This window comes from Polyodon spathula, chromosome 4 (assembly GCF_017654505.1).
Source record: "Polyodon spathula isolate WHYD16114869_AA chromosome 4, ASM1765450v1, whole genome shotgun sequence".
NCBI classification, from domain to species: Eukaryota; Metazoa; Chordata; class Actinopteri; order Acipenseriformes; family Polyodontidae; genus Polyodon; species Polyodon spathula.
Genome location: NC_054537.1, coordinates 9,166,961 through 9,298,080, shown reverse-complemented (window position 1 = coordinate 9,298,080; position 131,120 = coordinate 9,166,961). Strand labels below are relative to the sequence as shown.

The following is a 131,120-nucleotide window of genomic DNA, read 5'->3' as shown; positions in this document are numbered from 1 at the left end:
GAGTGAAATGGCCCAGTAAATGGAGCATCCCGACTAAGTGTTGGGCTGATTATATGCCAGTGTTGAATAACGAACGTGAGCGGCTTGAGTGTTTTTAGCCTGTCGGTATTATATAAAGGGTAAGCGAGAAAGAAAATACATCTGGCTAACGGAGAGAAAAACACCCAGGTTATTCTGGAATGCAAAATTGTAACCATGGTAATCACAATTTTCAGTGCTTTTAGAGTAACCTAAAAAAGAAAAATGTCAAACTCCCATACTGCAGATATATAATTCCAAAATGCTCTGCTATTTTTAGGCACAGCTTGTGGAAACAAAAACTTGGTTTGCTATTTTACAACATACCTGTACGGTAAATCAAAGGGCATGAATACAGACATATATAAAGTAACAGTATACAGACTGTAGCTGAGAAGTATATTGATGTATGTGCTAATATGAAATCTGTACAGCAAACAGTTGACCCAGCAGGTTACTGACCTACACAAGTGTTCTTTCCAACTGTCAGCACAGCATCCCTGTCCATCACTCATCCAGTTCTTCTCTATAGCTGTCAGTGGTATAACAATCCCTCACAGTGCTGGAGCAGGTGAGGAATCTCAGATCTTGATGCCATTTCCACTTTGCCAAAATGTAAACAACATTCCAAAAAACTAGAAAACTAGGCCCATATGTGGAGCACATCTGTGAAGGCAATTGAGGTGCTTGTGCAGTTATCATTGGAAATATCATTACCCATAAGGGATGAAGTAATGGAGGCAGTCATGAAGTAATAGAGGCAAAAATAATGATTTACATTCATCTGTGAAGATTCATTTCAGGAGTTTTTAAGACATTCTGTACTGCATCTGTGGGTAATATACTAATAGATATTTTTTTTCATTAGTTGGTCCAGTAGAGTTTCAAATATAACAATGTCACATTTAGTTTACTTTGGCATTGACATTGTATAGATGCGAAGGATTTAGTTCAGTATGGCACAGCATTGTACACAACAGTTGACAATCAACATGTAATGCTTATTGTCCTGAGGCACAATTTTTAGTCTTGATATTTTGAAACTCAACCTATGTAAAACTAATACCAAACAAACCTATTAATCAATGTATTGTTTATTAATATGTAACTAAATGTGTAATTATTGCACATTGATTAAATGGTTATTAAAAACAAAATCATGATACAGAAGGAGATGGAGAGCTGCTGGAACGCTGAAAAAGCTATATCCGTGTCGGGGGGAATGTTGTGAAAGATAAAAGTTTAATGAACTACACCTGTAAGGGTAGGATGTGCCTTGAAAAAGAACACTTAGAAGAAAGAAGAAAGTCCTTTGACTCTAATTACAAGTTCACATTCTGTGAAGTACAAACATCACAATAAAAATAAGATGTGTCAAATAGAAGGGCAATACATCATTGCGACAATTCAACATGGCAGGCAATAAAAAGGGACCAACAGACTGCTGTTAACCTAGAAGCAGGCATCATTGCCTTTTATCTGCAGAGTGCCTTGCCTCTGCCCAAAATAAGCACTGTGGTATACTACAAATGGCATCTCTAGTTCTACTGCAACATCCAATGAATAGCATGAGGGTCTCCCTTCACATGGTTCACAGGAAGATGGATCACACCGGATGAATTACATAAACAGCCATGACATGAATCAAGCTCTTATTGCCTGGTGTGACTCCTGTGGTGGTCAGAATATAAACTTTAAGATGGATACCACATTGATCAACATAATACAGAATACTTCAGTTCCAAAAGAAGTGGTTTACTGAGCCAGGGCACAGCTATCTTCCCAATGACAGTGAGTTTAGAGACATGGAATAAATAATGAAATATAATGCATTAGTATACAATCCTGATGCCCAGCTCAAGATTATAAATGAGTCTAGGTTGTAGAAAAGGAGCCTGGCATCTTCAAGAGTACCACAATGTTGGAAGACATGTGAATAGGAATAGGAATGTGAATGCTGATGATGGCATGGTACAGTAGTGGCATTTTGTGTCTCTCAAAGACAAAGCCTGCCACGCTGATTGTCCGTCCTCTACCTCAGCCAGCCTCCAAACCATGTGATAACCACAATATAGCACAGTGGTCCTTAGCATGCTGGTGCTTACATCATGATAATACAATGCCCTTACCAATGTGGTACCATTTGGTTGAAATACGGAAATCTTACCTCAAACATTATAATCATTGTAGTCTTGTGCTATCTTCCATATCGCCATTGAAAATCACTTAAGAAATGTTGGTTAAGTGTATGTTTTTAAATAAAGGGTGAGTTAAAGTTTTGTGAATAAAGTTGGCTGAAAGGTCTGCTTCCTAAAGAAATGTGTTTTCGTTTAGGGTTATCTTGTGTTGTCAGGCTTTAGTTAAGTTGTTTAGGTTATGTTAATGTAATATAAGGATAAAACAATACATTCTTGGAACCTCTGCATTCAGTTTCAGAAGAGATCTTTCTAGAAGTGGTATCTGCTTGTTGAAAATGTAAAGAATAAATATTGCAACACAGTAAGCAACTCGAGAGGCCTTGTTTATACTGCTGCTCTGCTGTAGTATTTGTTATTTTTTTGTATGCGTTCTATTACCTCCATCTTTTAAATTATGAAGCTCTACATCTTTGTTAATCATCTGCATGGTGATTCCAGCAAATGGATAAAAAAAAGTCTTTCTCCTCCTTGTTAAAAATGTATCAAGTTATTTTAGTGAATGTGGTATGTGTTAATACAAACCTGTCTGCTGTTCCTGCATGTCTGGCATGATAAAACAGTCAGCCAAAAACTCATTAGGAATTTATTTTATACAGAATCCATTAGAATGCAATTCCTAGCAGTATTGTAGGTAGTGTGAAAACATCAGCATTCCCTGTTCAACATAAAAGTACAACAGCTACAATACTTGTGCCAATGTATTTTCTTTTTACATTTAAATACAAGCTATTAACAGCTTGCTCCCATTTACTTAAATGTGCATAACCAGCTTCTTAAAGATAAATACAAGTTGTACACTACAGATTTTTGATCCACCAATCATAAATCTCCAATAGAGGGCATTATCTATTTTTTGCATTCTGTGCTGAATATTTAGTCTGTTCACTGGACTTATAGCTTTGCAAATAAATAAATAAAAGCCTTGTAGTTCTAAAAGAGCTATCTTTACAGTTGTAAAGATGGACTCCTGTGGCATTAACATCTCCCATTCCAAAAGTAAGGTGTTATGGAGATTGGATTTTATTACACAAATCATTAAGATTTTCATTAAGGAAAAAGTTTTCTGTTTAATGGCATAATTATGTCAAGGACACTAAACTAAGATGGCTAGAGTACCGAAACCATGACGGTTTCTTTGATGTAAATGCACTAACAGAGGATAATTAAAAGATTGCTCATTTTTCCATTTTCAATTAAATATACTCAAGATGATTATATATTTTGTAAAACGCATTCAAAACTTTAAAGACTTTTGAAATAGTTTAAGGGTTGATAATAATATTGTTTCAAATAATAACTTGAGATGAAACATCTTGTCTTACTATTTTTTGGTCCTGTTTGTCGTGCTAAAGATAAACATTCTCATTAATTCAGATTAGACTAATTGCATCACCATAGAGGAAAAAGAAAGATGTTGCTGCAGATTTTAACATTCCAACAAACAATCTGTTAGCCAATTGAAAAAACGGGGTATAATAATAGAGGTCTATGAACAGCGAACTGGATGCACATCTTCAGTGTGTCCGATTTGCTCAATACTCTGATGTTTGTTCTGTAATTGAAATATGATTTCAGTGTTACTGTAACTTCAATTTAAATCTACTGATTATACAAAATACTGATATTACACATTGTTTTGCTGGTACCTTGAAATTTCATATTAACAAAATTGTAAAATTGTAAATTGTAAATACCAGCACCACTCTCAGGACAATTAATAAATAATGACTTAGTTACAAAATGCAAGTGATGGTGATGATTTAATGGTGAATAGGAGACTGCCTAGCTACCTGAAAATGCAGGTCAATTTATAAATTAACAGCATGTAGGGCAAACATCTTGTACTGAAACTATTTCAATGTGTGCACACAAAAAAGCTTCAAAGCATGAACTCAATCAAAAGTCTTTACCATCTAAGGCTCATCAATGAAAAGGTTCATATTGGAATGTAATTCAGAAGCAAGGCTTTGTGTCAGATGCTGCTGTGGCTTCAATAGACTTTATAAACATCTGTGCTCTCAGCAAATACCATATCAGATAATAATTAATAATCAAGCCTCTTTCTAATAAAATTAAATGACAAACGTATTGATATTTCCTGCAATATTAAATGCAAATTCCCAGTAAGGTACTCAGGTACAACAGGAATAGAAGATGTCTCAGCTATATCATATGAGCAAGACTTTTACAAGGTCAAAATAAGGAGGAATTATAAGCCAATAATTATAATCAGCCAGTTTAAGTTATTGGTATTGTAATCATTTGACAGCAGGCTAAAAAACTGCAGGAAGTCAGATATTACTAACAGTCCTGAACCTCTGTGTTTTACCTACAGATATAGACAGTATATCCAGATTAGCCCTGCTGATGTACTTCTGTTTTCCATATGCGGGCAAGTGCATTACAGAAGGCCACTCTACTTTTTACATTACCATTGCAATCAAAGGGAGACCGGGCTTTGAACTCAAGCTGGGAACTTGACTGACTGAAGAAGCAGCTCCCAGCAGAGAGGGAATTCATTATCTCTCTGTCCAGTATAGCTAAGGTACCCGTTTTAAGAATACTTTTTTGAGTGTATTCTTGCATGAAAGGGATTGAATTAATTTAACAAAATGTATTCAGTTGACAAAATACCTATTAACCAGAGCAGTTAAACAACAAGACACCAAACCTTTAAGAAACTTAAACACAAAACAGTACCAGTGATAAAGCCTTCGGTCTGTAAGTGAAAGACAGCATTACTTTACATACATGGCGCAATGATGAGTCAAGGTGGGACATTCTAATACAAATCTGCAGCATGAGTTGTAAAATACGTCTAGTTTATGTAAATGAGTAGAAGTGAACCGGTAAATGCAATCATCATAATCAAGGACAGGGAGAAGAGTAGTAGTAATTTTAATCTGCTAGATTGAGAAAAGATCATAAGTAGGTCTTAACTTTGAATAGTTATAGACAGGCTTTGTGTTTGTAACTTTCAAGACCAGTGTATGATCCCAAAACCACTGTTTGCACATATCTTCAAATGCAGCATTAAACGTATGCATTTTTGAAAGAGTTGCCAAATATATTTTATATCTCTGCCTGTCCTCTTGGCACTATATCAAAAATGAAATGTCTATGATCATGGAAAAGTGTGTGCGTCTAGGATAAAGTGCACAATTTTGGGGCTTAGCTGTTCTGCTATAACGTTCCTTAATGCAGTATTACAGGAATACAAATCCTTCCTTTGAAACAGCATTCTTGTTGGCTATGTCCCAAAACATTTCATTAACATGCGAAGGTAATGCGGATAGGTCTCTTTTGTTATATATTCCTATCTTTCTGTCTCTATGCAGCATTGGTTCCTGCTGTGTGATGAGTGTTATTGCCAGAACAGCAATATCTGTGGTGGTCAAGCCATTGAACGACAATAAGAAGCTTGTGTTTGTTAACAGACTCACTGCAACAGCTGTTTCTGCAAAAGCTCTTCCATCTTGCACAACAGGAAATCTATGCTGGCAGGCATGTCATCAACCTAGAGAGAAACAACTGCATTCAAATCAAACTTTAGATTAAATTATGTTTCAAATAAAAATCTGATCACAAAAAAAAAAAGATTAAATTATGTTGGTTTCATTTATTATTAATGTTTTATGTAAAAGAAACAACTTATATTAATCACATACGATTCATTTTTTTGTGTAGACTGTCCTTCCCGACTAAATGAAAACACAGCACATATATTAAGTGTAGCAATTGAAATAGATGGCAATGGCACTTGAGTGGTATTGTATATTTTTTACTTTAACTCAACCCTGAAAAAGAAACTGAATGCTGGAACTCAAACTTGACCCAATTAAGCAATTGGAAAGGGAAGTTGCCCTCTTTGCCCAGACTGAATCAGATGGAAACCCTTTTTTTAGGATTACAAAAACACTTTAAATACTGTAGACTTGCAAAGTTAAACCATCAGGTTTGTTTTCCTAATAACAAGTGAAAACAAAGCCAGCCTCCATATTCTGCATATTGGTTTATAGGGGAAAGCTGGTAAAATGAATAGGTATGTGTTTCAAAATCCTATCCAGTCAGTACTGGTATGCCTCATTACGCAGAAATAAATCTGAATATCAATAGATGATAATTCAGTAGCAGTTGACATTAAACACTTGCCTCATTCATTTTTCAACATGAGCAGTCACTTATTGTTTAAGAAATTAAGTCAGAGTTGCTTACTTCAGACCTTTAATTTTCTTCTGATAGATTTTCAAGGCGGCTCCATTTTTCTGAAAGTGGAAACAAATTGTCCTTTGCAATTTCTCATGTTTCTCTGAAGCCACCACATTCATCAAACTGAAAGGAATGAATATTCTTCAAATTATTATGGAGAGCCAAACAAGTAACGGGTGACAAACTGTTTTACAGTTTGAGAAAAAATACATTGTTAGGAAAAAGGTTTTATATCATGGGTAAACAAGCTTCATTTTTATTAAAAATAACTACTACTTTAAAGCTAGTTAAAAAAGAAACATGCAGGGGCTCCTGAGTGGTGCATCCTGTAAAGGTGCTCCACATGGAGTGCAGGATGCACCTTATAGCCTGGAGGTCACTAGTTCAAGTCCAAGCTATTCCACTGTCAACCATGGACGGGAGTTCCCAGGGGGCAGTGCACAATTGGTCAAGCCAGGGTGTCCTCGGCTCACCATGCACCGTGCATAGACTGGCCTGTAAGCTGCCCAGAGCTATGTTGTCCTCCAATGCTGTAACTCTGGGTTGGCTGCATGGAGGACCAGCATAGGTTTGTCTTCACTGCTCCCAAGTCAGCACAGGGGTGGTAGTGGTGAGCTGAGTCTAAAATACAATTGCATATCCCAAATTGGGAAAAAAATCAGGGTAAAATAATTGGGAACTACTACATTTATAAAAAATAAATAAAAGACATGTAAAACTACTGTGCATCTTGTTGTGCCAGAGCATCTGGCATGAATTTGAATTTAAAGAGAAAGTAGCTTCAAATGTGATTTTTTTTTTTTTTCCCTTACATTTGCAGTCTTTTTGTGTGCTCTGGGTTCTTTTACTATAATTTTTCTCTAAATCCTCCAGAATTGTAGTGACCATTCTAGACTCGGAGTCAAGTCACAATTTTTTGTGACTCAACCCGACTCGAGTCATTGCCATCAAATGACTTGACTTGATTCAAGTCCCTGCAAGCAAAGACTCGACTCAGCTCAACTCCCTGCTCAAAAGACGAGCCCCGGAATCAAAATGTGTAGGCAGGAAGCAAAGACAGATTTCTGATCACTGATCACAGATAATCCTGAGGAAAATAATGATTTCTGAGTTTTGTTACAGACATGAAAACAACAACAACAACAACAACAACAACATGGAGAGTACACTGAAAGCACCTGTGGGGGTGGATTTGGTGCTCGCTGTTCTCTTTTTATTTAATGTAGGTATGGATGGTTGTATGTATTTTATCTATTTATTTATGGACACCATATCTTTTAAGGGAGTTTGTGCTTTGTAGCTATTTTTAAATTTCCCTTTAAATCCAATTCTGAATAAAATCTTGTTTACAGTTTAAGCTAATGCAAGCTAATAAAAACTACAAGCATTTGGAAGTTGACCTAAACTAATATTAGTAATACTAATAATAGTCCAAGGTCAGTGCTAATCAGGGTCTGTGAAACTAGAGGTTTATGTTTAAAGTCTTAGTTAAAGAATTTCACTAAGGCTTAATTGGTTTCTTTTCTTTCTTCCCTGTCACACATGAAACTTGAACTTAAAGTTATATGTATATTAAAGTATAAGATGTGACCAGAGAGAAAGTTTAAAAGATTCATTTGTTTTTGTACTTTTTTCAGTACAGTATTATCTTCTCTTTACCCGTTTGACTTGTTTCAAGTGACAATGTGACTTTCAACGCCGAGAGTTTACAGGATCTTGAAAGTCTCCCAATGGTTGGGATGAAGGTGATGTTTCAGTTTACATAGGGTATAAAGTCACACAATAAGCCCAGGTGGGTATATATTATGTATATTTAAAAAGCGCCAAGGAGTTTATGTTTTTTATTGTAATTATTTTTCAGACATAAAGGTTATGAATTCATTATAGTTTGGCTAGAGGCGGGCTGAACCTAGGGTTAACTGGGCTAATGTAAAGAGAAAGGGAAAATAGTAGTTAAGAATAACTTCCTTTCAGTCAAAAAAACAATTAAAATTAAAATATTAAACTCTTTGCTGCCTTGAATAAAAAATGAAAATATATGTTTCCTCACTTGAGGTTCAAACTTGTGCGCAAAGTTAGGACACTATCGTATAACGACACCAACAGACTTTTTTTGGTTCGTAAAGAAAATCAATATTCAGATCAGTTCAGTATTTTTACAGAAATTGTTTTCATTTAAATTGGGATGTTAACATTAAAGAAGGCCGAAGTCACAATGACCTAATGAATATTTAGGACAATATTCTCAAGGCTGTCCAAGATCGACAACAGCATAGCAGATGGAAACTCTTTGGAGGGAACGTTCATATGCATGCTATTTCAGTTTTTATTATTTCTGAGAAATGTTTTACACCAGTTTGTCAAAGCATTTAATATGTGTTTAATCCCAGATTGAGAGCCCATAAAAGCGGATGAATGTTTTGTATTTGATCCAAGCAAATTGCAACACAAATTACAGTTTGGATTATAATTAATTACATGTTTCCAAACTAGTCACTGTAGCACTGAAAACATGTATACAATATTAATGAGTCTATTTATGACTGTGGGTGTCTCAATTTAAAAGTAATTTAAATATTCATCTGGCAGCCTATTGCTTTCAGATATGTTTGGACCTGATTGAAAAATAAATACATAATACTGCAGATGAGGTTTATATGGAGTATTAAAACACTGTAATGAAAAGAGGCGTAAGACAGTGTAGGCTATCACAAGTGATGGTCAATATGGTACAGTAGTGTTACAAGTGCTCCCCATTTAATTCCATTGTTACAGCTTTTGTCAATCTACTGTGCACAAAATTAGAGGCCCCTTGTCCAGTACAAGCAGACATGTAATTTATGAGATTTTCCATCCATGCCAGTAATGTTAGCATTGGAGAGACTGGTCAAGAACTATAGACTTTAATCTGTGAACATCACAGGGATGTGAAAAGCTAGAATAAATACAACTCTGAGGCCTCTCACTCGCTGCATGGCAATGAACCACCTACACTGGGCAAGCTTCAATAAAGCACACAACCTTACGTTCAAAAAGGCATGAAAACAAAAAATGAGTTGAAGGATTTGTGTTATCACTTACAGAGTGTTTGCTTTCCATCAAGTTCTCCCAAATCAGGGAACAGGCTGTTTGGAAGAACATTTGTATAGCACCCAAATTATCCATATTATGATATTAAACTTTTTTGTGTGTGTGTGTTTTGTCTGTCCCTTTTTCTTATAACTAAGAATGGCAATACCTTGATAAAAGCTTTCCATGGTAAAACTGGCAGTTTTTCAGTTTACTATGATTTTCCCATGCTACTACACTGATCTTATGCTTTTCTACACTTTGCTATGCTTCTCCTGTATAATAGAGCCACCTTAAACTGACTGACATGCTAGACCATTACCATACTCCAGTAGAAAAGGATGGTCAGAGTGTAGAGCAGTAACTGAGGCAGAACATTATATAATCTGCAACTTGGCAATACTGTGACATCCTTAGCAATCATAACATTCTGTATCTTTCTTATTTCTGTTAATTTTATTATTAAACTGGTGAAATTCAAGAGATGTATTTCAGTCTACTGCATTGAGTAAAAGCCTAAAAGCAAAGCTTTTGAGTTCAGACTCAGCACATTTTATAGTACTGACTCATTGAACTTGAATCAGTCAGACGTCCATGCTTGTCTTCAGTTCTCTTAGTTGTAAAACCAGAGTAAGACCAAAGTTGATGGTGCGTCTCTATCCTGAAACAACACCCAATTAAATAAATAAGAGTAACGTTGAAGTCATAGGCGCCTAACCAGTGGGGCAGAAGGGGCACGTGCCCACCCACTTTGAATATGAGGGGGGGCAGTCTATATATTTTGCCTCTCCGTTTTTTGTTTGTTTATTATATACACATTATACTGTTTAGCAATGTTTTTGTCTTTAAAGGTTTAAAATAACATCTAAAATTTGAAAGGTGTTTAGAGGATGGGACAAATTTATAAACACTCACAATCAAATCTCCCTACACTAACATATTGGTTTTGCCCAAGACCTGTTTGCCGTCAGCTAACAATTAAAAATTATAAAAACATTGTTTATTAAGGAAATGGCGGGAACGGCGATCAAGAAAGATGAAGAATAGTTATTACTACCAAAAACTCTTTGAAAAAAGGTAAGGAAGAGAGAGTATCAGACCATTATTAAAAATGAAATAAGAAGTTAACAGGTTAATTTGTCGCGGGGTCATGAATGAGTTCAAGTTCAATTCTCAGCAACCTAAACAGGATAGAAAGATGGTCACTGACAGAGGGTGATGATGCCGACACAACCCCGGGGCAAAGGACTGCAACCAAAAACACATACAAGGGTTATGATTCGAGAGTCGCCTCTCGAGAGGATGACAGTCCCGGAAGACTGGGACACAAAAAGGAGATAGAGAGGGAGAGGTACCCAGCATCTGAGACTTCTGTAAAGGGGCGCTTGTTAGACCCCCCAATTGGTCGAAACTTCATGCTGCCTGGGACCTGAAATAAGAAAAAGGCATAGAGGTCAGTATGGGACTCGAGTACGGAGTAGCCACGTCCCAAAGTAAGGCAGAGTATAGAACAGAGCCTCAAGTGAGGTGGAGCTGCAAAAGGAGATTGTGGCCAGGGGTCTGCTCTGACTCACATGGTGAGAAACCCCCTGAAGGTAAGGAAGGAGGATGCCTAGCCCTGAGGTAGGGGAGGTGAGACTCACTTGCCCCCCAAAGGATGGACCCCCGGTTCCTTGCGAAATCTCCCACACCATGAGACAAACAAAAGAAAAACACATGCCAGCGCATAACATAAACAAAAGACCAGAAGGACAAACGGAACAAACAGAAGGATGGTTAGTAATTTAGTAGGATGTGACTATGCATATTCCTGCTGCTCAGTGGAGAGGAAAAAACCCTTTAGGCTGATTAGGGGAAAACCTCTGGTGGCCCCGGCAGACAGGAAGCCCCCACTCCGGGCACACTAGCAATTTTAAAATGAGCTGCAACTATATCAGAGGAGGATGAATGAGTGTAAGAATCCACCGCAGAAGAGGACCAGCTCCCCACATTCTTGATCAGGCTATAATTAATATTGGCCCTCGCGGAGAAGGTGACTGTACCTATACGGAATGATATGGGGGGGGGGGGGGGGGGGGGGGGTAGAGTCGAGTAGGGAGGCCTGCTCTGGAGGCAAGGGTGGAGTTGAGAAGGGACGCCTGCTTTGGAGACGACGGTGGAGAGGTAGGTTGAAAACCAGTGACGAGTAATGATAGGAGCGAGAGGAATCAATGAACAGAGAGTCTGGGGGGGAGTTTCCTGCTGGGAAGATACCTTGATGTTGAAAAGAAAGGAGGGATAGGGGACTTGATACTTGACGACTGAATGAACTGGCCATGCTGAAATTGATCCGTTTTGGAGGTATGCAGCCAAATGATGAAGTAAGCATCAAAGGCGGCCGAGAGGCAGATGATCTCCATAGCTAGGTCCTTGTAGGGGGAGAAACGGCCTTTCCAAAGAGTGGAAATGACCAAATGGAAAATGTCCTATGATATACAGGTGGGTAGGTGAGGCGGGGGAAAACTCTTAAGAATCCCTCAGAGGGTCAGGCGAACTGCTGGTATGGAGAGAATGGAGGGAGATGGAGAGAATCTGTAGCACGGACGATGGGAGCCAGGATCCGGTTTTGATTTAAGGGATATGATTATTCGATTCTGGGAACAGAATGTTGAAAACACTGAGCAGGCTGTAGAATAGGAAGCTCTTGAAGAAGGGGAGAGGGCTGCAGACATGTAATGCTGAGCAGATTGAAGTAGGTTGATGAGAGTAGGATTCAGTCAAATAGCAGCTGGAGAAGCTGGAGATTCTGGATGGGGGTTGTGGAAGCAGATGGGACCAGCTGACGGAACTTGGATACCGAAAATAGAGGCAGAAAGAGAGCTGGAACTGAGGGCTGAGGTAGCAGCTGGACTGAACGAACATGTGAATCAGCTGTTGGGGAAGCTCAGCGCCTTTGTGCCCCATATTCTAGAAATGAGGACAGAGAGATGAGTGCCACCATTCTATATGTTAGTTAATAAGGGATCGATCAGCAGTTTGCTACTATCGTGTCTGCTTGAAATGGAAAAGGTGAACTCACATTCAGAGATTTGGGTTTCGCAGCTCCAGTTATTCTTCTAATAGTGGAACTCCTTAACTCATAATCAAGACAGATTTCCAGTCTCGTACCACGTGTCTCACCATGTAATAATGCTGTAACATTTGAGAGGATGAGCGGACATATGAATAGATTGCTGAAGGTGAGGCGAGGGAAAACTCTTAAGAATCCCACAGAGGGTCAAGCGAACTGCTGGTATGAAGAGAATGGAGGGAGATGGAGAGACATGTTTTGTGCCCCATGTTTTGATTAGATGGGGATTAGCGTTAGCCTTGATTGTGGGAATGCTGCCACAATCTGTGTATAGGAGGAAAGCTGGAGCATTGGAGGCTGTGGAGAAGTGCAGTTGCAGATTTAAACAGTAAACTAAAGTAACTTTTGCATGCTGCAGTAGAGAGCAGATCTGAAGAGGGAGTGGAGATCTGCTGTAGTGAGGAGCGATTAACAGTAGAGGGCAGGATCTGTTGAACAGAGCAGAGATCTGAGGAAGAAAACGATGGAGTGCTGTCAGTAGTGTGCAGAGGCCCAGCTGTAGAGAGCAGAGATCTGTAATAGTGAACAGAGGACTATCATCGGTAGAGTGCGGTGGTCTGCTGCAGAGAGTAGGGATCTGCTGGTTGTGGTGGATATTTGTCTTTGAGTGTTATGGCAGATTTACATGGCGCCAGAGATGGGGCTGCTTTGGGGCAGAGATGAAGAATGCAGAGATCTGAGACCGCTGCAGAATCCGAGAGGATGAAGAATGTGTTGCTCTGAGGTGTCTGCAAAACCTATTGATTGGTCGGGAGCAGTTTGAGAGTATTGTCTATTGGGGGTAGGAGAACAGTGACTGGAACATTGATAATCGTAGGACCTGGTTCCTTGACTGACTGGCTGATCGTGTTGATGAAATGATGACTTTGAAAGTTGAATAAGGTGCCTTCATGAAGCTGGTCGGATTGGAGGAGCAGAGCCAGATGAGGAAACACAAATCTGGGAACAGGAAGAAGTCACAGGAATGGACTCCAGGTGCAGGGAAGCTGGATGTTACTGTGATGGTAGATTCTGAACATTTCAAAAAGCAGCTGAGCACTTTGATTGATGACCAGGTCTTTGAAGAGGGGAAGAGTTGAAATTGAAGAATGTCAGTTGATATATGTAGGCAAAAGTTTGAGGCAGGTGGGGAACTGAGAATCCCTCAGATTGACAAGGAACTGCAGGAATGGATAGAAAAGCTGGAGTGTGCGAGCTTCACAGTGATAGCAAACCAGTTTAAAGACTGTATAGAACTTGTGGTGCTATACTGCCATCTAGAGGTTACAATTGGAATTAAAACCATTGGCTTGAGAAAGCAGGGTAGAATATATTTGGTTATTGTGATTAAAATCCTTGTCTATGCAGAACAAAATTGCGTATTCTTTTAGATTTGAATATATTCGATACATGTTTTAGGACAGTTAGTCATGTATAGGAATACATTAACGCAGTATTTAGATATCACAATTCGGCGAGTTGAACGAGCCCTCACAGGTTGTGAAAGTGCAGCAACAAGAAGCCAGAAGATTGCAATACTGAGGCACAGAGCTGGCAGTGCCTGATTAAGCTGTCTGGTCACCATGGCAACTTACCAATCCCCACAGTCACTCTGAGGGCGTTGCCATGGTAACCATTGTCTGAGAGGCGCCAGTGGAAAAGTTGCAGTACAGCAGTGTCGCTGGAGTATGTTGTGACCAGTTGAAAGCACGAGCCGGCAAAGGCTGAAATGGAGTATGAAATGGGCTGGATAGGTCTTTTTTTAAAACGTTGAAAGTAGCTAATGGAAATCTAGGGCAGGATCTTCTGAAGGAACGATAAATTGTGCTGGCTCTGGGAGCGGGGGAGGGGTGCTTGATTGCAAGCGAGGGGTAAAGAAAGATTCAGCTGACAGAGCTTTGTGGTGGATTTAAATAGAGGAGTTATGGCAAGACAATCACTGACGATGGGAATGTCAATGTCTTGTTGAAGGAGCTTTGAAAGTTTTAGCAGAGGGCCAATCTTTCTTATAAAGACTCGGACAAGTTGAGTGATGAAACTGTGGTTTGGAGGATGCTGTTGCTGGGCTGGAGGCTGAATGGTTGGAGCTCCTGCAGCCGAATAGAGAAACTAAATGATGAGAAGAATCACCGGAGCAGGTAGGAAAATAATTGATAATATCTAGGGAGCGCTGCGCAGAGAAGTGACCTGCAGTAAAAGTCAACGAAGTTTAGATTAGCGGTGAAGCACGAAATGATGGTATCTGAGATTTTGCTACAAAAAACGAAAGGTGCAAGTGATCAGGGCTTAAATAGAAAATAGGTACTAACTGACAGAAAATTGGAAGCCCCCTGCTGCACGCCCCCTGAACTACACTGGGCTAACATTTAACCTGATTAATTTTTTTAATCGCTTGACAGACCTAATTTTAATGTTTATGAACATTTGTTGTATAATAAGTCAATTCAGAGACCTCATTCAACCTCAATGTAGGGGTGGGTATCACTTCAATCTGGAGCAGCAGGTGACACCAGCTTAAAGATTAAATGGATATTGTCCAGACATACTACATATACTGTAAGAGAATACAGTAATGTAGCGCTCTACAGGCTGTAAAAGACAACTTTTCAAAAAATGGTTTCATCTAATTTGTTCACAATTTCCATGTTATACACTGGCACACACTCAATTAAATGCAAATTGAGTTATGTCTTTGAAATGGAAGCACAGCCTTCACTCACTGAGTGGGAGAGACCTCTCACACTCTAGCTGCACTCATTGTGGGATGGAAGACACCTACTGAATCTTCAGCTCTGCTGAACTGTGTGGGGAATTACTACAGTGAGGGAAAATAATTACCGAACATCCCAAATCAGGGAGAAAATCGGGGGTAAAATAACTGGGCACACGATTAAAAAATAAATTGAAATAAACAAATAAATAAATAAAAGACTTAAGATTATTACAGCTAAATGTAGCCTTTCCAGAAAACAAAACATAACATGTTGGCATTCATGATTCATACCAAGCGTATTATATCAATCTGGCTGCAGTGACTGCTCACTCAGAACTCTCCCGACAACCTCATAAATCTCTCTGCTTAACGGTGCCAGTACCCTGCTGCCACCAATGAAATCTTTATACCATTAATTTTCTATTATAGTCATCATTGAGATGAGGTCCAGCCTTTATGAGAAAGGTCAAAGCTTGGGGAGAAAGAAATGTTTGCAACAGGATAAGGCTGTGAAGGCCAAGTCCAGGTTTCAATCTCCATGTAAGCATTGAAGAAATAAGCAGACATGATATACTGAATGATTAAGAAATGAAAGGCATGCTCTTTATGTACTCTGTTTTGCAGATCTCAAGGTTTTGACTAGTTTCAATAAAACTGACATTTAGAAAACAATTCAAGCAGAAACACTGCAGAATGGAAATACTAAATAACTGGCAGAAAATGCTGCACTCTCTAAACACATAGCAAACCCAGATTATTGTGTTCTCAATTTACAGCAGGTCTTCAATGGCTTTCATTTAGTAGATTAATCAGAAATCTGCAGAAACAGACGATTGTAAAATTACATAAGGATGTGCAGTTGTTTGTTAGAATTAGTGTCTGCTTGTTATTCCCAAAGTTGATAAATGAATGTTTATTCACTTACTTTTCCTGCCTGCTTGCACCTTCTCTGTTTACACATTGATAATGAGGAGGTAAATCTTAATGAAGATTAACCAACAAGGTGATCCCTATTCATTATGATGTGGGTGGTTTCGCTCTACAGACTACATTTTCCGCCCAAAGACTAATAATTAGTATTCTTAGCCCTTTGGGGCAATATTTCTTTACATTTTCAGGCTCCAAGCGGTAGACCTCCAATCTGGATTGTCCCTCATTCCTCCTGAACCCCCATTGAGAGTCTACCCGAGTTTTCTACTGATGGTGGCAGTTCTTTCCCAGCAAGCCTTGCGGCTAAGGTCACATTCATTTGTTTACAAAATCGAAAGGATGGACACTATTGCTTTCCTTATGATAATCCTAACAATTCTTTTTGTTAGTAAATGGTCAGTGTTGATAAGTCCATCCACCCATCCCACTTTAACCCTGTGACAGAGAGTTAATCCGAATCAACAATCTCCCTCTCGACATGCAAGGGCGCTGTATAACAGGGACTGTGCACCTCATACTGAATGGTTGGGCAGTTCATTCCAGGGGCAGTCGGAAGCCGGCCATTCAGGAAAGGGGTGGGGTCACGGTACCAGGAGTCATCACCCTAGTACGGTGAGCGAAGTGTCAGTCATGAATTGGAGGAGACGTGACTGAACAAGCTATCAGAGGGGGCGGGGCTTAGGGTACTTTAGGGGAATGTGACGCTGTAATCTTTCCTTTGTTGTGGTTAATGAGAAGACAAGGACTGTGGAAACATGAGTGGGATGTTTAGTTTATTGATGTCTGTATTTGTCTTTGTCATTCGGCCAATATGAAGCCGGGAACTGCAGCATGAAGCCAGCAGTAAACTCTGTCCACATTTGTAAATATACAGCGCCGCTGAGAGCAGCGCACCTGCATAAACAGCGCACACAGTCTTGAGACAGGTTTTTGTGTCTGTGTTGCGTGTTTGTGTTTGTCTTATTATTTCGGGACTGCAACCCCTTTTGTTATAAGCTGGCAATACCCATTGTTGGGTTGAGCAGGCCTTCTTATTTGACAGCCTCAAACAGAAGAACCGTACACCTGAGCACTGCAAACCACTCACTCACAAACCCACATTGAAAAATGTAATTAATATAGAAACGCAGTATCAGGAGCAGCAGGGTTTTCAACCTGAGTTGAGTGTTGCATGGAAACAAGATATTATACACAGCACATATAATACTGCGATCGACATGGTTAAGTTAATTTGCATAATAGTAGCTTACTTCATGACGTGCCTACTTAATATCTAAAAAGCCCATAATAAAGCGGACATGTACTGTATTATAATCACTTGTACTCACATCAAATGCATTCCAAATACATAGTTTCCATAATGCCTCCTGACATAAATATCATACTGTAAGATACAGAATTGTACCTTTCAGAGATGATGGCTTTACAGTCTGTGATTTCAGCTTTTCTACATCCGTTAGCACAAGTTGATCACTTATTATAGGAAATTCAACAAGATTGTGCCGCACTAGCTCTACTGAGCTCTAATCGTTTTGGCTGGTTGAATACGGCAGATTCACAGCCATTCTAAAAAGTGAACCATGATTTTACTAAAACATTTTCACTATGTCACTGCGGTGTTGTATTTTTAACATGATACCAGCAAAATACCCAGTTGTTTGTACAATAGTAAGATAACATCATGGTATGGTCATATTGTCCTTTTGACTAAAGCACCATAATAAACGTTATTTTACTGTCTATTAGAATTATGGTGCGATGGTCATGTTCACACTATGGTTCACCTTAGTACTAATGTGCCTTCTTAGATAAACTTCCATGAAGGATTCACCTTGCTGCCAGCATGTCTGCTGACAGCATGGCCAGTAGCAGCCTGGCTACTGGCAACATTGCCACCCATCAACCCCTTAAAGTCCTTGTTCTTGGCCCAGGACTTTGAATGAGACTTTTGGGATTTCAAGGGGGGAGGTGGCCATTGAAGCCATGTGTGCTTTGCACCGGGGGGGGGGGGGGGGGGGGGGGGGTATATGTGGCAAAGTGCCCGCCCCTGTGTGTATTTTATGTTGTGTGTTGATGTTGGTGTATAGTCATTGGTACACAGGATATAAATGGATCTGTGTAACACAAGTGTTTAAAATGTATATGTGTATTTAGGCACAAGGATTGCACAGTACTTCACGTGCAAGTAAAATGTAATAATACATGAGCACGGGGAATTGTTATTAATTATTAATTCATGTGCAGTTGTACCGCAACTTTCACCCACTCGGGGTTGTGTGTTCGGTGAGTGGAGAACAGAGATGGAGGTAATATTAATAATAGTATTAAGTAAAATATCAGCTCACCGTGTTTAGAGTTTGTTTTGTTCATCTCTTTCTTTTGGCGCTGTGTCCTGTGTGTTTTTGTTTGTTACCACCGTTTATTTTCTGTTCTGTTTATTTATTAAATGCTCGGCTCCACCGAACTCCACCTCTCTTGTTGTTTATTTCCTGTTTCTGGTCTGTCGTCACTCACTCCGGCCGTCTTTGTGACACACTTACATTACAGTACATTCTGGAGAACCAAAAATATTTTAAAATATAAACGACCAAAACATTTTACATGCGCAAAAGCAGACAAGTTAGAATAAAGGGATACGACTTACAAAGATATGGTATCTACAAAAGAGGCCAAGTTATAAACATACTATACTGTTTACATTATGTTCCAAAATCCCTGTGTAAAACCATCATACTTATGGTACAACTTGCTGGTACATTTTTCTATTGCATATACAGTATTTCATACAGCCCATGACTTTTAATGAATACTATAGTATATTGTTAATAAAGGCCATTAGCATTTAAAAATGGCTTCATTTTCACTGCCAGAGAGCACTGTGACCTTTTTTTGCTGCAGGACTCTTGTTCTCTTCTACCATTTTATATTCAACTGTTAAACTTCAGAAAGCATACAGTGCATATGTAATACCCTTCTGAGTGGTAGCTTTGTTTATCAAAAGAAAATAATTATAGTTTTATATACAGTACAAGAATATGCTGAACTTCACAAATCTTGTTTTCTAATAAAGCTTAGGACTTTCATTTTGATGGCATTTAAAACATTATTATCAACTAGTGAAGTTAACTGTGTGGTCTAGAGCAAGTAGAGAACACGAACATAGGAAAGCATGCATTTCAATCAGCGAGGACAAATGCAATAAGGATCAACTGACATTCCCTTTACGAAAATGATAGCCATACCGATTGCCTTTAGCACTGCTGTGAAGAATATAGATTTGTATGAAATGTGCCCTTAATATTTTGCTGCAGGTCTTTGCGTATATATGTTTCAAACAAGACACAGAAATTATGTACTTAAAAATTTGAAATTATCCAGACCACAGCAGGTCTCTAATATCTGTAAAACCAACTGCTGCTTTTTTTTCTTAAACCTTTATTAGTCACGCAGGTCTTTCCAAGGACACTGGGATTCTTCTGCCCCAGGAAACCAGCAACTGTGAAGCAGAACAGGAACACAGGCCGAATTGTTACAAAAGGTAATTCAGAACCAAAATGGGATTGGGGTTTGTAAACATGAAGTAAATTAGATATGTGAAAAAGTGTTGTGTAGAATAAGTATATACTGTATGAAGTAACGGTTTCTATGTGTGTGTGTCGTGTGTGTGTGTGTGTGTGTGGCTAGAGGTTACAACAAATGTGGCAGAAAAAATAGTTAATGACCATTATGTAATATGATCAAGAGAATCATAAAATAAAGCTGTTTACCAAATGTGTGCTCCATATATCAGACACAGAAAGAATATTGAATAAATAAATAAAAGGTGAAAGAGTTAATTTTTACTGGAATTATTTATTTATTTATTCTCAATGTTACTGGAACAATAGAAGCTTCAAATGTAAGCAAGGCTGAATTAAGAGTTGTTTCAAATGATGACCTGCATGCTGTCAGTTGATTTGCATAGCACTCTCAATGCAATGCAGTCACTGAGTACAGCATCTATATACCCTCTGTCTATTGTAATTGCACTGTCTGCACCTACTGAAATACAGCCTTTAGCTATTGCCTTGAATGTTGGCAATAAACCCTATTCCCAAAAAGAAGGGCTGTAAAATTCAGAGGCCTGTCATGTTCATAACAAAATTGCTTTAGGGGTGCAGCAAAATAATGGTCAAGAATACATTTTAAAATATAGATTTTTTGGCAAGAAAACCTGTTTAGAATTATCGCTGCACTACAACAACCACCACCTTATTTACTGTACAATACGATAGTAAATGGTAGCAGCAACAGAATCATAGAATACAGTAGTGGCTGCCATCATATACCTACAGGTCAAAGTGAATATACAATACAATCTAGAAGGCAAGCGGACTGGTTTTGTGTGTAGCACAGTAAGTCAGTGTACTGTACACTCAAGTCATACATTGGTGTATCTTGTGTGAGAGGTTATTGTGTTATCAGCATTTCGTTATAGTGCCCCTACAGCATGAACATGTTCTTGTAGTTAGATTGCATGGGATTTGTGATTATGTGTTGGAACCACTGCTGTCAGCTGTTGGTTTCCAGGATACTGATATAAATAGGGCTTCAGTCTTAATTGGTCTATTTCTGGTAAAAGAATAAAATAATAAATACAATTAATGAATCTTCTCTACAGTAAGTTTTACAAAAAAAAAAAAGTTTTACAAAAAGCTGAGCAATTAGTAATAGTGTAGTAATTGAAGGGCACAGATGAGCCTCATTAACTGGAAAAGAACTACTGGACAAAAAAATATGTTTTATTTCACTTCCCCAAAATGTTGTTTTCAATATAAATGTACTCTTTTTGGCTGGCCTATGTGTTTACACAAAGTTTGACAGATCAAACTTATCACCTGACATCATCATTTATGTAGCAAATGTTGAGTTCAAAGCCATAAAATATCCAACACAACTCAAATAGCAGAATGTAGAGTAAAATATAGACCAGTAAATAAATTGAGCTGGGTGCAACAGGGATTCATTATCACAACAGCACAGAGATAATATTGAGAACACAATCTGAGAATACTGATATCTGAAAGTCACTCAGAAGCTGAAATCTGCAAAATACTGGTAAACGTTTGTGCTTGTGATGCAAATGATGCTACAATAGCTTTTTTTTTAAAATATGTGTATATTTTATCCATTCATCTTCTTTCTTCAAAAAAACAATTCCAGAAGGGAAGGGGCAGAAGAGAGGTGCCAATGATCAAAGATTCACCAGCGGATTCTTCAGCTCAGGCAGCTCATGCAATCTCCTTCAGATCTAACTGGTTTTCTGAACATTAGTTTCAGGAAACTCCTTGGAAAAACAGAACATTTACCATAAAACCAATTTCATTAAAGGATTTCACAAGATTGCGATATTTCGTAAAATTTGTTTCACATAATGTATTGGACATACTGTAGTCACTGACGTAATCAAATCAGTGCCCTGCCAGGATAACACTGTAACACAATTTTTGTTCCTGGGTAGTAAGTGTTATTTCCTAATTGCTTATGCCTCAAAAGTATAGAAAACGGCTATTATTCCCCACAAACTTAGCTTTTGTGACCAGGACAGTGATATTTTGAAATATCACTATTTCCAATGAGAAAACGGTAGCTTTTGTGTCTTTTCGTTCACATAAAGTCAGAAAAAAACAACATACGAATCCAAATTAACATGCATTTATACTAAAGTAATACAAAAATGACTACAAAAGATTTAGAAGTGAGTCGTTTTTCGAGATTAACGATTATACTGTAATAATCATAAATCTCAAAACTACTCACTTCTAAATCTTTTTTTTTTTTTTTCATTTTTGTATAAATACATGTTAATTTGGATTCGTATGTTGTTTTTTTCTGACTTTATGTGAACGAAAAGACAGCCCAGAAACAAAAAAATAAATAAAATTGTTACACGGTGTAAGGTGTTGGATTGTTTTATTGCACTGGGCAAATCACCCTGTTCTGCATTAACCACCTAATGTATCTGTGGCTATCCCAGGACTCCCCCCCCCCCCCCCCAAGAAACCCCTTTGACATTCAGGTGCTGTAAAATGCTCTAAATAAATACAGTTGTCTTATCTAGGCTGGTCATAGGTTGATCAAATCAACCCTAATCCTTAACAAGTAACCGAAAAAAAAAATAATGTGTATATCATAATACCATTGTTCTGCAGAATAATCAGCCAAATACTACAGTATTACAGAAAATGGCAAATCTAAAATACAGTTTGCACAGACTGCAATGAATTACCATTGTGCATTGCTGAATACCATTCATTGTGTCGATAGTGGCTACATTTACAATCTTGTCATGCACTAAATTTGCTTTGGCTTGATAAACAGCACACTGTACCGTACACTTTGTCACAGCGCGTGCATATATTAAAAAAATTATTTATGGTGAATGACAGGGTGATGATTACATTTATATTAAATGTAGTTAATTACAAGGAACAGGCTTTCATTGAACTCCCAGTTTGCAGATATTGTTTTTAAGGTAATTATGTGCTGATCTATGTTTACCTGTATAACTCTTCACAATATGAGAATGCTGACAGTACAGTGTTGCCAAATAATTATTTGATGTTTTATGAACAGAAACCAACCAGTGTCTTGAGGTGTAAGTGCTCAGACATAAAGCGTTCTTAAAGGACAACAGGTAGTGCCATGGTAAGAAAGTCCCTTTATAAACCTGCTGTTGAGGGTTCAATTCCAGTCCTGCTGTTCTTTTTATTACCAGGTTAACAATGGCCTGTGTTTGAGGTATTTGAACCACGTACAGTACTATGGACTGGGCTATACCCTACAAAGTAGTTACATTATCACTGTACTAACACTGCAGTTTTATGGAATGGGCATAATGGATTTAGTGTTACACATTTGTTTATGTCATGTCATGCCACTAGATGGCGCTTGCAGCAGATTATGTGCACTAATACTGTTAGAAGATTGTTTTCAAGTACTTGAAAACCATGAAGTCTAAACCACAAAGGAAGCCTATCAATAGCAAAACAAAAAAGATGAATATCATCCTGTTAGAAACCACCTTTTTCTTTAATGAATGTTGCACATAAAACTACTAAACTGCAAAATATAATGTTCCTTGTTTTAAGTCTCAAAAAACATAACCATGTTTATCCTTCAAATATTATTTTCAAATGCATATATTATATATACACACACACACGAAGGCTATATTTGCATCTTGAGCCATTAAAAAAAAAAAGGCATAATATCACAGTAGTGACATCAAAGTGATAATTCCTCTAGAGGAAAATATACTTGAACTTTGACCCATTCGACTCCAAGACCATCAATTTAATTCAAACACAAAACGTCTCATTTTCAATCACTCGACAACACCAACAGAAATGTTCATTAATGATCAACAAAATGAGAATACGTAAATGACTCAAGATGCAAATATAGCCTTCATGTTTTAGAGATATAAATGTATGTATGTAAAGCTGCTACATACATATGTCACAGAAACATGAGAGGAACAGGAAATTAAAACAAGGTAAAGGCAATCATCCAAACAAAGCTGAAGAACTAACGGATAACGACATAGAACGTCTGTACAGCACTGAAACACTGCGCTTAAAAAACCCAAATGTACTGCTGAGCCTCGTCTTCTTTAATAATAGCATCACAAGGGTATCCACTGTATTATAAAAAAATAATAGATAGGCCTCTTCAGTGAGTTACAGGAAAACAATTCCATCTCGGGTTTCTGTGACAGTTTATAAATTACTCAACCTTGTATTTTGCCTTAAAAATAACTAACTTTCTGCATGTCCATACCTTCAAAAAAGATCATGTTTTATGTGGATCTTATTCAGGCAGACAGGATGTAGCGCAGGGGGAGAAACACCAGATAACAGTTTGAATTTAAAAGGTTGCGTTTGTCTTCTATATGTAATATGATACATTGTTTACAAGACAAGTAAGCCTTGATAAGATCACAAATATTAGTCTATGGAATATTACACTGATGGTGTTTTTTTCACTCCCATATTGTTCTGTTAAACAATACAGATGTTATATTTGAGGCAAAAGGGCTTAAGTATAGAATGTGAGTTCGGAACATCTAGCTATTTCTACTACACCATGGCCAGTGTTGCTGAGCCTCTGAATGTGATGTGCCATATGCAGTCCAACTGCACCCTCTGGTGTGTAAAAACACCAATCCCAATATTAAACAAAGGAGGACTTCCCAGTTTACTGATGACATTTACCCCATGGAGATTTTATAGCAAAATGAAGTGGGTATGTTAATCTAGTTCAGTCTTTAGGTAATCATACTTTATGGTTATCTGCAGGTTTTATCTATTATTACCCACAATTTCTACAGTGCAGTTTATCATTAAGTAGCCAATAATTGTTTTATCAAGTCAAATGTTGACACTATTTTAAAATGTTTTACACTGGATCTTGTATAGCATTTTACATAAAAATAAACTTTTTATTAGTGTTAGACAGTGATATATATATATATATATATATATATATATATATATATATATATATATATATATATATATATATATATATAATATATATATATCTATTATATATATATATATAGAGAGAGAGAGAGAGAGAGAGAGAGAGAGAGAGAGAGAGAGAGAGAGAGAGAGAGAGAGAGAGAGAGAGAGAGAGATGGCCAAATTACCGTTTATAAATATATATATATAAAAATTTGGCCATCAGAAAAAAAAAAATAATTCAGTGGATAATTGTTGCTTGTTTCAAGGTAATAATGGAACTCCTGAGGTAATAATTATTGCAGAGGAACAAGCCAAAGCAATGCCATTATCAGTTTATCACTATTATAGTTCTTTATTTAACTTGAGAGCTAAGTTATTTGTGTCAGAATAACTGTCTTTTATTCCATTTTCATTATAGAACAACTGGACACTACACTCTCATTGCTTTCTTTGAAGGTCAGAAGTTCTGTTATTACTTAATAATGGAATTCCAAATAAAGCCCGGCTGACCTCCAAAGAAAAGAATGGGAAAGCAGCATCCAGTTGTTATATAATTAAAACAAAAGAAAGTTCCTTTGGTTCTATTCAGTGCAAAACTGAGAATGCTAATTACAATAAAGGACACACACAGTGGATAGTCTTTTATTTGACATGAACTTATCCAACACTCAGATTTTAGCATTACACTGCACCACACCTAACCACCAAGCCAAGGCACAACAACCCCCACACTGCTGGTCTGTTACACTCATATGTGTCCAAAGCAACAAGGGACAGGGGAAAAAAGGACAACTGGTAAACTTGTTCAACACATACACATATATGAAACTTTCGTGAAATATATTGACTCCAGGGATCAATACTGTTTGAATTTTATAAATAATTTTGGACACATCTGCAACCACTTTGTTCAAAGAATTGTATTATTTAATTTGAGGAGAAACTGAAATGTCAAACAAATAGTTTAATTTTACGGAAAATTTTTAAATGCAAAAGTTACAGTACTGATTACTGTATACTAGGTGATAAGGACAGTGGCATCATAAGTACAATTTAACTGGGACTAGAATAGTTAAACAAAGGGGTCTATTTCATAAAGTAATCATATATATATATATATATATATATATATATATATATATATATATATATATATATACTATATTTTTTTTTTTTTTTTTTTTTTTTTTTTTTTTTACACACACACACACATCACACACGTTTAATCTACATACAATAATTTGTCTCACTTCACTTCTCTGAAAACTCCTGTATTGAAAATAAGCAAAATGTGAGCCTGCCAGAATCAGGCTGTTTTTTGGTTTTTTTAAGTTCAGTAATCAGTTACTGTATAAGTGCCTGTGAGTCCTGTAATCTATTCAATGTTAATGCAGCTGTCATGCAATCAACTATGCACCTTACATCAGGCTAGACATGTAACCCCATATACAACTTTCATCCTTCACTACTAGCTGACATCAAAGGTGCCCTCTGCAGTGAGATACAGTATCAGATCACAGATTGGTGTTCTTCAAATACTCACTCACCTGCCAACATTGAGGACCTGGGCCAACTAAATACTTGACTCTAACCATCTTGTAATAACAGACTTTCACCATGTCTATCACAGCTGCAATTCAATTCTGTCACCTTTTCATTTGAAAGCACCATCTTAAATTGGGGACAGGTTTTGTCCTGCAACATTAATCCCAAAGGGTTAATATTCACTGTGCAGAACAAGAATGTGCATAAGAACAACACATAATGAGAAATGAAATATTGGTATATGTTTATATTAGTAAACCCTTTGCATATCAAAAGCCTAACATTCTTAAATGTATTCCCTTTTGATAAAATAGGCACCCTTTCCTTTAGAATTAAGCAAATACACTTCTGCAAAAATAATAATCTAATCCTGCATGTGCCGTCAACAATTTTTGCATGACACATTACTAAACATTAGAACAATCAATGTTGCTATGTGAAGTCCCATCACGTTGGACTATATGTAAAGTAAAATTGTGAAATGCACACAAGGTTTTTAAATAAAATACATTAAATACTATTAACTCCACCAATAAAATATGGATAAATACAACCTCCACGGATGCTGTCTACAGGCTAAGCATACAGCTATGTGAAGGTTTTCAACGATGAGATGGTTACATGTGTTTTTGTCCATTGGTACAATTGTGTAGTAGATAAGACATGTTTTACCAACCACTATTGCTTAAATATCACCAGCATAAAGACAGACATACAAAATAGCCCACAGTATGACCTTGCATTAGCAACAGAAAAAAAAGTACTGTATTTATTTTTTAATGCCATTTACAGACTGCCTTATTCAGTTTACAAACGTTTTGTGCCCTAATATGAGAAATCACATACAGAAGTGCATTAGAGATACCATAGAGAACAACTTAATATACAATACTGTCACTACATATTGATTAGACTCCCCTTTATTAGGTTGTTTGTATGTAATTAAAAAAGGCTTAGCAGATAGAAACACTTTAGTTCAAAGTCTCAATGTAGTTTGCAGGAAGCATCCCAGATTTACCAGTTCTCTGCACAGTACCATACATCCAGCCTTGATCAATGGATTGCACGTTCATAATAATGTCTCCATCCCTGAAGGAAACTTCATCATGGTCCTGTGCTGCATAGTCATAGATTGCTCGGTACATCCTCTGTTAAAAAAAAAATAAATAAGTATTTTTTTTTTTCAATATATGAGCTGTTTTGCATAAGAGGACTAGCAGAGGACAAGCAGAGGTCTTTAGTGTTTAAAAAGGTCTGGATGTGTTGAAATAAATGAAATGAAAAAATTCTATTAGTACTAATAACAGGAATATGAGTAAAATTTAAGTATTAGTGTTAAGCACTGTACGAAAACAGTTTTTGGGGTCTGTTGCATGATCTTGTAAACACTGAGCTCTAAATGCTGTCACCCTTTAACTATATTCATCTTGCAAGTTTTTAGATCATTGAAACAGTGTTTAGTTCAAGGCTTAAAATAAGTTCTGGTAAGTTTATGTAGTGATACAGTTGGGTTTATTACTGACAAAACCATCCCACCTCTAGAAGTTCAGCCTGGATTCCAACCCAGGATTTTCGAACAAAACAAACACAATATAACCTGTTACACTTAACACAGGTTCATTTTGTAATGAAGCGTATACAGCGATGACCAGAAGTTTTGTATCACTCTATAGGATAGCCAACTTTTGCTTCATAAAGTTGAATGAAACCCGCTGACTAATGATAAAATACTGAATTGCATACCGCTCTGTAGTTTTCTATATTTCTATAAAATGTGACATTTCAAAATCTAACATTAAATACTGTACTACTGTCATGGCTTCCAGTACACTTTTGCAATACCATTTTTTAGTTTTTTTGATTACATGATATTAAATAAAATATCTAAATTGTGTTAACATATGACTGGTGTTAAGTGCATTCTATTACACTTTTTGACCGATTTAAAAGTCAATTAGATTCTAATTTTAGGAAATAGAATTCATGGACGCATAGCACACTTTTTTTTTTTTAATTACATTTTTTATTAAATTAAAATGTTTGTGTTAATACAAAATGACCAGGGATAATATGCCTGTAACATGGTTAAATTTCCTGTTGCTATGGTTAAATTGAAGCCAGCTGCCATGTATTTAAAGTCAGCAGCCAAATGGTAATAAAGAGGGAGTATTAAGAACTTGTATTCTGGTTCTCTATTTGTATGTTTTTTTCTTATTGTTGTTTTTGAACAAATGAACAAAAATCCATGACTTTCAAAAGTAATATATATATGCAAAACGGTTACAATATTATATATATATATATATATATATATATATATATATATATATATATATATATATATATATATATATATATATATATATATATATATATATATATATATATATATATATATATATATATATATATATATATATATATATATATATATATATATATATATATATATAATATATATATATATATATATATATACATATATATATATATACATATAATATATATAGGACAATCCTAAAATTTTAGGTGATGTCATAGCTATAGATCTGATCCATTAAAATAATGAAGTAAAGCTTCACTACTCACAATGGTTGCAGAATGTGGTGGTGACTGCACTGATTTCATGGAGGCAATGCTGGTCTGATGCATGTATCCAAATCCTGGAGATTGACCCCCTTGATGATAGGCTCCAGGAAGCACAGGGGCTAAATGACATTAAAAAAAAAAAAAAAAAAAAAAAAAAACCATAATTAAGCAACAGAAAAATAATGTAGTACAAATACCCTGCAAACACCATCTCCCACGAAGCACTATCTGTCACTGAATCACTGTTTTGAATTTAGAGATGCTGTCAATCCCACCAGGAAGAATTCACCTCAAGTTCCAGGACTGTGGAGTTGGTCAGGATATAAAGAATCTTTCACAGTGCCAAGGTAGTGGGGGTGGAAAAAAAAAGCAAATGGACAAAAAAAAAAAAAAAAAAGAAAAACTGTTTAAACTAATGCATTCTTGTCCAGAATCATTGTGTACAGAACATCACTTTCTTTTTTAGTCATAATCACATCCCGGTGACTTTTAAAACAAAGCACCCCTATTACTCAAAATATATCATTGTCTTCCTCCGTGTTCAGCTGGTACACCAGATTGTATATTAATGTGCCCCCCCCCCCCCCCCCCCTCCCCCCGCGTACTGCAGGGGTTGGGGGGGGTTAAATCGGACGACATGTTTGAAAGGATTTTTGAGGCCACAGGTTGCTTTGAACTTCTGAATTTTAAAGTCACCAGAATGTACTGACTGAAACAGAAAACGGTATACAAAACGATTCTGAGCAAGAATAATACATTATGTAAGATAACAGAGATTTTAGACCTGTGCTCCTAAAGCAAGATATTGTTAACTTTAGATAATATATTGGTGTCGATGGCTTCTGGTACGACATATTTCAATAAAGGCTGGAATGTTGGGAGAGATTTTCCGACCATATACGACTTTTTGTTGCTTACAAAACTGCTGTGAAAAAAAACACACACACACACACACACACACACACACACACACTTATATTACATCTAATAAAATAACATGGCATATATCGTGTATATCAGGGTTAGAGGAAGACTAAGATGGATATCATGCTTAACTACAGTTCAGTTCCACAGACTTGTTTGGAAATGTGAAGGTTACTCCATGCAGACAGCAGCACATCAGGTGACAGTCTAAACTCTTCTGCTTGCATGTAAGTTATTTCGCCTATTGCTGCGGTGAAATTACTGTAGGCGTGCACCAGTAGCCCCAGTTGTACCTCCATCCTCAGATGTTCTGGCTGTGTTCACACTGTAGCAGGAAAGGCTGGGATTTTTTTCTGACACCTCTGATCTCTCATTACCCATACTCATCCCAACAGTACTTAGAGTCTGAGAAAGCTGTCTACTATAACGGCTTGCCTTCTCTAAAGCAATAGGAAGGAAAGTGATAAAGGAAAGCATAACACAAGGAAAGGCAGACAATAGAAAAGTAAAAGAAAGCATGTTGTTTAGGAGAATCTATTATTAATATTTGACTTTACTGCAATCTGTGTGGTCTTTCAAATATAATAATTTGGTAAAACAAATATTTCTATACTTTCAGGAGCAATAACAATCTGCATTTTAAAAGACACCCGTTATGCTGAAAGATTAAGATTAATCTGCTGCTCGAACAAAATGTATCCAAGTAACACAATATTGTTTTTTTTTTTCCTCACCCCATTAACAAATTATACTTCTTCTAAAATATGCATTGCTGCTTTACTAAGACTTTAAAAATACAAACCAGCAGAACATGGCAGAAACAAAACCTCAACTCAACACCCAACAAAAAAGGAAAAAGAAGCAGCGAGAGGCAATACCATAAAGCTTATGAAGGCTTCTAGACTGGATATTATCTTCAAGCGGGTCAATGTCAAAGATGGAGCCAGGGTCACTACGCCACACTTTTAGGTCTTTCACAGAAAAAAAAAGGAATTTCACAGCAGAAAAAAAGAACACAAGCTGTAGTTGTGTCGTGCTCCAATAAAGCGATTCCACCCACAGTCTGCAATCCAAGTAGAGTGTGTGATGCTTGTAAATTCCACCTCCAGCACAGCACTTATAGTGCTATCATGCCAAAGGCAGCAGCATTTATTAAAGCATGTTGAAGTGTATCCCTTTGTCAAGGTGTGTTTTATTACCCTTACATTTGTTCTCCATAACTGCATTATTAAAAATTATACTTTTGGTTAATGGTGACATGGTCAATGACACTCCGGCAGTTTGCATTGTTGTTTCAATGGTAACAAGTTTTTTGGTATTTGTAGGAAAATTACAAATTACAGATTTACAGTACTGCCTTATTCCCACCTTACAGCAGATAAACCCATAGAAGATTCACACGTTTAATATTGTGGGACCAGTGCTAAAACAAGAAAGAAAAGTACACAGCATAAAAAAACACTTAGTGTTTTCTATTTATTGAAGAACCTACCAACAATGATACCAGGTCTTCTGTCCATTTCTACAACATGTGGGTGAACTCCTTTATAAGCCGCATCGCTGGAGACCTGGGTATTCCTCCTGACTCTCTCGAAATTGGGATCATCTGCTACCGGGGTAAAGCCTTTGCCCCTAGCCCTCTCGAAATCTTCATGGTATCTGACCTGAAACCAAAAATACTTCAGTGTTAGTGCTAACATTTTGTAGGCTGGAAAACACAAGAGTAATTCTTGCCTTGATGGCTTCACAAAATAAATTATTTGCACATTCCCACTCACTTTCATTACGGTGCTCATGCAAAAAACACGCAGGCAGACCACACAATCACAAAGTGTCAAGGGTGCAATCCTGTTAATAGGTTAGTGTAGGTGCAAAAAACTCCACACAAGAAAACGAGGTACATTTTATTTTATTGACATTGCATTTACAATCAAGTACATTTTAAAGACAGTTATTATATGCTTTTAGTCACACTGTGGAATGGAGCAGTGCTATTTCCATGTGGTTCCCCACCAACTATAGAGTGCAGTCACTGGCAGTGAGGTTGGATGCGATATCACTGGCCTGTGTTCCTTCATACTACCGTAGAGATGTTGTTCTGGGCCTCTCGGACACGTCACATTTCTGGGGTGTCGACAATCACACAAGGCTTGCCTTTCAGCTCCTTCAGGTCACTGTTGTACTTAACCTACATGATCACAAAGACAAGTAGAAAAAAAAAGGGTGCTTGACAGGGCTAAACTGTATGACAGCCTCAGATCTTCATAACACGGTTTTTAAAATAGTCAGTTCCAATTGGGTACATATTTGGAGATAACTTTTAATTTGCAAGTTATTTTTATTATTTTTTTAAATGATTGAAATTTTGCTTTGCGAATTTGAGTATTCAAGCTTTGAAGAAAGGTTTGCCATACACATTTTAATCATTATGTGAACATAATTAAAGTTTAAAAAAAAAATGTAAACAGCAATTTTGTAAGCTATATGATGCCTTATTCCAGCAGTACTAGTAAACAGAAACAGCATTAATTGAAGACTTCATAACATCTGTAGAAAGAGCAAACATGTAGTTATAATTAACCCCTAGGCTCTCTTCACATAGAATATGACAGCTTTCAATGATATTTATATTCTTCCAGCACAGATGAAGACTTGCCGAGCTGAGATTTGTTGGATTCCTCTTAACTCTCTCCATCTCAGGAGTCAGGCTCACAGTGGTTGCGGTTCCAGCCTGCTCTTCATACTTCACCTGTACAGACACAGTCAATGCGTAACATTAACACAGTGAATTACCAGAGTCAAGGCCAAATTCTTTCATTCTTCATTTGTGATTTGTGAAATATAGAACTTAAACATTTACACTGCCCCTACCAGAATGTCTAAACTCTGAAAGTGTTAAATGACAAAATAAAATACTAAAAAAGGAGAAAAAAGATCAACTTTAAAAAATGGAGAAAAAATGCCTGCCACAGCTGATATCAGCTGTAATGTGTGGTCGAATCTACAAGAAGCGGTTCACTGTAAATCAGCTATATTCTTTGGTTTGCCGTTACGTGACACTTCTCCAAATGTATAGATTACCTGGTGCATGAGTAACTGCTGAATTTACAGAACCCCATCTAATCCACCTTAAAATGCAGCCTTAGTGGGAACCAGATTTCAATAATGTTTTGCCAGCAACTAGGCCAAGCATGCCAAACTGTGTTCTGAAGATAAACACAAACCCAAACTCACTTGCTGTTATATTTGTTTACATAAATAAAAATGTCCTTGCATTCCTTGAATATTGTACTTGATACTTTCATTCTGTTAACAAAATAAAAAAGTCCAAAGAACTCACTCTGTTAGTTATTAGCATCAGTGACTTGTAAGGATATTTTTGTCAGTTATAATGTATGAATTATTACAAAGACTCTTCCTTGCAGTCATGGAGCCAGACTGTATTTTGGGGATTGTGTGAACCGGCACTCTGTGTCCTAGGGGAGTTGCAAGGGTAGTCTCACAGTCATTGTCTTGAGAAAGTGGCGATTGCTTATCCTGAAGTGACTGACCACACCCACCTTTGATTGCCCTTGAAGCAGTCTTATGTATCTCCGACCAGCACATTATATGCCAGACATGTCTCCTCTCTCATTGTCACTGTTGCCCTCCATACAATGGTGCCACCCCTATTTCAAAGAGTCTGTATATATATATATATATATATATATATATATATATATATATATATATATATATATATATATATATATATATATACGCCTGTATGTATCTGTATCTCCAGTAAAGTAACCTACCAACTGACATACAGGCTGTCTTACCTGGTTGATCCTGGAATATACAATAATGTTTCTTTAAGTTTGAAAACATTTTATGTCAGAACTTTTATTTTGAAGAAGAAAACGAACCTTACAGACTCCAGCAGACAAATGTTAGTCATTCGTAGGGGTGGACTCCCCTTGTTCACACAAAGGTTAAAAAAGGCCAATAAATTATGTTCATTATTGCTGTCTTATAGGGTTCCCAAATCGGTCCTGAGGACCCACTGAGCTCTCAATTACTTAACAAGACTCTTAATTGAATTGATAATTTGCTGAATTAGACCTTTTTAATTGTTTTCAGCTGTTAACAGTTGCATATTTCAAGTTAGCTACACCATTTTATAACTTAAACTCTACAACTGTTTAAGAGCTGAAAACAATTAAAAAGGTCAGTTCAATAAAAGGGTCTAGTTAATTAATTGAGAGGTCAGTTGGGATGAAAACCAGCAGACACAGGGGGTGGGGTCCCCAGGACCGGGGTTGGGAACCGACGCTCTATGCTGTCATTGAAAAGTAAATTAAGTATATACTGTTTTTGCATACAGAACATACAATTCCACTGCACACAGAACCCCAAAACAGAGTATCACGATACTGTATATGTCGCCATATGTGGGTAATTTTGAAATCACAGTCATATGCTGAAGACAATTCAGTGTTTGACTTGAATATAGACGAAAGACAGACAGACAAGATTCTTCACACACGTTACTGATGATCTTCTGACTCTCTTTAACTCGGGAGGGTCCGGGATTGCTGTTGCTTGTCCAATGCTTTCTTTATATTTTACCTGCACAACAATTAGAGAAAGATGCATACAGTTAATGTTTGGCCCTACCACAGTGACAATATGCACAATGCCCCATTCACAGGACAGGAGCAATGTCAGTGCAGAAGCAGATTGGTTTGTGCTTGTGTACGGGTTGTCTTGCTTGTGTACAGGTTGTCGTGCTTGTGTACTGGTTGTCTTGCTTGTGTACTGGTTGTCTTGCTTGTGTACTGGTTGTCTTGCTTGTGTACTGGTTGTCTTGCGCTTCTGTCCAGAGATCCCCCTCTGGTCACTGAGAGCTGCCCTTGAGAAAGTGATGCAGTTTTAGAGGTGGCAGAGGTGAGGACAGAGGAGCAAAACAGGCACAGGCAGTGAAAATGGACTGAACTAGCATTTAAATAGCCAGCTGTAGGTGAGGAGCCCTTGGTCTTGCACTCTGAACCACCCCCCACGGTCTCAATAAAAATATGACTGCAGGTACAAATATCTGAGACATATAAAAAGGTTTCTGCAAACATTCCCGGATTCTGATACTTACGGTAACTTCTAGCAAATGTTTTTTTTTTTCAAGTTTTAAAAACAATTGGATAAGCAGTTCTGTATATAAAACCCTGAAGTGTGACATTAAGCACGTACAGCACGTGCACCCCCTGGGAGAGATAATAATAAACGCCAAAAAGGGATTTAAGTGAAACTATAAACTGGCTCATGTACTCTCTTCTGAAGCTAAAAGCAAAGGAATATTTTCTCAGAGGATTAGTAGTTTTTAGTGAGTTTAATACCGTGAAAGTTATTTTATTTTACTTCAAAGGACCACAGTGGGCTTTTAAATCATTTAGAAAACATTTTATTTGTGAAAAAGAATCAATGTATACCCCTTTCATCTTGACAGCTCTGTTGTTGAATATAAACTATAGTTTACTCTTTCAGCAAGGTCAGATGGAAATATATAGGAAGCTAACTGCTAAAGACCAGAGTTAAAAAAAAAAAAAAAAAATTCAAATCAAAAGTTGTGTACAGTGACTGATGAAACAGCAGTATAAACTTAAGAGAATTTTGTGATTCATGAAAAAGCAGTAAAGCGTTTTGACTGATTGCTCACAAGACGTAAAAATCTGCCAAATCATAACAAGTACTTCAAATGCAGTTTTGTAACCTAATGAACAGGACTGCTGATCTAAAGGGGTCCTTTCAATTTCACAGCTCAGTGCATTGGGTATTTTTTGAACCAGACCATCAGACACAAAATGGGGAAATTAAAGGTTGTTTCAAGCGCATCACAAGGTCAGTGTATTCCTTGTGGATAAGCACAGAAAACACAGAATTATACAACATCTATTATGCAAGATGTTGAAGAATAGCTGCAGTAACATTTTGTTCTGTACCGAATTCGAATTAAGACAGTTTTAAATTGCTTCTATCTTAAGAACAAACAAAAGCAAAAAAAATAAAAATAATAAAATAACAGCCAACATTTCTCAAAATACTCTTTACTAAATGGGCTTCATCATTATAAAATCATTGCTGTAAAACTGTACAAAAAATACAGTAGAGAATAAGCACAGGGGAAGACTGGTATAGAAAAGTATGGCAAAAGTGGGGCAAAAATATAAAAAAAAAAAAAACAGGGAAGCTTGGAATGCATATGATAAGCAACTAGTAAAGAAAGTATCTCCTATTTTAATGATATGGTTTCAAATGCTCTAATAGTGCAGCTGTGTGTGACCACTTACCATACTAACATTCTGCTGATTTTTCTTTACTCTTTCCATCTCAGGAGTTTCTCTCACTGCTATTCCAGTTCCAACTCCCTCCTTGTAGAACACCTTTAAAAGTCAGGACAGTTACATTAGCTGTATCTACAAAAGCAAAAATAGCAATGCTTTCACGTAATACATGTCTGCTTGTTATCAATAAGCTTGCATTCAAGGGGATAGGGGACCTGTTATAAGTACGATATCAGATAAAGACCAATTTAAAGAGACCAAAGCTGTAAATATGGCATCACAAACACTAACAGTTTTCTGCAAAGACTGCCGATTATACTTCATTCATATAATAAAACAACACAAGTAACAGTCACATTTTCCACAGAGTGCTTGAATATACTACATGTAGCTCTTCTCTCCTAATCAATAAGCGACCATTTGTTTTTCTCATATAATTGCGACTTTTTTCTGTGTACAATCATGCAGAATTAAACAAGAACACCACCACCACCACCACAGTATAATACTATAATGATCTGATAGATGGCTGACAGTAGGAGCTCTGGCAGGATCTTCTATACCCCAAAACATGCAGAAATGACTGCTGTTTCAAGAGGACCCTCTCAAGTGCTCTCTTTACAGACAATTTTGGAGATTTCACTGCAGATTTTCATCCGAGTTCTGTTCATTGTAATATAAATGGTATGTTTATTAAAAGATTAACGTATAAATAATGACAGTTATTTGGTAATAATCTATCAACCACACTAATAGCAAACTTTGACATCCACAAATGATTTCCAGTATATTAGCTACAAAGGGTATATTTGCTCTAACAGATATGCGGCAGATTGCAAGGAAGACCCTCTGCTTTGTACCCAGAAAAAGTATAAACATGCTCAGTCTGAAACAGGAAGAAGCTCATTACTGAAAAAAAGAAAAAAAAAAAGAAATCCATTTTCAGATCTCTCATGCAGGGTAAGATGAAAGGATCACTTACACTGCTAATCCTTTTAGAGTTTTCTTTGGCAAGGATAATCTCTGGAGTGTCTGCTACTGAAGACACCGTGCCTTTCAGTAGTTTTGAATCAGCTGTGTACTGTAACTACAAACACATTTGTTTAAAAAGTAATGAACAGACCTGACATTTAATAACTACTACAAATGCAATACCACTTTAACACAAACCGTGGTGTTATTAAAAATCTTAATGAACACCTGCCATCAAATGAATTATTTAATTCCTGGGAAGCAAGATCTCATTCATGTTCTATAAAAGCATGTGGTTCTGAAAAAAGAAAAAAAAAAAAAAAATATATATATATATATATATATATATATCTATATATATATATATATATATATATATATATATATATATATAGCTCTGGAAAAAATTAAGAGACCACTGCAAAATTATCAGTTTCTCTGGTTTTACTATTTATAGGTATGTGTTTGGGTAAAATGAACATTTTTTTTATTCTATAAACTACTGACAACATTTCTCCCAAATTCCAAATAAAAATATTGTCATTTAGAGCATTTATTTGCAGAAAATGACAACTGGTCAAAATAACAAAAAAGATGCAGTGTTGTCACACCTCGAATAATGCAAAGAAAATAAGTTCATATTCACTGACAATGTTCCCCAACTCTGAGGATAGGTTTTTCCAGCAGGACAATGCTCCACGCCACACAGCCAGGTCAATCAAGGTGTGGATGGAGGACCACCAGATCAAGACCCTGTCATGGCCAGCCCAATCTCCAGACCTGAACCCCACTGAAAACCTCTGGAATGTGATCAAGAGGAAGATGGATGGTCACAAGACATCAAACAAAGTCGAGCTGCTTGAATTTTTGTGCCAGGAGTGGATGACACATGAAAGCTGTGATTGAAAATCAGGGTTATTCCACCAAATACTGATTTCTGAACTCTTCCCAAGTTAAAACATTAGTATTATGTTGTTTAAAAATGAATATGAACTTATTTTCTTTGCATTATTTGAGGTCTGACAACACTGCATCTTTGTTATTTTGACCAGTTGTCATTTTCTGCAAATAAATGCTCTAAATGACAATATTTTTATTTGGAATTTAGAAGAAATGTTGTCAGTACTTTATAGAATAAAAACAAAAATGTTCATTTTACCCAAACACATACCTATAAATAGTAAAACCAGAGAAACTGATCATTTTGCAGTGGTCTCTTAATTTTTTCCAGAGCTGTATATGCAAAGAACTCTGACAGTTGGTACAGTTGATCTACTCACAGAGCTGATGTTTTTCTGAGAGTTTTTTTACTCTTGTAATATCTAGAGTGTCTGCTACTGAAGCAAACAAACACTTCAACTTGTCTGCCTCATCTCTGTACTTTTTCTGGAGAGAAAGAATAGTTAAAAGTTAACAGCTCTGCATTAATTTTACTGGCTGAAAGCTCTCCAGTTGTCACCACATATTACCTGGCTGTATATGTCCTTCACGTGCGCAGCATGCAGCATCTCAGGTGTGTCTGTAACAGCACCATATGTATTTTGTCTCAGCTCTGACATCTGCTTATACGATACCTAGACATAAAAAGAACACATTGGCTTACTTACTGTACAATTATACACAATATCCTTACTGAAATAAGGAATTCATGCTAATCAATAAATTGAACAATGGTGATCTAAGTATTGGCACTGCTTAGAATTTTAATATACATCCTATTTTGTATTAAGGATTTTAAAAACAAGCATCTACTGTTTTTTTTTTTTTTTTTTTTTTTTTTTTTAATTTATTTTTTGTCTTTCTATTTAAGACCACATGTTGGTGACAGGCCAAATCCCAAGAAAACGGTTATTCTGCCAGTGACCAACAAGTGAGATGAAACTAAATCAGGGATCAGTCAGAAACGCTAGCATTTGATTTTGTAGACTATTTACAAAACTAGGAAACACGGAGTCTGTTGAACAATGAAAACAGTTTCCTCTGACCTGGCTGCTGATCTCGGTGGCTCTTGTTGCTCTCTCTATTTCAAGAATGCCTGTGCTGAGCTGCATTCCTTTGCCTTTTATTTCATTTTCAAGATCCTTCCTGTATTCCTTCTGTAACAGCAACATTCAAATCCTGTTAGTTTGTATCATGTTAACAACTTTTTCTGGTCTTGCCTGAAGTATACAATAAAGGTAATGTATGCTGTTTTAGTAGATAGATAAAAGGAAAATGGAAAATACATGTTAATTTGTAGCAAAAGCTGTAGTAGATAAATGGCATTATTATCAGACAGGTGTAAATGAGTGCTGTTATCTGTTCTTTGGATAGAATAAGATGCTCAGGAAACAAGCTTTAAACATGTGCTTTTAAATTCTAACTGTGCAAAATAGAGTTAAGCCATTAGTCTTTCTTAAGCCTTTGATGCACAAATTAATAGAATTATGTAAAATAAACATTACTGTACCTTTAAATACATACATTGTAGGTGATAAATGCCATGCTAGGTTTTCATCTAAATCAGTGGTTCCCAATGTTTTCCAAGTGAGGGTCTGTTCATTTTCGAAAATGATATGTGGAATTACACAGCAGTAGGTTACAAAAAGCTCTTGGTTTGCTTGATTTACTTTCAGGTAGTCTGTTACTGTTTCACTTCCTAGGTCATTTCACCACACTGTATTTTGGTCAAAAACTGGCTGCAAAGCATGTCAGTCAATAGGGGGAAGCAGGTGACTGGTAAACGACAGGAAAGAAGGCACTGATGGGGTCGGGGGCCATTTTGTTTACCAGATGTTTTAAAATGAAAATAGTTCAACATTCCTTTGAAAGCAGCACATTTGAGACTGATACAGCAAAACAAAGTGTATGACAGATCAGAATTATTTAGTTGCCAACAACACGCCAATTGTTTCAGAATGCAGTAGATCATGTTGCATTGTTTTGTGGATATCTCAGAGACCATGGACTAAAATTGGGAACCTCTGATCTGTACCTACAACGGAAGAGGGATTGAGCTTTGCTTATTCAAGCAGCATGCCAAGCTGTTAGGTCAGCGTCTGTAAATGATTGTAATACACCTCGCTGGCCATGTGTGATGCCTTCTTGGCTCTTTGGATATCAGGAATGTCAGCACTGAGTTCCATTCCTTTTCCCTTTATTTCCATTTCAAGGTCCTTCCTGTATTCCTTCTTTAAATAATGATTGGTTTGTTTTTATGAAGAGGTTCACACCATTCACACAGTAGGCAGTACTATGTGCTCACCTTTTTGCACTAACAATGTAAAGAGAGTACCTCGCTTAATATCCAAGCTGCATTCTTCACTCTGATTGAGTCTGGAGTGTCTTCCAACAGCGTTAGGCCTTTTCCTTTAATACCTTCTTCAAGGTCCTTCCTGTATTCTTTCTACAACAGCCACAGTAAGAAAAGAGAGGATTCATGGTTATTCATCCTTTATACTCTGCAGGATTGCACAGATTATCAAAGTAGCAAGAGTGTCAGAATTTTAAATTTGATTTTGCTCTTTGATTTACCTGTTTCTTATCAGTTCTTTCGCTATTCTTTCCTGAGCTTTTACATCACAAATGTAACATTTTCAAAGAGGAACCTTAAGACAAGAATTTACAGTCCAGTATAAAAATAAGTCATCAACAATAACTATAAATGAAGAATAATATCATTACAGCATGATACATTATACCAATTAAAAAAATATAAAATAAATCTGACTACTTTGATAATGTCATGCTTTCACTGGTATTAGCCACAAGAGGGAGACATCACACAACATAATTTAAATGTGATTCACACATATCCGTACGATTTCTTCCCCATAATGCACCCACAGTATTTCAGTTGTGTAATTAATGAACAACAATAAAAGACATCCAGTTATGTTTATAATTTGGATGTGTAGACCTATATATGCGTAGAATATAGCATAACACTAAATTAGACAGTTTAACTCCTCAACATATTTCAAAAGCATATAGGCTGATAATGCCAATAAATTCTTACTGTCTATTAAAAGCGCATCCGTTTTCCATGTGTTTACTCCACTGTTCAACAGACCGCTTTTCAATATTACGCCAAGCTTTGATCCATGTAGTAAATTACTGGACTGTCTGACACATAGACTGCAGCATCTTCTTTGATGTGGTCACATTAGAGAGAGGCAATTAAGATCCTTCCAAACTATTTCAAAGTTTAAGGGTGAAAATAAATGATCTACTTATTACGTTGATCTAAACCAGTGCACTACCTAGGGGCCAGTTACAAAATAACTTTGTATGATAACTTTTAAAGCTATTTTCTTTTTTTTCTTTTTGAACAAAGTTTGTTATGTCAGCAATAGTAAACCCGTTATTTAGGCTTCAACGCGTGTGCCTCAAAATAATACAGACCATATTCACAACCGCTAACGAGTTGTCACATTCTTCATTTTACAGCAAGACACAGGCTAAGTGAGATTTATGCAAGCAGGACTTCCAGCTTCATTTGTAATGCTTTTGTGACACTGGCTGCAAATACCAGTCGTTTTCTATTCAAGTTGATAGACATGTTGAACTGCTGTGAAACCTGGCAGCTGTAATGTGAAACTCAATTATGGTAGACTCCAGGTGCAATAAAAGACCCCCTACCACCACCCCAAACAGATTTTCCACATTTGCATCCATAACAGTAATTTTGCACTTCTGTTCTATCAGCCATTAAAAGGAACAGCAAAACCAGTTAAATTTTTCGCTGAGTTTTATAACTACTTAACGTGAAAGGCAAAACCACTTCTATTTTTTGTCTGGTGTTAAACTTTGATTTATTCAGAGTTATGTACTGTATGCATTAATCCTCCCAGTATAAAAGTAGCAGTTAATTAATGATGGTCAGAATCTGATTTTTTATTTAGTTATATACTGTGCATTGAAATCAATAGACTCCAGATATGCTACAATGTGCCACTCAAAACAGCAGACCAGTAAACTGATCTAATATACTGTTTATATATCTATGTCATTTTTTTCAACAGTAGACAGAAACTGTTTAATATGTTATTTTAGGGTTGTCCTTCAGCAAATTTACTTACCTTACAATTCTATCTAATTATGGAGTCTTATCCTTATTGGTGGATTCAGTAAGTATAGCTGTGTGCAGTAATTTATTGCTATCACTGCATAACACGGCAAAAACATCATTTATCTGTGTCACAGTTGTTTGTTTTGTACAGGCGCAAAAAATAAAATGGGTGCTGAGTTAATATTGATACACAGCAATGTCTGTTTCTCACCTCCCAGAATACAGAAAGTCAGCCCCTGTGTAGTTACATACTGATTTTACTCTGTGCAATAAAAAAAGTCCTCTAATATCCCAGATTTAATACAACCTATTCATAGTCTGAAATGCTGTATTATATAAAAGTAAGGTAAAACTGTTCTGGGCTGTTACTGGTTTCTTTCAAAGCAATACATGAACAGTTTCATAATGATCACATTTTATTTTAATGAATAAATTATGAATATAACACACTATACAGTATTAACTAATAGATGCTATATGTTTTAGGTGATAAGAATTGATGGAAGTCAAGTACAGTGCAGTAGCTCTAAATAAATCCCAATAGCCACCAGTGTGGGAACATACAGTATCACCTACTGTAAACATGTACACGTTGAGTAAATTGTCACCAAAATACACCCACACATTCACGTCTGATTGGCTCTTATTGTGATATAAACCTAATTTCTGTAATCCTGTCATTGCTTCAACTGAAATGAAATCAGATGGGCACATAAGAATGCAATAATGGCATGCAAAGTGGTTGTTATCTGCAGCTGTTGGCGAACCTCAGGGCCATTAAAAATGCAATTTTATCACATTTGAAAAGCTAGAAAACACTGATCCACTGAACTAGTAGTGTATTCTGGCAGCTGGGATTTAACTACTTGTTTGGAAAAGCTGCTGTGTGTGTATTAAAGAAGGCATTCACTGGCAATGTAAAAACAGCTTAACTGCTCGAACCATGTAACAGAGCTGTTTTATTTGAATGTAATTTGATGCTTCATGTACTTGTGTGTTTTCTTTCACATGCTGTGTGGATCATTAGACATTTGGCAACAATGCGAGACCAAAGCTTTCCAGATTTATTTTCCATTAGATAACACAAATATATTTTTGAGTAAGATGAACTACAGTCTACTTGTGTTTTTCAAATATTTATAAAAAATAAATTACATTTTTGAAGTTTTAAACAAATGCCTTATATCTTTTTTTAAAAGTACAAAAAAGCCAAGATAACTATGATAAGCGATAACTAAAAGATCGCTGGCATTTCAAGCAAACTTTTAGTAATACATATTGCACACAATAATCATAATTTGTGTTATTTGGTACTTTTTAAAAACTACTATGGGATAGCAGCACCATAGTTTATATATTACCCTAGAGACAACTGTGCATTACCATACCCTAGAGACAACTGTGCATTACCATACCCTAGAGACAACTGTGCATTACCATGTGATTGCTGCTGCCAGGTTCCAATCAAATCCAATCACATATGAATTTATATTGTATCTACTCAATAAGGCAGTGATCTTGTCAGTAGTGTCAGGATGCAACAGTGAAAAAGACCCCCGCTTCCTTTAAATTCCCCATGCATGAGATTATAATTAAAGTAAGGGATGCTTTGAGTACTGCACTGCATCACTGCTGATAAGATCGTAGGTAAACTGTGAAATAAATTCCTTCATAAACTCAAATATATACCTCATTATAGGCAGAATCCATTTTTAGGTATTCACTTTTACTACTGTTAATGGGGCCCACTGTTCCTCCATGCTGATCATCAACCTTCAAAGCTGTGTAAAATTTTAAGAATATCCCAGTCCCAGATATTAGAACCTGAGTTCAGAGTCTCATACAGGTAAGAAAATAACTCCAACCCTAGTTTATGCAGCTCCGAGTCAAACCCTTTGGAAGGTAAGTTTGCTGACAGTCACCCTAGTGAATAAGAATAAAAAAGCAGAAACCTCATTAAGAAGGCTGGTAGCGTGCCTGGCGTGTAAATAGCCTGGAGTCATCTCTAAATCCACAGCTGCTTTTCCTTTGATTCCTTCTTCATATTCTTTTCTGTATTCTTTCTGTGGGGTAACACAAATCAAACTCAGAATTCAAATAGGTTACTCAACATTTCCTGTTATCAGCACCTGCACCAAACACAATCCAGTTTTAAAAAATGACACTGGAGTAATTGCATTTTTAATTACTTAAAAATATTATATATATATATATATATATATATATATATATATATATATATATATATATATATATATATATATATATATTACAACAGTGCTTTTGCCTCAGGTTTCTTGGACAGCAAACTGCGCATTCACGCTAAACTGTTACGAGCACTAAACGCTGAAGTGTTATAAGTCTTTTTAAATTAACAACCCTAATGCTGAATTAACACATTTTAATGGTTTTAAGAGTTATAGCATATTGACACCAAACATTTATTTATGTAACCTAAGATCATTTGCATTTCTTTAATTCAGCTTGTTGAGTCTGAATGGGGGTCTAGTATTATTCAATCGTTTTTATAATAGTTTTCATAACAAACAACCCATGTTTACAAAAATATAATCTATGCAAACTTGAATACACAAGTTAAAATGCCAAGTTCAATAATAATAATAGATGCTTCATAACGCTGGCATTAGAAAAGTTATTTTAGAATCTGCCAAATCTACAGAAAGCAAAAGACGAAAAAAACAAGTTTTACAACAACGCAGACCTTCAGTCACTGATAATGGTATTGATTTTTTCCACATAACATTGTTGGCCCTGTAGGGAATCAGGATGGTTACTTGAAATCGATCCAGTTTCTACGTCTTCAAGCTATCCACTTATGATATTCATTGTCTATTAAATACTAGTCACATGTAAATATACAATAGCGATTAGACCGTTTATATTGCAATATTACCAACTTAAACCTAAAAACAAATTTAATTTCCTTTTCCAGCAGCAATAACATCCTCTTCAGTGGTCATTACCTGCGCTATAGTTGGCTTTGTCTTTCGTAAAGTACTCTTGTTATAACTACTGTAGATGTCCTGGTTTCTGCGTGGGACACCAAAGCTTACCTCTGAAGAGTAGGGCTACATGAAGGAGGCAGCCACCCCCTTCTTGCTTTGCAAATTCCAATAGGTTTAAATGGTAAGGAAAAAAAAATGCTGTTACCTCACTTTGAATCTTCTGCGCTCCCTTTGAAACTTGGTATGCCTGGGTGTCTACAAATTCCAGCATTGACTTTCCTTTGGATTTCTTATAATCTTCTTTATATTTCACCTGAGGAAAAATAACAAAAAAACGAGAATTGACTAATTCATTGTTCCTAAGGGGTATGACAGCTGAGCTTATTGCACTATTCACACATACCTGACTCTGAAGAATCACGTTTTCTTTGTGATGAAGCCGCTCAGCTGTGTCCAAAGCTAAGTGGTACCGCCCTTTGGATTTCTCATACTGTTTCTTGTATTCAAACTAAATAAAAAGACAGCAGAATATTTGATTTTCTATCAAAAAAAGTTCAAACCAAGACAATAATAGATGGTGGAGCCATATGGTATTTGTTTTACAAACTTTTTGCATGTTCAATGACTGGCCAAAAAATAAGAGAATGTAAGTCCATTTAGAAAATCCCCTAGTGTGCAGTGTATGCTAATGGGGTCAAGTGACATCTCATGAGCTCCACCAGACTTTTATAAGCCATTTAGTTTTATGCAACTATTCTGCCACAAATATAATGAAGCAAAATGGTATCAGTTGGTTCAACTCATACCAGTGGCACAAATCATTGAAACCTTCAACTCAGGACACCTGTATCCACTCATATGGGTATTTTTAAATTCTTGTCCACTCAAGTTAATTAACCCAGTATTTATGTAATAGTATATATATATATATATATATATATATATATATATATATATATATATATATATATATATAGATAGATATATATAGATAGATATAGATAGATAGATAGATAGATAGATAGATAGATAGATAGATAGATAGATAGATAGATAGATAGATAGATAGATAGATAGATAGATACACACACACACAAATATACATATGTATATTTTATTTAATATGTTTCTTATTCATTTCTATCCCCTCCCCCCTCACTTTAATGATATGGGGTAGTTTATCCACAGACTGATAGAAATAAAAGAAGTGCACATATTGTAAAAGCAGAAAGCCTACCATGCTCTGCAGTTTGCTGGCCTGTAATGCATGTCCAAGATAAAGTGAGTTTGGTAAGTCTGAGGTAGGATCATGTAGCTCTTGCAAATCAGTCTTGTATTGTACCTAAAAAGAAACAGATTCAGAAAAAGCTGATTAATTCATATATGAGTTGAAAAACACACAGACACAAACACACACACACATTTTATTATTATTAAGAAAACCATTAAAAACATCTAAAAATACTATACTTCACCACAACATGCAGTATTCTAACTGTAGGTGACAACAATACTTAGTATAGATACACTTACTTAATAGAAAATCCAAATTAAAAGGTTCCTGTATTGTCTACTAACGAAGCTAACTGAACAAGGAAAGAAATACCTCGCAGTACACGCTTTAGCCTATAGAGGTCAGCATGACCTACCAAATCAACATTTATTTCTAATAACACTATGTAACACAATTTTTGTTCCTGGGTAGTAAGTGTTATTTCCTAATTGCTTATGCCTCAAAAGTATAGAAAATCCCTATTATTCCCCACAAACTCTGCTTTTGTGACCAGGACAGTGATATTTCAAAATATCACTATTTCCAATGGGAAAATGGGCAAATGTGTGTCTTTTCGTTCACATTAAGTCAGAAAAAAACATATGAATCCAAATTAACATGTATTTTTTAAATTAACATTAATACTGTAAATACAGTATAATTGTAAATCTCGAAAAACTACTCAATTCTTTGTAGTCATCTTTGTATTATTTTAGTATAAATACATGTTAATTTGGATTCATATGTTTTTTTCTGACTAAATGTGAACGAAGACACACAATTGCCCATTTTCCCATTGGAAATAGTGCTTATTTTGTATACTATTTTTTAAATAATGTTCACAATTCAGTTTTGTTTTAATTGTGCCCTAAGCATCCATTCAATTTTCTTTCCGCATCAAATGTTGACCATCATAGTCAAAACAAACAAAAAAAAAAAAAGCCCTAAAACTTAAAACAGAACCTAACAGTCAAGGAAGTATGTGACTAGAAAAGGTTTAGTCTCAGCCAAATTTTACTTCTGCATAAACATATATACAGCCAGTAAAAAAACAATTCTCCTGAAATACAGCAGAACAGAAGGTCTTTGAACTCCACTGAGAAGGGGATCAACGAATAAAATTGCAAGTTACTTTCTTGGCATGAATCAACACCTACAGGTTGCAACATGAAACTGTACACGGTCACCATGGAAACTGCTGGTCCATACATACATAAAGATGCATTTCAAGTTACAAAATAATTTCCTAAATGCAAAGGAAAGGTTGTAAACTATAAACTAAAAACAGCAAATACGTGTTGATAAAATAACCAAATGCTGAACAGTTAAGATGTATGCATCAACTAAACTTACCTCACTTGCCCAGACTGAAGCAGCTTGAGCCTGTTTGAAAGAAGCGCTCTCCTGAGGGTTATACTGGTGCTTCTTTTCCTTCAAGTCTTTCTCAAATTTCTCTTTGTATTTCACCTGTTTTGTAAAACATTCACATTTTACCTTGTGAACAGACAGAAAACTACTCGCAATTCTTGTCTAGATCCACAGAACTGCAACCTATTTTTTACACAATCTTGAGTATATGGAAAAAAGTGAAACAAGCAGAAAAGAAACCATGTATTAAATGCAGATGCAAGCTGTTGGCAGGAGATATTTAGGGTTAAATGGTGCCAGGTCCTAATCTGACAGGATGAAACATGAGCACAGCATAACTTAAGTTCTGCATAGATTTCTTTATTTTAGTATTTTAAAGATACATGCGCACACACACATATTTGCACAGAAATGTTCATTATTGATCAACAAAATGAGAATACGTCAACAAAAAAAATTGTAAAGCTGGTGCATTTGTATCTCAGACACTGGAGAGGAACGGGAAATTAAAACAAGGTAAAGGCAATCATCCAAATAAAGCTAAAGAACTAACGGATAACGACATAGAACGTCTGTACAGCACTGAAACACTGCACTTAAAAAACCCAAATGTACTGCTGAGCCTCGTCTTCTTTAATAATAGCATCACAAGGGTACCCGTTGTATTATAAAAAAATAATAGATAGGCCTATATTATATATATGGATGCATAACACAATTCATAGACAATAATTTAATATAAAACCACATTCATTTAAATCTTTTTAAGGTGGCAAAGAAATCTGCCTCTAATCACTCTAAAGGTACTTAAACACCTACATATATTGTATTAAAAGCAAGCTGCAATTCCCACTGTAATGACATAAAAGCGGTTTAGGTGTAAATCATGTGAATTCTTGTTATTTTACAATAATGCCAAAGAAGTACAATTATGCAAGCTTGCAAAGACACAATAATTGGGCCCTTAAAATAAAATTAACTGTCTTCTGTGTATGACTTGTTGATTGTGATAATTACACTATGTAACACAATTTTTGTTCCTGGGTAGTAAGTGTTATTTCCTAATTGCTTATGCCTCAAAAGTATAGAAAATGGCTATTATTCCCCACAAACTTTGCTTTTGTGACCAGGACAGTGATATTTTGAAATTTACCTATTTTCCAGAACATTCCAGATAGATTCAGTGCTGACTAAACTTGGAGTAACTTCTAGAACTTTCCAGTAATATAAATAGTAGTATAAATACAGGGGCCTTAAGCCCACCAGTTCAGTTTAGTTCCAGATACCTAAGTGGATACATATCTGCATTTTTCTGAGATGGCATCAAGAGGCTGCAATGGTGGCATTCCTGATGGGTCTCCAAGGCGGTTTTACCAAGTTTCCCTGCTATCTTTGCCTTTGGGACAGCAGGGACACCAAGGCGCACTACCACAAGCGGGACTGGCCACAGCGGACTGAGTTCTCTGTGGGGAGGAACAACGTCAAATGGGAGCCACTGGTGGACCCCTGGAAGGTGCTGATGCCACCACTGCACATCAAATTGGGCCTTATGAAACAATTTGTCAGAGCTCTAGATAAGGAGTCGGCAGCCTTCAAGTACCTTCAAGACTTCTTCCCTAAGCTGTCTGAGGCAAAGGTCAAAGCCGGTGTCTTCGTCAGGCCACAGATAAAGAAGATCCTGGAGTGCAATGAATTCCCCAAGAAGCTCACTAGTAAGGAGAAAGCGGCTTGGAACAGCTTTGTCGCAGTGGTTGGGGGCTTCCTGGGCAATCACAAGGCCGAAAACTATGTGGAGCTGGCTGAGACTCTGGTGAAGAGCTACAGCACAATGGGCTGTAGGATGTCCCTCAAAGTCCACATCCTTGATGCTCATCTTGATAAATTCAAGGAGAACATGGCAGCGTACTCGGAGGAGCAAGGCGAGCGCTTCCACCAGGATATACTGGACTTTGAATGCCGCTACCAAGGACAGTATAACAAGAACATGATGGGAGACTACATTTGGGGGCTGATTCGTGAAAGTGATTTACAGTATAATCATAAATCCCGAAAAACTACTCACTTCTAAATCTTTTGTAGTCATTTTTGTATTACTTTAGTATAAATACATGTTAATTTGGATTCATATGTTGTTTTTTTTCTGAATTTATGTGAATGAAAAGACCGTTTTCCCATTGGAAATAGGTAAATTTCAAAATATCACTGTCCTGGTCACAAAAGCAAAGTTTGTGGGGAATAATAGTGATTTTCTATACTTTTGAGGCATAAGCAATTAGGAAATAACACTTACTACCCAGGAACAAAAATTGTGTTATATAGTGTTATCGCAGAAACAACACATTCATAATTTAAAACACAGCAAGTATCTAACTGGATTTGACAAAAAATTAGATATTAACTTCATACTACTGTATTCCTAAAAAAATAATATGACCATAATAAGGAAGCCATTTCTATTTTATAGAACAGAACTTGGCAAAAATGAAGGAGACCACAGACATGGTATGCAAACCCTAGCAATGGTAGAAGTTTGAATGTAAGGAATGTTGGCATTGGATTTTCTTGTCATACACCTGTGGTTCTCCACGCAAGGAATAACAACATGGACGTTTTTAAAATGCATGAAGCTCTTACCTGACTAGAGAGCTTGGAAACCTCTTTGGCGTGCTCAATATCTGATCTTCCCAAGACTGACTGCCTATTGTACACCCCTGATTTTGTTTGGCTTTTGTATGCAACCTACACCAAATGCAAAGAAATGATCAACTTCACAATTCAATTTTTCTATGTATTGGGTTGCAAAACTGTTTACAGATACTGTGTTGGCATCTGACGATACACCAGAAAGGAAGGTTAGGCCCAGCGGTATTTGTTTTCCTTTGATTACAAATGGCTGAATATTTAATTGTAATAAACTTTTACAGAGCATCCGTTTTTCCTAAAATGGCATTGGGAGATTTGGGGATGGAGGCCAAGAGACACAGCTATAAGGAAATGTACATTATTAAAAAAAAAATGAAGGTATCATATGATTACACTGTTTTCTAGTTCAGTACTATATACACTATGCAACACCAACAGAAAACATGGTCTGCTGAAATTGTATTTTTAGCTTAATATATTTTTGAGGTTTGCATTCTGTCACACATATACTTCCCTTCTGATGCATGCAATACCAGTATGATAGATGTTCAATTCATGTAAGAGAAAACTCTCAATTCCATTTTCAAGTTCTTCCATTTAAACAGGGCTGTTTGCTTCATGCTTTGTTCTCAAACTTAACAGAAGGGCAAGCAAATAATTCTACTGTGACATCAATAACAATGACAGGTCCCTACATTGCTGATGAGCCTTGCTGTCTGGGTTGCTTTCCGGATGTCTAGTCTGTCAGCCGTTCCTGAATATTTGTGGACATCCTCCACATCCTTCTTATATGACACCTTTAATAAAAAAAAAAAAACAGACAAAAAACTAATAAATAAATAAAACAGAAATGTGCGCTTTTGTGAACAAAAACAAAGCATCCCCTATGCCTCAGTAACTACATCAAAAGGTAATGAATTGACAGTCCTGGTCCTTGACATGCCAGTGTATTAACTTGTTTCTGCAGTGCGCACCATTTTAATAATTAATTTAACTTCAGTATCAGACTGGCACTGTTTACTGCTGTACTCTGATGTAAAAAAACAAACCAAAAAAACAGGGTGTGGTATCTTTAATTAGATACAGGCTAGGCTATGAAATGTCCCAGTTTGCCTTTGTGATGTCAATCAATACTGGCATTTTCCAAAATAGCAAACAGCTCAAGGGAAAACCACAGACCATTTTAGGATACAGTGAATAGGTGTACCGTGTGTGCAGAGAAACAATTTCTATTTGAAAGAAAGGCATCAGCAAATTGTAGTGAAAGCCAGGATCATATGCCTACAACTACAACAAATGGACAAAGTATTCCCTTACATCTTAGATATTTATCACAATACAAACATGCATAGTGTAGTGTAGTAAAGTATAAGAAACAGCAGGCTAAGTAAAGTTAAACATCATAGTTTATGATGAGAGCAGTAGAGGGTATTCCTCAATTGTTTAAAGGGCAGAGAAGCACAAGGCCTGGTGTTAAGGCAGCAGATAACATCTAAGTGTAGTTTTCTGAAAGACATTGTGTACTTGCATTACTTTGATGCTTATTGACCTCGATGGCATGTCTAACAGCCGGTGGTTCCTTCATGTTGTAATAATCTGATTTCCCCTTTTCAGCATCATACTTCTGTTTATAAAGTTTCTAGGAAACATAGCATTAGTGTAGCATTAATCATTCGTGGCACTGATTATTTAACATTAATACTGCAGGAATACATTAAATATCAATGTAACTGTGAATACTGCATAATGTATCAACTGTACTTTCATGTTAACCTGCAGACTAAGATTTGTGTTTATACATTTATTCATTTATTAATCAAGATGTGGCTGTAGATATCCAATTTACAAATGTGTCCTGGAGGATGCAGGCATTTTACAAACATGCTATAAATACAGCACAGCAACAGGAAGGTGCACTTTTTGTGTCGGTTTAAAAAAAATAAAATAAAGATCTACACAATAAAAACTTTAACATGTTGTAAGTTTGCTCTACAAAATCTCGACTGATTAACTGAAGCATACTACGTGAACCAAAATCTTTTTTTTTTTTTTTTTACTTTTTTGTAGTTGTTGCTGTGCCTTATATAAGTGTCAGGTATTCATATCAAATCCACTTTACCCAGTAAGCCTACCTCACTCTGATTCTGTGAAACTGTTTTCGCAAACACAGTGTCAATGGTTTGTGGCATCTGTGCATAAAGACAATTGGAAAATTGCTTTTGGCCATCTTCCTTATACTTTTTCTGAAAACATTAAGAACAAAATGTTATTTCTATTCGGTTATGTGTTAAATGTGTGAAGTTCTATCCAATGCTTTAAAATCCATTAACCTTTTATTAGCTAATTAGTAACATCATTACTAGGTCCCCTTTTATAGGAGAATCTTTCTGTTTTTTTTACTTTTATGTTAATATTTGATATGCCATGATGCACATATACTGCTGCATCCTGTTATCTGGTGTACAGTACAGTAGGTCACATGGTCTGTTTGCAGTGAGACCACTGGAGTGAGTCTGAACATCAATGACATGATTAGGTAGGTCTGTATATCTGCATATTTCAAATTGAAATGTGAAACAAAAAACAGTTTATTAATAGTTCATAAAAAATAAAAAACATCTGAATGTGTACCTCACTCTGAATCTGTGATAGTTCTTTAGCAAACTGTGTTTCAGTTGTTTCAGACATTTGTGCATAAAGGCAATTAGAAAACTCCCTTTTGCCTGCTTCTTTGTACTTCCTCTGCAAAAGAAAAGAAAACATTATTTCAAGGACTAGAGCATATAAAAAAAACACAAGTTTCAGAGGGTTTGCAACTCAATGTGAAAACTTTCAATGCACTCTTCATAAGCTGCAATAACACTGACTGAGTGGGTGGGCGAAGGTAAACAATGCTGAGTGCATGGAAGCTGGACGTCAATCACCTATTACAACCTGTCTTACTGGCACAATTCCCCAATACGTTTAATAGAGGAAGACTTGCAGGGCTGCAGTAGATCTTTCTAATTCGGTATAAGCATGTTAGTTATAAGCCTCTTATTGCAGAAGTGTGTGTTACCTCTACCCGCTAAATCAGACAATGCGAATGCAGCCAGTCGCTAGTAAATTATCTGAAATGTAAATTGACTCAGAGCCTCTGAAACATGTTACACAATTAACAGCTTTCATGACATTTCAATGAAGAACCTGTGTCAGCTCAGACAAATACAGTATATTTTTAAATCGCTTTGTGATGGTGGTCCACTATGAAAGGCGCTATATAAAATAAAGATTGATTGTTAGTCGTCAGGGGTCCGTCGCGTATCCGACTGCGGTGGGACCAGAGCAAGGGCGGATATGTAAAAAGTCGGATAAATGAATCCTGTTTTAAATACCATTATACAAAGCTGTAACAATCACTATATTCACACAATTATTGTTTTGAGATTAAGATTTTATTACGGAGTGTCCCTAAATCCCTTGTTTAGAAAGACATATGGTATTAATGCTTGTGATGCCATGTGGGTGCGTGCATTTGCTGCCGAGTGACAGGCAGGAGATCGAGACGGATTCCACAATTATTCAACCCGACTCACAGCTGCAACCCCCGCACTAAATCGGAAGAGATGAAGAGAAGCACTTGCGTCCTCTAGGGAGTGTAATCTAATGCAGAACGGTTAAATTCTATAAAAATACATGCTCACTGGATCCTGTAGGATCCTGATCAATAGAAAGTAAAATCAGTTTGTCATTGAGAGGTTGAAACAATGTGACACTGATACAGCTTACTTTCACTGAATAACACCAGCAATGGAATTGGAAAGAATCATAGAAAATAGTTGTCTACCAACTGCAAGACTACCTTTTATTTCTTTCTCAGATTGCATAGATGAATGCCGGGGCAATGAAATAATCCTGTTTTTTTTTGCATACCTGTTCAGAGCTACATTTCTATGGTGATGGTAGCTTTGTGAAATTACTGACACCCCCCTTTTTCTTGTACGATAGCCATAATCGATCATGTCCTACTGTAAAGAATTATAAAATACAGTTGTGTACCATATTATACAGTGGTTTGCAGAAGTATTCACCCCTCTCAAGCATGGTGGTGGCAGCATCATGTTATGGAGATGCTTCTCTTCAGCAGGGACTGGGAAGCTTGTCAGGATAGAGAGGAGAATGAATAATGCAAAGTACAGGCAAATCCTTGAGGAAAACCTGTTTGAGTCAGCCAAGAGAAACTGGGGAGGAAATTCACATTTCAGCAGGACAATGACCCGAAGCACAAAGCCAAAGCCGCACTGGAGTGGTTGAAGAAGAGAATTAATGTTCTTGAGTGGTCCAGTCAAAGTCCTGTCTTGAATCCAATCGAAAATTTATGGCGAGACTTGAAGACTGCAGTCCATTGACAATCCCCAACAAACTTATAAGAACTGGAGCAAGTTTCCCGTGAAGAATGGGCAAAAATTTCACCATCCTACTGTGCAAAGCTAGTACAGACCTATCCAAAAAGACTCATAGCAGTAATTGCTGCAAAAGGTGCTTCTACCAAGTACTGACTTAAGAGTCTGAATACTTACGCAACCAGGAAATTTTATTTTGTACATTTTCTTTGCAAGTTTTACTGACATTTAACCTCCTTCTCATATAACAGTGTTCAGTTTAACCACTACAGCTTTGAATAAAAAAAAGTTTTAAAAACTGTGCTTAAATTATTTGTCATTCAACAAAAAGTGACCTTATTGGTAGTGGGTGAATACTTCTGCAAACCACTGATTATACCCCAGTGCAATCCTCCTTGCAATTGCTGATGTGCTTTAAAACAAGTGCTTACATTTATCCACGGAACCTATAGGCCTACCTCACTCTGATTCTCAGAGGCTTCTTTTGCAAACTGTGTTTGTAAGGTTTGTGGCATCTGTGAGTACAGACAATTGGAAAAGTCCTGTTTACCACCTTCTTTATACTTTTTCTGAAAAACAAACAAAAAAATTAAAATAATTAAATAGTTAAGTTCAGTGACATGTTTAATACCATATGTGCCCTTTTGCTTCATTGTAAAATCAAAAATACTGTGTTTCAGCAATTGGCAGCAAAAGTTGCTAAATGTCTCTAATTTCTTTATGAAACTTAGGGTTTCACAGCAAAGTCTCTTCTCCAGAATTGCCCATGGAGTTGTCCCCTTTGACGATTTCTTGTGGAACATCCGTTACTTGATAATGGAATTTAAAAATAGTATTTTGAACTTGTACCTCGCTCTGCATCTCAGATAGCTGTTTAGCAAACTGTGTTTCACTGGTTTCAGACATCTGTGCATAAAGGCAATTGGAAAATTCTCTCTTGCCGTCTTCTTTGTACTTTTTCTTAAAAATGAAAAAGAAAAAGGTTTAGGTTATTTTAACATTTACATGTCCACATGTGATTGAATGCTTTGTTATTCCTGCACAGCCAATGAAAATACCTTGCAGAACGATCAATGCCAGTAGGGTTTTAGCACTGTTATCGCAGGTGTTTGCAATGTTTCATCCAACCTGTGTACATTTTAATATAAAAGGCACACTTCAGTGTACACATATTAAACTGTTGAATCCTACCTCACTCTGAATCTGAGACAACTCTTTGGCAAACTGTGTTTCACTGGTTTCGGACATCTGTGCATAAAGGCAATTGGAAAAGTCTTTTTTGCCAGCTTCTTTGTATTTGCTCTGCAAAAGAAAAGAAAAACAGGCTTAAGAATTGAAATGCTCTCTTGTACATCCACCAGGGAATACAGTTAGTTAGAGAAACTGTCCTACACACACATCTACGATAATGCCCTTCTCTTTTAGGAGGTCATATTAGTAATAAGTTCTGCTTGCTTTCACACATTCTCAGCGAACCAGACTGAACAGCTACATGGCATCAGAATCATTAGGTTTCATTAAGGATACAAGCAAAGCTCTGAACAGCATATCAGCTACCTCAGAGAGAGAGAGCAGCCCTTTAACACATGTTTCACATATTCAGTGTTGCAGTCACAAGACTCAAGGTTTTATTTTTTTATTTTTTTTAATGTCTTCGTTGGTTTCAAGGTCAGTGAACACGTATGCTATGACAATTATGGTTGTCTGGTAAACACAGAACATGATTAAATGAGAGCCAGAAAGTAAATATGTTAAATGTATGTTTTAAGTTTGTAATTACCACTTTCATTGTACTTGCATGCGCCATTTAGATGAGAGATTTATAAATGAGCTTTAAGGTTTCATATTGTCTTCTTATATAAATTATTAAGGAGCTGAGAGAAAATAGACATTTCGGGTAAAACATTATCGAAGCTTAAAAAAAAAAAAAAAGCAAGTGGAAAAACACGTTCTCTTTTTTCATTTCATTTTTTCATTCACAATTACCTGTACCTTCACAACAAAGCTTGCACAGGTCATTGCCAAGCTCCTGCTTCTACCTGCTTAGTTTAAATGACTGTATTAAAACATGTCTGTCTGAAGCTCAAACTATTGGTAATGTACACAAACTGGAACCGCATTATTTTGAACACAATTGAGCTTGATTGTGGGGCTTTGCAGCTTTAATACAAATATGTCATTAGCCTGCATATCTGGCACATCTGATTCAGCATTAATGTAAATTAATTAACAAGCAAGTGTTCTCTGCTCATATACTTCCTCCCATATATTCACAGTATCGAACGTTGATCTTATTTCTTAAAGAGTACAGTATATGCAAACCTAGATCTTAAATACCCAGCTGTTCTCTCTTGCTTTCTAAGCTCTTTAAGCCTGATATCTGCTATTAGCTGTTGTGTTGCTGCTACTATTTCATGTATGCATAATATTTAATGTATTATGCATTTTGTTTACAGTATAGCATGTATTATGCATTTCTCTGTATTTAAAGTATTATGGGTTTTCTTGTTGCTGCTGCATCTTGTAAAGCACTTTGTGATAGTGGTCCAGTAGGTGCGATATAAAATAAAGATTGATTGATTGATTGATTAATTGATTAAACCCTATTAATTTTAAGCGCACTGTTCCAATCATTAAAGACCACAACAAGCCAGACTTTTGAGCTAATACAGTACTGTGCAAAAGTTTTAGGCAGGTGTGAATAAATGCTGTAAAGTAAGAATGCTTTCAAAAATAGACATGTTAATAGATTACACTATGTAACACAACTTTGGTTCCTGAGTAGTAAGTGTTATTTCCTAACTGCTTATGCCTCAAAAGTATAGAAAATGGCTATTATTCCCCACAAACTTTGCTTTTGTGACCAGGACAGTGATATTTCAAAATATCACTATTTCCAATGGGAAAACGGGCAAATGTGTGTCTTTTCGTTCACATAGTCAGAAAAAAACAACATATGAATCCAAATTAACATGTATTTATACTAAAGTAATACAAAAATGACTACAAAAAATGTAGAAGCGAGTAGTTTTTCGAGATTTACGATTATACTGTATTTACAGTATATTGATGCTGTTTTGAAGGCAAAGGGTGGTCACACCAAATATTGATTTGATGTAGATTTTTCTTCTGTTCACTCACTTTGCATTTTGTTAATTGATAAATATAAACTATTAACATGTCTATTTTTGAAAGTATTCTTACTTCACAGCATTTTTTCACACCTGCCTAAAACTTTTGCACAGTACTGTATTTCTCTCATACTTCTTTAAATGATAACTTCAGAAGATTAGGTTACTAGTCACTACGTTAAATATTAACGTTTAAAAAACAACTAGTGTTTTATCTTTATTTTTACTTGCAATGTGTTTAATAACTGAAGTACATTTTGTGCAGCACGGGAAAACTATAAAAAATATTCACTGACAATAAAATTTCATTCTTTTACGAAAAACATCACAACATAATGTTGGCTCTCTTCCACATTACATAATCTATGTTAATATGTCAAGATGCTGCCTACAGCATGTATAAGACCACAGTTCATACCTGCTAAATACAGATGATCAAGAGCATATACCATGCTGTAAATAGAGGGAAAAAAACAACTATCCAGGCTACATATTAGTAAACAAAGGTATAGTTTCATAATGGCTTGCTAACTGGCGCTTGTCACAGTTAACATCTACTTTAAAAAAGGCTTTAACAATCAGATATACCCACACCTTACCTCAGAAATGAAAGCAAGATTTTTCACATGTTGAAACTGAGGAGTGTCAGGACCGAAACTGCACCTGCCCTTAGACTTTTCATATACTTCACCTACAATAAAGAAAGAGAGAATGTGTTCAACAAAATTCAAAATTCTGAATTGTTACATGATAGAAGCTTAAATCAAAACCTATTTTCCGGAATGGTTATTTTTTCAACGTTTCCTTGATATTGGAACTATTGTGAACTCAATTCAGTTCTCGTCAGACCTGATTCAAGCACAGAAGAAAAAGAAAAAAGTTGCTTTAATGTGGTGGGAAAGTTGTTTTTACAACATGGTCCAAACCAAGAAAACTTTCTCATGTACTGTATTTCCTGTTCACAATACATGACAGATGGCAACTCAAAGTACAAGAAATCACAAGGAAACAAAAAAAAAAAAAAAAAAATGACAAACAATATGATACAGAACAATTTTATGTGCAAGACATAAGCATGTCCAAGATGCAGTATAATTGAACACATCAGATAAATACATCAGCTCTCGTTGATACGCCAATATCTGACGGGGGGGAGGGGGGGAATAGGGTCTTCCTTTCAAGTCATTCCCACCTCTTGAACAAAAGTTGCCAAGCTACTGAACCCTGTAGGTGAGGCCAAGATTGGTCAGAGTTTGGGTGGTTGACCAGCAGGGGTTACTGAAGCATGTTGAGGTAAACTCTCCCAAAACAATTTCCTTCCCTACCCCACGGAACATCACAAGCCAATGCAGTGCCTGCAGAGAGCCTGCAAACAAGACAGGCAATTCAGCACAAAAGGGTTCGGCCATGCTTAAATAATTCACCCTGCACTCCCATGCTGTGTGCTTTGTACTGGGAAAGCTGTGTGGTGGTTATGTGAAGTGGACTATATCCAATGGGTCTAACTAAAAACCCCAAATTCATTTAACTTGTGACAGGATCAGACCAACCGTAAATGCAACCTAAAGATGACAAAGATAACCCTGGGCCCTAATACTACTGAAAGGTAAAAATAACTTTTGAAGTTGCCGTGTTCATTTTGGGTCTGTATCAAAACTGTCCTCTTTGAAGCCATGACCGATTTTACTGGATCATTTTGATGGGCAAGTGTTTGCTGTGCAAGTTTCTGTTTGCACTGCAGCTACTCTTAAACCAGCACAAAAAAATGCCAAGAAGCTGAAAAAAATGACACACAGTTCAAAGTAATTGACAAGAAATAGCTTTAAAACAAGAAGCTGTCATTTGTGGCACCTGTGTTGTGCCAATTAAGTCAGACATCCCAAAATCAGTATTTGCTGAACTGACAGTAAACAAGCACAGGTACGCTTGAAAAACAAGAATGTACATACAAAACCAAGTAGAAGCCATCTAGGTTGCAAGCCCCTAATCTTTCATTACCACTTAAAGCTTGTTTGTAGCAGCATTACTTGCATAATACGATAACTGTTTATTAATAAAGTACCTTACCAATGAGCAGTGACTCCTGCCCAATGCGCACTCTGTAATTGGAACGATAACCAGGATGGCACTGTATGTTCTTCTCCTGGTAATTTCCAAGGACAGTGTGGTCAAAAGTTTGAACCGATAGTCAAGTGGTAGATGACACATCAGGGTATATTTAAAACACTTGGATCACTTCTATGAACACTAGACTGCCTGCTAATTTGCCTCTGGAGGACTGGTGTTCCTCAAAGATGCAACAGCCATGCAGACAAACCAACAAAAATGTGCACACACCCCAATAAAAGGCATGCTAGGTGAATTGGTTCTAAATCACTGGCCATGCAATCTGGTGTCAACATTCTTTATACTTTCACTTTGTCCCTCCCTTGATACATGGAAATTGAGCCCTACCCAGAAGGGCTAACGATTTTTAAAACAATCAAATGTTTGTTCCTCTTAACATTTGTACCTCTAGCATTAAGTAGCTTATTAATAAACATATATTGCTTTGAGATTGCATTGCATGAAAAAAGTAGTTTCACTTATGACACTGAAGTCTCAAATGAGGCATTCAGGAGACAGGTACACAGGAGGTTACTGTGCTGTGGCCAGAATTTCTACAGCAGGCTAGCAGAGATTCCTCAGACTTTATCATGAGTCTCATTAAGACCACATCACAACAAAACTAATAACTTGGAATACCATTATAGGAAATAGAGTGAAAAACATCTGAGTGTAGTGTTCTAGAATGTAACACTGAACAGGATTATAAATATCTTGGGAGTAGCGAGCTCTCCAATTGGCTCAAAACGATTCCAAGCAGTGCTGTTGTTGGACAACAGCAGACTAGCTGGATCTGTTTAGCCTTATTAGTATGCTTTTGTTTACTATCACAACACATTTCTTCTGGAATGGTTTATTTTATAATCACACAAAGACACGTCAAGGTGTGCTTTGCTGTCATATGAATTTGAAGCAAAGTCAAGTCATTTTCACAACAAAGCAGATCTTGGTGCGTCTTACTGTGTAAATGTAACATATGTCCCCTGCCATGACTGCAAATGAAATATTATAGCAATCACTACCATGAAAAAGTAAATCACCATGACCTACAGTACAGTACATCCATGTGCCGAAGAGTGTCCAAACCAAGTTTCATGACAACTGAACAAGAGCTTCTCTGGATGTATGGCAACTGATACTGTAGGATTCTCCCATATATGTAGCCCTAGAATCTGATAATACCCAAAATTCTGCAAGTCCCTAGCAAGTGTCATCACAATTTAAAACGTTCTTTGGATACATAGGCAGACACTTCCAGTCACCTCCACTACATCCCTATATTAATAAAATAACAGAGTACTATTTTGGAGCCACAAAGACTGTGCTTATATAATCTCTGTTGAGAGTGCATTCTTATAGAAGCGTCTGGTCAGGAGGATGTGGGAGTGAGGTTGTGAGGGCCTTATAACAAGCCCTTCATACTGCTAGTTAGAATAGAAATTGACTTAATGTGACTTGAATATGTACTATAATAATGTATACATTTAACACTTTTTAAACAATTGATTTGCTTCACTTTTATTTTTTAATTCCCAAATCCAGTCACAATGTTATTTCTCTGAAAAAAAAAAAAAAAATAGAAGAAATGTACAGCATCTTAACAAGACACATTTTTCCCCCAATACTTAAGACAGTATTACCTAATTTAATGTATTTCACCCACATGCTCAGACCAATTTACACCATTCATTTACAGGGCAAATGGGAATTTTAATAGGATTTTCCTCACCACAGATTAAGGGCTGTAAACCAAAAGATTAATCAAAATGTCCGTCACTAAAACCATTACGGTTTTATTTAAGACAGGTCTTAAATTTGCATTTAACACCCGTAAAAAATGCAAATTAGGTCTGACATGTCTAGTCACAGCAAACAAGCACATACATTTACTTACATCACTTATCAACTCGCTACACTTCTTGGCGAACTCCAAGTTCCTGTCTTCAACAATGGGCTTATTGAATGCCTGAAGAAAAATGAATAGCCATTCAACATTATTTCAATGAAGGTCAGCAGAAAGACACCACCTCCCTCCAAAAATGAGCTCACCTCCTCCCCCCCCACTTCTTCCACACGCTCCTCTTCTCCCGGGTCCTGAGTTACACGCAGCCTCATAATTTCTAGACAAGAAAACAAAACCTTTTCTTTACAGAACAGAATAAACAGGGAGAGTTCTGTGGTAACTGCTCAGGAGCTCCATGGCAGTACTGGGACTGTGTGATTCTGTTCTCAGGGAATGCGGTGGTCAAGATTTCCTTATCTGCCTTCCTAATTTAGAAACTACTTGATGGACTTTATCTTAGCAATTTACCATGAGTGAAGAGAGAAGCATTGCAGACCTCCACACAACACCAGCCACCTCACTCAGAACACAGCATTTCAAATGTCATACAGCTTTGTTCAAATAATATTCCAAGACTATTTCTCCAAATTCATCTGTTAACTACATAGGTTCGTATATATTTTTGATAAATTCTACTTGTTAAATAAAATGTTAACTGGTGTTCAAGGTGCCTCAGGAAAAAAAAAAATCCTAAGCAAGCCACACAGCATCCATTTAATTATTTGTTTTCCTTATTAAGAATTGGTCAAGGGAAGTAATGTTAAAACTTTACAATGCATTAGTAAGACCTCATCTAGAATATTGTATCCAGTTCTGGTCACTACAAAAAGAACATTGCTGCTCTAGGAAGAGTGCAAAGAAGAGCGAACAAAAATAATTATTCTGGGTTTAAAAGGCATGTCATATGCAGAGAGGCTAAAAGAATTGAATCTATTCAGTCTCGAACAAAGAAAACTACGCAGCCATCTAATTTAAGCATTCAAAATTCTAAAAAGTACTGACAATGTCGACCCAAGGGACTTTTTCGACCTGAACACAGAAACAAGGACCACGGGTCACAAATGGAGATTAGATAAGGGACATTCAGAACAGAAAGTATGAGCCTCTTTTTTACACAGAGAATTGTATGAGCCTGGAACAAACTCCCCAGTAATCCTTCAAGAAGCTGCTTGATGAAATTCTGGGTTCAATAAGCTACTAACAACTAAACAAGGAAGATGGGCCGAATGGCCTCCTCTCGTTTGTAAACTTTCTTATGTTCTTAAATCAACTGCAGTGGATACATTGACTAATTAGGAACAGCACAGTAAAACACACACACAACGCATTAGTATTATGTGTCAGCAGGACACGGCACCAAACAGCACTTGCTAAATTAAGCTACCATCTGTCCATCTTTGTTCAGTTAACCGTGTAATGGACAGAATGCAGGGGGAGTTAGGTTATATGTTTCTATCACAACATTATACATCATTATCAAGGGAATTATTTAAAAAGCAAATTCCTTATTATAATACCTGTGAGGTAATAAAGCAATATTATTGTCAAACGCAATTAGGAACAAGGATAAAATGATACCCTTTCATGATACTGGGAATATCTGGGGGGGGGGGGGGGGGGGGGGGGGGGTCTTTATGTTTATAAAACTTTGCTGCTGGGTAATCTGAAATCAGAATTTTTAAAACAAATATTTAAAGGGTACATCAGCACTACATGAAAAATTAAGCAAACTCTCCCACCTTGCTGTTCCGAATGTATTTGGTCATTGTATAATAATCCTAAAATGCCACACTGCCAATATCCAAAATCGTTCTTCTGGAGCATCTCTTCTGAGCCAAAAAAAACTTGACTACTGCGAGTACTGTCAGATGTACTGGTGCGTGCACAAAGAAGTGCTGTGTAAGCTAGATTACCTCTGCGTGGAAACACACTAGTCTGTATGACAAACATGGCCTGACTAATTTCGTACCTGTTTTCGTTTTGTGTATTAGGCATCTTTCACACTGTACACGTTTCCTTCACACGTTGTATTTTTATGTATTACAGTATTATCATTAATGTTGCATTAAATAATAAAAAAACAAAATAATTAAAAAATACGTCTGTGCTGTGCAAGTGGTTGCAGGGAAAAGAAAACCAAGATGGAGTTGTCCTCATTTCCAGCTATTGAAGAGAACTACCCACAATTAAAGCAGCACTGTGTTACTTCAATATACGTCCCCAAAGTCTTAGATATAGCTCCAGCTGATTCAGAATGTTTGTAGATGAGAACACTGTCTTGGTTTGCTTTTCCCTGCAACCGCTTACACAGCAGACGTATTTTTATTTATTTATTTTCTTTATTATTGAATGCAACATTAATCATAATAATACATAAAAATACAACATGTGAAGGAAACGTGTACAGTGTGAAAGATGTCTAATACACAAAACAAAAGCAGGTACAAGTTCCTTCCTTATGGAAAATTAGTCACACCATGTTTGTCACACAGACTAGTGTGTTTCCGCAGAAGTATTATAGCTTATACAATGCTTCATTGGGCAAGCGCAGGCACATTTCAGAGCACATGTGAGGGTACATGCGGAAGTCATGTTTTTTGGCTCAGAAGAGATGCTCGAGAACAGTGATTCTGGACATAGCAGTGTGGCATTATGCAGATGTTTGGGTGCATATGGATTATTATACAATGACCAAATACATTTGAAACAGCAAGGTGGGATAGTTTGTTTTATCTTTGATGTAGTGCTGATGTACTCTTTAAGCCTTTTCATGTCAAAAACTCAAAACGGTTCTCTATTGTTAATATCTCCACCTTTATAATACTTGGCATTTTGTTTCGTTGTAGTCTTCTCTGCACCCTCGAAAGACAGAACAAAGAGGACTTGAATACATACTGCTGAAGGTGCTGTTCTACAGACTGCTTATTATGTGATCTGTTAAAGAATACAATTACATTACAATCTGCAGCACAAATAACAAGAATACTTGCTGTCCATCACAAGCTGTTTCACTTATGGAACCGAGTTATTTTCTTTGTTTTTTTTTTTTATAATGACTTTGTTTTTCAATTTTGTATGTATATATACCAGTTTACAGCTGTTTACCCAATATTTTCTTTTCCAATGTTTTATAATACTTTTTCATTTTTTGAAGTCATGCATTATATGTAAGACCCTGTGAAAATGACTGCTGTGTGTCTGCGTGTAATATTCGCCATGCATACAGTGCTGTGCAGTGATTATGTCATGTGACTATAAGCAATCTAAGTGGGAAATTAAAATACTACACACTGTAAACAAGACAATGGATGTCTCTAAAAACGCTAAAATGGTGGACTGTTTTACTTGCAAAGAAACAAAAAACAGTGACTTCCATATTCCAAAAGTCTACATATTAAATTATGACCTGACAGAGGTGTTTGTCTGCACAAATATCCCTTTTGAAAAATTGGACAACCAAAAGTTACAGAAATTCTTCTGACAGAGTGTAGCAAATGGTGGAGTGATGCCTTCATCAGCCCAGCTGAGACGTGAATACTTACCTAAAGTTGCAGAGTATCACAAGCAAGGATTGTGGAATTGGTAAAACAGTCTGATTTCTTGCCATTGGTCAGAAGATCAGTATGTGTTACACATTACATAGGGGGTAGAAAGGGGCTTAAACAGGCAGCCTCTCATAGAAGCCCAGGGGTCACAAGAGGGGTTAAACGGGCGCCCCTTATAAAAGACCCAGGACCACCTTGGCCGAAGCAAGGAGACCACCACCACCACCACAAGCCCGACCACCACCCCCATGTCCCGACCCGGTGACTATGGGTCAATGCCTGGCATTTGTGTCCGGCCCTCTGGTCGCTGGGCCTAGCTCACAGGTCACTGCATCACCAAGCACAGTTGGTCACCTGGTCTCCTGCTCTTCTCCCCGTGGTGGCCCAGATATACAGTGCCTTGCAAAAGTATTCAGACCCCTGACCAATTCTCTCATATTACCGAATCACAAATGGTACATTGAAATTTCGTTCTGTTTGATATTTTATTTAAACACTGAAACTCAGAATCAATTATTGTAAGGTGACACTGGTTTTATGTTGGGAAATATTTTTAAGAAAAATAAAAAACTGAAATATCTTGCTTGCATAAGTAATCAACCCCCACACACACATTAATATTTGGTAGAGCCACCTTTCGCTGCAATAACAGCTTTAAGTCTTTTGGGGTAAGTATGTACCAGCTTTGCACACAATTTTGGCTCATTCTTCCTGGCAGATTTGCTCCAGGTTGTTCAGGTTGGTTGGACGACGCTTGTGGACCGCAATTTTCAAATAGTGCCACAGATTCTCAATGGGATTGAGTTCAGGACTTTGACTGGGCCACTGTAGGACATTCACCTTTTTGTTCTTGAGCCACTTTTTGTTGCTTTGGCATTGTGCTTGGGATCATTGTCCTGCTGAAAGGTGAATTTCCTCCCAAGCTTCAGTTTTTTAGCTGACTGAAGCAGATTCTCTTGCAGTATTTTCCTGTATTTTGCTCCATCCATTCTTCCTTCAGTTGTAACAAGATGCCCAGTCCCTGCTGATGAGAAGCATCCTCACAGCATGATGCTGCCACCACCATACTTCACTGTAGGGATGGTGTGTCTTGAGGCATGGGCAGTGTTAGGTTTGAGCCACACATAGCGCTTTGAGTTTTGGCCAAAAAGCTCTATCTTGGTCTCATCCGACCACAAAACCTTTTCCCACATCGCAGCTGGGTCACTCTCATGTTTTCTGGCAAACTCCAGATGTGCTTTCAGATGGTACTTTTTGAGTAACAGCTTCTTTCTTGCCACCCTCCCATACAGGCCAGTGTTATGCAGAGCTCTTGATATGGTTGACTGGTGCACCATTACTCCACTCCCAGCCACTGAACTCTGCAGCTCCTTCAAAGTGATTGTTGGCCTCTCTGTGGCTTCTCTCACAAGTCTCCTTCTTGTTTGAGCGCTAAGTTTTGAGGGACAGCCTTTTCTTGGCAGTGCCTGGGTGGTGTGATGCAGCTTCCACTTCCTGATTATTGGTCCAACTGTGCTCACTGGGATATCCAAACACTTGGATATTATTTTGTACCCTTTCCCTAATCTATGCATTTGTGTTACTTTATCTCTAACTTCTGTAGAATGCTCTTTGGTCTTCATTTTCCTTCAGATTCACAGCCTTACCAATGATCCTTCAACAGTGGGGTTTTTATCCAGAAAATGTGACATTAATGGTTCACAGGTGGAGGCCAATGGTAAGGTAACTGTGTCCGCGTTAGGGCAATTTCTTTCATCGGTGCAAACTGGGAGCTTCCACAGCACAGGGGTTGAATACTTATGCAAGCGAGATATTTCAGTTTTTTATTTTTCTTAAACATATTTCCCAACATTAAACCAATGTCACCTTACAATAATTGATTCTGAGTTTCAGTGTTTAAAAATAAAATATCAAACAGAACAAAATTTCAATGTCCATTTGTAATTCGGTAATATGAGAGAATTGGTCAGGGGTCTGAATACTTTTGCAAGGCACTGTAGCTCCACTGTCACCGGGGCTCACACCTCTGCAGGCTCCTGCACCTGCCCAGTCGCCCAACTTGCGCTCCCTACGGACTGTCCTCGTCGTCTGGGTCCCCTGTGTAAATGTAAACAGTGTGTGAGGTGAAGGTAAGGTTGGCAGGGTTGGGGTTAAATCTGTCCCTGCCAACAAGCACTGGTGTGGCCATTCCCCAATTAGGCAGGCAAGTGCTAACTGGGGAGTGGTCACATGTATAAAAGGGGTGAAATTCTTTGTTTGGTGGAGGTTAGGTGAGTGTTTCTTCTGTGATTTTGAAATCTAAAATGAAGGCGAATGCCCAGCCTGTATTGTTTTGCGTCAACCTTTTTTTTGGCCCATGCCATATTTCTTTGTGTTTGTTTTTAATAAAAGTGAGCAAAAGCGTTTTAAAACTGGAACTTTCTGTCTCTGAGTCTCTCCTGTCATTACCCAGCCTTGCCAGTGACGATACCCTTTAACAGCCACATTTTAACATTGAATAACTAAGCCATTGATCGTGTATGAAGCAGAATCACCAGGTGTGACACAGAAAGAATGAATCTTGGTTATAAATCTCCCTCCTGACCTGTGAGGGTGCTGTGCAAAGGGAACAGTGTGCCCCGGACTGGATGGTTTGGCAATTCATTCCAGGGAAAGGTGGAAGTCAGCAACCTAGAAAGGGAGCGGAGCCACAGTACACTAAGTCATTGCCCCAGACGGGCAATCGTGGATTGAAGGAAAAGCGATTGCACTCGCTAATCAAGGGGCCGCGGCAAAGATGTGGCAAAGCGAACTGTTCCTTTGTTACAGTTATGAAAGAACCGCTGAAGGACCGTAAAATAACCGTAGACTATAACACAATCCGGGAGCTGTCGCTAAATGCCAGCATCAAACCTGGACAACACTACACTACTGTTCACCATTTTTTGTATTTCACCACTCTGACTTATACCACTCACTATGGACTTGTGATCGTGTTTGTGTTCTATGTGTGTTTGTACTACTATTATTTTTATTATTATTATTATTATTAGTACACAATGTTGCTTTGCGGTCACCAAACGATCTGGATTATAAAAATGAATGATTGTCTCTGCATCACCTCTACACCTGCACACTGCAAACCACTTTGCCACACCAGCATATCATGATTATTTATCATATCACATTCTATACAGCATCCCTGCCTTAGTGCTGGTATGACTGCTGAAAAATGTAGCTCTTGGCTCTCAACTCTCACAAGCTATTTTACCTTAAAATAAAATGCTGTGCTGCAATCTGACTCCTATTAGGTCTAAGAACTGGACACATAGCAAATTCTTGTTAATACAGTCATATTTTGTTTTTAAATGAGTCTGCAGTGACTCACCATCCAACAAAACTATATATATCTTTTCCTTACTAAAAAAATCTGCTGTGTTGTGTATTCACACGAATGATTCATCATGACTCCCTCAAACATCCTAGTTATTAGAAGGGTATTTAAGAGTAGGCAAGATTTAATGTGAAGACACTGAGACACTGGTAGACAAATGCATATACAACATTAAACATTACAAGATGTATCTTACTATAAGCACAAATATGGTCTATGTTAACATACATATTTCAATAAAAAAATAATACCTCTGCTAATGTCTTTTGATGTCTGCAACAAAGTTTTTTGCAAACCAGCCCCAAAAGACCATTTTTATTGCAAAAATGTTGTTGCCATGCTTTATTGGTAGTTTTAGGAGGAGTACAGTAGTTCAGAATGTGTCCAGCACAAGACATTGGGAGAATTTTACTATAGTCCAGTGGCTTTTCAAAATTAAGTTTACCTGTACTTATGTTAAAATAATTATTGTACAAAATGATACAATAAAACAGTTAAGATAATATTTTGATGAAGTGTGAATACATCTGAGAGTTTGTAACTCTATGGAACTGTTTGTCATTGGCACAGTTTTTTTGGAAAGGTAATGCACAAACAATAAAAATAGCTAACCAGAAATAAACAACTTGGTTAAAAGGGCTGTATTAAGCTGTATTTTATTTGTTTTAGAATTGTAACTGATGTTTTCTACTCAGACAATTTGGAGTAAACACCTTTGCAAATGTAGCCTAATTGACATGTAATTCTGTGTTCAGTCCCTTTTTAACGTGTTCTTGCACGTGAATGCAAATAAGGGGGGATCTTTTTTAATAATTTTGATGTATGGCCTGTTTAGCCTAGTGCACTGAGCCTGGTATGCAAACCTCCAAACTGGGGTTTACAAGCAGTTTTATAATTTTGTCATGAAAAAAATGCATGATTGCACTTACAAACACTGTCCAGCCAGTTAATGATTAGCTCTATATATCTGCATTTGGAACGGTTTGTGGGTGCTGTGGGGTGGGAGCAGGTGGGAGGCACATTGGGTGGGGGGTGGGGGGGCATATTACTCTTAGAGTGTCTAAAAAACTAAAATGCTGTCTGAAAAAAAAATGTTGGCATGCCTCATTGAATCACTACAGTACATCTGTGTATTGTAATCTGACTGTTCTCTACATAGCGGTGTCAGAAGAGAATACAAATCATTATAACTGAGAATGCATCTCTAAACAAAATCATATTGTCGCACATAATAAACCAATGCAGTTTCAAGCACTGAAAACTGTGAGGCACACATGCAACCACAATAATAACCCGAATATGTTTCATCATCTGTAAAATTCACTTCACTTAAACTGACACTACTGTACAAAATCTTCACTTGAAGAATTTGGTGTTAATTACTTTTCTGACAGTCTTGTCAAGTGTGGGATTTGCTTTAAAATAATAGGAGCTGTTCTAATAGTTGACCTCAGAATGAACTCACATTTTCAGCTGCAGTTTGATATTACTGTAAATGGACAGACTGATGTAATTTCATTCACTCACCTTGCACACCAGTCTGAAACCTCACTGCAATGCTCTTGATCTGCTTCAACATCTCCTCGATGTCACAATTCCACAGTGACAAACTAAGAGACATAATTAGAACACTGTTAATAGAATGCACAAAATGTGTGGTATAATAAATAAATAAATAATAAAAACTAAGCATGGAATCATATTGCTTACCTTGTTGTTTGAGAAATCACTGATCTCCTTAAATTGTTGCGTTGGGATTCGAAAATGTTCTCCCTTACCAAAACAGAAGTACCTTATTTTTTAGCTTTACAATAAACCGTAACTGTTTATAATGGAAAGTGATAAAATACCTACCGGAAACTTGAAATGTACTTTATTTCAGACCCGCATATTCAAATGTTATGGCAGCAAATAAAGAGGTTTATGTAAAATTGTGAAAATAGCAATAGAGCAAAATATATAGAGAGAGAACCACAAAATGAAAGCATGTCAAGCACAAAGGTCAATGAATCCATGCAACACTGTTAAAGGCACAGGATAGCTGTTTAAATAGGTACTGCATGAGCCTGCCTCAGGAAACCAATGAAACCAATGAAACCAATGAATACAATGGAATGTCATTTGTTTCAGGTTATTATGGGACCACTGTGGCAGTTTTGATCAGAGTTGTAGTCCTGATTTGAGAGAATGAGTGAATGCACTGTCAAAAGTGCGTACAATTACCTTTACAAAATATTTAAATGCGCCACTTAAAAATCCAGTGGCTGCCTTAAAGCCCTTGTTTTCAATGCGCACTGCTAAATTATTTTGACACTTTTTTTTTAACTATTTTAAATTTTAAACAATATGTCATAAACTAAACAAATAAAAGTGGGCTTTAAACCCAGAGAATTGCACAATATTTATATTTTTTACCACATACATTTTCAGGCAGTAGGATTTTAACCCCTATTGTTATAATACTCTCCAGATTGAATCACTGCCTGCAGAATTTAAACAATTAAATCTTTTTAATGAAAAAGTTCACTCTATTAAAATGAATTCATTTGTGGTTTACCGGTGAGTAAAAAAAAAAAATGACTTGTCTTAATCTCTTGGAATAATGGCGACAATGGGCATCCCTAGTTGTGATTATCTGTCAAACTATATAAAATATAAAACAATTGAGCAAGAATTGCTGTAAACCTGCAGCTGTAAAAAAGTCCAGAAAATAACATAAGAAAACTTGTGAATACTGAGCAACAATACAGGGGTATAGTTTAATTATGGATGTAAACCTGTAATAAAATGAGTGTTTTGTGTGTGTGTGAAATGAACAAAAAACCAATAATGTGCACCCTTAACTTACTTTCATGCTACTGCAGGGATGGAAATAAGACTCATGGTGCACAGCAGTTTCACCCGTTCCAGGTTTTAATGTGCTTAATTAGCCAGTTGTATAGGTTACAAGCTCAGGTATGTCTTATTAAACTCGGAGCAAAATCTGGGGTCTGTTTCATAAAGAATTGCGATTGCGAGTAGTAGCAAGTGTGCTTGCTACGTCGCAGAAGTTCCCGCTGCGAGCGTTTCATAAAGCTGCTAGCAAGTACTATCGCATGCGATCACCTTTTTTGCGATCTGCGACGAGTAAATCATGAACTCGATAATCGACTTTTAAAGCACCGAAGAAAATGGCAGCTACCAGAAAAACTAACTTTTCAAAGGAGGAAATAACAACAATTATTGACCTTGTAGGTCAGAATAAAAAATGTACTATTCGGCAAGTTTACAGGAACTCTATCGATGAAAAGAAAAAAGCGGCAGATGATCACAGATGAAGTTAACGCGTTTGGGGTTGGGATGAGAACAGCTGCCGATGTTCAAAGAAAATGGATAGACCTTTCAAGCAGAACAAAAGTGAAAGCAGCAAAAAGGAGAACAGAGATGAAAAAGACAGGTGGAGGTGGAATACCAAAAGAACTCAATGAGGAGGAAAAGATGGTACTAAACACAATGGGAGAAGCAGCTGCTTCCGGTATTGAGGGTGGAATGGACGTGAGCCAAATGAGAGAAGAAAGCGGAGCGGACCCTAGTATGTATGGCTCAGTTTTGGAGTAAGTAAACACGTCTTTGTTAGCTATTAGAATACACAGAAATATCTATTCATGGCATTCTAAGGGGCATTGTGACAGGGGTGCAACGGGTCAGAGCTGTGGTCGATCCTCCCGATCGCTGGTGGCATTGCGCAAAACGGGACGAGACCGGCGGAAAGGCAAAGGTCGAGCCGTCCGGGAATTCCAGAAAGATCACCCGCTCCGTCCGAACGCGGAAGTCCGCGGCCACCGCGCCACGTACCCCAGTCAGAGTTACTATGTACGCCGACTGGGTACAGCGGCGACCGGGGCCGAGACTAAGGGCGGGGTCGGGCAGTATTTAAAGGACGGTACGATCTGAGCTCGCTCGCTCAGTCCTGGGGGTAACAGCGAAAGGAGACGTGCTGTTGAATTTATTGACGTGTGTAAAAAAAGTGTGTTGTGTTCACAGAGACTGGAGACTGAGTTTCAGCTTATTTCCAGGAAGAACGACCGGGGCCTCAATATTAAACCCTACCTAGGACCGGGAGCCCCCTAGAGGCCAGCGCAGGAGCGCCAGCGAATTATTTATCTATATTAATAACTTCTATTTTACTGTGTGCGGGACTTTTGTTAGATTTACCTTTTTATTTTTGCCTCCTCCTTTATCATCGTTGGTACAGGTGGGGGAATTTATTTTGACTATTTTTATTTCTTTTCTTTTTATGTTATATTTTGATTGGAATATTGGTCGGTGTCCATCTACGGCCAGAAAAATAAAAACCCTGCTGCGGGGAAAACTATTCAAGCCTCCAGTGTATTTTTGCCGGTCCCATCATCACCACCATTTGACTCAGCCCACCAACCTCCCACAGGAATGCATTATTATTATTACTTGTTTGGTGTCGTTTGCTTTGTTTCACTCATTTAAGCATATCAAAAATACTAAAGTGGCATCTAAATTGAAAAAGGATGGACAGAATATTTACATAAATACGTGAATGTTTATTACAGTGAGACGTGGGATGTGTTATTATCTCTAGACAGCAACTGAGTTTACTTGGATATTGATGGAATGGAAAGCTTTCCTGCACACCTACCGGTGCTCATTCTCAGCAGGGGACAGGGTTGGTATTTGTGATCCATATACGGCTCCAAGTACTCTTGGCAGACCACATGAATGGAAGAAGTCAGCCACTAGGTTCTTTCTGTTAGTTTATTCAGGAAGGTGTATGTATTCACCAATGTGATTACACAAAGCTTTAGTGACTTTAAATACACACAAAGAAACAGTAGCCTTAGTTAAACCATGACAGTCGCCAATTACTTCTTGAAAACTACCTCTTGCATATAATCTTAGAGCAGTCAAGACTTGCAATGATATGGGTAGTGGCATATTTCTATGTGTTTGGTTTCTTAGTTCATTGTCCAATAAACCACATATATTCATTATTTCCGCTCTTGGCAATCGATACTTGGATTTTAATTCTACATCAGTATATGCATCAAGAGAATTTGCCCGGTTCCTAAATACCCTTTCCCTTCTTATTTCTCTGCAATATCGACAGCGAGCTAGTAGTATGAGGGCCACCTTGTCATCTACTAAAACTGTTTGCGATGAAAAGCAGTACTTACTGTTGTCCTCTAGCACCTGCAGGTTTCAGGGGAAAACCTGCTATGTCACAGTCCTGCGAAAGTTTTATGAAACTCATTTTGCAACCTGCAATGTGTCTGCTACTGCGATTCCTCACAAATCGCTTTTATGAAACGGTCCCAGAAACAGATCAAACTGCTATGCAATGGGAGTCTTACTTCCATTCCTGTACTGTACACATCATTCAGTCAAATCACTCAACCCTCACTCAAGCTATTCATTCTATTCAACATGGTCTAACACTGATAAACACAGTCGCCTCCGTGTCACTATTCCAGCATACACTACATGAACCACAAGCTGCTGCATACGTTACTGATTTGTTCTTGTGTCTTCCTCAGTCTTTGTAATTCAGGCGTGTCTGTCACAATGCTGAAGCCTCTGCCTTTGCTTTCTTCAAAGTCTTTTTTGTACTTCACCTTAAAAGAAAAGAAAATGCAGAAACTGTTCACATGAAGAGAGTCACATGACTTGTAGGGCTTGTTTTCAATGTGATCACTCCAGTCTTTCATGTTACCAAACTGAGAAGGAAACCTACTTTGGGTGTTTAAAAGAATTAGATTAATCAGCCATGTGAGTCTAGACTTGCAAAATTAACAGATTTTCTAAAAAAAAAAAAAAAAAAAAGAATAAAAAAAAGAAATAAAAGACTGCAGTAAACACTTGGCTTTTTTACAAAGCTTAAATCTGTTTAATGTGATGCACTGAATTACATGTGATATTCAGGAAATATTAATAGACTGGTTTTGATTTCTTTAAAACAGTCTTAATGTTTAATTAATACAAAACATGTAATACCATTTAATTCACCAAATCGGACAAGTTGCTTTGTGTTACCCTGGAATGTACAGTAATCACGGCTTAAGACTTAATGGATATGCACATGCTTAAGTGAAATCAAAGGCTAATTTAATACAGGTCAAATAAAAGACATTTAAAGCTTCCATCTGGATTTTGTACTGCACAGCTGTGTGCAAATTGACTGAAGTTAATGCAGTGGCCAGCTGGTTCCTAAAAGCTTATTTTAAAAAAGAACGCACAGTGAAAGAATGGGCCTGCAGCGTATTATCATAAATTACCAAGTTTGAAGCTTTAGATTATTACAATCCCCATTTTAAAATGAGTTATTCTATAGGGTGATGCAAAACTTTTGGTCATGGCTGTATATGTAGATAGACAATAGCTACATTTTGTTGGTAGAAAAAAAAATAGGTTTACTTTCCATTAGTCCTAATCTAAAAACAAAAAAAACATACACACATTGTGCTCTTTTGGGAACGATGTGGCATTGCTTTCATCAGAATTTTTGTACTTATATGTGCCTAGCCTGACTTGCAAAAAACAAATTCTCAGTAGTACACCACATACGAACACTTTTGACCCAATATGAATTACATGTGAGAATGTGATATAAAATAAATTATTTTTGCATAATTCAAGTTTTCATATAATGCTGGAATCATCCATAAATGACAGGTATAGATAAAAACTTCTCAAATAAATGCCCCACAACACCTCCTTGTCCTAATTCACCTCTGATATACAGTACAGAAAACTAAACAAAGCTTTGTTTTGAAAGTATCATTGCCAAACACATCAAAACAGCCCCGCCACTGAATTCCAAATGACAATGAATGAACAACTACAAAAGAAATTCTCAAAAACTGGTAATGCGACTCCATGGAAGGTAAACTGAAAGCCTTGTGAACAATGGCAGGTTAGGTGGGATCCTGTGATACTCTGTCTCAAGTGTATAGAGTCAGTTGTAGTGTTGCTACAGCAGGATGGGTACAGTGTAGAGTTATTTATTCACTATTTATTCTTATAAAACAAATGTTTTATGCATTTGTCTCATCCACATGAATGCTGTATCATAAGTAACAGCACTCTAATGGATGACCTCTCATGATGGCTTTTTTGATTGGTTTAAAAAATTCCCACTACGTTAACCCTTTGCAGTCCTATGCAGACATAATCAAAAAGACGTAAAGCACGGGTCTCTAGTCATTTTTCTCCGGAAAACGTCGAGAAAACTTTTCAATGGCTGAGAAAACTTTTCAAATAGCTTTTTTAGATAATACAGTAATAAAATAATGACTTGGATCATATTATTGAGAGGTTTGGTGATAAAACGAGTGATTAGGAGAGGATTTATCAGTCTGCACATCTACAAAGAGGTATGTGAAAAATACAGCGAACAAGGGATGGAGCTTGATTGGAGATGCAGTACTTAGTGTACTTCTGCGATTCATTGCCTTTTAAACCTGTTTAAAAGGCATATATCACACACACACACACACACACACAGTGCCTTGCAAAAGTATTCAGACCCCTGACCAATTCTCTCATATTAATGAATTACAAATGGACATTGAAATTTCGTTCTGTTTGATATTTTATTTTAAAACACTTAAACTCAAACTCAATTATTGTAAGGTGACATTGATTTTATGTTGGGAAATATTTTTAAGAAAAATAAAAAACTGAAATATCTCGCTTGCATAAGTATTCAACCCCTGTGCTGTGGAAGCTCCCAGTTTGCACCGATGAAAGAAATTGCCCTAATGAGGACACAGTTACCTTACCATTGGCCTCCACCTGTGAACCATTAAAGTTGCTGTCACATTTTCTGGATAAAAACCCCACTGTTGAAGGATCATTGGTAAGGCTGTGAATCTGAAGGAAAATGAAGACCAAAGAGCATTCTACAGAAGTTAGAGATAAAGTAACACAAATGCATAGATTAGGGAAAGGGTACAAAATAATATCCAAGTGTTTGGATATCCCAGTGAGCACAGTTGGACCAATAATCAGGAAGTGGAAGCTGCATCACACCACCCAGGCACTGCCAAGAAAAGGCGGTCCCTCAAAACTCAGCGCTCAAACAAGAAGGAGACTTGTGAGAGAAGCCACAGAGAGGTCAACAATCACTTTGAAGGAGCTATAAATTTCAGTGGCTGGGAGTGGAGTAATGGTGCACCAGTCAGCCATATCAAGAGCTCTGCATAACACTGGCCTGTATGGGAGGGTGGCAAGAAAGAAGCCGTTACTCAAAAAGTACCATCTGAAAGCACATCTGGAGTTTGCCAGAAAGCATGAGAGTGACCCAGCTGCGATGTGGGAAAAGGTTTTGTGGTCGGATGAGACCAAGATAGAGCTTTTTGGCCAAAACTCAAAGCGCTATGTGTGGCGCAAACCTAACACTGCCCATGCCTCAAGACACACCATCCCTACAGTGAAGTATGGTGGTGGCAGCATCATGCTGTGAGGATGCTTCTCATCAGCAGGGACTGGGCATCTTGTTACAATTGAAGGAAGAGTGGATGGAGCAAAATACTGCAAGAGAATCTGCTTCAGTCAGCTAAAAAACTGAAGCTTGCGAGGAAATTCACCTTTCAGCAGGACAATGATCCCAAGCACAATGCCAAAGCAACAAAAAGAAGAACAAAAGAACAAAAAGGTGAATGTCCTACAGTGGCCCAGTCAAAGTCCTGAACTCAATCCCATTGAGAATCTGTGGCACTATTTGAAAATTGCGGTCCACAAGCGTCGTCCAACCAACCTGAACAACCTGGAGCAAATCTGCCAAGAAGAATGGGCCAAAATCACTCCGACACTGTGTGCAAAGCTGGTACATACTTACCCCAAAAGACTTAAAGCTGTTATTGCAGCGAAAGGTGGCTCTACCGAATATTAATGTTGGGGCTTGAATACTTATGCAAGCAAGATATTACAGTTTTTTATTTTTCTTAAAAACATTTCCCAACATAAAACCAATGTCACCTTACAAAAATTGAGTTTGAGCTTAAGTGTTTTAAAATAAAATATCAAACAGAACAAAATTTCAGTGTACCATTTGTAATTCAGTAATATGAGAGAATTGGTCAGGGGTCTGAATATTTTTGCAAGGTACTGTACATATATGTAAAATTGACATGACACGTCTCAACAGCGCTGAATAAATGGACCGCAAAGGGTTAAAGTTGAAACATTTAAACGTCTTTAATCCTAAATGTATATTACATTTAGAGTAATTCATTATTTAATCAGTGTCTTGGGGTTAGGGATAAGGGAAAACAGAGGAAGCCTGTTTAAAAAAAAAAAAAAAAAAAAGTTTGTCATCTCACCCACTTTGTAACCCCAAGCTAAAGATGTTATCCTTACAGTAACAAGCAGGAGATAGTTCAGGTGACAATACATGTAGCTCCGTACTGTAAATGCAAAAGTGTCAGTATATTAAACAGTATATGTTGGTCTTCCAACAATGGCTGTTTGGTAGGGTTTGGTTACTCAGGTTATTAGTTCATACCTATATTATGATGTTTAACGTCTGGTGTCAGGAGAGCAATCAACATTCCATGCATGATGCATTTGTAGAATTTAGAAAAGACAAGCTTTGGAGTTTTTGTGCTCACAGTTTTTTTCCACCCACATATGCTAACACTGAATGTTAGTCACACAAGGTGGCCTGAGGCCAGGAGAGAACCTGGCTGCCATCGCCTAGCGAGAAGTCAAGTTATTCATGTAAAATTGCAGAACAGGCCCCTCAGTTAAGAAACTCAATTAGACTGTGAAATTTCATTTGAAGAGTATTGCCCATTGTGACAAAGTGCCCGCCCCTGTGTATATCATCTGTTATGTTGCGTGTGGTTCGTTAAATGTTGGTGTATAATTATTGGTACACGGGATATAAACGGGTCTGTGTAACACGAGTGTATAAAATGTATATTTGTATTTAGGTATGGGATTGTACATCACTTCACGTACATTTAAAGTAGTTAATATGTGAACACGAGGTTGAGCACAATTAATTCACGTGCTGGGATTCAAGTGAATAATTCATTAGTAATTGAATCCCAGCACAACAGTATATATAGATGCACGTTTTACTCACTCGCGGTTGGGTGTTCGGTGAGTGGAGAACGGGAGAGAGAGTAGGAGAGTTACAATTTCAATTGCTATTGCGTGCTGGTGGGACCAGCACGATACTTGTATTTATCTGCTCACCGTGTTTGTTAGTGTGTCTGTCCGTGCACTGTGTTTTGTTAAGTATAGTCCGTTTCTGTTTGTTTATTTATTTTGGCGTAAAATGCTGTGTCCTGTTTCTGTTTGTTTGTTAAACCCTTTTATTTTACAAGAAACCGGCGCAAGCAAGCACCATCATCATTTCAATTCATCCGTCCTGTCTGTGTATTTCATTCCTTTTCCTGGTTCTGACACAGCCCACTTCGGCCGTCTCTGTGACACCTATACAGGTGACTGTGACAGTGTAAACAGGATCACAGTGATGCTGAGACATGGAAAGGGTGAGAGCAAAGAACTGACAATGGCACTTCACAATAAAGCCTAGGACTGAAAATTCAGCTGATTGCAATTATCACTAAAATAGACCATTTGAATTGTAACTGTACTTGAGCTTTCATGTCTAATTTGACTAATCAAACACAGAGCAATTATTCGTTTTCATATTGATTCATTTGAAACTACATTTATTAAAATGACACATTTAGTCATAAAATTTCTTATAAACTTTTAAAAAACATAAAGATAAAGGGGCTCTGAAAATCGCTGTCCTTTAACTCAAAAATATCCCCTATTGTTGTTTTTCTAGCTGGTGCTGTTCAGGTTGTTTCAAAAAGGATAAATATGATCTCCCATTTTTTGGTCATTTATTTCATTTTATACTGTAACAGGCCAGTTGGAGTAGACCAGGTGAGGTGGGTCAAAGGTTGCTGTGCCAAGCTCAGCTCGGAGTTACCTTATTCTCTGAAAATACAGGGTCCTTATTTACCAAAATAGTGTGTTTCTAACATGTTTACAGAGATAGACACACAAGGGGAAATATGAAGAATTCATTTAGAAATGTATATTCCTTGCTTTGGTTGTTGGTATATATATAAATAATGATCAGGTGCTGCAATGTTTGGCCTTAGCATTGGAAGATAAGCGTACCCTGTCCAATAAGTTGCCACCAGTTCCATCAAAGCATTACACACAAAAGACAATATTCCTCCGTCCAGGAGAACAACCACCAAGAAAAAGTGCTAAAACCAAGCCTCGTCCAGGACAACTGGAAGCTGCTAGAGACTGGAAGATGCTGGCAGATGCTGGTCAATGGCTTATTTTTCCACCTGAGATTGCCACCATTAACCTTCGACCAGACATTGTCTTGTGGTCTGGATCAGCACGCCTTGTTCATCTGGTACAGTTAACAGTGCCATGGGAGGATGCTGTGGATGAGGCGTATGAGAGGAAGAAACTTCGGTATGCTCAACTAGCTGCTGAAGTGGAACAACGAGGATGGAAAGTACGAGTTTACCCAGTGGAGGTGGGTTGTCGAAGATTTGTGGCACACTCAACAGTTCAATTTCTCACAAATGTCGGGTTCAGTGGCCAAGAGTTGCATTGCACAGTGAAGAACTTATCTGAAGCAGCAGAAAGCAGCAGCAACCAGCTGTCATTGAGATGAAATGATTCTGGATGGGGATCTCAAGCACAATAGAAAGAAAGCAACGCTGATGTACAGGTAAGTAAGCTGGGCTGAGCTGAGTGGGGCATGAAGGGGGGTGATGCTGGGATGCCAGAATCACTGTTGAGCCCTCTTGAGGTGCCATGGGCTAGTCGACGAAACACCAAGGACAGAAGGTGCCCACTTGAAGACCTCAGAGATGTACCCTACTTAGCTCAATCTTGACGGTTGTCATGCTGATGCACTGGGGAGGCAAAATAAGCTGATCCCTGGAGCCAGCACTACACTTCAGCCATGAACACCAGGCAGAAGGATATCTACATCAACAGATGGAAAGAAACGCAAATGGGAAACGCAAATGGATGAAGATGCAGATAGATCACATTAGTTTACTGTAAAGCTACGTGCTGGTGCTTATCTTGGTGAGAGCAGAGTTCAAATCAGCATGAAGTTTTAACATCTACTCTCATGTAATGGAAATCACAATAATTTAAAAAGAAATGGAAACATCAGAACCCTCTATGTAAAACTGAGCAAAACGGCACAATATGAAAAAGTCCTGTATCCAAATATTAACAAAAAAATGCAGAGATGGATAGCATGTCTTGGTCATTTTTCTGTTTTTTTGTCCTTGTTGGTGCCATGTGGGTAATGGAAGCAACATTACACTGTACATGTGGATAAGAACACCTGCTAAGCAAGCAGTATTCCCTGAAATTGATCAAATAATACCTGAACGCACCTTTGAGAAAACATGAAACAAGAAAAATTTAATTAGTCAGAAAACTCTTCTGATTTGGAAGTGGTACATTTTGTCCAGATTAAGGTTGCTTGTGGTTACTGGCATTACTACATGACTGAGTGCAAGACACCCCACGGCAGGGCTCTGGAATCAGGGCGCACACTTGGAAGCCCTTGATGACTGGGGTGCTGACAGCTGTCTGTCTGTTTTCCTGATCAAATGGTCTTATGTTGTACTTGCACCACATTGCTCAGTAACCACGCTTGAAAGCACAAATACGGTGCGGTAGAGGAGGGTTGTTACTCACTTCATACGTTCAAGCAGTAAACTGGAAGAGCACATTTTCAATGTTGTAAGCTATTGATGTACAGTATGCAATACAAATTAGTTTAACAGTGTGTTGTTTCCTATGGCTTTTAAACTCAATTACTTTCTTAATCTTTTAATTGAGAACAAAACATGCAGTAAGCTAAAATTATGCAAACTGGTATAAAGACGTCTGTAAATATATATGAGGACTTCCACAATGGTACTAACTGCATTTAAATTCTTTGCTTTCCTGGGAAAAAGAAAACAAAACAAAAAACAAAGATATTGTACCTTAATAAAATACGTTTTACATTATAAGTGGATGTGTATAATGAGTTTGGTCTGAATTATTTATAATTTAACGATGTACCAGCGTTGCATAGAGTATACTGTATAGGTGACAATGGGAGAGTTTCCATGTGTGTTCTAATTTTTCTCGAGATATTGTGCTCGAGCCAAATGAAAACTGACCCTGTACATTTCGGGTTTCCATTAGCTCAGTTTATTTTACTCGAGAAGACCCTCTTTTCACCTGACATCATGCAAATGAAGGGGAAAGAGGAGGTTGATATGCAAATTAGCCATGCATAGCATTCTCGTGCTGTTTATGTGGACAGCTTGGGAAAATGTGGTTTTCATGCACAGAGAACAGGTACATGACAGAATCTCACATAGAAATCCACGGTTGTCAGATGAGATCTTGTTTGAGTGAAACTGCTTAAAGCACAGTGTTAAAGCTCATGTAATAAAGCTGTGATTTGTAAATGCCTCTTGTCTGGTTGTTTAATAATGTTTTACTGAAATTGTTTTTCAAATGTCCATTGGTGGGGTGGCATATCGTTAGTAGTGAATAATATTTACAACAAATTTATCACACGACTTATTAAAAAAAAAGAAAATAATTAACCCAGAGGTATATAATGAAACTATCCAACCCAGCTATTGCAGATCACCATGGCTGAAAACCTACGGAGACATAGGATTATAGAGATTTGTGCCAGAAAACCTTCCACGCATGCTTCCTAGGCTGTCTGGATTGGGAGCAGTGGACGTTTTCATGTGAAATGCGGGTTTCCGTGTGAAAATGAGCGTGGGTTTCCCATGTTTAACGTCATGCTCACGAGTAAATCAGATTTTCCCTATCCTTCTCTATGACCGTTATTTTCGTCCACAAACCTGATCCTGTTGAGTTGTTCTCCCACATGCGCATCGCCACTTCACGTGTAAATAACCACTCAAGGAAACTCCCCCAATGTAATTCCCTCATAATAACTATTACTGGGTGTAAAATGGTCTTAATATGTATATATTTATATTTCTGCATTTGAATAGGAATGACAGGATTATCTTACAGATACCAGTATGTGTGCGTGTCTCTGAAAGTGTGTGTTGAACTCAATCAGTTAGCAAATACCACACAGTCGGTGGGTCTTTTGATAAATCCATCTGAGGAAATCAGTTTTTGAGATTAGCTACAGTACCTGAAGTATAAAGTATCTGATTATAATCAGGCTGACAGGCCACAGACAACGTAACCACTAAACTGATATTTATATGAAAAAGCATTTAATGCCACATATTTCAAAGCATAGTTTCTTTCACATTAAGAGGAGAGACAGGCTGTCGAGACTGCAGGTTTTTCCACAGCCCATTCATTGTAACAGCTTTTCAGATAAGATGCATACTGTGCACTGGTGATAGTTATTTCCTATCACAGAAAACCCAATGCCATGAGTAATTACAAGTGTTAAACCTGGGCCAGTTTATACAAGAGATGCACAGGAGTAAACGACAGTGGAGGTTCAGGACAGTGCACATGGTCGAGTTCAATGGTGCATGATAGAGTAAGATGATAATATAAACATCCATCCCGTACACTAAATCTACAAGCACCAGCATGTCAAAAGAAAAAAATGTGAAGAACACCTAGCACACAGGAGGCAGTAAGAATGTTGTAGAAGTCACACCAGATCTAACCCCTTATTCTTTAAAACGAAGAATGACCAGTGATGCCAGTGATTAGTCAATTATTGACGAGCATTCATTGATCGATTAATCAACCAGGTGCCCTACTTGGGGCTTCATGGGTCGTTTCAGTCGTATTTGAGGTCTACAGTTTTTGCTCCTTGTTTTTTAATACATGTTGTATCATTGCATTACATGTATAGTATATACACATGCTTGTTTTTGGTGATATTTGAAGGTGTTTAATAATGCTCTCATTGCCTTCCATTAGGAGATTGCTGATTTCGCTCTAATCCTTTCAAAAAGAAGGATTTGAAGGGTTAAATACAACTTGTCCTTGTACAATAGAATTTTACAAAAACTGTTGCTATAGATACCAACCTAATAGGAGTACTGTATGTCACTCTTGAGAATGTGGGAGGAAAGTGAATTAAAATGTAAATGTGGATAATGGTAGAGTAATATTAGTTTGCACAGTAACAGACTGTATTTGTTGATTTTTTTGTTTTAGTTTTTTATAAAAGCAACGTCCACTGACGATTCCTGTTGTGTTTTTGGTTTGCGGTTTGACCACATGATGTTTTTAGCAGTCTGTCCAGATGGCCACACTGACCATCTCCACTGTAGGGTAGTGCATTTGAAAGGACAGTAATCCAATGTGTTAATAACAAATGTACACCAATTAACAAAAAACAATAAATACAAATCTATGTCAGGTCACAGGAATCTTGAGAGCAGGAAACACAATTTACTATACAGTGGATTTCCGAAACACAGCCCTAATCACTTGCATAAAGTGTAACTCATTTGTGTCCTACTGACCTCTTCAACTTTAAAGTAATCTAACAGTATTGAAGAACGCAATAACAAAGATGTACAGTTGTTTGGAGATTTTTTTAATTTTTTTTTTTTTTCTGGAACGTCACTAGATTTCTGCTGTGAAAGTTTCTTTTAACTTAATTATTGAACTTCTAACACAATAAAAATAGTCCTGAAAAAATCATTGAAAGCTTAGTATAGTGAACCTGCAGCACTCCATGGAAACAGTGCATTATTGATGAAGGGTTAAGGAAAAAACTCATTACTCACGGTCACATGGGTGTAGCTGCTGTCAGATGTGCTATTATAGACCACATTGTTAGCACCTGAACAGTCTTGCAATACAGACCTTTACACTACATTATTTTCAATTCCTAGTGTAATATGCAAGGCTGTTCATGCAGTCCACGTGTTTCAATGCTTTCATATTGTGTATAATATAAGATTATTGTCATCAATGGGAATAATTATGAAAACTAAAATAGTCTAATCTTGGTCTGAGGACTGTAACCCTTAAAAAAAAAAACTGTGAGCACGCAAAAAAAGTGGGTTTCCTGAATAATACAACTATTTAGGGTTAAAACGGTGCATTTCTTGTGGCACATAGTATGGTGTCACAGTTTAATTTTACAATACAGAGGTGACTTCTGTCTTCCACATTAAAGTAATCAACAGCATTGACTTGCCTTCTTTTCTTTTACTACCCCCAAAACTAATTAATGGCATTCACTTTGATGCATTTTATGACATGTTGCAGTTAAATGCAAGGCTAATAACTATACAAAGTTTGAATTATTTTGAACTGCTTCACTCCTGTGTTAGAAAAGATAGCCTTACCTGACTTTGCAATTCACTCTGCTGTTTCAGGCGCAAGTTCTCTGGTGTATCAGCCACTGTGGTGAAAGATTGCTTTGGATAGTGTCTAAAACACATAAACAAAAACACATACTATAGATAAATGCGTTTTTTGATAACATTTAAAAACAGGATAAAACAATTGTCTGCACGCAATTCATTAGCATTCATTTTTGGTATGCCCTGGAAGGAATACATCAAAACATAAGTGACCAAAAACTGAGCCTTTATGTCCCTCTGCATAAATTAGCGTGTCTTAGATCTTGCAGAAAAGGAACCTAAAACAGGCTTTTATCGGCAAAGAGTGGAACATTTCCAAGGTGCAGGATGAGACAATTGCTCTTCTATTCTCTTCTGTGGAGGTGGAAATAGAGGGGGAGGCTTTCATTGAGTTAGCTGACTTCACACATTTGACTGGAACCATATTTGCCAAAGAAGCAGCAGGGAACTAGACAGCCATTCTTTGTGGAGAAATTCACTTTAATACTCTCCACAGATGTACAAGACTTTCTATATATATCAAGGGGATGTATATATGAGATGCATCAGTATCCAGTTTAGCTAATAATTATCTGGCTAGTATTATCTATAATCTGTATTTATTTGTTCCAATGTAATGCACTTTCACTGTAAACTTCAGTAGCAGTTAATGTATGCAGTTCCGCCAATCAATACAGGTTTCATATCAGTTAGGCCACTGCTTACAACTCCTCCTCTAGGATGTGGTGTTTCCATGAGCAACTATGGGAACGTTCCTCCAATCCAGTAATACATAATGGTAGTCTCTGTGGGATACCACATATGCAGCCAAGGTGCCTCTTCCCAGACTGAAACAAAAGCACCATTAGCTCTCCCGTGAATTTCTTTAAATGCAACTTTTTGTAACCCAGTCCCTGTTCCGGTTGTATTTCAGCTACCAGCTTGGCAGTAAAGTTCAAATCCACACAATTTAGATTACAAATGATTGAATAGTACTTTCTATGATGACAAAGTCAATTCATTTTCAGTAAAATGTCCCAGGCAATTTGTATTAAAAGACACTTGAAAGCACAGTTTGAATAGCTAACTGCTTGACTTCTAATAACTAATGTATGTAAACCTGTCAAATCCAGCATCACTCTGGAACGGAAAATACTGTAGTGCCGGATTATACAGTGCTGTGGCTTAAAGATGTACTGTAAAACCTAATAATGTACCCTAAATAAAAGTTTAAATGACAAATTATCTGAACACTGCAGTAGAAGTAATGCCCATGTACAGTGCCTATTGAAAATCTACACCCCCTTTCAAATTTTTCACCTTGTGTTGCCTTATAGCCTGGAATTAAAATGCATTAAAACATTTTTTTTTTTCATTTATCTACACATCCAACCCCACAACTTCCAAGTGAAAAAAATATTCTAGAAATTTGTAGAAAATTAATTCGAAATAAAAACTCAGGTGTAACTAATCGCCTTCAAAATCACACACAAAGTTAAGTGGCCTCCATCTGTGTTAAATTGTAGTGATTCACATGATTTCAGCATAAATTCAGCAGTTCCTGTAGGTTCCCGATGCCGGTTAGTGCATTTCAAAGCAAAGACTCAACCATGAGCGCCAAGGCACTTTCAAAAGAACTCTGGGACAAAGTTGTTGAAAGGCACAGATCAGGGGATAGGTATAAAAAAATATCAAAGGCCTTGAATATCCCTTGGAGCACAGTCAAGACGACAATTAAGAAGTGGAAGGTGTAAGGCACCACCAAGACCCTGCCTAAATCAGGCCGTCTCTCCAAACTGGATGGTCGAGCAAGAAGGAGACATTGGCAGGGACTGGGACTTGTCAGGATAGAAGGGAAAATTAATGGGACAAAGTACAGAGAAGTCCTTGAGGAAAACTTGCTGCCCTCTGCAAGAAAGCTGAAACTGGGATGGAAGTTCACCTTTCAGTATGACAGCGACCCAAAGCACACAGCCAAATCTACACTGGAGTGGCTAAGGAACAAAAAGGCAAATGTCCTTGAGGGGCCCTGTCAGAGCCCCAACCTAAATCCAATTGAAAACTGCTGTCCATCAACGCTCCCCAAGGAACTTAACAGCTTGAACAGTTTTGTAAAGAAGAATGGTCAAATATGGCCAAATCTAGGTATGCAAAGTTGGTAGAGACCTATCCCAACAGACTCACAGCTGTAATTGCTCTAAAGGTGCTTTCACCAAGTATTAAGTCACGGCGGTGGAGACTTATCCAATTATGATCTTTCAGTTTTGTATTTTTAATATATACTTTTTTTTCTCAATAAAAACTTTTTTCCCCCTTAAGTGTGGAGTATGGTGTGCAGATAAGTGGAAAAAAATGATCATTTAAATGCATGAAACTCTGAGGCACTGACACAACAAAATGTGAAAAAAGTTCAAGGGGATGTAGACTTTCTATACACACTGTATACTCAGTACCTCTTGTGTTGTATTCATTTCAATTGCACTTTCTCTATTATGTAAACACGGATTTTACAATTCCATACATGCTGGACTGCTGTGTATTTACACAACATACTCGATAATAAAATTAGAATGGAAAAAAAATCTCTTGACTTGATGCTGAACTGCAGTCAGATTTAGTTTGATTTTAGCTAGACAAGATTTACAAATCATGCCAGATTCCAGAATAGACAGGTTACGGATTGTAGACATTTTATCGGAACCCAAAAATGATGCCAAATTATACAGAATGACGGTTTGTAGAAGGGCTGGATTGGATGGGTTTTACAGTATTCTGGACTGGACGGGTTTTACTATATTCTGGATTGGATGGGTTTTACTGTATTCTGAGTTGTATTAATCTATGCTGTAGAAGCAGGTGGTTAGGGAAGGGAGGTGTTTAATGTTCTTGTTGGTACAAGTAAACCTTTGTGACTTTCATATATCAAAAGACAAAACACCTAGCTACCAAACATCAGACGTATAGATTAACGAACAAATAATTGTAAAGAATTTAACCTTTAATACAAATGTAAATATGTGGAATAAGGAGGTGGTGTGCAAACAGAGCTTGCCGGTTCAGTTCTGGTCATGTTTAATGGCTTGGCTAGGTACCCATAGAGAAAAGTGCCTCGGCATTTGAGCTCTCCAGAGTTTGGCTGGGGTTGGTTCAACCACAACGACCCTAGTCAGGCAATGTGGTCTGGTGGTTAAAGAACAGGGTTTGTAACCAGGAGGTCCCCGGGTCAAATCCCGGCTCACTCACTGACTCACTGTGTGATCCTCACTTAACCTCTTTGTGCTTCGTCTTTCAGATGAGACGTTGCTGTACGTTACTCTGGAGCTGATGCATAGCTCACATGCCCTAGTCCTTATAAGTCAACTTGGATAAATGCGTCTCCTAAATAATAATAATTATAATAATAATAATAGAAGGGGCCTGGTCCAGAACAATTTAGTTAGTCTCTTGCGTTCTTTGTTTGGTAACATGGCAACATCCATTGTTTAGGTTCCCAAGGTAAGAATAGTGGAATGGATGTGTTCTGGTATTAATAACATAAGAACATTCTTCAGTTCTTCTTAGTTGGTACGTGGGTTGCAGTGTGAAGCTTCAAAATACATGACTGGGAACAAATTAAAAAAAAAAAAAAAAAAAAAAACACACACAATCTGAAGACTGACTAGCTACTTAAGTAACAAAGTTCTTTGACATGAAGTATGTGTTGAGAATCTGTCTTTTACTACAACAATAACATATGCATTCTGAGGTATCTCTAAAGAATACATTTTCAATTAATATTTTTTTACTGAAGCCTGAAAGGGCCTACAAAGTCCCTATGACACCTCCTGCAACATGAAAGATTAATATGAAATCAGATCTCTGTTCACCAAACATCACTTACTGTGTATTTGAATCCCCTTTTCAAAATGAACTTGCAGGTCTGCAAAGATTTCATACTGCAAAGCACCATTACATTTTCTCTTTCATCTATTGAAAAAGACCACATTCTACTGAAATGCTTTGGTCTATTGATCTTTGATGAAAGTTAATGTACAATAGGTATTGTCAATTATTAATCTACAAATATTTTGTCAAAGTACAGGGGTCTCCATGTGTTCTGGGGCAGAGTGCTGTTAAACTCCAATGCAGTCCAAATCATTTGTTTATTCTTAAGCTCTCTCTGCCTGATTAGCACATATGCCAGGAGATAGCTTTGAGCAACAAAACAAATTGCTCTGTATTGAAAAAACAAACCTCTGTTCCTCCGTCAATGGTTAACGAGTCATTTTAACCTCCAAGATTTTTGTTGTTGTATTTGTACAGTATCAAACAAATATAAAATTAACACAGTAGCTTTTAACCTGTTTTTAGCTGCCAACCCCTCTAATGTATATTGAAGTTTGTTTGATTAGCAGGCCTTTGCTCAATCTCCTCTTACCGCTGAATACCTCCCAGTTGTCAAAAGGAACAGATCTCGGTGGGTCCTTCTTTAGGAATAGAATTTGGAAATGGTCTAGTACCTTAAATTATTCAGTCGAGACAGACTTAACGTCCAAAAAAAACGCACAAAAAAAAAAATAAAAAAAAAAATCGCAAGGATATTTTCTTTGTTTTTTTTTTTAGAGAGATTCTTATAGGGGCATTTGGTGATCTACATTATTGCTAGCAAGTATCTTGCAGTAAAGTTAAAGTACATAGAGATAACAAATCATCTTTTTTTATTAAACTACCATGAAAGATGCACACATTGTGTAAAATGTGTATTTGATTTTAAATGGTATTTTTGTTCAGCTATTATGAACCAAACAATTTACAAAGGCCATTTACATTATTTTCAATGCTGCACAACCTGTGCTGAAGGGATGCATAACACACTGGAAATATGCAGGTTGTCCTTGGAGTGCGAGTTCTGGGAAGTGTACACCTACCGAGCCAAAAACACTTGGATACATTTACATACAAAAGATAATGGAAAAGTTTAAGGGCCTTGTTTACCAGAGTAACTCATCAATTTGTGATAATTGTATTAAACGTGTGATCTGACCATTTAAAAACAAATGTAATTGAAAACCGCTGAATACAATAAATACAGACTAGTCATGCAGCCTTCTATGAAGAGCAGTCTAATATGCAGCGTCAACACAGTCATTTCAAAAGAAAATCCAACGCAAGGACACTTGCCAATCAGTCTTCAAAAAAGGACAAAATGCTAAATGACCTCTTTCACATACCGTATCTGTGCAATCAGATTTGCATTGAAGATAGTCTCAACTTTCAGGGCAGCCTAGTACCTCAAGCAACAGAATGGGCTCTTTATCTTATACCTGAAATATAAACGCTGGCCCAAAGCATGACTAAAGCAATGTCAATTTATACAATTTGTTTGAGCACAACCATAATCAAATTAGAGCAAAGTCTGCGTGCAAAGATTGGCCCGTCAGCCCATGCAACAGATCAGTATGATACAGTCACAGTATTCCATATCGATGGTCACATTGCTGGATTTAAAACTCCAGTTTAAAAACACATCTTGTCGGTTTAATATATGGGTGCATAAATATATAATTTATTTGCCATTCTTGTTTATATAGATCACTAGTTAGACATATTGCACATAGATACTTGCTGATCGAATGTACATAAATTGATCAAATATAAATGTCATGTGATGCCTTTTCAAAAACACTCAAACCATGCATTTGAACAGGTTACGTTTTTGAATGCACAAAAAAAGGACCATTCATCTGCAAAGTTAGATGTATATTGCTACTCAACAGGAAAGTCAAATCTCTCTAGAGTCATATTACTATTATTTTTTTTTTTAATTTAAATTAAAAAAATGTAATCACTCATCATAGGTCGTAAATTAACATTTACTGTAGAACGTTCACCAAGAGAAAAAAAACAATTCTAAGGACATCAGTGTATCTAGAGCACGCTTCCTCCAACAGCAATGCTGGTTTTCTGTTCCCACAATACACCACTCATGTCAATCAAAGCACAAGCATTGTTGCAGGAGAGGAAAATGAACTGGGTGCACTGGAATGTATAGACAAAAAACTGTATTTCTTCAGCTGAATGTCCCCGAGTAAAAGTTGAAAAAAAAAAAAATCCTAGTTGATTTGCCTAATATGTGTGAATAAAAATATCAAAACAGGAACATGTTAAAACAGAAATTGCTGCAATATGGATACAGAGCAAAGGAAAAGTACTGTGTGTCTTATAAACACTGCAGGCGATTCAGTAACACTTCAGGATTCCCTAGTTTCTAAATTGCTGATAGTTGTGCAAATCAAATTTGTCTCAGTTACCTGGAGTTTACAACAAAATCATTCTTGGAATTGGAATGAAATTGTCTGGATGAAGAGAAGGAAATAAAAACACCTCAATGGGCAGATCTACAAAGAAAACAGAGGTAGCACGCTATGATTCTAGTGCTACGATTCCTGAATCAGATCTTCCTGACCGTCAAAATGATTGTCATTTTATGGAAACTAAGGACGTGCTATGTTAATAGTTCAGATGTCGCGCATAATAAGAACGTACTGTAAATTAAAAACGAATTGCATTAAAATGGGTGTTTACTACGACTTTGTACGATTTTAGAATGTTATTACAGAAACATAATTACGTGTAAAATGTTTCCATCAGCATCCACTCATAGCACAAAATGGATTCGTTAATGTGCTGTGCTAATGTGTAGGGTATTGCTACTAAAAACATATTCTATTAATGTGCTTCGCGCGATTACCCTTCCCCACTCAGCAGAGTGATCATCAGAATCAATAGCTTCACTGTAAAATTAATTTCAAGTTAAAACAAAATGTCTGGCAAGAAACAGACGATTCTAAAGTCCAAATCAATTCAATTTTCAAAGAGAGATTATAACTACTATAATTATAATAAGAGAAGTAGCTTTTATATATTTCAATGTTATGATCTCAAGGACCATAAGCAAAGACTGTATTGTTTGTGCAACAAAGTTTTGGATAGCTGGTGATATTTCAGTGGTTCATCAAAGACAGTCCGGAGGTGTATATATCTCGACTATATATTGTACTTTTGATTTGTATGTATGAAAAAAAAAATACAGTATAAACAGGTTAAACTGTTTTGATATTTTAGGGTTACTATTTTACATTCTGGGAATGGCAAATTACATTTTTCAAAATTACCAATTCTGGGTTTTTTTTTCAGTTTTTTAAAATAACCAATTCCATTTTGATCAACTTATTAAGAATTAACAATGTAATCTGAACATAAATAAACATTTTACAGTAAAAAATCTATTGTTTTTTTTTTTTTTTTTTTTTTTTTTTAATGTCCCTGAGATACTGTAGTTTTCAGGCAACTCTTTCATAAAGCTGTCCACTAGTAACAGTAAATAAAGGTGTTTTGAAAAAAGAGCTTATTGCTGGCATTACAATATACAGAACAGTCAAAAACTGGACATTATTACAAAATATACTGTCAGGGATATGGAGTATATTTCATTTCATGCGTTAAGATCTTTGGCTGACAAAAAAAAAAAAAAAAAAAAAAGAAGAGCACAAACAGGACTAAATAGTAATAAATAAAAAAAACTGTGAGTGACATTTCCAGAATTTCTTTAAAAACTCATTGCAAATAATTTGCTGGTCACTTCAGTGTGCTGCTGCCAACGCAGGCACTGTAACTGAACTAACTACCGTTCCACAAATCATATTGTTGAAATGAATAATGTAAAAACAATAAACTCAAAAGATAAATTCCTGATATTTTACTTGCTACAAAAAATATATATTATTGTTATATTGGTAATGGCATTTATGAAGCTATCTGCTGTTTCACAAACTTGCACTTGAGCACATCTTCAAATAAACAAAGGCCCAACTGTTAATAAATACAGAGCAAGAGGATCACAAAGGTCCCTCATCTAATCTTATTAATCTTTCACACATATTTATGTATTCGTTCATATGCAAAACTTGGTAACAGGATATGGTACATCACTTCTATTTAACATTAGTCCAAGGCAGTAACTCTCACAACCACCAGCTGTGAACAGCGCTCCAGAGAAGGTTTTGGGTCTGGGAGTAATCTCAATAAATACTGTACAATCTTCAATGGTAATGGGGTAGGCATTAAAAAAGAGCCTTCCATTCCTGTTACTTTGAACTACTGTACAACCACGCAAGTGTTCTTCAAGGTTCTTTATCAGATTGGCTCAGCGCATTTTTTTTGAGGTATCACTGACTCTGCAAATTAATTACATTTCTTATAACATTGCATTCTTAAACTCAGTGAACATGTTAAAACTTCAATATAAAGTCATACAGAAAAATTAAAAAGGTAATGCATTAATAAGTTATAAAACAGTTCATTTAATATTATAGGCACCTTTTTTTGGCGGTTGCCTCCGACGATGGTTCCAGTTGGATTTGTAGCTGGACTGGGGTGTTTACGCTTCAACCTGTGTAGCTTCGAATTATTCTTATTCTTACTGTGATTGGCTGCAAATACAACAGGGCTAGCCAGAGATTGGAAAATGTTTGTTGGGATGGTTTATCTTTTGTACAGTTTCCTATTAACTAAAGACATTGTGTTCTGGGAGTGCAGTTGTTAGTGAAAGTTTTAGGGGAGGCAGAAAAGCTGTGCAGCAAAATTGCTAAAATTTATATTGAGTACATATTTCAGATTTTTTAATGGGTAAAACGTCAAGTACACAGCTTATCTGGGCCACCTGACGTAAATGTAGCTTTTTGGTACACTATTTGATACCCTGAAATGTTCAGGGTGTTATACCTTCTGAGGTACCTTGATACATTATCTGCGCATAAATATTATAAAATGCTGTGTATTGTTCAACAATGAAAACAACGCTGATTATCAGCTTGTCTATTAGTGCTGCAAGGTGGAGTCAACAGGTACCTTTTCTCCGTGTTTGTCAATGTTTCCATTTAAAACGCATAGACTTTTTAAAAAACATAGACAGTACCAAGGGCACGATCCAATGTTCTTTTTCTCGAGTTCAAATTACACAGCTGGTGAGCACAGGGCTAGACTCAAGAGTCAAAACAATGTTGCCACCGAAATACACCCAAACGTCTGCAATCAGCCTAGAATTCAACAGCTTTGCAGTCCTGTTTTTCTCTCTTTAAATGCTATCATTGTGTTGCTAAACTTTGTTTTAGCAACACAATGTTTCTTACATCATGTATTATGGACCAGTCCCTTGGTGTAACATGCTATAATCTTCTAAACATGTATTCTCCACCACAGGCAAATCATTTACTATTAATGAAGTTCATGAAGCCTTTTCCTTATGTTATCTTAAAAGAGACCCTACTGTATTAAACACACACCTTAAGGGTTGCGATAGAGGGTAGTTGGGTGCAACCACTGAAAGACAGGAAGACACACAAGTTGAAACCTAATATGTTTTTTTTTTTATTTTTGTGGATATTTAAATGAATATACACAGTATTTTGAAAATGTATTCAATTATATATCAAAAGATTATATCTCATTAGCTGGTTATCAGGTGCATGTGGCAGTCCAAGAGCACAATGGGCCATTCAGAAGAAACCTGACCAGTGACATATACTGTAGTATTGAGCAGTTGTGTACATCTATTGAGTGCTGAGATGAAAGAGTGCCAAGAGAAGCAAGGTCAAGGAAACATTTGAATCTGGGTTGTGGTTTACTGAGGAGATAACATATTGTACAACAACTAGACACTGCTTTCCCATTTGTTTTTCTCCCACTGTTTCAAAGAAGCACATTTGAACCTGGGTTGTGGTTTACTGAGGAGATAATATATACAACCAACAGACACTGCTCTCCCAGGGTTTTCTGTTACTTGATAACAGAAAATATTACACTTTTTCAGAAGACTTCAGTTCCAGTATGATAGTGATAATTGCAATGCTGTGGCATGGTCCTTGGTAATAATGAAACTCCATTGTTCAAATAATGTATTGACTCGAGAATTCTATTATTACCTTTTAAAATGCAACAGCAATGCCATTATCAATTAAATTAGCAAACTGAAAGAGACACACACCCACTGGCATGTTGATTAAAACCAATTCACGTGTGGTTTAGAGATGGGTTCAAAAACTAAATCTGTCTTAGTTCCCCATGATTATGGGGTCAGATAGCAATACTACCCCCTGCTGTATTCGGAAAACTAAAATATCCGCAGTTTTTACTTTATAGCCTCCGATAGTAAATCAGCAACACTGTAGAACTTGGTGGAATACTGCATGTTTGGAGGGATTATCATACCTGTGTAATGATTATGCAGGAAGCTACCATTGAACTGCATAAAAAAAAAAAACTGGTTGAAAAAAAAAAAAAAAATAGAAAGGTTCAGGATTTAGTTCTGAAAATATATTCAGGAAATTTTAATTATGTGCTTGCTCATGGAAATATCCAAATCCCAAGCAAGGGCTCTTTAGGGACAGATTTGCATAAGCCTTGTGAACACATGCCTACAAGATAAACTGGGAAAACAGACATACTAAAGTCTATCTTTATTAGCAACCAGACACTGCAGCAAACTGTTAACAAAGCAGCTCCTGTTCTGCTTTGTATGATCCATGAACTGTCTGATACTAAATCAACTGGGTGTTGATTGAAATGTGTGGAGCTTTACAACAAATAATGCTTTATGTAGTACAAAAACCTCCTTGGGATCTTACTAAAGCGAAGGGTATGCAAAGAAGATTTTATTGCTTCAGAACATTTGCTCCTGCTTTCAAAACAATTAAGTCAGTAACATACAGTAGAACTACCACCATGAACTTTTATATAAAGAATAGTACCAGTTCAGAATAAGAAACAGCATTAAATGTTGAATCCCAATTTGATATGCAATATTACTTCAATTATATTTTGCTCAAGACATAAGTCAGCTGTAGAGTTGTAAAATAAAAAATAAAAAAATTAGCTGAACACCTTAAAACCTAAAATACCAAATGAAAGCAGTTGCTGGAATGCATTGGGAGGTTTTGGGTGAAAGCACTAAAAAATACTCTTTTGGTGGCTTATCTGTGGCCAAATACAGTATAGCAAAAAAGAAGAAAGGGCTAGGAATGTGTACAGCTGTTTAAAACTGGTTTCTTTTGGTGTGAATGCAGTAAGGGTAAGATTATTACAGGGACTGACTCTGTCTTGTTGATATGGAAGCAGGCTACACTAGGGATCTGCTAAGACCACTGAAGACTCAGCCAGAATGTTACGTAGAATTCTATTGTCCCTTGCGACAAGATTAGTATGTGACCCGTGAGGCGCTGAAGGGAAGAGGAGAGGATATTAGTAAAGATGAATTCCTGCTAGCTCCAAGACTAAATGTTGATCGAGAGCAGGCCCCGGAAGGCATGGGTCTCAGAGGAGCCTGCAACAGCACTCCAGTCCTGCCTTTGAAGTGAGACTAAGATGATTTTCTATAGTAGATAAGGGACTTTGGGGTGGAGATGTGCGTCCCACCAAAAAAAGCAACATATGGTTTACCCGAGGTATCCTTAAAGGAACATGGATTATGGAGGTTTGAAAATAATTAGACCACAATACAAGAGGCCAAGTGTTTCAGAGGATAAGCTTGATGGTTAGTAGAATTGACTAGAAATTCGACTACCAGCCACACCCAAGTAACATGAATAAACAAGAAAAATGTGCACATTTAAGAGAGCAATGCAAAATGTGGGTTACCATGACATGACACCCACACCATTAGATGCATTACATTTAAGAAACAGAAATGTACAGAAAACAGTGAAACTGTGATGCACTTAAATAACTATGCCATATTCTGTATCATACACTGGATAAGCTAGTACAGCTATTTCTAGACAGAAACAACTCAAACATAATTTAATTCTCAGTACTGGACTTGACACGTTCACGACGCCCGGATTTGAACTCAACATGTAGTAGATGATTTTTCTTTCTGTAGCAGCAGGTGTTAACATATTTTTTTTAGCAGGAAGAGAAGTGTTCTGATAATGCCTACTTGGATGGCAAGGCTGCAAAATCCATCAATATGTTTCTGATTAAGCAAAGAGCACACCAAACACTGCTGGCTGCAACTCTGCAATATGAGCATTTATTATTAATATATATATATCTATATAGTATATGATAATTATATATATATAGATAGTATATATATATATATATACATATATATATATATATATTAGATCCAGCTCATCTGAACCACTAGTAACACAGAATAAGGTCCTAAAAAATTCTGCTGCTCTGAGTTTTAATGGTCTAGTTCTTACCACTGGGTACCACTGGGTGTTACTTTAGATAAAAGATTAACGGCTACAGTACACTCAGCTGCACTTTTAGGATGCACATTTGTAACAAATCTAATTTAGTTACACAACAACTGGTATACAACATAAAGTCATGGGAGTGTTGTTAAGGGCATAGTGTTTTATATTCTGACCTGGCATATCATTTACTGTAGATAATTGATATTTTGGAGCATGCAGCACTGACTACACCTAAAGTTTTTCTACCATGTGCAGAACCATCTGGATTGGCTTGAGGAAAAGTATTGCCATAAATCTCAATGATGTAATTCAGCATAAAAACAGCTAACTAGCATCTGTACTTCTTTTCTTTTTTCAGAATTATTGTACAATTAGAAGGTCATTGCAAGGCCAGCAACACAATTTGGAGACAATGCCTTAAAGAATGAAGCTGATTGTGAACTAAAGAATGAAATAAATCCTGTTGCTTCACAATACAACACAGTATCTTTGACAACAAATCATGTCTGACCATTTGTAAACAATGAAGTAGTACACACTTCCTGACAAAATGCGTAAAAATGTTCCCAGCTTTTCGACTTCGGAAAGTCATGGCTGCTGTTGCCAGCTCCAAGATAAACAGCTGTGTGTCTCTCTCAAAAGGAAAGGGCGGGTCACACTGAACAAAAACAAAACTATTGGTCACCAGCCACATTGTGATGAAACAACAGAGGCACGGTGCATTCATTTTCCTACTGTACTCTTGCAAAAATTGAAATGTAACTGTGAATGAGGACCACCTACCACTTCATACCAAACATAATTGTCCAGATTCTTTTCTAGTAGGGTTTAAGAATAAAATGCGCTTGTATTACAAACCCCAAGTCTTACACTGAGTTTACTGCTTGGCACTGAATGTGTTTTGAGCAACTTTTTTTTTTCTCAACAGTGGTGTTTTTGTTTTTATCCTAAAGGGCAGTTTTGGGGTTGTTGATGGAGATTTAATCCGTCCGTCTATTCAAAGAAGGGACCTCTCTAAAACTGGAGCAGTATCCTGTACCATAGCATGAGTGCACTGACCCTGTGTGAATACAAATGGCTTCAAGTGATGTGAGATGTTACTCCAGTGGACCCGCTTACTAATTAAGAGCTCTCGTTGAGCAACAGCCTCCAGCCATGCCAAACGGTGCTGAACAGTGCAGCAGTTTCATGAGAAAAGCCCACTGTGGACTGTGCTAAATCCTTCAGAAGTCATTCAACTCACGGCTTGACTACCATCGCAGATCACTTCTCCTCGCAATAGCAGCATACTGAGTGGGTCTTCACGGCTATGCCCTTCACTTTACTAAAACAACTCACTGCCCGTTTCATAATGGTCTTAACCTGTATTTAAAAAGCAAGTAATGCTCAACAGCCTCCATGCCAGTTATCTTAAATTATGTCAGTTTTTTTGTTTCTTAACAAAATTAAATATCAGCATTTGTAATAAATGGAGACATTAAGAGGCTGTAATATTTAGTTCTAGAATGGACTGTAATTCACTCTACGTAACATCCACAGTTTAGTATCCTGTGCAGTCTAGTTTATCGATGAGCTATGACAATAGGCTGCGAGAACTGAATTTAATTTAGCCTAGAACACAGAAGAATTAACGGATGCATGATTGCAGTCCTGATTCTCAAACAGCATAGACAAAGTTAACCCGAACCAACACTTAAAGCATGGCACAGACACCAGGACCAGAGAACACAGTTGGAAATGAAGTGGAAAGAGACAAAGGACAGGAGACTCTCGCACACAGTGGTGGGGGTATGGATTGGGTTACCGAGTCATGTTGTTGACACTGAATCACTGGGATCCTTTAAGGCACGACTTGACCCAAGTTTTGAGATCAAGCAGCTAGACTTGCATATATGGTGCAAATGACTTCCTCTCTTTCGTAAAATGTATTATATTTTTATGTTTTAAATCAGTTTGGACTGCCCCTGTTGACAGAGCAAAGAGAATTTAAAAGGGTGGTGTTAAACACATTATTAAAAGAATATGGGGGGTATTTAGGAAATTTATGGAAACTAAAACATCTTATAACAAATATATAAATAGTTTAGTAATTGTTAACCTAGTAGTAGATAAAAGGTTCTACATTAATGGTGAGGCAATACCAACAGTGTCCGAGAAGTCAGTGAAAAGTGTAGGGAGATGGTACGACGGGGATCTAAAGGACACAGTTCGTGTGGGAGAAGTTAGACACAAGCAGTGGAAGGGTTGAAGAACATAGACAGCAGCGCTATACCAGGCAAACTGAAACTCTGGTGCTTTCACTTTGGTCTACTGCCAAGACTGCTGTGGCCACTGACTGTGTACGAGGTTTCCTTGACAACAGTTGAGAAGCTGGAAGCTTTAATCAGTTCATACGTCAGGAAATGGTTGGGAGTTCCACGCTGCCTCAGCAGAGTGGGACTTTATGGTAAAGGAATACTGCAGCTACCAACCTCTGCTCTAACCATGGAGTTTAAGTGCACCAAAGTCCGACTGGAAATGACATTAGTAGATTCACATGACAAATGCGTAAGGGAGGCAGCACCTGTGTTGAAAACTGGAATAAAATGGACAGCAAAGAAAGCTGTGGAAGATGCTAAGGCTGCCCTTCGAATCTGAGATATTATGGGGCAAGTTCAGCATGGAAAAGGAGGTTTTGGTCTCAGTTCAGCTCCTCCTACATAAATGGAGACATTAAGAGGCTGCAATATTTAGTTCTAGAATGGACTGTAATTCACTCTATGTAACATCCACAGTTTAGTATGCTGTGCACTCTAGTTTATCGATAAGCTATAAGGCAATCGCAGCTCAACGGAGGAAGCTGGTAGTTAACGAGATGCAAAAGCAGGAGGAGAGGATCAGACGTGTAAAGGCAGTTTCCCAGGGCAAGCAGGGAGAATGGATGAGGGGAGAGTGTGGAACAACGCAAGATCGGCTGGCAAGATCTATGGACTGGAACACAGCAGGATCAGTTTCCTCATCATATCAGCATATGATGTTCTCCCATCCCTCATGTCCTTTGTGTTCATCACCTGCAACATTAAGGCACATTTTGATAGGATGTAAGGTGGGTCTTAGCCAAGGATGGTTTACTTGGCGTCATGACCAGGGGCTGTGATGTTTGGCCTTAGCATTGGAAGACAAGTGTAACCTGACCAATAAGTTGCCACCAGTTCCATTCAAAGCATTACACACAAATGACAATATTCCGCCATCCAGGAGAGCAAGGTGTTAAAACCAAGCTTCGCCCAGGACAACTGGAAGCTGCTAGAGACTGGAAGATGCTAGCAGATGTTGGTCAAAGGCTTATTTTTCCACCTGAGATTGCCACCACTAACCTTCGACCAGACATTGTCTTGTGGTCTGGATCAGCATGCCTTGTTCATCCGGTAGAGTTAACAGTGACATGGGAAGATGCTGTGGATGAGGCGTATGAGACGAAGAAACTTTGGTATGCTCAAGTTCAAATCAGCATGAAGTTCAACATCTATTCTCATGTAATGGAAATCAAATCCTTAAAAGCTCTACATGTGACATCACTTTTTTTTTAAGCACGTGGATACAACAGAACCCCTACTTAGCATTTCTGCCGATGCACACACAAACCACACACCAGTACAGCCTGCTCCTGCTTTGACTTAAACAATTTGAAGGATTTTTCTCTGCAGACGAAGCAGTGGAATAGGTACACGCTACTCACCCAAATGACTATACGTCTTTACATCATGTGCCATAGCTTTTTAAGTGCACTTAAAGTTTGTTTACAGCTAAGTGTCTAATTTATTTTTGTCTTGTGCTGGACACACAACAATATAAAATAGCCAAAATTTTTACATCACCTAGAATTTTAGATTGAGACATAATTAAAAACAGAACACTATATGAACATAATTTAATTAAAGAAACTACAAAATGATATTGCAAAAGTCTACCGGAAGCCATAATAGTAGTGCAGTATTTCATGTTAGATTTCAAACTGTCACATGTTTTATTTTTTGTCAGTTTTTTGTTAAGTATATGGAAAACTACAAAGCGGTGTGTAATTCAATATGTTAATGTAACATTATTCAGCAGGTTTAATTCGACTTTATGAAGCAAAATGTGTTAATCCTAAAGGATGATGCAAAACCTTTAGCCATATCTGTACAAGTAGCTATTCATTTCTGGGGAAAGTTAATTGTAATTTTTGTTGCAAATAGTTGAAAGACAGTTTTAAAGACATGTACTATTAGGGTATACTTTGAAACCCCACTCTAAAAGACATAATTCATTTAGGCAGCATTTCTGCAGGGAACGCGTATCAGCAGCTACATTTAACTTTCTTTCATTATAAACTTTATCATGGAACAAAAAGCAGTCAAGGATACCCATTGTGCTCTATAAAATGCTGACAGGGGCTAAATAATTACATAGCTGTAGCAAGGAGAATCTTAAAGGGATTTTTGTTTTGTAAAGAAGTCTGGCATCAGTTTAAAAGTACAATAAAAATATAACATATTAAAGCAGTACGTTGGAAACCTTAGGCATTACAGTGAAAAACGTTCCCCTTTACTACTATTGAGGTTTTTATCACATTAGCTTGGATCTAAACGCATGCAGTCCATAACTGCACTGTAACTGATCGCCATTTAAACAACAACTCCACTACAAATTGTTTTATGTTCTATCTCAACAGCAACACACTCTGGAATCTGAACAGGGTAAAGCGCACATGTAGCCCCAGGAACCATAATCAGGGGCATGGACTACTGCATGTTGCTTACTTGTTGGACTGATCTTAAACCACATCTAACGCTAGAATATTTATATTTTCTGCCCGACAGAACCACGACATTCAAACAGGGCTGACACTGTGCAGGTTAAAAATTGCTTCCTAATTGCATTGTATTTTACTCATGTTAAAAATGAATGACACCATCAACCAAACTCAAACATTCACTTCCACTGCTTACAAACCTACATAACCTTGACGCACATGGTTTGTGTGACTTCCTTCTGTTTTTCAGTCCTCATCAAGCTGCAAAACATCTGAGTTGGAGAGCAAAGAAAGAGGTCTTTCTGATCTTAAATATAGTCCTGGCAGTGAAAATAAAGCCCCAATTCACTGATTGATTTGAATTCTATATACATTGTTCAAGGCAACATTATGAAGCATGTATTGTTTGCCACACAATGAAAAGTAACAATTGAATTGGGCAATACAATATGATAATTCTGTTGCTTAAAGAGTAAGTAACTTAAAAATTAATTGTAACTGGTTTTTTTCATTTATTTATTTATTTATTTGTTTGTTTGTTTGTTTGTTTATTATTACACTGCTGCCTTTTGAAAAGTTCATTTCATTTCCACATCGTCTCCAATCATTTTACAAATGGCCTGCCCTAAATTTGTATAGCCAAATGTAAACAAACCCTCCGGGCTTTTGTTATGAGGAAGAGCATTCCAGAACCTTCTCTACTACAGCAGTAGCATTTCAGGTGGGCACGTCTATTGTGAGCACCTCACAGGCAGTTTCATTGAAGTTGTTGAAGGGAAAGACTTGGGGAATAACTGTAATCATGTAGAAACTGCACTGCAAAATAAAGTAATAGTCACTGACACTGGATATCTACCAAACACAGTGCTTCTTGAAAAGGGCCCCAGAAACCACATAAATGTTGTGGTAATAATATATTCTGCCCCATTAAAATATTTGAGACACCCATCCAAACCCTTTAAAACACGTGACATTAACACACACTCTTTTCACTAAAATGCACACCCAAGGATTATTTGAAAAAAAAAATAAAAAATGTAAAAGCTTTAGAAAAATGTCTGTAACTTTGTTTAGAGGGCTTACTTTGCTGTACGGCTTAGACAATTAAGATAGTCCAAAAGGGATTTCAAGAACAGTATTTTGTCATGTTCAGCGCTTCTCTTTCTTTGAGAAAGCAGACTGCAATCTGTTTCACTTAAGAGTTGTAAATCATAAATGGGGGTTTATATGACTTTCACAATGAAGCAGCTTTTTAAATAAGCTGGATAACGTTCGCTAATGTTTATGCTACGATATCATAACAAATGATAGAAAACAATGTATGCTTTTAAGAGAAACATACAATCAGCCTGAAACAGAGATGGAATTAACAAGAAATCCTGCACTTTCACCCACAGATCATACGAAATGTCTTTGTGTATGAATGTGATTAAACAATATGACATAGAATACGTTTCTTGCATATGCCTTTTAAGAAAAAGTACGTTTCTTGGCATTTCTAAATATCTGTTACTCGTTCATTTTTGTATTCTGCCTCACACTTGCATGTCTTGCTTTTATAAGGATTTGTTGTGAACTCATAACAGATCATTTGATACTCAGACATAGAAACCAATGCACTCACAGAGTAAAGATCTTCACAATCTTCCTTGTAGAGATGAAAAACAGATAAATACAGAAAAGGACACAATTCACTAACAGCAGTAACTTTTACCTCTACAGTGTAAATCTGCTTATATACATAGTCCAAAGTGAAGTCTTAAACACTAAGGAAAAGGATTCTAAGACCTTAGTTTAGCACTGAATATTGCCAGCATCATGCAGTAGTTATCTCAGTTCCCTTCTCTCTTGTAAAACTATTCCCTCACCGCTAGCTATGCTACCGTTTACACTTTCCAAACTATTAGCATTATGCAAAACACAAAACAGTGAAATTGTAGGTTATTTATTATAATTTCAGCCTGTCGAGCCCAGTTTTCAAAGTGCCCTTTAGAGTGGTTAAATGCACATGTGGTTTTGCTGTCCACAAACTGCAAAGCATTAAATTGCACACCCCAAGGATAGGAAGTAGTATGTATTTTAGCATAGCTAAAACAAAGGCACTGGGAAAACTACCAAATCCAAAGCATACAGTAGGCATGTCCTAGGGTGTTTAACATTATAAAGTATATCAAAGTAAAGCCTTACAAACAAGCGGCAAAAGAAAGCTCTTCTAAAATTAACACAATCACTGTGATTTTTTTTTTTTTTTTTTAATTCACTCCTTTAATAATTTAGCATGCCATATACAGACCAGCTACATTACAAAAAAAAATTCTGGCATATACTTCTTTTATTAGTGCCCTCGTTCAACAAACGAAGACCCTTGTGCGCGGATCGTGTCTGCCCGTCTGTCATGATAACTGTCTGGATTTTGCACCTGTTTCGGATTGCATGTGGTTATAATTCCATTAACTCTTGATTTTATACACATATGTTTAACCTTGCTGGTACTGTGCAATTATTGGGAGATTATGAAGGCCCTCTGTATGTGCATGCACCTGATGCAAATGAGGCAAATGTTTTAAAAATTCTCATGCGTATGCATTTCCCATCCGCAGGCAGTGGCTCATTTTGTGTTACAATTGCAGACAGTGTAAACAAGTGTAAATTACCCAGGGTGCCTGAGTAGCATTTCAAAGACAAAAGCATCTCTCTCATAACATATACCAGCGGATGTAACACATGCCTTTAAATCTCAATAGCGCTTGGAAAGACACAGGTTATCCTACGAGTGAAATGTTGGTGGATAATGCATTTCCAGGCAAGGTAATCTAATTTTTGACCTTTGATTATGAACGCAAAACCATTGTTACATTAAAAAGACCACATCCTAACCTACAAATAAATAAATAATGACTTCCAACAGACCAAATTATCATATTTGCAACAGAGAACGTGCCTTACTCTTATATAAAGTGTGACAAACAGAAAGACATACATGTGGGTTAAATAGCTGAAATGTATCATTTACATTTTATTATATGACAACCGGACTGGACAGGTGAGCCGTCCCATTGTTACACATGTTACACACTCTTTCAGTGGACTACAATTATTTTCAGACAAACAGAAGTCAATGAGGTGAAAAGCACTAATATTTAATTGTTTTTCCCGGATTTAATGTAAATCGTGTATTTTTTCCTATATTTAACCAAACACAAGTTCTGATTTAGCGTAATGCATAAAAGTTACCAAACAGTCTTAAAAGTTTTGAAATGTGTACATCTTTTTGGCATTGTAGTATACAGAGGAGGAAGAGAAGCGGAAACATTGGATCTCGGAGTGTAATCTGCAGCACACAATGCCAAATTAAATGCTTCAATGGATAGGGGCTCATTTAGCTTCAGATTTAGCTGGTAAAATAAATATTTAGCGAAAACCCAGATTACAATAATGTTTTTTTTCAGATTTATCTGTTAGATAAACGTAAAAGAAGTGTAAAAGAAAAAAAGATTTAAGTAGCATGTATTTCTTTCATGGATTTATTTTTTAGAAATGTTAGCTAAATATTGACTCACCAAGTTTAAAAAAAAAAGATTTATAGATGTTCAATTTACAATATGCGTTTTCAACGTTTCTAAATGACATCTGAAAGTACTATTTTCAAAACTTTTAAGAATGTGTTTGTTAAAATTTACGTATTTAGCTAAATCTGGACTTTTTGTGATCACATCTTGGAAAAATTTGCGATTTACATTAAATCTGGAAAACAAACACCTGTTAAAATCTAATCGGCATATAAAGTTTGCACACCACTGTTTTAGGGCTGTCTCAACAACAAAAAGCTAACACTGACAACAGTACATCAGATTATATGAACGCAATCAAAGGGCCCTGGGAAGTCGTCTGTTAATGCGAACTGACTGTAAAATAAACAGCAAGGTTTACTGTAGACCCCTTTGTAACATGAATAACTTCTGACTGTTCTACCTCTCAACTGTGAAACAGAACCCTAAAACCTAGGAAATATTTGACAGTTTTGATATTAAAACCTGAAATTATCATATCTCAGGCCAGCTTGGGAGTGAAGATTTGCTGGGCTGGTCTTTATCCTCCAGATGCCGGAAGCCTGCAGTTCCCAGGTTCCTGGGTGTAAAAAGATGCTGATTGGTTGGTGAGATCGGAGGACACCCACTGAGAGGGTTTGCACATTTGAGAAAGGAGGAAGGAAGGAATTTAATTGGAGACTGGAACAGATGAGAAGCAATTCCCCTCCATAGTACGAATTAAAACGGTGCGCTGCTTTTCATATAAAAAAGTATAAGAAAAAGAGGGCTGCATCGAGGGAGTAGTTGTAAAGTATTTATCAGCCTATTTGTTTTTCTATGGGTCTCTCGCTATATCGCTGTCCTTGATATATAGCAGATTTATACTGGACCCCGACACTCGCAATATATAGAGTGGGTGGTGTGCGTGTGTATGTGTGTGTGTATGTGTATGTCTATATATATATATACACACACACACACACACACACACACACACACACACACAGTGCTGAGAAAACATAATGACAATTATGGAAATTCCATAGTTTTACCATGATAGCCCCTTCTTGAATCAAAACCAGTCTTTTCTTAAATATTCAATAGGGTTTATATTAACAAATTACATGTCATTTGAAACAAGATGATGTATGAATTAGACAAACAATGAGTAATTAAGATTTAGGGTATGTGAAAAAGTAAGTGAACCCCTGGTTTTATCAGCTCAATTAAGGGGATAATTAGAATCAGTTTTGGAGGCCCCATACTATATAAAGATCAGAAACTTTGTGTTCTTGGTGTTCACCATACAGGTGTGTGGAAACATGTCATGCCACGATCAAAAGAAATCTCTGAGGACCTCAGAAAAACAGTTATTGATGCTCACCAGTCTAGAAAGGGTTACAAAACTATTTCTAAGCATTTGGGTCTCCACCAATCCACTGTCAGACAAAGTTCCAGACCACAGTCACTCTACCCAGGAGCGGTCGTCCTACCAAAATCTCTCCAAGAACAAACCCCAGAAAATCATCAGGGAAGTCAAAAAGAACCTCACAGTAACATCCAAGGATCCGCAGGCCACTCTCGTCTTGGCTAACGTGAGTGTTCATGAGTCAACTATCAAAAAAAGACAGAACAAGAATGGTGTTCATGGAAGGATAGCCAGGAGGAAACCACTGCTCTCTAAAAAGAACATTGCTGCCTGTCTGAAGCTCGCCAAAGAGCACATGGACAATCCACAAGACTTCTGGAACAATGTTCTCCGGACAGACGAGTCAAAGGTAGAACTTTTTGGCCTCAACGATAAACATTGTTTGGCGAAAACCAAACACTGCATTCGAACAGAAGAACCTCATCCCAACCGTCAAGCATGGTGGTGGGAGTGTGATGGTTTGGGGCTGCTTTGCCTGGACGGCTAGCCGTCATTGACAACCATGAATTCTGCATTGTATCAGAACATTCTAGAGGAGAATGTTAGGCAATCTGTCCATGAGCTGAAGCTAAACCAAAAGTGGGTCATGCAGCAAGACAATGATCCTAAACATACAAGCAGATCTACAAAAGAATGGCTGCAGAAGAAGAAATTCCATGTTTTAGAATGGTCAAGTCAAAGTCCGGACCTGAAGCGAGTTGTCCATGCAAGAAAGGCCTCAAATGTCACCGAGTTGAAATAGTTCTGGAAAGGGCCAACATTCCTCAAAACTGATGTGAGAGACTGACAGTTACAGGAAACGCTTAGTTGAAATCATTGCTGTTCAAGGGGCTGCCACCAGTTACTTGAATCTAAAGGTTTACATACTTTTTCACACACGAATAATGAATGTTGAATCATTTGTGGATAAATAAATGTTGAAAAAGTATTGTGTTTTTATGTCATTTGTTTAATCAGGTTACTTTATCTATTATTAGGAGATATATATATATATATATATATATATATATATATATATATATATATATATATATATATATATATATATATAATTCTATAGAATACAGTTTCTATAGAAAGATGCCCATCCCAGCTTGAGTCAAATGACAGCTGGGATTTCAAGGACATCTGTACTTGGCTGCTATTTCTCACAGCAGATTTCTTAGGACAAATATGCTAGCAGAAGCATTGATGCACACTATGGCAAGCCAAATTATCATGTATAGAAATCTCTAAACATTTAAGATATCTAAATCATTTCCAGATATTTCAAAATATTTGAAGACATCTCTTCGTTTAGAGATATCTAAATACATTTAGAGATATCTCAAAATGATTTACAGATATCTTCAAATGGGGCTTTAAATTAGATATCTAAAATGCATTTTCAGATATCTTTAAATAATTTTAGGATATCTCAAAATGTTACTGAAATATCGTTAAATCGTTTTCAAAACATCTCTAACTCATTTAGATATCTCTAAATAACTTCCTGTTCATTTAGAGATATCTCTACATCATTTTAAAATCTCACAATAACTTTCTGTTCATTTAGAGATATCTTTAAATGACTTCCTGTTGATTTCAAGATAACTAAATGATTTAGAGATAACTCTAAATGAACAGGAAGTTATTTAGAGGTGTCTCTAAATGATTTAGAGATATCTCTAAATGAACAGGAAGTAAAGCAACTAAAATGTTTATTGTAACTCCTAAAGTAAATAATGAACCATGGTGTTGTTACCTGGCAGGTCAAAGGCATATACGGCCTTGAGAGCAACAACTAAAAGCATGAATTGACGGGCGAATACACAATGTAATAATGGAATTAAAACTTATGAAATATCATTGGTATAAAACTGAAGAGTAAATTGAGTACACCCTGGCATATCACGTGACCGGCTGTCACCACACCCCCCACACCCTATGTCTGTGCCAGGGATTAATGCATTATTTTACATGCCCACTGAATCAGACATAGCGGCACTACCAAGATAAAATAAAATAAAAACTAAAGCAGGGTTCAGGAACTCGAACAGAATATGATTCTATTTGAACGGCTCTAGCACAATCGAATAAACGACTCTGCTGAGCACACTGCTGCAGTTTTGAACTTTAACAGAATAGCAAAACCGGGACGGTTTAACAAATGCACTGTTTCCGACCAGGACAAAAGATTGTAGGCTTAAAAATGGGACAATAAGAATGCAGGCTTAAAAATGGGACAATACCAGTTTCCTGGGACCCTATGCAGGACTGTTTAAATAGCACTGAGTGTGAGGGCAAAGGCATGTTTTCAGAATTAAATAAATACCATTTGTATGTTATAAAACAAGCAATAAACAACTCTGTTAAACTTAGGAGCAGGTGAATTGTCCTGTGAAATTCCTTCCCATATGTATGTGCCTTTGCTGATGTACTTACGAGTTGCAGTAGGGTGTCTTCTCATAGCCTTTGTAATTGTTCATGTTTAGAGTCATTTTGCAGACCTCGCAGTGAAAACATCCTTTATGCCAGTACTGTAAAACAGACAAGAAATTAAAAGTTTAGAAAGAAGATTCACCAGTTTAAAGTTAATACATTAGAACAACCTACCTTGACAAAAAAAAAAAAAAAAAAAAAACGTTTTGGGATGAAGAGCAACATATTATGTATTACCATTTAATTCAATAGTTGATATTGTTCTTTAAATGAATGCTAGAGCGCCACTCGGAAGCTTTAACAATGCACATTTCATTATATAACGTTTAGCATATAGCATTTTAGTTGCACTCGAAATGTGAATGCAATAGCTGAAGAACAGCATATTGTTTTAGGTAATATATTAACTAAACGTGCTTGGTACATCTTACATAACTGTAGGCTGTCAGACAGGTATGACAAACATGTTTGTTTTTATGCAGACATGAACAGATGATGCACAGAGCTGTGCATTGCGTCACGGTTTTTATTTACCAGACAGGTACATGTACTTTGCATATTTGCGCGCTCACGATGTTCTGTTCCCTTGTGACAGCATCACCAACACTTCTCAATAAAAGAACAGGATGTGGCACTCACTATGTTTAATAATGTAATATCAAACGCTAAACGATATGCCGCTACTCATTCAGCACGCGTAGGGTACTAGAAAACCAAAAGCTTTTTAGAATTTAGAATGTTTTAACATGACTGTGGCAAGTGGCATACTAGCTTTGGTGATTGCTGCGACATTCAAAAACGCTATAATAAAACAACCCATGTTTAACACAAAGTGGTCAATGACATTGCAACACGAGTATTGGTATTGAAAAAACAAAATAGATACATAATAATAATAGAAGAAAAAAAAGTAAATATTTTACCTTATCCAGACAGTTCACTTTTTCAGTCGGGTAGACAATCTTCCCACAGCGCGCACACTGAGGGTTCATTTTGTGTTATTTTATCAGAAGAAATTAATATTGCTTTAGCGGGTCTTTTTCTTTTCTTAAGTACTTCTTCGCTTCACAAGGTAATGCAGAATAATCTCTCTTCAGCAGCTGCAGCGGCTGCTGTTGAAGGTCTCAGGATGCCGCAGCACAACCAAGCTACATAACACTCAAGCTTGTTTCGTCCCTGTGACTCACCTCTCCACCAAACAGCAAAACTGAACTACGCCACAGCGACAAACCAAACCCACTGCATTGGCCGGACCGCTCGGAGCAAAAAAAAAAAAAAAAAAAAAAAAAAAAAAAAAAGCAAGTGAAGAGAGAGGCAGCTAAGCAGGAGCAAGGTGCCGGAGCTACTTAACACTTTCAACACGGCAAACAGGTGTCATGTGAAATAGTGCCCGTGAAATACTGTCCGCTGCGCATGCTCAGTGCAGGGCGGACGCTGTTTCATAGCTCAACCATATGAAATACTGCTTGTAGTGAAATAGCGTCCGGTTGAAAACAGGTACTTGAATCTGTATTAAGCGCAATGAAGATAGTTTTATATATTCTGAACAAAAACTACACGAACGCAGCATATACTTTTATTATGTGTTAATTATATAATTATTTAAAACTGTGGCTTCTGTACAAGTTTATCTGACAAAGACAGCTTTACTCCGTGACTGCATTACTAGACTTTTCTATGAAATGTAAAAGCAAAACTATTTAAATACAACAAGCAGAGGGCTACTTATTAGCTATGTATTAGATTTTGTTTGGTACTCCACCTCACTAAAGGTGAAGGATACTCTATTGACAGACAATTCAGTGCTTCACCTCACTGTAGGTGAAGGCTGTCTTGTGTATTTATTTATTTACAGTCCATTGAGTTTTGCTAGTTTTCATGGTCAGACTGAAAGCCCTTGGCAGCACAATAATATGAAAACCCATAATGTTTTTAATACCTAAAGAAACGATTATAAATCCTGGAGTATACAAATATGAAGCCCCAAGGCTGATTTATGATATAGAAATGCACAACAGTTTGTGATATGTTAGCTCAACTTGGGTGATCACTAAGTGTTGTTTAATTGTCACTGGGGGTTGACTTCAAATCAACAAATCAGGGGTCTGAATCATTTTTTATATATTGTTATAGCCAGGATTGTTATAAAAAAAGTTCAAGGGATCCCTTTGATGTTTTGCCTTTTCCATGTTTATTTTTTTACAATGCACTCAAGTTCTGAATTGAAGTATGGAAAGCAACATATTTCACCATCTGTCCTACCTAATGTGATAACATTTAAGAATATTCATCAACACTAAATCTAACTGGCAAACAAAGCAGTTATAATTTAAATGGGGGACCAACCAAGTCCTGAGTGGAGTTCCTAATAAAGTGTGTAAACCCTGTATGAACTAACAGTTATTGCATTTATTTTAAATGAACTAAACTAACTGGCCTTCATTTATCAAGACTCATGTGGATTTTACTCTTCATATTGCATTATAAGGGGTCTCCAAACACAGCCCCGCAGGTTCACGTCCTGGCTGTGCGAAGTGGCCAGTCTTCATTGGGGATTCCGAAGGGAGTGTCGCATTGGCTCTGGCGCTCCCCTGGGTTAGAGAGGCATAGCCGGCAGGCACTGTTTCTCCTCATCGCGCTACAGCGAACCCTGCTTGCCAGGCGCCCAGTGAGCTCAAAAGCAGACACCTGCAGGGCTGGCCTTTGTCCTCCAGAGGTCGGTAGCTCACTGACAACAGCTCTCGAGTTCCTGGGTGAAAAATGAAGCTGGATCATTGTGGGATTGGAAGACGCCCACTGAAGCTGCTGAGCTGTGTGGGGAATTGCTGCGGGGATGATTGGACGTTTCAAATTGGGGAGAAAATCAGTAATAAAATAACTGGGCACACTCTTTTTTTTTTTTTTTTTTAAACCTTTGCATTATATTTAAATCTCTCAAGTATTTAATGAACATCCTTATAATTGGTTTTTACTATTTACAGCATGGTATCCAAATGTCATTTAATTTGGAATATATTTTTTTTTTTTTTTTTTTTTTGTTTTTTTTTCTTTTTTTTTTTTTTTTTTGGGGGGGGGGTTTTTTTTTTTTTTTTTTTTTTTTTTTTTTCTTTTTTTTTTTTTTTTTTTTTTTTTTTTTTTTTGTTTTTTTTTTTTTTTTTTTTTTTTGTTTTTTTTTTTGTAGACAATCAGTTTTGTGATTTATTCTTTGCCCTTTTGACTGCTCCCATTTGCCCTTATCTTTTAGGACTTTAGCGCTTCTGATTGCAGAGCTGGTATTTGAGACTGATTGATATTTGAATATAATTTTATTAACCTGCTATCATATCCATGCCAGTGATGTCTGGGAAATGGAAATTCTAATGCCAGTAATCAATGTCCAAAATGAAAGTCTGAAGTTACAAAATAGATTAAATTGATAATTCACTTTTTAGATTTTGGACTTTTACACTCATGTTCTGGCATACAATACTATGGCATGTATGGATGTATGTATTTTGTTTTTAATTTACAGGTGTGTAAGACTGAACTTTCCTTAACATCAAAATTAATACATTAGGAACTGTTTGGTCAATTATCTTAAGTGCACAACATTCCAAATATATCATAACTAAGGTGTTCATAAGAAATGTAAGCTAGAAATTGCTAAATGAAATGGTGTACTTTGCAAAGTATATATACTAAACTAACTGGCCTTCATTTATCATGACTCATATGCATTTATTTTGAATGATAAAAATACAAAAATAAAGATATTTGGAATGTTTTTAGTGTTTTTACTATCAGAAATGTTTGATATTCTTTACAGTCTAGGCAGTTAAAGGTGTCTGGTGGTAGGAACACTTGGCAGTAAACTGTGCACCCCTAGTGGTCATTTATATACTGGTGTCACTCAAAAATATCCTCCTTAGCTTTCTCAGACTGACTGCCCCAAGGCTAAATGGTGACTTTATTACACATGACAAATATCTGTGAGTGCCAAAACAATAACAATATGATTAAGTACACACATAATGGAATATATTAACTGCAGCTTGACTGAAATTGCTTGATACAGGAAAGCTGCTTATTCAGTAGACTAAGTGAGGTAGATTAGATTCAGATTGGAAACTGAAGAAAAAAAACACATCAGTAGTTGGAAAGTTTATGGTTAGCAGTGTACATAAAAACAGGAGCAGTATTTGTCTCCCATCTCTTTCCTTCCTTAGAGGACAGCCTCTAAAACAGTCGGTGTTGAGAAGGCCTTGCTGCCACACACACTCAAGGGCTGATAACTTTGCCAGTTCACATCCCCACCTGACAGCTGCATTGGATTTAAACTCACATTGACCTTCTGTTGCACAGTCAGCAGGCTTGCAGGCATCCTCTTGTGTTCAGTCAGCACAATACCACTCACACTGATCTTGCACCAGTTTTTTCAACAGGAACATCTCATGATGTTTGCCATTTAAAATCTTATAGTGTACATGGCTGAAACAAACCATTTAAAAAGCATATTCATAATAATTTAAAGGTGACCATTGTTTTATAGAAAGAAGCAGTGCCCCCATAGCTCTTACAGCCTCTAACATCACCTCTCACCCCGTCAGCCAGCCGATCGCATGTTACTGTCCAATCTATGCATCCTAGAAGCCAAATTTATCACTAGGCTGGAGCATCAGCTCTTCACTTGATAAAACGTGTAGCAGACTCCAGATCCTGACACAGTGACCCTGCCACACACGCCTCTACTCAACATTGTCAATCGTGAAGTGGGTTAAGTGGTGATTTCCCTTAGATATTATTATTACTTGCTATGTGTGTGACTAAGTGTACAGCTTTGGAACGCATACCAAACCACTTAAATACAACCTTCCTGCACAAGCACCTCTGCACAATCTACAGTAAAATAAAAATAGCAGAACTAAACTTAAGCAAAAGTCTGTTAAAAAAGATAAGGGTGACAGGACATTGCCAGGTTCATACACTGTGACCTACTCTAAAAAGATGGAACAAGCTGGCTGTTTGTTATTTGTTAACCTGTAGTATTTGCTGACAACTTCATATTTGCTTGTTTTTTTTTTTAAATATAACCTAGTTATTTTTTAGATAAATGTATAATTATAAGCTGCTCTTCTTGTCAGTCTCGTCTGCAGTGTTTAAACAGGCTGCATTTATCCACAAGTCTTGTTTGCAACATTTTGTTGTTTTTATTGTGCGATAAACATCCTCTGTAATTCTGAAAATGGCATTGTTTCTGGAAATAGTTTGTGAGGTGCAAGATGACCTGAAGCATGAGACCCTAGAGATCTAAACAGGGGCTAGTTCAGCTAATTTCGAAGTTGCTGCCTGTCATCTCGCTCCCGGATAAACTTGGGTGAGAATCTTAAATTCTTTCTTACATGTATCTGTAACTGCTGTCTCTTCTAATAAACAAGATTACATTGCATTAGTTGTCTCTGAGACCTTTCCTGCATCATGAACAAATATTTGAATGTAAAACTATTGAGCTGATCTAATGGGAGATCTCTGGTAAGTGTACTGGTACACACAGGAATAAATACTTGAAATAAGCTCATTAGTCTTCATCCTCGTCTTTGAAATATGGACTGTCTCTGCGGTCCTGATGATCCTGAGGAGAGAATTCGAGTCAGCAGCTGAGCCCTACACTGCTGCTCTGCTTATTACATCTGGGGACTGCTGAAAGACTGTTTGCTGACTGCTGCCAGGAACATACTGTAAGGAAGCAGGAGCTCACTCAAATATGAATGTGCTGAGTACAGAGAGCACACTGACTCTTCAAATCAACAATGAACTCAGCTTCCAAAACACAAACATGAGGATTATAGCGGCGACATGGCTGAACACCCAACCAGAAATGATTGCGAGATCCAGTGACATTTAAAGTAATTGTAGCGAACAAAACAATTCCATAAACATTACCCATTGTGCACTGTCCAGGTGAAATGACCCAGGAAATGCAACACAGAGATTTATTTAACCTTGTAGTACAATAGTTTTGAAATGACAATACCTATTTATTAATATGTGTTTATTTTAAAACTGCACATCTGAGACCTCTGTAATGAATGGATGGGTACAAGGGGTGGGGGGGGGATATGTAACTATTGTGTTTGTTACTGTTACTTTAAGGTGTAAAAAGTAGCTAGAGAGTAGGCAGAGAAACAGAGAAATACATTAGTTTGCTTTCAGTGAACAGGCTTCTTCCATTGCAAATCCATCCCAAACAGATCACTATGTTATTGACATTATCATGTTATGGAGACAATAGTCAAATAAAAATTGTGGAAGGGTAATTGGGGAAACAAACAAAAGGTGAGGTTGAACTACAAACTAAGCTATTTCTCAGTTCAATCCAGTTACTGCCGCTGTTGTATAAAGAGGAGAACAAGTCTAGGGGTTAATAAAGTAATGGAAAAACTTTCAAAATGAATCATGCCAAGAAACTCTGATTTGCATGTGAATGTTTTGATACAAACATGTGACAGGGTTATTGAAGCGCGCAACCTTTTTTTTCTTCTTGTATTCCCTTGCTAAATGTGTTTGCAATAAAAACATTTAAATAATGCTTCTTTTGTAAGTTGATAGACCATTTAAGTTTTGATATATGGCTCTTAGCTCTCAATTCTGTACATAATCTCTTCCTACAAGATCTATGAAACGTATTTAATTTGCTGCAGCAGTTGGTTAAAACCACCTGCACCACCAAAGCTGCTCCCCCTGATGGAAACTGAGATTTTCTCTTTTGGTTTATAGCTTCACTGTATCTCATGGGTTACTTAAATGCTGTTTTTTTATTTTTAAATAATGTTTGGTATACAGACAAAAAGGTCTGCAGAGTTGCCAGTACCAAACCTGAGTTCATAGCTGCTGTTTTGCCAGCAATGGAAAATAATTAAAGAAGGAAACCGGATCACTAGATTGGTACTGTGCAATAGGCAATGTTGGCTGTGACACTATTGATCTCTTGGTTGATCCTACCTTTATGGTAACTCTACTAGGAATAATGAAGTGAAAGAGACAGACAGTTTCAACCAATCTGATAACATCCAGGCTAAACACCTTTATATAAGCAAAACATGACTAAAACTCGTTACACGTCATAAAAACTCTGGGAAAAAGCTTTGTCAATCTAACCAAATAAATCGATTACAAAACTGAGGATAAAGGAGGTGCCAGCGAGGCATGACCATGTGAGGTCAAACAGCCATACGGGCATGAGAGCGCAGGTTGGAGTCCTGGTTTTGCAAAGTTGATCATCGCCTAGGACTCCAAATGGATCACCTCATTGGCTCTGGTGCTCCCATGGGTTAAGGAGGCAAAATCACAAAGCACTGAGTCATCTCACCATGCTACAGTGGCCCCTACTGGGAGAGAGGTTCAGTGAAGGAATTTCCCAGCCTGAACAGTGGGAGCAGTGAGTAAGAGATACAACTGCAATAGCCAAAGCTTGGTTGTGCTTTGCAGTGTTCTGTAGAGTTTTGTTTAAATTATTTATTTAAGCTTTTTTGATATGTTCCTGAGTTTATTTTGGTTTTGTTAGTAATAACAGTGTGCTAAACGACAGTATTTGGAGTCTGCTTTCCTGCTGTTGATCAAGCCTTGACTGTGACGCTACCTTACCACAGGCACTAAATTAAAATAAAGAAATACAAATAAAAAGGATACTGAGTTCAATTTGATTGATATTAAAGATAGTAAAAACACATTGTCTGTCATAACTACTATTCAAATGATAGACCAACATTTATTTGTTTTTGTTTATCTTGTGTCGCTCCAAATGCCACCCATTTCCAATAAACATTAGCGTTTTTCTCTTTTTTTAAGTCTTGGCTCCTTCACAGACCACCAGCTGGTAATGTGAAACTACAATGATTAAGTGCCGCATAAAGCAAAAGTGTTTAAATAAAGATGGCATTTTGGGAGCTGCAGGGCCTGTCTTGAATGATTTCACAATTTGGATTGGATTTACATTTCATATACTTCCTCAGTCTATGGCTTATTAAAGTTTTTTCTACTCTACCAAAAGAAAATTACAAAATAAAGGCCTGCAAAAAGCAAAACTAAAACGACTAACTGAGGAAATGAATCCATTCCTAAGACTAAAAGAAAACAAGCCAAATCCTTAGTATTTATTGCATGTAAATAGTAAGTAAATATATATGAATAATTCATGCATATCCTATAAAGCTGCTAGGTTAAAAGTAGAGAGCTCAGCGATAACGTTTACATTCTAATTTCCCTGTGGTGTTTTTTTTGGCATTGGCAGGAAATTCAGAGCAATCGGATCATAAGGTTATAAAGTAAACACAGTTGTTGTGCAATATACTGTCAATATGAAGAAACAGTGAAATGTGTGAATTATTAAATCCCGGCAAATCGAGTGAGCCTTGTAGCACGTCTGTACACCTGAAGCTACATTGTGTGAGTCTGTAATGCAATTGTGATGAATCACGCAATGACCATTCCTGAGCACAGGTTCTTTCTAAGGTATGACAACCCTATAAAAGCTGCTCTTGATCTGAACTAGTGCCATTACAAAGGTTACATACTTTATATATAAACAATACAGGTTTGCTCTCTTCTTCATGAAGCTGCTGAGATCGGACACACATCCTAATTTTTGTTTGAGACAATTTGCTCCATAATCATGGCAGTTTTTTTCATACTGGAAATCATATTGAAGTGTATGACTGTTACCAGTGGAGGTTTCTTAGAGGAGGCAAGGGAGGCAGTGCCTCCTCAATTTCAAAGAGTAAGTTGTTGTTAAGGCAAAAGTGGGAGAGGGACATTGATTCAGGTAGGGGCGAAATTACAGGCAGAGGGAGTATTTTTAACATTATGTAGGTAGATTATGCTTGCAATTAGACATGCTTAAAATTCAAAGGTAGCGCACAGCACACAGTCTCACTAAAGAATCAAGAAGTGCAGTTTTAACATATTTAATGGCTGGTGAAACACAATTCAAAGTTGCTGCAGTATGTCCACTGTTTTGTCATTTCAAATCTTTTTACAAAACAAACATTAAGCTTTAAAGCTGCAGTCCGATGCAAAAGCACATCATGAAAAAACCCTTTTGTATGTAAAAAACGCTAAAATGAAATTTGCTACATTTAAAAAAATATATAAACATGTGACATTTTTGGTCCAATAAAATAAATGGCTTTACATAATCTCTGTAAGAAAGAAAGTGCAGTGTCCAGCATGAAATAATAAATTAACATCCAAAGTAGCACTATAGCATTGTGCCATAACAACAGCAAAGCATAATCAATCAGTCTGTAGAGTGTATAGCACCTGATCTGAAACCCCAGTTATTTGAACCTGCCTGAATCATTCAAAGCACACAGCAACTACATCTAGGCAGTTTTATTTCGTCTCAGCCATGATATTTCGTCTCAGCCATTATTTGTGCATGGTTATTAAAAACTGGAAAACTTAAAAATTGAGAGGGGCAAAAATATTGTCTAAAATGCAAGAAAAAAAATGACATTTTAACCAAAACCCTACATTCAACATTCCTATATTGCCAGCAGTTCTGGAGCACGTTTCAACAACGTTGTGTGACTGCGAGGTGTCTGCAACCTGATTGCTATATACACACTGTATATAGTGTAGCGTGCATGGGGGAAGGCAGCAGCAGGGCTGGTAGGTGACGTAATCACACACAAAGACATAAGCCTGACATACACTCCTTGCATGCGAGAAATCCTGGGTTTGTGCCTACCCTCCGCCTGTGTGTGGATTGCCTCACCCTGTGTAATGTGCTTTCCTGAGTTAATATAGATTGCTACTAAATATATGATATGGAAAAAGTTGTATACAAATGTTTTATATGATTTCAGTATGTTTCGGCCAAAAGCCCGGTATCAGTATTAAAATTGCTGATATCAGCAATTGAGGATTAAATGTTAAAACGGCTTGAAGTTTATCTTTGTGAAGGGCACACTTGCCAGCCAAAAAAAAAGTGCATCACAAGTTTGGTTTATTACAAATTGTAAGGTTTGATATAAGTATATGTTGTTATATTACGTTCTGTTTTTTACTCTTCGGTTGCACTTTATATTTCCCTGTTTGACTACTTATTTGCACTTTTTAGTTATATAATTATACTGTTTAATTACAAATGTTATTTAAAATTTGTTCCAGTGTAAGTTATTGCAATTTGTTATTTATTGTGGTATGTTTTGTACTTTATGCACATTTTTATAATAATAATAATAATAATAATAATAATAATAATAATAATAATAATAATAATAATAATAAAACATTCCGTGAACTGGAAAAAATATTTATTTCTACTTCTGTATACAATACGAGAAAAATTCAACAAATGAACACATTCAATTTAACGATTAGAAACACAAACTGTACTATAAGAGGAAGAACAACATTACCATCCCAACAACTAATAATAATAATAATAACAGAAATAACAACGCGTCGGAATATAATTGCAAATTCAATCTTTTTTTTAATTTGCATTTTTTTTTTTTTTTTTTTTTTTTTTAATGACGGTGGGTCTAACGTCGAATCATGGCAAAATCTCATTTTCCCTACAACTTCTTTCACTGTCATCGTCATCGTTGTCTGCTGGGGTCTCTTTTGCCTGAGGTAACGGAATGCTTTTCAAAAGACAGATAATGTGCAGAATTAAACATGCACCTATAATTCTGACTGTCCTGTCTACAAACTAAACACCTCCCAGATTTGTGAAGGCTGCGGAACGCTAGGTTACTTATCGTAACCCTGGTTCCCTGAAAGAGAAATGTCAATCTCTTGCCAAGCACCACTCCTGGAAAATCCTCCATTTATAAGAACACTGAGACATCGTTGAAGAGGTTTTAGCATTCTGTAGTGTGGCTATAACAGACTCTGAGCGTCTGAGGGCGGACCGTTCAGAGGCCAGACCCACAGCTGGACTGACCCGGGGTCTGGGTGCCACAGATGGCCCTGAGCCTGATTGAGATGGTCCCTGCATAGCAGGATTCGCCACGGCTATCTCTGAATGAGCTGGCTCAGAGCGGCAAACCATATCCTCCTAGGCCAGGAAGGACAGGATCAGCACTAGAGGTGGGAAGGCAAACAACAAGCCCTGAGGTCAGCTGTGGGCTAGGACATCGATTCCCAGAGGGTCCCTGTCTGTCTGAATCGAGAACGTGGAAAATCCTATGACTGTTTAGTCCCCCTTAAACTAAAGTTAATCGAAGCCAATGTTGTTGACGTGTGGATTACAACAGTTGTACTTTTCCTCTGCATTTCAAAGAGATTGGAAACATCTTTCATTTCAGCACCTGCCAGATAAACTACTATTCCCATAAATCATTGCGCGCTCGTATGTCCAGTAGCGTCAGTAAAGTGAGATATATTTTCAAAGTTTCATATTGTAATACCACTTCCTTTCTCTGGGAACAGATTTAGTTGCTGATTTTGTTTTGTTTTGTTTTTCTCTTTTAGTGTTTGTAGGAAGTCTTATTTATATTATTTTAGCCCTTCCCCAGCAGTATTTGTTTATTTTCCCCAGTGCAGAAAAACTTGTTCGACTGAAAAGATTAAAATAACCACTCCATTGTTTTAATGTGAATACCAAACGTGCAATACATTCACGAAACAATTGAATTAGCTATAAAGACTTGACATTACACAGCGCCATCAAGTGACTTAAATAAACAACTTTTAATAACTGGATTATATGAAATAACCTTTAAAAGACAATGTTAGGAATATTAAAATGTTAGTAAGTGCTCAATACCACAATCTATCTGAAAACTAAACAGCATGTTACTTAAATTGTCCTAATCACCTCTGTTCTACGTAAACTTTACATTGCAGAGTAATTCAATTATACACTTACCTTACATTAATCTTCTCGATTTCATCTGTGCAAAGTCTCTAGTAATGTCAGTAAAATCCAGTTTTCTGATTATATCACATTTCGTAGACATGATGGCCAGGCTGTTTAGGCGATCCTGGTTCACGGTGGCTTTCAGTTCATTCTTAATGAGTCCAGTGCAAGAGAATGGTCGTTCTCCAGAACAGTTAGTGTACATTAAAGATAGGTGCCGAGAGCAGGGGTGACATTCAGAAACGTGGAAATCACTTGAGAATTCAGGATAAGTTGAATGTGGTCAGACGCTGTTCTCCTGTCCTTGCCAGAAACACATTTAGTAAACTGGAGCATTTCTGATGGGAACTATTTGTCCAGATCTGAAGGATAGGTTTGCATGAGTCAAAGCCAAACAAGTTATGCACAGTATTAAGTAACATAAGCTTTTGATCGGTGCAAGCAATCTGTTAAAAAAGTATCCAGAATCTTTGCGAAAACATCAACACGAAATCTGTCTGCACTGTAGTAAAACTTTAGATACACTGGGGTAGTCGTGATCTGCAAAGCTTCTTGTTCTGCGGTACTGCTACTTTCTAATTCTTGAGGCCTGTTATTTGGAACAGTAGTGCCGCCAAAACTCTTGTTGACCAGTTGTTCAGGTTCATTTGATGTTGTCGTTACTTAATTTTTATAGGATTTAAAACCGAAATTTGATAGTCTCGGAATATTTTTCCAGCAGGCATTTTTCACTAGCTTGCTTTTTATTTCCTTTTTTGTTTTTGTTTGTTTGTTTCGCTGCACCACTAAATTTTGATTATTATTATTTTTTTTCTGTTCGTCTTCACAGTAAGAGATGCAAGTGTTTAGCTGGCGCGATCACAGGGCAAGCGGATTGGATTTTAAACTGTAAAATAGCACATTTTATTTATGTATTTAAATACGGCCCTGTTGTACGGTATAAAATTATTTTGTTAGCCATTTATTTAAGTTTAGTAAATTAAGTCGCTATGATGTGCTTAATTGTGTGTCTTCCTTTCTTCTCCTGCCTTAACTTTGCTTAGAAAATAGTCTATGCAAAGTATGTTAGTGACTGTGGTCCTGAAATCTAAATGCTATATATTTATATTGTATACAGTGCATTTTTAAACATTCGTTGGCTACAGTGTATAACAGTTAAGCTTATTAAAATAAACTATGATGGTCTTCTGTTTTCTTTTCTCTCTTGGCTAGTGAAGAAAATGTTTTTTAACAGCCGCATTGGGGTAAAGCCTGTTTAGACTCTCATGAGCTACCCCAGATCTGCACTGGACTTGCCTGACCTCAGCACCACGCTACTGGATCCTCAGCTGATGCACTGTCCTTGCACTATTGCACTACTAATATGTCATTGTAGAATTTGTTGTAATCTTAACTTGCTGCATCCTAGTTCATATTGTATTTTAATAGTGTTATTTGCACTTACTGTAAACTATAGTATATAAATATTAATCTTGCATTGTAACTTTATACATTACTGCCCTATCACACCTATAAGTCACCTTGGATAAAGTTGTCTGCCAAATAAATTTAATAATAATAATAATATGAAAAGTGTTGTCAGTCAGAATACATTAATAGGATTCTACTGTTGATGGGGCTAATGCCTCCCTATTTTTTCTGGCTACTAGCCGCCACTGACTGAGACCCAGTTATAAGCAATAAAGAAACAGGATGTCTTCTCAATTTGCTGAAGTCAGGGGGGATTTTCCAGTCATAAATTTAAGTGAAATGCTACAAGCCGGACCCACAGGAGCAGCTGACACAGACCTCTCTGCTTATTTTAATGGCCTAATCCATCTTTAAACTCTATTGCTAATAGAAGTATGTCATTCATTGCCAGGTAAAATGAACGATGCACCTCAAAATAAAATGTCTCCCAACTACATTTGTGAAAGTCTCTCTCTCTCTCTCTCTCTCTCTCTCTCTCTCTCTCTCTCTCTCTCTCTCTCTCTCTCTCTCTCTCTCTCTCTGTCTCTCTCTGCACATTTATTTACAACCTTCACTATCACCATCACAATTCTAAACTAATGCCCATGCTCACCCTTTTTATACACCTGTGGCTGAGCCTGATTAATCATTTATTCATTCTACAGCTCCAGCCACATTCCCACATGTTTTTGCATGGAGGAATCTAACTCCCTCCCTGTCATCCAATATTCCCCCCACACCCATGCACCAGCAAGGCTTGCACCCTGCCACAATGCCATATTCACTTTGAGGGAAAAAAATAACTAACTACTACTTGACTAACTACATAATGTTGGTGTCTTACACTGAAATAGAAATAAAAAGTAGTATAGTCTAATAATTTATTGGTCTGCAGTGTTGTGGGGTTGTCAATTTCTTTATCTATATGTTTATATATATATATATATATATATATATATATATATATATATATATATATATATATATATATATATATATATATATATATATATATATATATATATATATATATATATATATAGACATATAGATGAATCAGTGGTTGGAATTTTTGGCCTGTGATTGGTTAAAACCTCATCATAGGAGCAAAAATAGATTGAACTATTGCCCTAACATCCCTACACCACCGGGCAATAGTCTACCTCTGACATATGATTTGTTCACATCACTGTCAGCCCCGCCCCTTTTCAAAGGAAGGTACTGCCAGTCCCCTGCACTCTTCACAACAAGAGAAAATGGCTGAATGTGAAGAAGCTGCTCAACAGCGATTCTGTGACTTGAAAATGAATCACAAAACACACCACAAAAGAAAGAAGCTCCAAACACTAAAATAGTGATTAAAACATCAGTGTCACTTTCTACTGACTTTCTGAGATTAGACTCGACAATGTAAACAAATATGACGTCGGGGATCTAAATGGCATTATGCAGCAGTCAGGAAGCCAGATGAGAGCTGTACACCAAAAAGACATTGATAACTGTGGTATGAACTTCAAAAACATTTTCAGTTATTTATTTATTTATTTATTTATTTATTTATTATTTATTATTGTTTATTTATTAGCAGACACCCTTATCCATGGTGACTTACAATTGTTACAAAATATCACAATACAAAGTATCACATTACACATAATCAGTTATAAAGTACAGTGAAATAGGTAGAAAACTGATTTTCTACTTATGCTGTATCAGCTATATTTAAACAAAATATATAAAGTCATATTTACTATCCAACCTTGCCTCACTTATTTTCTTGACTGATTCATATATTAAATATGTACTGCAGACTCATAGCTCATAGTGGAAAATGAAATACCCCTTGGGAAGACTATTGTAACCTCCAGGGTTCAATCAAACCTGCAGCAAAACAACATGTTTTTTGTATTATTCATGATTACTGCTACATCCCCAAGTATCTCAGCTTTATTAAAAAGCTGATAAATAATGAACTGGATAAAATATACTGGTTGCTCTGCCTCCAACAAGTGAAAACTGTTATATCATTATTGAATGTATGGTTTAACCCTGATACAGACCGAGGTGTCGAATGATGTTGTTAAACTGAGTGTTAGTGTAGTTAGGGTAAGGTTAGGGTAAGGATTAAGGAAATGTTTCTCTTACTGGTGTATTTCTTACTAGGGACACCGCTGGGGGCTAGTGTTGTCGAAGGACAGGTTGTTCATAATAGCTGTACTTAAATACATGTTCAAACTTTTAAGAAAAGTCACAAAAAGAAAATGAAATACCAAGTGAATCTAAAGAAGAAAGTGAATAAATGAAGATAACTGTGCTCAGTGTATCTCTTCAATCCTTATTACAAACTGCATTAGACTAGGATGTTTATACTGTGAAATATTAGAGTGACTTAGGACAGCAAAAAAGTTGCAAATACTGTAAACTCCTGACCCTGTCCAACCACTTAACATATGATTGCACCAAGTCTCAGCAAAGATCTTCCAAACTCTCCTTAGAAAAACAACTGTACATGTTCAAATGACATGCCCTTAGAAAATCTTAAGAAACAGTTATCAGTCTCAGATATTGTATTTATAAATAATTGTCAGTCGGTGAAACAGCCCCTATTGCTAGCTCTTAAGCACTTTATATGAACTGGTGTTGAGCAAATTCACAGTGCACAGTAAAGGCAGACAGTATCTCATAATGCATCCAGTCTTTTGAAGGTCTGACTTTGAAGCAATTTGTCAGATAATGGTCTGCAGTAATCAATAACAGCTAGTAATGGTTCTTAGCACAGATTTGGATCTATAAATTGGACCCAATTTACCATTGACATTTCAAAAGGAAGTTTACAATGAAAGCACCTTCCCGGGAAGCACAGCCTCGAGACACACAAAGTGAAGGTAGAAACGAGACTCTTGCTAATATTCCCGGCCTTTCAGACTACCAGGGAGACTCCTTTCATTGCTAAAGCCCAGCTTTTGTGGTTACTCAATATTCAGTGCTTAGCAGATCGACAGTCTTCCTCCTTATTGAAAGGTATTCAGTTTCTCTGGTCTTAAAATGTTGTTATTCCCAAGGAACTATGGTGTGAGCACAGGTAATAAGTGTGCCTTCATGCCTGCTGTTTCATTCATGTTGGCTTCATTACGCACATAGGGTTTTAATGGCTCTTTTCAGCAGATGAACTCCCCTGATTTAGAAATGCACTCTGGAAGGTTTATTTTCCTGTTGCCATTGAACTGAATTGCTTATAATGCCTTTGCTTGATTCTTTTTTTTATTATTATTTTATTTTGGCTAAAACTGTTGTTTTTGTTCTTGTTGGTAAAATCCTCAGTTATAGACACTATTCCATTTCTGCAATAGGAGCTCCCTCTGGTGGTTAAAATTGATTCCTACAGTATTCTCAAAAAAAAAAAAAACTGAGGGATTCTCAAAGCTATTTACTTCAGATCGTCGTTCAATCAGCCCACAGTCACCATAGTTTGTTTGTTAATGTATTTATTTATTTATTAAGTAAATTAATCTGCTTAGCAACATTATTGGATCATTCTGACCCAGTGATCCTGTAAACTGTACTCATGGGGAAATGTGTGGTTGCAAGACCACTGTTGTGCCCCCTACTATACTGCAATACTGCTACATTGGTATGGGAACTATTAGAATTACTACTGTGAGCTCCTAATTGTTTCTTTTGTGTCATTTGATAAATCTGTACGGTAATGTCAATGTATTTAACATTTTAGAATAAGTATTTAATGAAATGTCAAAAGAGAAAACCGAAATAATTCCCATACCCTTATGAGAACTACACAAATGTGCTTATGACCTAACATAATAGCTGTATGCAGAGCACTCAATTTCCGATCCCACTCCCATCAACCCACATTTTCTTCGAAGTCCTAATTTCCTTAATAAGTTTGTGGGTGGGGAGCTTACTTCCTCCTAAAGTCCAACTGAAGCTGCCAAAATTGAGGAAGACAGCTGGAAGTTATTATGTTAAAAGTACCTGTTTGAATAATGAATTGACTATAAACACCCTCCACTGATTAACACATATCAGGGAGGAGTAGTAAAACCGCATCTGGAAAAGAGGATGTTGATTCACAGCTGAGAAAATATCCCCCCACGAATAAACTATCCCTATTTTCAATCAGACTGACAAGTCTTTGATACAACCTGAGACATCGAGCTTTGTTTTCAAATCTGAGCTGACTATTCAGTAATTTACACTCAAGTGGTTTGGAAGCATGTTCTGCACAGCTGTACTGGGGTGTTATGCCCTCCCTTTGTTAGCCTGGTTCCAGCTGCCAAAATTCCATATTTTCAGCTACAGTTTATGTACTGCCATACCTGCACTGAGCCAGCTAAGAATATCTGATTGACATACAAATGAAGGGAAAGCTGGATAGCCAGACAGTGCCTGCAACCTTGCTAATTGCATCTGAATAAAAGACAATTTTTCTTCTTCCTGAGTGTCTCCCAGCGGTTGCCATTTCAGCCTTTGTTTGTAATGGTCTGAGATCAGAGCCATCTTAATGACTTTGGAGTGTAAATTAGGGACCCCTACCACCTTACAGCAGGAAATAAATAGTAATTCCTGTCTTCAAAATTTTATTGCGAACCAAAAACACAACATTGTGCTAATAGAAAAAGTTTTGCATGCATTCTGCTGATTTACATTGCTTTCTGGATCTGCGGCAGCAAATACACGAATTATATTTGAAAAGCCAATTTCCTGAAGTGCACGGGACTCAATATTCATCAGAGAGAGATCATTCAATCTTGACTCTAGCATACAATTGCGTAGCTTATTTTTTTTATCAGCTTCAATTTCGAGAACGACCGTTCACCACTGAGGTTTGTTACCAACATAGACAAGAAAATTCGCAAAGCAACTTCAGTGTTAGGGAATGTGGAATCCAGCTTGTCAGTCTTTGTCTTTGAATAAAGGATGGACATGGATATTGATTCTTCTGCTTCAGCTGAGGCGTAATGATTGAAATGTTGACAGTCCGCAATGAGGCCTGCTCTGCCTAGGTCACTAGTAAAGAGAGGCTGCTCTGTGATTTCCTTGGTATTCACATCCCTCTGTTTCATAAAGAAACCAAATCGACCACTGATGTCTTTGTATGCTTCGCCTTGTCTTGCTAACCCATCAATAAATGAGTCGATGATTTGTAAGCGTGTTTCGACTTTGAACGTTTGTCTTCCTTGAAGAACAGTGTCACTAGGAGCTCACTAGTCACTTGAATCAGCCTCTGGAGCATGTGCCTTTGCCTTGCATTCATATTCATCGAAGCAGTCTCTCTTGTATATATGACTTCAAGGATTGGGTGATGTTTTTACACTTCACTGCAGAAAGTTTGTGTTATAGAAGCCACGTGTAAAGAAATGTTGTTCACAATGGGTGAAGGATCGTGTTTGCAAATAGAATGGCTTTCTAAAAGACTCAAACTGGATATGTATTATTTATTTAACATTTGATTTTTCCTTTCCTGTTCAGCCAGCTGGCATGCAAGTGCTAACCAATTAGTAAAGACATTTTTAAGCATTTAAATTTATTTCTTCAGGTGTTATACCTAATCCCTTACAGATAAACAATATGCTGACTTGGGTAATTAAAAAACTGAAGCTGCAGGTCCTCCATGTGCCCTAAGATGGTGCGAGGTAATCATTAAAGGTTTGTTCATTAGATACTGTGAACACTATGCACTCTTCAGTAGAATCCCACTCTGTCCTTGTCTTCATTCTAGAAGTCAATTGTCCTAAATCCAAGTACTTACCAGAAAAGTTAAGTCTAAATGTAACTGTTCATTCAGCAAATATAGCTCTTTCGATGCTGATATGGTGCTGCAATATAAAATAAGAAACTGAAGCCTAAGAATGATACATTTCTTGGTGTTTTCTCTCCCACAGTGATGATAAAGCTCTGTTTTCTAGGTGTTGAGCTACAGAGCTGGCGTGGAATGTCACTGGTCTGATTACAAGCATGTCTATCTTGAATGGCCTTAAAATAGGACACAGCAATTTGCAGCCAAAATGAAGGCATTTTTTTCTGTGAATAAATATTGATTTAGAATGTATCAGATTACATAAATAGATCTTGTGCTCTGATTTATTCAAACAACATTGTATTTGGTGCTTAATGGATTAATATCCAAAGTACTCAGAAATGCATTGCAAATTAAACTATTTACCATATAAACAGTCTGTTTACTCCAGTCTGTAATTAATTTAAGAGCAGGATAAACACTGGGAAATGATGTCCCAAAGAGTCATGAAAAAATAAGTAAAGCAATATAAACTGAAGAATAATACTGTATTTTTAACATCTGTCTAACATGTCTCTGTCTTATTCATTGTTTTATCTTTGTTTTTTACTTGGAGGAAAACATTTTGAAAGGATTCATTTATACAGAGGAGTGGAGGTTTGGTTTCATGTTACCTACAATATGTAAAAGTTATGTTGTTCTGTTCATGTCTATTTAAACTAATAACTATGTTACCTCTAACTGTAAAGCCACATGAAATAGTTACATGTATTTAAAGTATATATTTTAAAGCAGTTAAGTTAGCTATTAAGAGCGGTGCTCACAGATCTTTAGCTGTATGCTGACATGACCATCAGCATCCAATGCTTAACAGTCTCTTTTGTATGATCATTAGCGTTGATTAGAACAGAAATCATTTCTTTGCCAAGTTAGGGTAAGCAGTAGATACTGTGAACATATCCCAGAAAGCTCAGATCATTTCCTTTGTTGTAAAACACCCCTACTTCAGAGGGTCACCGCATCAATCTACATTACCTTGAACATCTAATAAAGAAAGCTAGAAATGTAAATATTTCTCCTTCTTGTACACGGTCAGTGACATTATTTTGAACACATATTACAAGCATCATTTATCATCGGCTTGTCAACTGCAACAGGGTTAGAAGGAACTTGTGGATATGGGACACTATCAAATTACAGAGTTAGTAAAATCTACAAAGTTCACAGACAGTGTTTGTGATTGAGAGCAGGTCTAGCACAGACTCTAGTCAATCACATTGCGTGATCTTCAGTTGCAATCACTGGGTCAGTTATGAACGATTGATGGATTTGGCACCGCAGTAAAAGAGAATCTTTAAATCACTTTAAAATAGGTCAAAAGTGGTAACCAAAAAAACACTATGCACTCATTTTAGTCCTGAATTATTTTTGTTGAGCTGAAGAATAAACTCCTATTGAATATACATGAGAACAGGAAATTTTTTTTTTACATACATTTCTACACTACCTCAGACTGGGACCTAGGAGTCCTGTGAGGTTCAAACTTGATTTCAGATGGCATGTGTTAACATGTAGTGCTAAGATAAGGCTGGAACTCGGAGCAGTAGAATTAAAAAATATATATTGAGGTATATTTCTGAGTTTAAAGCATATCATATGATATTGTTGTTTCATGCAATGCGAATATTTGAATTATATTGTGAAACTGATATGAGATTTTAATTGCTTCAATTAAGAATGCTAAGCTTTGTGATTAATCAGCTACAGGAAGTGGATGAGCATTGGTGGGCCCAACGGCCTCCTCTTGTTCATAATATTTCCTATATTGTATTTCCAGGTCCCTGGATCTTTTGCAGCTGGAAATCCTGCTCTCATTCTCACTTCAGCTCTGCTTTTTCATGGCAAGAATTTGAATCTCTCTGTCTGAAAGGTTTCAGGTGTCTTGCTATAGTAGGTAAGTCAATAAAGAGGCTTACCATTAAGAATGTAAAATATATCAGGGATCATACAAAAGCACTGCTGGTTCCATTGAAAGTATTTTTTCCTGGAGTGACCTCAACAATGAGTCAACATTGTTAGGCACCTCTGGGTGCAGGATATAAACTCAAACTTGAGCGTTCATGTTAATTGGCAAAGGGGGATATTTATTGACATGACCTCCAAAAGTGTCAGGCGGAACTGCTCTCTGTCAGTGGATGATGGAAGGGGGAAGTCAATTCATACAAGAACCATCACATAACTGTGTCCAAATCAACACCTGCCTCCCAGTCAGGCTTCATAACCTGAAGCCCCATTAATTAGCCTGGGCAATCCAGACACTGGTTTAAACGTTTTACCAGCTAACGCTTTTCACATTTTGGGCACATTCTACTCTACTATGAATGTGCATTAAACTTCACACTCTTTTAGTATACACAGCTAGGATTTACCATGTATGTCTGAGCTTTAACTGGTTCATTTATTTATTTATTTATTTATTTAACCTGGAGTCGTAACCACAGAGACCTCATTTACAAAGGGGTCCTGAAGAACGAAGGCATTGTTACAATCACAAACAAAACACTACA

The 131,120-nt window shown here is 37.0% G+C and overlaps 1 protein-coding gene across 10 annotated transcripts; it reads right to left on the bottom strand.

Moving 5' to 3' along the window:
- Positions 1-27,009: 27,009 nt before the first annotated feature.
- On the bottom strand, positions 27,010-110,769 carry LOC121314141 (LIM zinc-binding domain-containing Nebulette-like). Of its 10 annotated transcripts, XM_041247107.1 has the most exons (24): positions 62,048-62,424; positions 61,893-61,964; positions 58,492-58,583; positions 55,953-56,063; positions 55,611-55,721; positions 55,220-55,330; positions 53,011-53,121; positions 52,512-52,622; positions 51,908-52,018; positions 51,075-51,176; positions 50,371-50,475; positions 47,722-47,835; positions 46,333-46,437; positions 45,499-45,603; positions 45,301-45,408; positions 44,082-44,192; positions 40,354-40,464; positions 39,065-39,175; positions 38,549-38,653; positions 37,090-37,194; positions 36,114-36,206; positions 34,319-34,401; positions 31,874-32,539; positions 31,366-31,454 (listed from the first exon to the last, which is right to left on the bottom strand). In XM_041247107.1, exons 4-23 carry the CDS (start codon positions 56,007-56,009, stop codon positions 32,536-32,538), a joined length of 1,974 nt encoding a protein of 657 aa, XP_041103041.1. In that variant the 5' UTR covers positions 56,010-56,063; positions 58,492-58,583; positions 61,893-61,964; positions 62,048-62,424; the 3' UTR covers positions 31,366-31,454; positions 31,874-32,535. The 10 variants fall into 10 exon arrangements, with proteins under 10 accessions (XP_041103049.1, XP_041103050.1, XP_041103041.1 ...); XM_041247106.1 differs by lacking the exons at positions 31,366-31,454; positions 31,874-32,539 and adding an exon at positions 32,549-33,458 and having other exon boundaries at positions 62,048-62,426; XM_041247108.1 differs by lacking the exons at positions 31,366-31,454; positions 31,874-32,539; positions 51,908-52,018 and adding an exon at positions 32,549-33,458 and having other exon boundaries at positions 62,048-62,427.
- Positions 110,770-131,120: the final 20,351 nt, after the last annotated feature.

Bases quoted from the DNA above. Each gene is read 5' to 3' on its own strand.
- LOC121314141 (XM_041247106.1), bottom strand. From the start codon at position 56,009: ATGTCCGAAACCAGTGAAACACAGTTTGCCAAAGAGTTGTCTCAGATT. The intron at 53,122-55,219 runs GTAGGCCTATAG...TTTCTTTTGCAG, and splicing joins CCTCTGAGAATCAGAGTGAG to AGGAAGTACAAAGAAGCAGG. The intron at 51,177-51,907 runs GCAAGTACACAA...TTTTTATTAAAG, and splicing joins TCAATAAGCATCAAAGTAAT to GTGTCATATAAGAAGGATGT.